The 141,123-nt window shown below is 42.1% G+C and overlaps 2 protein-coding genes and 1 long non-coding RNA gene across 9 annotated transcripts; 2 read left to right on the top strand and 1 right to left on the bottom strand.

Moving 5' to 3' along the window:
* Positions 1-22,361: 22,361 nt before the first annotated feature.
* Positions 22,362-25,931, top strand: LOC115207114 (uncharacterized). 2 transcript variants are annotated; one of them, XR_003880917.1, is made up of 3 exons: positions 22,362-22,765; positions 25,310-25,400; positions 25,525-25,931. It is a non-coding gene; the product is annotated as an uncharacterized LOC115207114 (long non-coding RNA). The 2 variants fall into 2 exon arrangements; XR_003880918.1 differs by lacking the exon at positions 22,362-22,765 and adding an exon at positions 24,470-24,526.
* A 17,116-nt stretch (positions 25,932-43,047) lies between these two features.
* On the bottom strand, positions 43,048-99,441 carry LOC115208388 (serine/threonine-protein phosphatase 4 regulatory subunit 1). Of its 3 annotated transcripts, none has more exons than XM_029776412.1 (20): positions 99,357-99,441; positions 98,010-98,054; positions 97,293-97,422; positions 96,524-96,630; positions 96,048-96,190; positions 94,510-94,656; positions 93,641-93,748; positions 93,025-93,090; positions 92,317-92,475; positions 91,975-92,099; positions 91,313-91,803; positions 80,062-80,375; positions 72,122-72,211; positions 58,545-58,730; positions 55,570-55,731; positions 53,387-53,487; positions 47,764-47,884; positions 46,866-47,000; positions 46,026-46,167; positions 43,048-45,252 (listed from the first exon to the last, which is right to left on the bottom strand). In XM_029776412.1, the coding sequence occupies exons 1-20, from the start codon at positions 99,382-99,384 to the stop codon at positions 45,107-45,109; spliced, it is 2,946 nt and encodes a 981-aa protein (XP_029632272.1). In that variant the 5' UTR covers positions 99,385-99,441; the 3' UTR covers positions 43,048-45,106. The 3 variants fall into 3 exon arrangements, with proteins under 3 accessions (XP_029632272.1, XP_029632274.1, XP_029632273.1); XM_029776414.1 differs by having other exon boundaries at positions 45,077-45,252; positions 72,152-72,211; XM_029776413.1 differs by lacking the exon at positions 99,357-99,441 and adding an exon at positions 99,020-99,104 and having other exon boundaries at positions 45,077-45,252.
* Positions 99,442-99,461: 20 nt separating this feature from the next.
* On the top strand, positions 99,462-140,643 carry LOC115208389 (ras-related protein Rab-22A). Of its 4 annotated transcripts, XM_029776415.1 has the most exons (6): positions 99,462-99,546; positions 108,762-108,841; positions 109,169-109,250; positions 139,343-139,448; positions 139,685-139,745; positions 139,874-140,643. In XM_029776415.1, the coding sequence occupies exons 3-6, from the start codon at positions 109,204-109,206 to the stop codon at positions 139,921-139,923; spliced, it is 264 nt and encodes an 87-aa protein (XP_029632275.1). In that variant the 5' UTR covers positions 99,462-99,546; positions 108,762-108,841; positions 109,169-109,203; the 3' UTR covers positions 139,924-140,643. The 4 variants fall into 4 exon arrangements, 1 of the variants encoding a protein (XP_029632275.1); XR_003881159.1 differs by having other exon boundaries at positions 139,343-139,436; positions 139,704-140,643; XR_003881158.1 differs by having other exon boundaries at positions 139,343-139,452; positions 139,704-140,643.
* Positions 140,644-141,123: the final 480 nt, after the last annotated feature.

Raw genomic sequence — 141,123 nt, 5'->3', positions numbered from 1 at the left:
CGGTACACACTATTCAACAGCCAGTGAAATAGCAGGGCGGCAAATTTAAAAACAACAAATCTCATACTTCAAATTTCTCAAACATACAACTATTATATCCCATTTTAAAGATGCACTTCTCATTAATCCAACCACATTGTCCGATTTCAAAAAGGCTTTACGGCGAAAGCATAAAGTTAGATTAAGTTAGGAGAGCGCCGAGACAAGGAAAAACCACACAGCCAATTTCCAAGCAAGGAGAGGCATCACAAAAACCAAGAATACAGCTAAAGTTAATCACAAATTTTGATCTTCATCAGATGGCACTCATAGGACTTCATGTTACACAATACATGCATTTTTTGTTCGATAAAGTTCATATTTATATCCAAAAACCCCATTTTACATTGGCGCGTGATGTTCAGAAAATGTATTGCCTCCAAAACTCCCGGTGAATGAGCGCATCAATTTACAAAAATACTCATCATAAACGTTGATAAAATTTACAACAGTTATTTAAAGAATTATAAATACGCTTCTCCTTAATGCAACCGCTGTGTCAGATTTCAAAATAGCTTTACGGCGAAAGCACATTGTTCAATATTCTGAGTACAGAGCTCAGCCATCAAAGCAAGCTATACAGTTACCCGCCAAGTTCTGGAGTCAACAAAACTCAGAAATAGTATTATAAATCTTCACTTACCTTTGCTGATCTTTGTCGGAATGCACTCCCAGGACTCCCACTTCCACAAGAAATGTTTGTTTTGTTCGATAAACTCCGTATTTATGTCCAAATACCTCCTTTTATTCGCGCGTTCAGATCACTATCCAAAGGCAAAATGCGCAAAACCAGAGACAAAGTCAATGTTCCATTACCGTTCGTAGGAACATGTCAAACGATGTTTACAATCAATTCTTAGGGTCTTTTTAACATAAATATTCAATAATATTCCAAACGGACCATAGCGTATTCATTACAGAGGAAAAAGAAGGAACGGCGCGCCTGTGTACCAGCGCAGTAAACAACTCATTGATCCCAGGTTTGAGACCGCTCTTATTCTCTCCCCAGTAACAATAGAAGCATGAAACAAGGTTCTAAAGACTGTTGACATCTAGTGGAAGCCTTAGGAAGTGTAAAATTAACCCTAAGTCACTGTATACTGGATAGGGAATCACTTGAAAAACTACAAACCTCAGATTTCCACACTTCCTGGTTGGATTTTTCTCAGGTTTTTGCCTGCCATATGAGTTCTGTTATACTCACAGACATCATTCAAACCGTTTTAGAAACTTCAGTGTGTTTTATATCCAAATCTACTAATAATATGCATATCCTACCTTCTGGGCCCGAGTAGCAGGCAGTTTAATTTGGGCAAGTCATTCATCTGAATTTCCGAATACTGCCCCCTGTCACTTAAAAGTTAATGAGAAATCGTAGTTCAGGTGCTTTGGTTTTCTGTCACTGGTTATTTGGACATAAGGATTGGGTGATGGTAGTGCTGAAAGTGGGGGAAGGGATTTCAAGCAATGATTTCAAGTGGGAAGTTTTTGGAAGGGTTGGCTGATAGTTTCTGTTTAGAGGGGTGGAGATTTCGCTAGTCTCGTTTTATATAACTCTGAGGCAATTCCGTGAGACTTTAGTTCTGGGTTTCTAAGATTAAGAGCTAAATTGTTGGGAGAATTGGTTCCACATGGATATTTAGGTTTTATGACAAACTGAAACCTAGTTTGTAAAGCCAGCAGAGAGGTGTCACATCCAACTGGGCCCAAACTGGTTAAATGGATGTAGAATCTGTGGCAAATACATTGGATTTGAAAGTAAACTGTTTTGAGGGTAACATTTCAACCATGTGATTGTCATGGTAACCAATTTTCTACAAGGTTTCTGTGTACCTTTTTTTGAACAACGTCAGATCTTCAATGTAATATCCACTTTAAAAAAATAAAAACAATGTGTGGGCAGCACCTCCTACTGGAGAGTGTCTTCAGTGTCCCATCCACAGATTTAACTATGCCCAGCACTATTTAGCTTTGATATTGTCACTGACTATTACCAATGTGCCATTGTGAGAATGATTTGAGAAATCTCCACTTAATAGATTCACTGTTGCTATTGAAGTTATTCCAATGGGTAGGTTCAACAGAGCAAGTGAAATGTAACTATACTTTATCAATCGTATAGCATCAATGATGGATGCCATTTAGTCCGATTATAGCATTTGGGAAGTAATTAAAAATGTTTTTAAATTCAACCCAGGTTTTAACTAAAAATAAATCCCATATAGGCCTAGAGTTTCAAGCTTTGGTTGATTTCAAATGGAATCTACAAGTTAATAATGAATATTTTGGATTCAGGCCATCTCAAACAAAAATCTAAATTAAAGAACAGAATTAAACCAGTGGCTCAGATGGAACTATCCAAGCAGTAGGTACATCTCCTTTAAATGTTTATTCGGTTCCGTTGTCAACCAAACAATTCAAATATTACTTTTGTAAAACGGCAAATAGCATAGAATTAGTAATTTAATAGGATCTCTCTGGTAAATGGCCACTTTATTTACCTAGGCAAGTCAGTTGAGAGCAAATTCTTATTTACAATTACGGCCTATCAAAAGGCCTCCTGCAGGGATGGGCTGGGATTAAAAATATATATTTTTTTATAAAAATATAGGACAAAACACACATCACGACAAGGGATGACACAACATAGAAACCTAAGACGACAACATAGCAAGGCAGCAACACATGACATAGTAGCAACACAACATGGTAGCTGTACAAAACATGGTACAAACATTATTGGGCACAGACAACAGCACAAAGGGCAAGAAGGTAGAGACAATACATCACACAAAGCAGCCACAACTGTCAGTAAGAGTGTCCATGATTGAGTCTTTGAATGAAGAGATTGAGATAAAACTGTCCAGTTTGAGTGTTTGTTGCAGCTCGTTCCAGCGACCCACGGTTGTGTGCTTTGGGGACCTTTAACAGAATGTGACCTGCAGAACGGGTGTTGTATGTGCAGGATGAGGGCTGCAGTAGATGTCTCAGATAAGGGGGAGTGAGGCCTAAGATGTTTTTTTATAAATGAGCATCAACCAGTGGGTCTTGCGAGGGAGGGCTATACAGAGATGATCAGTTTACAGAGGAGTATAGAGTGCAGTGACGTGTCCTATAAGAAGCATTGGTGGCAAATCAGATGGCCAAATGGTAAAGAACGTCTAGCCACTCGAGAGCACCCTTACCTGCTGCTGTATAATTTACGTCTCTGTAATCTAGCATTGGTAGGATGGTCATCTGAATCAGGGTTAGTTTGGCAGCTGGGGTGAAAGAGGAGCGATTACGATAAATCTAGACTTGGCTTCCTCTAACTTTAGCCTGCATCTTTGTGTGCTGAGAGAAGGACAGTGTACTGTCTAGCCATACTACCAAGTAGAGGTCGACCGATTATTGGAGGACCAAAAAAAGCCGATGCCGATTAATCGGCCACTTTTTTTATTTTTACTTTATATTTATTTGTAATAATGACAATTACAACAATACTGAATGAACACTTATTTTAACTTAATATAATACATCAATAAAATCAATTTAGCCTCAAATAAATAATGAAACATGTTCAGTTTGGTTTAAATAATGCAAAAACAAAGTGTTGGAGAAGAAAGTAAAAGTGCAATATGTGCCATGTAAGAAAGCTAACGTTTAAGTTCCTTGTTCAGAACATGAGAACATATGAAAGCTGGTGGTTCCTTTTAACATGAGTCTTCAATATTCCCAGGTAAGAAGTTTTAGGTTGTAGTTAGGACTATTTCTCTCTATACGATTTGTATTTCATTGGATGTTCTTATAGGCACTTTAGTATTGCCAATGTAACAGTATAGCTTCCGTCCCTCTCCTCGCTCCTACCTGGGCTTGAACCAGGAACACATCGATAACAGCCACCCTCGAAGCAGCGTTACCCATGTAGAGGAAGGGGAACAACTACTCCAAGTCTCAGAGCGAGTGACGCTTGAAACGCTTTTAGTGCGCACCCCACTAACTAGCTAGCCATTTCACATCGGTTCCACCAGCCTAATATTGGGAGTTGATAGGCTTGAAGGGGTGGGTATAATTTGTGGAACGTTCCAACAGGAATCTGTTCCAAAAAACGTAATGTAAAAGGTTGCCAACCAACAACGCATACAAAGTAGCAACGCATACAAACCTAGCTGCCCAATAGGCATCAACTCACCACGTAGCTTATTCTTAGTGTTTGTCCATAGGCAACCAGAGTGAGGACAGACATTTTTCGGGAATAAACGTGACGAGTGAAAAACGCAATGAAATAGACCACTCCCTACCCGGTATCTTATTCTGCCGCTATACAACTTTGTATGCGTTGTTTTTTGGCAACCTTGTTATTTACAACGTTTTTGGAATAGATTCCTATTGGAACGTTCCACAAATTATACCCACCCGGCTTGAAGTCATAAACAGCTTGAAGCACAGCGAAGAGCTGCTGGCAAAACGCACGAAAAGTGTTGTTTGAATGAATGCTTACGAGCCTGCTGGTGCCTACCACCGCTCAGACTGCTCTACCAAATCATAGACTTAATTATAATATAATAAACACACAAATACGAGCCTTAGGTCATTAATATGGTCGAATCCGGAAACTATCATCTCGAAAACAAAAGTTTTTTTCTTTCAGTGAAATACGGAACCGTTCCGTATTTTATCTATCGGGTGGCATCCCTAAGTCAAAATATTCCTGTTACATTGCACAAGCTTCAATGTTATGTCATAATTACGTAAAATTCTGGCAAATTAGTTCGCAACGAGCCAGGCGGCCCAAACTGTTGCATATACCCTGACTCTGCGTGCAATGAACGCTAGAGATGTGACACAATTTCATGTTAGCAGGCAATATTAACTAAATATGTAGGTTTAAAAATATATACTTGTGTATTGACTTTAAAGAAAGGCATTGATGTTTATGGTTATGTACATTGGTGCAACGACAGTGCTTTTTTCGCAAATGCGCTTGTTAAATCAACACCCGTTTGTCGAAGTAGGCTGTGATTCAATGAGAAATTAACAGGCACCGCATCGATTATATGCAACGCAGGACACGTTAGATAAACTAGTAATATCATCAACCATATGTAGTTAACTAGTGATTATGTTAAGATTGATTTGATTGTTTTTTATAAGGTAAGTTTAATGCTAGCTAGCAACTTACCTTGGCTTCTTGCTGCCCTCACGTAACAGGTAGTCAGCCTGCCATGCAGGCTCCTCGTGGAGTGCAATGTAAGGCAGGTGGTTAGAGCGTTGGACTAGTAACTGAAGGTTGCAAAAACAAATCCCCCCTGAACAAGGCAGTTAACCCCCGTTCCTAGGCTGTCATTGAAAATAAGAATGTGTTCTTAATCTGACTTGCCTAGTTAAATAAAGGTGTAAAAAAAAAATGCAAATCTACTGATCACCGATTTGTTATGAAAACTTGAAATCGTCCCTAATTAATCGGCCATTTCGATTAATCGGTCGACCTCTACTCCGAAGTACTTGTATGAGGTGACTACCTCAAGCTCTAAACCAGGGGTGTCAAACGTCCGGCCCGCGGGCCGGATCAGGCCCGCAAAGGGGTTTAATCCGGCCCGCGAGATGATTTTGTAAAGTATAAAAATGAGCTGCAATTTTTCAATAAAAGAAACTGCTGTTCCAATTGCGTCCACTGGATGGCGCAATAGCAATTGTGTTAAGCAAGCAAACTGTTTATACCGGAGCAGAGCAAGTAGGTCAAGCAAGTGCAGCCAGTCCGGATGAGCTACTTTGTTTTGCCCGCGATATTTATTACGGCTTATACTTTTAACATTATGTGCTTTGGCACCCTCATTGCCCCAATATGTCTCTGTCAAAAAAGTGAAAAGTGGACGCAGAGTGCAGAGTGTTCCAAGAAAAATGGTCATCCTCCTATTTATTCACGGAATTGAATGGGAAAGCTGTGTGTTTGGTGTGTTCACAGCATGTTGCAGTGCTGAAAGAGTATAACCTTCGTCGCTACTATGTGAGTCTTCATGCCGACAAATATGACAACTTTCAAGGACAGCGGAGAAGAGAGAAGGTGAATGAACTGTTGGCGGGTCTGAAGAAACAGCATTCTGTGTTTACTCACAGCCGAGACATCAGTGACGCTGCAGTGAAAGCTAGCTACCTCATTGCTAATGAAATCGCAGTGGCTTCAAAACCATTTAGTGAGGGTGAATTTGTAAAAACATGCATGATGAAGGCAGCGGAGATTGTGTGCCCTGAAAAGTGCCAGGCTTTTGCAAATATCAGCCTGACAAGAAACACAGTTGCAGACAGGATTTCCGATCTTTCAGTGGATTTGGACAGCCAGTTGAAGCAAAAAGTAAAGTCATTTATTGGGTTTTCAGTTGCAATTGATGAAAGCACGGACATTACAGATGTTGCACAACTGGCCATTTTCATCCGCGGAGTTGATGACACATTGACCGTCACCGAGGAGTTTGTGGAGTTGGTGCCGATGACAGATACAACGACAGCAGCTGATATTTTCACCGCACTCGTCGGCGTGTTGGACAGGGTCGGAGTGGACTGGTCCCGCGCTGTCAGCCTGGCTACAGATGGTGCGCCCTCAATGATCGGGGAAAAAGCAGGCGTTGTGACAAAGTTCAGAGAGAAATTGCAATCTGCAAATGGAGGACGTGATTTTTGGACTTTTCACTGTATTTTGCACCAGGAGGCTTTGTGTTGCAAGTCATTAAAGATGGATAACGTCATGAAAGTGGTCATCCAAACTGTTAATTTCATCCGATCCAGAAGCCTGAATCATTGTCAGTTTGACAGCCTTCTCAGAGAGAAAGACCACATCTATGGCCTGCCATACCACACTGAGGTAAGATGGTTAAGCCGAGGTGCTGCGCTTAGGCGTTTCTTTGATTTACGAGAAGAAATTGAACAGTTCATGGAAGAAAAGGGCAAACCAGTGTTAGAATTTCATTCCGCAGAATGGATGCAGGACCTTGCATTTATGGTGGATGTTACAGAGCACCTGAATAACTTGAACAAACAGCTGCAAGGGCGCAACAAAGTCGTCACGCAGTATTATGACAGCATACGTTCTTTCAAGTTGAAGCTGTCATTGTGGGAGACGCAACTCGCCGCTGGTGATGCAGCTCACTTCCCCTGTCTGAAAAATGTGTGCGCGACCCAACATGTGGCAGACATGAAGCGGTTCAAAGATAAAATAACGGGACTGTTACGGGAGTTTGAGCAACGCTTTCAGATTTTTGGTGAACTGGAGAAAGACTCGCCATTCACCGTGAATCCCTCTGATCTGCCCGTCAGCATCCAACTTGAAATAATAGACTTGCAGTGTGACTCGGATATGAAGGGCAAATTTGCCGCAGCTGGCTTGGACACATTTTATCAGAATCTCTTGCCAGGTTACCCCAACTTGACAGCCCTCGCTGCAAAACTGTTGTGCATGTTTGGAACCACATATCTTTGTGAGCAAGTTCTCTGTAATAAGCATAAATAAAACAAAGCTGCGCTCAAGGCTCATGCACAAGCACTTGAATCACATCCTGAAGTTGGCTGCCACTCAGGATGTGACGCCTGATATTGATGCGCTGGTGAAAGCTAAAAGATGCCAGGTATCAGGAGTCAAATAAACTATGCAACCCCACTTAAAGTGCTGCATGAGACACCCTGATATAGTTCTGTGATATACTTCTGTGAATCACTGAGGCATTGTGTGTTTGTGTGTTCTTTTTCTTTAGAATTTTCAAATAAACTTGAGGTGTTTTATGATTAATAGTGATGTTGTGCTTGCACTATTGTGGACACGCTGTCCTCAGGCTCCAGCTTTATGTTTTATGTTGATCGTATTAAAACAAAGAAAACAATCTGAAGTTGTTGTTTTTAAGTTATATATATACCATGATTTTACCGGTCCGGCCCACTTGAGAATAGATTTTCCTCCATGTGGCCCCTGAGCTAAAATGAGTTTGACACCCCTGCTGTAAACCCTCAGAGGTAGTAAAAACACCTGTGGGAGGAGGGGCATTCTTCTTACCAAACCATATGACCTTTTGTTTTGGAGATATTCAGAACAAGTTTAAGGGCAGAGAAAATCCGGGGAAGGGGCCAGCTGAGTATAAAACTATCATCTGCATATAAATGATGAGCGAGCTTTCTACTGCTTGAGCTATGTTGTTGATGTAAATTGAAAGTGTGGGGCCTAGGATCGAGCCTTGGGGTATTCCCTTGGTGACAGGCAGTGGCTGAGACAGCAGATTTTCTGACTTTATACACTGCACTCTTTTAGAGGTAGTTAGCAAGTCAGCCCAACGACCCCTCATACACAAATACTCCTTAGCTGACCCACAAGAATGGAATGGTCTACCGTATCAAAAGTTTTGGCCAAGTCAATAAAAATATCAGCACAACATTGCTTAGAATCAAGGGCAATGGTGACATCATTGAGGACCTTTTTAAGGTTGCAGTGGCACATCCATAACCAGTGAACCAGATTGCATACCAGAGAGAATACTATAGACATCAAAAAAGCCAGTCAGTTGATTATTGACAAGTTTTTCCAAAACTTTTGATAAACAGGGCAAAATAGAAATAGGCCTATTACAGTTGGGATCAGCTTTATCTCCCCCTTCAAGCTGATTCTATACCATTTGAGGCCAGTTCATGAAGGCTTGCTCATTAAAGCGTCTATGACAGGTCCTTTCGCTGAGCAGCCATTACGAACACAGGCAGTGATCACTAAGGTCATTACATAAAACACCAGACTGATACCTATCAGCGCTTTCTGGGTGTTTTGGAGTCATACCTTGTGGGATTGGTAATAATCTGAGTAAGATTTAGGGAGTCCCATTGCTTTAGGACTTGGTCAGGTGGGTTAAGCATGTACCAGTTAAGGTCACCTAGCTGGACAAATTCAGACTTAGTGTAAGGGGCCAGGACAGCGCTTAGGGCAGGTAGGGTTTAGGCTGATTCTGATGGAGGACAATAGCACCCAGCAACAGTCAACAAAGAGCCATTTAAAAGTTGAACGCTTAAAACCAGCAAATCAAATTGTTTGGACAGACTTGGAGACAACCGAGTGCTGAAGATGATCCTTGTTCACAATCTATCTTGCCGAGAAAGGTTAAGATCAATATTTAAAGCACTCTTCTGACCAACATCTGGATTGGAGCAGTGAACCGACAATTTCAATTGAAAACCCAGGCTTTTATGAGCGAAGAAATCTGAGCACAAGTCAAAATTGGGGCTAGCAACAGCAGATGGGCCAGGGTGTACATGCACATTTCCATAAATCATCAGCAGTAATGCAATCACGGCAGGGGACAGGGAGAGCTCTGCAGTGTTGATTTGACATTTGCATGTGCATTAGATGGCAACAAGATCATATTGTACTGCAATTTCATCAGGTAACATGAATACTAAGCCAGCGAGAGGTGGTTAGAATAGGATGGGAGGCCAAAAGTCTGTAACCAATAGGGAGTCGGAGTCCTGAGTGTGGGAACAAACAGTCTCCCAGGTTGGGTAAACAAAGTTTAAAGTCAACAAAGCATGCAGGAGTCATGAGGCAAATAGCAAAATGCACAAGAAAAAAATAAAATGTAAAATAAGGCTCTTACAAACTAACGTAACAGTATTTAACACATCCTTGGCCTCATTGAGGTTACTGTAATTAATGTGTTATGTAATCAAAGTGTTGCAGGTCTGTGGAAATCTTCACAATTGCTATGATCTGCACAGATTTTCAAGGCGTTGATCACTTGCGCCAGGTATGCCATGTTGTCATCTCAATTGCAATGCAGGTCATTTGGTTGTGCTATTAGATGAAGCACAGTGATACAAAATTAAGTTGTTGTATAAATAAACAAAATGACGTATTTCCATTTGAACTTTGTGCTTTTAAATGGTTGAAAGTGCAGCGATAACACATTTAGGAGAGAACTAAATCAAAAATCAGACATTGATTTTTCATTGGAATTTGGTTGATGGTAGTGATAACACATTGGAAATTCAACAAACTTTTGACTGTCTTTATTTAATGGATGAAAATAGGTTGGAATTCCATTGATCAATGTATCTACCAAATATTACTCAATTATCCATGTTGAAATAAAATCGAATTGTATGCGCCGAGTACGACCGGTGTAGACTTTACAGTGAAATGCTTACTTACGAGCCCATTCCCAACAATGGAGAGTTAAAAAGTAAGAAAAATATTTGCTAAATAAAAAGGAAATAGTAACACAAAAACAGAGATGATATACAAGGAGTACCAGTACCGAGTCAATGTACAGGGGTATGAAGTAGTTGAGGTACTTGAAATAAAACTGTATGTACAGGGGTATAAGTGACTAGGCAATCTAGGTTGTATAATAAACAGAGTAGCGGCAGCATATGTGAAAGTGTTTGTGTGTGGCTTTAATATGCATGTGTGTCTGAGCGTGTGTTTTGGAGTGTCAGTGTAGTATGTGAGTGTGTTGGTAGAGTCTAGTGAATGTGCACCAGTATGTGAGGGGAGTTGAGCTGTCTGAAATCTCGCTCATGGAGTGGTGCTCGCGCACTGTTCCGTTGCTCCACATCCTATCCAACCACTCAGCAAAAAAAACACTCCTCACTCACAGGGAAAAAAGCTGCCTTCATTAAAATCACAATTTAATCAACACCCATCACCCTACCATTTGGGTTTTTAAGTATTGAAACTAAAACATGATTAGAATGACGATTTTAATAAACATGAAAAGGTGACCTTAGGAAGCGCTCATCATTTCAAATAAGCTACATGTCGTATTAAACAGCATATAAACACACTAAATGGGTCAGGAGCCAGACAGGCAGCCTAAGAAGGAGTGAAAATGAATGACTTAGGCTATATTATTTCAAGGCTAAAGCCTCCAAATAATTACATTAGTGAGTGCATTTAAACAACATTTCATTGTATTAAATCATTATGGGCTGTGACTTATTTAGAATTAAATACCAATTAAATGTTAAATGCCTAATTAGTCTCAGTGCCTTTTGAATTCATTTTTAGAAAAATTAGTTTGGCCAGGGTCTGTGGCTTCACGCTCATGCGATGGTGACTGGAGAACAGGCCAGCAGCGGAGAATAACCCCTCCATGCTTGCAGAGCCACTGGGGATGCTTAACACCCTTTGGGCCACTCTTGCCAGGCTGGGCAGGGATGCAAAGTTGTTTAATTTTATTTCTATAGGTAGGCTGAATGTTTTTTAGGCAAAATAACCCCATCAAAACAGAAAGCTCCTTGAAATAGGTAAAATGCCAGGCCTATTGGGCCAAGCTTATTGATGGGATATTGTATAGATAAGAGATTTAGTTTATAAATACTTTGCTACAATGACAAACTTAGCTAGCTGCCCACCTTTTTCCTTTTTGTTAGCATGTGCATATATTAAGTAAACCATTATGCTTTCAGTATAAGTATCTTTTCAGATTCCACAATGATTCTTCAGTTTTGGCACATCACACACTTGCTTGCTATTGGTCCTCCTCATCTTTGTTTGTCACCTTGTTTTTGCACCTGTGTGTTTTATCAGTTTCTTTATGAAACTATTTAGCGAACTCCATGACATTAGCTAAAGCAAGGGGCTATAGCAGCACACGATAAATGCATGCTGGGCCGGGCATACCCTGAGCACCACTTGGAGAGAAATTGGAGCGGGGAGAAGGCCAACACCTTCGGGAAACTCCGCACTCCAGTCAAATTGGGCACGCTCTGCTTCAGCTCAGCTCCGCTCACATACTCTGGTGTGCATAGAGCCAGTGCAAAACAATTAAGATAAATAATAAACAGGGTCATTGTAAGTTGTCCAGGTAGCCATTTGATTCACTGTTCAGTAGTCTTATGGTTTGGGGGAAGAAGCTGTTGACTTGGGTGGCTGGAGTCTGACAATTTTTAGGGTCTTCCTCTGACAACGCCTGGTATAGACATCCTGGATGGCAGGGAGTTGGGCCCCAGTGATGTACTAGGCCGTACACACTACCCTCTGTTGCGCCTTGCGGTCGGATGACGAGCAGTTGCCGTACCAAGCGGTGATGCAGCCAGTCAAGATGATCTCAATGATGCAGCTGTAGAACTTTTTGAGGATCTGAGGGCCCATACCAAATCTTTTCAGCCTCCTGAGGGGGAAGAGGCTTTGTTGTATCCTCTTCACAACTGTGTTGGTGTGTTTGGACCATGATAGGTCCTTAGTGATGTGGACACCGAGGAACTTGAAGCTCTCGACCTGCTCCACTACAGCCCCGTCGATGCAATGTGTTGTTCGGCCCTTTGTTTCCTGTAGTCCACGATAAGCTCCTTTGTCTTGCCCACGTTGAGGGAGAGGTTGTTGTCCTGGCACTAAACTGCCAGGTCTCCTACCCTTTCCCTATAGGCTGTCTCGTCGTCGGTGATCAGGCCTACCACCGCCGTGTCGTTGACAAAAATAATGATGGTGTTGGAGTCGTGCTTGGCCAGTAGTGGGTGAACAGGGAGTATAGGAGGGGACTGAGCATGCCACCCCCCCCCCCCCCCCCCCCCCCCCCCCCGAGGGGCCACCGTGTTGAGGGTCAGCATGGCAGATGTGTTGTTGCCTACCCTCGCCACCTGGAGGCGGCCCGTCAGGAAGTCCAGCATCCAGTTGCAGAGGGAGGTGTTTAGTCCCAGGGTCCTGTAGTCAACGAACAGCATTCTCATGCAAGTGTTCCTTTTGTCCAAGTGGGAAAAGGCAGTGTGGAGTGCAATAGCGATTGCGTCATCTGTCGATCTTTTGGGCCGGTATGCGAATTGGGGTGGGTTTAGGGTTTTTTGGATGATGGTGTAGATGTGAGCCATGACTAGCCTTTGATGGCTACAGATGTGAGTGCTACCAGGCAGTAGTCATTTAGACAGGTTACCTTGGCAATTTTAGGCACAGGAACTATGGTGGTTTGCTTGAAACGTGTAGGTATTACAGACTGGTAGTGCTGAACTCCTCAATGCCATCAGATGAATCCGTTAACATATTCAAGTCTGTGTTAGCAAAACAGGCATGTAGCTTAGCATCCGCTTCATCGGACCACTTCCATATTTAGCGCTTCATTTGTACTTCCTGTTTGAGTTTTTGCTTATCTGGAGGATAGAGTTATGGTCCGATTTGCCAAATGGAGGGCGGGGATAGCTTTGTATGCGGCGTAAAGGTGATCTATAGTTTTTATCCCTTTAGTTGCACAGGTGACATGCTGGTTAAAATGATTGGCCATTAGGAGCGTTGCCTCTGGATGAGCATTTTCTTGTTTGCTTATGGCCCTATACAGCTCGTTGAGTGCGGTCTTAATGACAGCATCAGTTTGGTGGTAAATAGACAGCTACAAAAAAGGTTTTAGTATCTATGGTCTACAGCGTATCATGAGGTATTCTAACTCAGGCGAACAGAACCTTGAGACTTCCTTAATATTAGAGATCGCGCACCAGCTGTTAAGGGACACAAATCCCCCCCCCCGATCTTACCAGACTCTAGTTTTGTCTTGCCGATGTATAGAAAAACCAGCTAGATGTATATTATCCATGTCCAGAGAAGCATAGTGTATTACAGTTTTTAATGTCCTGTTGATAGGATAGTCTCGAATGGAACTTGTCCAGTTTATTCTCTAGTGATTGCACATTCAGCAATAGAACAGAGGATAGAGGTGATTTATTCATTCGCCGCCATAGTTTCATCAGGGTGCCTGCACGCCGACCTCTATAGGGCCTTCTTCGAGTATTTAAGCCCTGGTCCGGGATAATCAATGTCTTTCGCCTGCGACTTTTTGAAGTACTGAATAAACTCACACTGAATAAACCATATCTCTAGTGGGTGTTACTGATATTGGGATGGTATTTACTAGATCAACTGTTCAGATGACAGTCTAACACGCTATTTTGATTTTCATCTTCAGTCTCGCAACAAGTTTATTCACAGGCCAACCGTTTATTTCTCCTTGCAAATTGTTATTTTCGATACTAGAATGTTTGCCACCTACAAATTAAAATGGTTACCTAAGAGTATGTAAAGAGCCTTGGGGCTTGTTCCATAATGACCCCAATAAATGTCACTCAGAGGATGTTGAGTTGTTCTAGGGAAGTTATTGGAGTGGCTGAAGGATCTGACAGATTGTGAAATAACAAAATGTCGGGACTGTACAGTACTCTCTTTGATGGTGAGTGAAGGCCTCTCTAGCGCAATGTCTTTCTCTGTGATGTACACTTCCTCACTATTGACCTTGTCTGTTACCACAGCCAAAACCTTGATGCTGTTGTTCTCCAGCATGTGCTCACTGTACACAGAAGGGGATGTGGATGGGGATAGTCAGATCTGTCAACACAGTCAATGCATTACAATGTCATGGTATCACAGGCCAACATACTGTAGTCCACAGGACAATGTTAGTGACCTTTTCAAGACCTTAACTACTTGCCCTCCTGAAATGCACCACCCTTTTGTCATAATCAGTCATTGAGATTGATGCATGCGTCAAACTCAGGATGTTGACAAAGAATTCTAAAAGTTAATAGCTGTAATGCGGTTTTGAGAAGCGTTTCCCAATGGCCTACTCATAAAAAGAGTTCAAGAGACATTGTCACTCTACCTTGGTTGGGACGGATCTCCTTTTCTTTCAATTTGGTCTTTATCTGGGAGGATGGGATGCCAGTGTATCTTATGGCCTGAGCGTTGACATGGATTAGTAGTGTCTGAGACACACAGTGGTTGCTTTTCAGTACAAGCTTGAGGTCAATCTGCGCAATAATAACACAAAATACCCCAGGAGTGTGTTAGTGTGAGATGAGATGGAAGTTGGACCGTACCAGTGCTTTTCTCCTGTGGGGTGGAGGCTACAGCCTGCCAGCCGTCATAAGGAGTCTCCAGAGAGATCAGGCCATCTAATCCAGGCCTCCACCCACACATGGTAGTTCCTGAGCAGAAACACAACAGTCTTTAAGACCTTATCCAATTGACACCTCTCTAAGTAGCCATAATGACCTCATGTAGCACTTACCATACACTATCATGGGCCTTATGGGGTCAGACTCAAAAGTAGTTGACTGTCAGATATGTCTATGTCTAGAGGGTTTAGAGACAGTGATGGCCTGCCTGTGCACATGACACCTGCGAACACCCAACACTGGCCATACTTGACTGGATGGCCGCCATATGAGCCACCGCCTTAGTACCTCCACACTGCCGTTCCAGTGAGTGGGGGATATGCCACCAACGTACTGACCATCCCACCGCCCCATCAGGACACCTTGGTCATCGTTAGCACTGATCTGGGCGAGGAAAATAATGTTGAAATTATAACATTTCCTAATCTGTTTTGTTTCTAAAATGTAAGTTAAGGGCTGGTTTCCCGGACCTGATTTAAGCCCTGGACTAAAAATCATGCTCAGTGGGGAATCTACATTGAACGTGCTAATACTGTAAAACTTTACTTACAATGCATTCGGAAAGTATTCAGACCCCTTGACTTTTTCAAAATGTTACGTTACAGCCTTATTCTAAAATGGATGAAGGTTTTTTTTGCTCATCAACCTACCTCATAATGACAATGCAAAAACAGTTTATTTTTTATTTTTGCAAATGTATTAAATATAAAAACCATTACCACATTTAAATAAGTATTCAGGCCCTTTACTCAGTACTTTGTTGAATCACATTTGGTAGCGATTATAGCCTCGAGTCTTCTTGGGTATGACACTACAAGCTTGGCACACCTGTATTTGGGGAGTTTCTTCCAGTCTTCTCTGCAGATCATCTCAAGCTCTGTCAGGTTGGATGGGGAGCACCGCTGCACAGCTATTTTCAGGTCTCTCCAGAGAGTCCGTTCTCTGGCTTGGCCACTCGAGGACATTCAGAGACTTGTCCCGAAGCCACTCTTGCAGTATCTTGGCTGTGTGCTTAGGGTCGTTGTCCTGTTGGAAGGTGAACCTTTGCCCCAGTCTGAGGTCCTGAGAGCTCTGGAGCAGGTTTTCATCAAGGATCTCTCTGTACTTTGCTCCGTTCATCTTTCCCTCGATCCTGACTAGTCTCCCAGTCCCGGCCGCTGAAAAGCATCCCCACAGCATGATGCTGCCACCATGCTTAACCGTAGGGATGGTGCCAGGTTTCCTTCAGACTTGGCATTCAGGCCAAAGAGTTCAATCTTGGTTTCATCAGACCAGAGAATCTTGTTGGTCAGAGTCCTTTAGGTGCCTTTTGGCGAACTCATAGTGCACTATCATGTGCCTTTTACTGAGGAGTGGCTTCCATCTGGCCACTCTACCATAAAGGGTCAATTGGTGGAGTGCTGCAGAGATGGTTGTCCTTCTGGAAGTTTCTCCCGTCTCCACAGAGGAACTCTGGCGCTTTGTCAGAGTGACCATCAGGTTCTTGGTCACCTGCCTGACCAAGGCCCTTTTCCCCTGATTGCTCAGTTTGGTTGGGCAGCCAGCCCTAGGAGGAGTCTTGGTGGTTCCAAATCTCTTCCATTTAAGAATGATGGAGGCTTACTGTGTTCTTTGGGACCTTCAATAACTGCAGAAATGTTTTGGTACCCTTCCCCAGATCTGTGCCTCGACACAATCCTGTCTCGGAGCTCTACGGACAATTCCTTCGACCTCATGGCTCGGTTTTTGCTCTGACATGCACTGTCAACTGTTGGACCTTATATGCGCCTTTCCAAATTATGTCCAATCAATTTACCACAGGTGGACTCAAATCAAGTTGTAGAAACATCAAGGATGATCAATGGAAACAGGCTGCACCTGAGCTCAATTTCGTGTCTCATAGCAAAGGGTCTGAAAATTAAAAAAAATACGTTTTTGCTTTGTCATTATGGGGTATTGTGTGTAGATTGAGTAGGAAAAAATATAATCTAATCAATTTTAGTATAAGGATGTAACGTAACTTTTTCCACATTTTGTTAAGGGGTCTGAATACTTTCCGAATGCACTGCACTTTAGGTCAACAGGTGTAATGCATTATGAAAATACTATTTTCATTGTTACTAGTGGTGTTCAGATTTCCAGTCCTACCATGGCACTGACCACCCTGCTGACATGGATGGGGTTGCAGAGAAGTCATCTGCAGGGTTACTGACACTTGGGATTCATATCAAGGAGCTTCAGGCAAATGTCCACGATATTGTCTTCAAACTGGAGAAACTAATATATGAGAAACAATACATTTGGGCAGGTTAGCTAGCTAACCTACAACGATTTCTAAAATGAACTAACATACATATTAAAAATGGACTCCAATAAATCAGGTAGACTAAAGGCTTGATTCAGTCTGTATCACTGAAGCGTTACAGATTGCGAAATTGAAACTAATTTCTGATTGAGCCGATATATGCAGTTACCATGAATGCAGTCTCCACTAACGTGGGAACGTTGCCCTTGGATATCACATACTCCTGCCTTTCCTCTTCTCCAGGTAGATATACCTCTACAGCCCAGCACAAAAGACAGCAGTTTCAAAACATGAATTCTATGTTTTTGGTCTCTTCCCAACCTATAAATATACATGGTTTACAATCTCACTAAATTAGCTATTTCCAGTTTCCTAAACTGATAAGGAATATCAGGAATGTGCCATTTCACACACTCCATGGATATCAAATATTGACTTGTGTTATCATGGCTGTAGTGAGACACCTCGTGTTCTCCTGCATGTGATTAAGAAAGTGAATTTGTTACAGTTCTATTGAACATTTCTATGTATGCTTTACACAATTGTAATTTGTCTGCAGTAGTCTTGCTTTACCATATAAGTCTCGTTCAAAGGAAGTGTACAGATGTCAAAGAATTTCCCCATGAGTGAGGGATAATAAACTTGTATTGAATTGTGTTTACCTTCACACCAGGGGTTAAACAGCACAGGGTGGTGCCCTCTGTGGCAGTGACCCTTTTTCTTTAAATACAGGCTGTACTCTCCCACTGGGGTGTTTGCTGGGCTGGTTACACTTAAGGTGACTGACACTTCCCATGGCCTCAGGGAGCCCGAACACGTACCTGCTCCCCAACGTCTCCGAAGGCTGGGGCCCTGGATGAAGATGGGGGATTAGTTTAGGGTTGTGCTCAGTAGGCACGAAATGGAAAACTTTCAAAAATGGATGATTGGTTGAGGTACTATGTTTGTCCAAAAATAAACAGTATTTTCTGTCCGGTTTACTTAGTATAGCAGAGATCGCTACCTGTCTCCATGGTCAACTCCAGTGGGCCTGAAGGGGCCATGGAGGTCAAAGGGGACCAGGAAGGACCACTGAGATGTCATTGGTGTTGTGGGCTTTGTTGTTCTTCTCACAGTGGAGCTCCACTTTACCAAAGTCTTAAAAAAAAAAAAATTATAAAAAGATCAGCATTTTTTTTGCTACTACCAAAGTAGAAATTAATCAGGAATTCCTGCTTTTCTGACATTTATCCTCCGTATAATTGAAACGTATCCCTTAGCCAAAATACTGATATTCTATATTGTCCTGATCATATAATTTAGGCCAGGATTCAATCCGATTGCTGATTTGGACAATGCACCATTTCAAGGTAATTTCCGATTGAGGCAACAAATGCAATGTTTAACATGAATGTGGTCTGCAAACACATAAAATGTGCATTGTGGACATCAATCTGTTTCTGTTTTTGTCATTGTCTTGCCTAATATTTGTTGTCAAAGTTTTGCCTGACAGCAACAAAGCAGAAACAGGTTGTCAGTCAGGCTGGTTGAGACTATTAGAATGAGAAACAATTGGATACGGCAGGAAGTATCCAAAAAAGGAAGCTTGTACTGATAACATTTTATAATAAACTACAGTGTAACTATACAAAATATGTACAGACACAGGAACAAATCCGCATGTTATGTCCTGCTATAACATAATTTGCTGATCTGCCCATATCTGTAAATAGTTGTATATAGTTCTCTGCAATATACTGTACAGGACAATTTTTTTTCATTTTTTTAAAGGCTCTGAAGTATAAAAAAAAAGCAGTCATCAACACAAAGGGTGGCTACTTTGAAAAATCTCAAATATATTTTGATTTGTTTAACACTTTTTTGTTACTTCATGATTCCAAATGTGTTATTTCATAGTTTTGATGACTTCACTATTATTCTACAATGTAGAAAATAGTAAAAATAAAGAAAAACCCTGGAATGAGTAGGTGTGTCCAAACTTCTGACTGGTACATCTCTCTGGTTTTTCCATGCATCATCTAGACCGGACAGCAGCCTCTGGTAAGGTGAAGGGGGAAGGGGTGTGTCTCTTTGATAACAACAGCTTGTGCACAATCTCTAATGTTAAAGTCTCAAGTTTTTGCTCGCCAGAGTTAGAATACCTCATAATAAGCTGCTGACCATACTATTTACCAAGATAGTTTTCATCTATATTTTCGTAGCTGTCTATTTACCACTACAAACTGATGCTGGCACTAAGACTAAGCAAATAAGAAAATGCACATCCAGAGGTGGCGCTTCATGTGGCCAGTGATTTTAATGCAGGGAAACTAAAATCGGTTTTACCTCATTTTTACCAATATGTCACTTGTGCAAGTAGAGGTGACAAAACTCCTGATCACCTTTACTTCACAACAGTAACACATACAAGGCTCTCCCTCACCCTCCCTTTGGCAAATGCAGGGAGTTGGACGGAGACATGTTGGACTGGGGGAATGGAATGGGGAGTTGGGAGTGTAGGCCCATCTTTTTTTGTTTCTCTTTTCTTTAATTACTAATTTATAAAAAAATCCTGTTTGATCAATATGATAATCCCCCCCCATAAAAAAAAATACACTTGTTGGATGTGGCAGGGCTTGCAAACTATCCCAGATTTCATAGGGAAAACCAGCTGTGTTTGCTCGCTTCGAAGCAAGCAACGATGAACCATGGATGAGAGCACCAACTGTTCCGGACGACTGTGATCTTGCTCTCCGTAGCCGTTGTAAGACTTTTACTATTCACAAGGCTGCACGGCCAGACGGAATACCAGTACGTGTAGTCAGAGCATGCACAGAAGTGTCTTCTCTGACATATTCAACCTCTCCCTGACCCAGTCTGTAATACCTACATGTTTCAAGCAGACCACCCTGTGTCCCTGTGGCCAAGGTAACCCGTCTAAATTACTATCGCCTCGTATCACACTATCGCCCCTCATGGGTGCGTGCTTAGTACCCTCCTGCACTCCCTGTTCACCCACAACTGTGTGGCCGCACATGACTCCAACACCATCATTAAGTTTGCTGACGATACGACGGTGGTAGGCCTGATCACCGAAGACTATGAGACATCCTACAGGGAGGAGGTCAGTGACCTGGCAGTGTGGTGCCAGGGGGAAACCTTTCCCTCAACGTCAGCAAGACATAGGAGCTGATCGTGGACTACAGGAAACGGAGGGCTGAGCAATCCCTCATCCACATCGATAGGACTGTAGTGGAGCGGGTCGAGAGCGTCAAGTTCCCAGGTGTCCCCATCACCTAGGAATTAACATAGTCCACACACCAACATAGTCGTGAAGAAGGCACGACAACATGTCTTCCCCCTCAAGAGGCTGAAAAAGATCCTCAAGAAGGTCTACAGCTGTACCATTGAGAGCATCTTGACTGGCTGCATCACCACTTGGTATGACAACTGCTTGGCATCTGACCGCAAGCTGCTACAGAGGGCAGTGCGTACAGCCATCCAGGACCTCTATACCAGGCAGTGTCAGAGGAAGGACCTAAAAATTGTCAAAGACTCCAGCCACCCAAGTCATAGACTGTTCTCTCTGCTACCGCACATCAAGTGGTACCGATGCACCAGGACCCAACAGGACCCTGAAGAGCTTCTACTCCCAAGCCATAAGACTGCTAAATAGTTAATCAAATAGCTACCCGGACTATCTGCATTGAGCCCCTTTTCAAATCAAATCTATTCAAATTGTATTTGTTACATGCGCCGAATACAACAGGTGTAGACCTTACAGTGAAATCCTTACTTACAAGCCCTTAACCAACAATATACGCTGCTGCTAGTGCTTATTTATCCTGTTGCCGAGTCACTCTACCCATGCATATATGTACATGTCTATCTCAAACACCTCGTACCCATGCACATCAACTCAGTACTGATACCCTGTGTATATAGCCAAGTTGTTTACGAAGCATGCAACAAAGATTTTTAATTTGATTTTAATACATTTTTAATGTTTTTTGTTTTAACACAACCCAACCAAGCCGCACTGCTTCTTGACACAATGCCCACTTAACCCGGAAGCCAGCCGCACCAATGTGTCGGAGGAAACACCGTACACCTGGCAACCGTGTCAGCGTGTACTGCACCCCGGCCCGCCACAGGAGTCGCTAGTGCGCAATGGAACAAGGACATCCCTGCCAGCCAAACCCTCCCCTTACCCAGACGACTCTGGGCCAATTGTACGCCGTCCCATGGGTCTCCCGGTTGCGGCCGGCTGCAACAGAGTCTGGACTCGAACCCAGAATCTCTAGTGGCACAGCTAGCACTGCGATGCAGTGCCTTAGACCACTGTGCCCCTCGGGAGGCCTGACAAATAAAATTGTATTTGATTTTGATATAGTGAAAAGTAATTTTATGTTTAAAATAAATTATGGAATTTGTTAATAATAAAAAATAGAAAAGTGAAGTTAATAAGGTTAACAGGTTGTAATAACTGTTTAGATACTATGATGTGCAGTTTAATAAAGTATAGGCTAGCCACATCACGTCAAATAAGGAGGTAACAGCAAATCTTCAGTATTAGAAATACAGTATTGCTATTAACATTTTTGGTGCTGGTGGTTCTTTTTTTGTCTCTCTATATATGACTGCATGCAATATTCTATGTACTATTCTATGTTTTTCTTCTAAGCCATATCACATTGAATACATCCATCGTTGTGGACGTGACAGGTAAGCTTGCATGCATGATATCATACAGGCTATGATTTTTTTGACTAAATAAGTTATTTTACTGACTGTTTATGAATGATTAATAGTCAGAATAGTGGTGTTTCACTGTGAAGCTAATATTGCATTAGTACTGCTAATGTTTTTTTCTAATGAGTAGGCTTGCATTGTGATTAATTCACAACTATCACACCTGTGCATATTATTAAAAGACACCGATGTTCAAGACTATATATTAGTTGATAACTCATTTTGAAAGGTGATATGATGCAATCTAACTATACTGAACAAAAATATAAACGCAACAATTTCTAAGATTTTACTGAGTTAAAGTTCATATAAGTAAATCAGTCAATTGAAATACATTCATTAGGTCCTAATCTATTGTTGGGTTCTGAGAATATGAAATATACTTATTCATGTCACTAATGGAGTGCTCAGGTTTAGAGGGTCTACACCAGAAGTTATTAAGTGTTGTAGGAGGAAGGTATATAGTGGGTGCAACTAAGCTTGGAATGTGTTGAGTGCAGGGAAACAATTGCATGTGGCAGTACTGATAAGGGGAGAAACCGTTGAAGGCTCATATCACTTAGCTCCCTGCTTAGCAATAATGATGCAATGTGTAGCGATAAGGAGGAGACTCCACCCAAAGTGGGGTATGCATACTACCACGGGGGAAGCCATGTCTGACTTACAGCTGTATCGACCCTTTGGGAAGAATTCAACTTGGTGTCCGTGAGTTATTTACTCAAAATTAGAACCTAACACTATGGATTTCACATGACTGGGATTACAGATATGCACCTGTGGACACACTTTCAAATTAGTAGATTCAGCTATTTCAGCCACACCCGTTGCTGACAGGTATGTAAAATCGAGCACACTCCCATGCAATTTCCAAAGACAAACATTAGCAGTAGAATGGACTTACTGAAGAGCTTAGTGACTTTCAATGTGGCACCATCATAGGATGCCAACTTTTCAACAAGTCAGTTCGTCAAATTTCTGCCCTGCAAGAGCTGCCCCAGGCAACTGCAAGTGCTGTTATTGTGGAAACGTCTAGGAGTAACAAAGGCTCAGCCGTGAATTGGTAGGCCACACAAGCTCACATAACGGGACCGTCTAGTGCTTGAAGCGTGTAGCGTGTAAAAATCGTCTGTCCTCAGTTGCAACGCTCACTAACGAGTTCCAAACTGCCTCTGGAAGAAACGTCAACACAATAACTGTTTGTCGAGAGCTTCACGAAATGGGTTTCCATGGCCAAGCAGCCACACACAAGCCTAAGATCACCATGCGTAAAGCCATGCGTCAGCTAGAGTTGTGTAAAGCTCATCATCATTGAACTCTGAAGCAGTGGAAACAAGTTCTTTGGAGTGATGAATCACGCTTCACCTTCTGGCAGTCCGATGGACGAATCTTGGTTTGGCGGATGCCAGGAAAACACTACCTGCCCGAATGCATTGTGCCAACTGAAAGTTTGGTCGATGAGGAATAATGTTCTAGGGCTGTTTTTCATGGTTCGGGCTAGGTCCCTTAGATCCAGTGAAGGGAAATCTTAATGTTCCAGCAAAAAATTACATTCTAGACAATTTTGTGCTTCCAACTTTGTGGCAACAATTTGGGGAAGGCCCTTTCTTGTTTCAGTATGACAAAGCCCCCCTTACACAAAGCAAGATCCATACATAAATGGTTTGTCGGGATCGGTGTGGAAGAACTTGACTGGCCTGCACAAAGCCCTGACCTCAGCCCCATCGAACACCTTTTGTAATGAATTGGAATGCCGATTAGTGCCCGACCTCACTAATGCTCGTGGCTGAACGGAAGAAAGTCCCCGCAGCAATGTTCCAACATCTAGTGGAAAGACTTCCCAGAAGAGTGGAGGCTGTTATAGTAGCAAAGGGGGGACAAACGCCATATTGATACCAATGATTTTGGAATGAGATGTTCGACGAGCAGGTGTCCACATACTTTTGGTAGTGTATGTGTGTAGTGCATTGTACTATCAATTGGGGAAAGAGAGCCTCAAATATCATATTCATTTGTACATATCCACTATATACATATGAAAGCACTTTACATATCTATTCTGAAGAAAAACAAAGGCAACATGTAAAGTGTTGGTCCCATGTTTCATGAGCTAAAATTAAAGATCCAACATTTTCCATATGCATAAAAAGCTTATTTCTCTCAAATTTGGGCACAATTTTTTTACATCCCTGTTAGTGAGCATTTCTCCTTTGCCAAGATAATCCATCCACCTGACAGGTGTGGCATATCAAGAAGCTGATTAAACAGCATGATCATCACACAGGTGCACCTTGTGCTGGGGACAATAAAAGGCACTCTGAAATGTGCAGTTTTGTCACACAACACCACAGACGTCTCACGTTTTGAGGGAGCGTGCAATTGGCAGGCTGACTGCAGGAATGTCTATCAAAACTGTTGCCAGATAATTGAATGTTAATTTCTCTACCATAAGCCACCTCCAATGTCGTTTAGAGAATTTGGCAGTGCCTCCAACCAGCCTCACAACCGCAGACCACGTGTAACCATGCCAGCCCAGGACTTCCACATCCAGCTTCTTCACCTGCGGGATCACCTGACGGGGTGCTGAGGAGTATTTCTGTCAGTAATAAAGCCCTTTTGTGGGATAAAACTCATTCTGATTGGCTGGGCCTGGCTCCCCAGTGGGAGGGCCTGGATGCCAACAGCTCCCCAGGCCCACCCATGGCTGCGCCTTTGCCCAGGATATGAAATCCATAGATTAGGGCCTGATGAATTCATTTCAATTCACTGATTTCCTTATATGAACTGTAACTCAGTAAAATCTTTGAAATTGTTACATGTTGCGTTTTTATTTTTGTTCAGTATAGTAACCCTATTTGAAGAACTCATACACTCAAGAACTCAAAAACTCATACATATTTGGACAAATTCACTCAAAGTTTATTAAAGTCCCATATTCCTGGCACGCAATGACTACATTAAGCTTGTGACTCTACACACTCGTTATAGACTTTTGCAGTTTGTTTTGGTTGTGTTTTGGGTTATGTTATGTTATGTTTTGCCCAATTGAAACTGAATGGTGAATGATGACTAGAATAATTGTATTTCTAAGTGAGTATATAAAGTAAGATATTTCTGAATACTTGTAAATGAATCATGATAAAGCCATGATTAAGAAAAATTAGGTATGAATAATGATGAGTGAGAAAGTCAGAAGCTACAACACATGCTGACCTCTCACCATTACCAGTAACAAGGGAGATTAATATTGTTTGTTTTAATCTTTTGGGGGGATATGATATTTGTCCCTCTGTAACTTCCTCACTTCTATCATTCACAAATAATTCAGAATTATCCATAATGCATAATCATGGTAGCACTAACGTTAATCTAAAATTGCAGGTATTACATAAACGCCGAAACTAGATCCCCTACATACTGGTCTTGACGAGTAGAAATCAAACTACAGGGGGCTGACATCAAACTGATACTGGTAAGTCTCATTCAACTTTGTATCTAATGCTCTTTTTGAGAGATTACATTTTACAGCATTCCATTCACCCTGTTGCAACTGCATTTTCACAAATTTGCAACCCTTTTGTTCTCTTGTTCATCAGCTGCCGTCCAGAAGCATCCGAGAGCGAAGTAGATTTGGTCATGAAACAGCGGTTGCAGCAATCAGCAGACTGGAAAGGAGGGAGAGGGGACAAGCCAGGGGTGTGAAGGCACCTGCGCCATGATGGACTTGGGAAGAGGGGTATATTTTGAGGGTGGAGAATGGTATGGAGTGAGGGATGGTATGTGCTATCTACTGGGGGTAGAGATGGGGAGGATGTGTCCATCTAACGCTGAGGATAGACATCTTTCCTGTCTCTCCTTCCAGCAGCTCAGAAAATATACACTAACCCTATTAACACTAGCTAGAATTTTGAGGTTTTGACCTCCTGTTTCATTTTTTATTTGATTTCACCTTTATTTAACCAGGTAGGCCAGTTGAGAACAAGTTCTCATTTACAACTGCAACCTGGCCTAGATAAAGCAAACCAGTGCGACAAAAACAACAACACAGAGTTACACATAAACAAAGGTACAGTCAATAACACAATAGAAAAATCTATATGTACAGTGTGTGCAAATGTAGAAGAGTAGGGAGGTAAGGCAATAAATAGGCCATAGATGCAAAATAATTACAATTTAGCATTAACACTGGAGTGATAGATCTGCAGATGATGATGTGCAAGTAGAGATACTGGGGTACAAAAGAGCAAAAATAAATAATATGGGGATGAGGTAGTTGGGTGTGCTATTTACAGATTGGCTGTGTACAGGTACAGTGATTGGTAAGCTGCTCTGACAGCTGATGCTTAAAGTTAGAGAGGGAGATATAAGTCTCCAGCTTCAGTGATTTTTGCAATTCGTTCCAGTCATTGGCAGCAGAGAACTGGAAGGAAAGGCGACCAAAGAAAGTGTTGGCTTTGGGGATGACCAGTGAAATATACCTGCTAGAGCGCATGCTACGGGTGGGTGTTGCTATGGTGACCAGTGAGCTGAGATAAGGCGGGACTTTACCTAGCAAAGACTTGGTAAAGCGCCAGTGGGTTTGGCGACGAATATGTAGCGAGGGCCAGTTAACAAGAGCATACAGGTCGCAGTGGTGGGTAGTATATGGGGCTTTGGCGACAAAACGGATTGGCACTGTGATAGACTACATCCAGTTTGCTGAGTAGAGTGTTGGAGGCTATTTTGTAAATGACATGGCCAAAGTCAAGGATCGGTAGGATAGTCAGTTTTACGAGGGTATGTTTGGCAGCATGAGTGAAGGATGCTTTGTTGCAAAATAAGAATTTCATTTTGGATTGGAGATACTTAACGTGAGTCTGGAAGGAGAGTTTACAGTCTAACCAGACACCTAGGTATTTGTAGTTGTCCACATATTCTACGTTAGAACTGTCCAGAGTAGTGATGCAGGTGGGTGCGGTCAGCGATCGGTTGAAGAGCATGCATTTAGTTTTACTAGCATTTAAAAGCAGTTGGAGGCCACGGAAGGAGTGTTGTATGGCATTGAAGCTCGTTTGGAGGTTTGTTGACACAGTCTCCAAAGAAGGGCCAGATGTATACAGAATGGTGTCGTCTGCGTAGAGGTGAATGAGAGAATCCTCAACAGCAAGAGCAACATCATTGATATATATAGAGAAAAGAGTCGGCCAGAGAATTGAACCCGGGTGGCACCCCCATGGAGACTGCCAGAGGTCCGGACAACAGGCCCTCCGATTTGACACACTGAACTCTATCTGAGAAGTAGTTGGTGAACCAGGCGAGGCAGTCATTTGAGAAACCAAGGCTATTGAGTCTGCCAATAAGAATGCGGTGATTGACAGAGTCGAAAGCCGTGGCCAGGTCGATGAAGACGGCTGCACAGTATTGTCTTTTATCGATGGCAGTTATGATATCGTTTAGGACCTTGAGCATGGTTGAGGTGCACCCATGACCAGCTCAGAAACCAGATTGCATAGTGGAGAAGGTACGGTCTGTATCTGGGTCTTCCCTAAAACGTGATAGTACGAACTGGCCACCCAGCAGACTCAGACCAGCTCCACAATGCTGTCTCCCTGCAAGGAGCCACCATTGGACAACACGAGGAATTACTGCAATGTCTTATTGGGGGACTCCATACCCTGGCAGACGCCATGACCAGGCATTTGAGACTTTGCTGGAGCAATTCCGTGGATTCCCCACTGGGTAGCGGGTCACAGCCGTAATCTCCCAGCCTACCCCAGTGTCCCGAGAACCCTGCTTACCTCCTCATGAGTTCTATGCTGGAGATTCCGGAACCTGCCGGGCTTTTCTCTCCCAGTGCTCCCTCATTTTCGAGCTGCAGCCTTCTTCGTTCCCCTCGGACCACTCGAGGATAGAGTACATCATATTGCTGATGTCCGGGAGGGCACTCGCCTGGGCTACGGCGGTGTGGGAGCAACAGTCCGCTGTCTGCCTCAGTCTAGAGGAGTTTGTGGCGGAGGTTCGGAAGGTTTTTGATTCTCCGTTGTCCGGGAGAGAGGCTGCTCGTAAGCTGCTACAGCTATGTCAAGATTCCCGTAGTGTGGCAGACTACACGGTGGATTTTCCCATGTTGGCGGCTGAGAGTGCCTGGAACCCAGAAGCATTGTTCGACAGGTTCCTTCACTGATTATTGGAGGTGAGCAAAGATGAGCTTGCAGCCCGGGAGCTGCCCATGGACCTTGACTCCCTCATAGCCTTGACCATCCGGATCGATGGGAGGCATCGAGAACTTAGAAGGGAGAGGGAATCTGTGCCCTGTCGCCCCCATTTGCCCTCGATTCCTACCTTCCCTTCGAAGAATCCTGGAGACCCCCGAAGTCTACATGTCCGAGTGAAACCAACGTCACCCTAGTACTCTCTGGGAATCACCGAGGGCTGACGACTCGCCTCCTTCGGAGTCCAGGCAACTGGGCAGGGCTAGATTGACTCCGGCTGGGCGCTTACGCCGACTCCACACCCAGAGCTGTCTATATTGTTAAGCTATGGGACATTTTGTAGCTACCTGCCCATTAAAAATCCAGGCTCATCAAGACGGGGCGAGTACTCTGGTGGGCCTTATGGAGAACTTTCCTCTACCCTTACTCGCACCCTTTTCCATGCCACCCTGCTGTGGGGGAACCAGTCGAAATCTCTCTGGGGACTCATCGACACTGGGGCCGATGAGAGTATTTTGGATGCTACCCTGGCGTCCAAGCTGGGCATCCCCACTCAGCCTCTCTCCATTCCCATGGACGTTAAGAGTGCTGGATGGGTGCTCTATAGGCCGGGTCGCTCACAATACCACTCCCATCAACCTACGAGTGTCAGGGAACTATTGCGAGGTAATCCGATTTATGCTGAATAAGTCTCCTCAGGTTCCCGTGGTATTGGGATTCTCTTGGTTCCAGCAACACAATCCCATCATAGACTGGACTGCTGGTGCCATTATGGGCTGGAGCCCGTTCTAACACTCCCATTGTCTGAAGTCAGCGCAGCCTGCCCCGGGACATCTTTCTGTGGGCTCGGAAGTTGCCCCGGACCTCTCCACCATTCCCGCGGAGTACCAGGACCTCCGGGAGGTGTTCAGTTAAGCCCTGGCCACTTCGCTTCCGCCGCACCGACCCTGACTGCGGGATAGACCTTCTCCCAGGCACTACACTGCCCCGGGGATGACTTTACACTCTGTCGGGTCTGGAGACCAAGACTATGGAGACCTACATTGAGGACTCCCTAGCTGCAGGATTCATCCGTCCTTCTGCCTCCCCCATCGGCATCGACTACCGAGGCCTCAACGACATCATGGTGAAGAACCGCTACCCGCTACCACTCATCTCCTCGGCCTTCGAGCCGCTCCAGGAGGCCACCGTGCTCTCCAAGCTGGACCTACGGAATGCCTACCACCTGATGCGGATACGGAATAGGGGACGAGTGGAAGACTGACTTCAACACGGCCAGCGGTCACTACGAGTATCTGGTCATGTCATTTGACCTTACCAACTCCCCAGCTGTGTTCCAGGCTCTGGTTAATGATGTTCTCCGTGACATGTTGAACCGGTTCGTCTTCGTCTACCTCAATGACATCCTCGTCTTCTCCCGCTTTGCCCAAAAACACGTGCTCCATGTCCGACAGGTTCTCCAATGCCTCCTGGAGAACCAGCTTTTTGAGAAAGCGGAAAAGTGCGAAAGCCATCGCTCCACCATCCCCTTCCTGGGTTACATGATCGCTGTGCAGGGAGTGTACAGATGGATCCTCGGAAGGTGAGAGTGGTGGTAGATTGGCCACAGCCTACGTCCAAGGTGCAGCTGCAAAGTTGGGATTCCTGGGATTCGCCAACTTTTATTGCCACTTTATCCGGGATTACAGCTCCCTGGCTTCCCTCCTGTCTGCACTCACCTCTCCCAAGGTTCCGTTCACGTGGTCCCCAGCTGCTGACCGGGCGTTCCGGGATCTCAAACACTGTTTCACCACAGCTCCCAGCTTGGTTCACCCTGACCTGTCCCACCAGTTTGTGGTGGAGGCCGATGCTTCGGGATGTCAGAGTGGGGGCTGTCCTGTCCCAGTGTTCTGCCCTGGACCTCAAGTTACATCCCTGCGCCGCCTTCTCCGATCGCCTCAATGCCATGGAGAGGAACTGGGGAATCGTGAGAGTGGAGGTGAAGATGGCGTTGGAGTGGAGGCACTGGCTGGAGGGGGCAGAACATCCGTTCATTGTGTGGACCAACCACAAGAACCTGGAATATCTCCGCACCACCAAGCATCTCAATTCCAGGCAAGCTAGGTGGGCCCTGCTCTTCCGGATGTTTGTGCCTTTCACTGTCCTCTCCTCAGTCCTGGAGTGGGTCCAATCCTCCAGGTTTGCCTGCCACCTGGGCTCCCGTCGGACCCTGGCCTTTATTCTACAATGCTTTTTGTGGCCTACCATGGTCCCGGACGTCTCCGCATTGGTTGCCGCCTGCATGGTCTGTGCGCAGAACAAGACACCTCGGCAAGCTCCAGCTGGTCTTCAACCACTGCCTGTCCGTCACCGTCCCTGGTCTCACATATACCTGGACTTCGTCATGGGTCTTCCCCATCTGATGGCAACACCGCCATCCTGACAGTAGTGGACCGGTTTTCCAAAGCCGCCGACTTCATTCCTCTCCCCAAGCTACCCTCTGCCAAAGAGACGGCCCAGCACGTCTTCCGGATTAATGGACTCTCGGTGGACATGGTCTCCGACCGGGGTCCTCAGTTCTCGTCCTGGTTCTGGAAGGTGTTCTGTGCGCTCATTGGGTCATCGGCCAGCCTTTCCTCTGGGTTCCACCACCCAGTCCAACGGCCAGTTGGAGCGAGCCAACCAAGCCTTGGAAACAACTCTTCGCTGCCTGGTCTCCGCCAACCCCACCACCTGGAGACAGCAACTAGTGTGGGTCGAATATGCCCACAACACCCTTCCTTGCTCTGCCACGGGTCTCTCGCTCTTTGTGTGTTCCATGGGCTATCAGCCCCCGCTCTTCCCTGAGCAAGAGGTCGGCATACCTTCGGCCCAGATGTTTGTCAGCCGCTGTCGTCCTACCTGGAAGCCCGGTCGGCCCTTCTCAAGACCACCTCCAGGTATCGACGACAAGCAGACTGCCACCGGACCCCGGCATCATCTCGGGCAGAAGGTATGGCTGTCCACCCGGGATCTGCCCCTCTGGGTGGAGTCCCGCAATCTTTCCCCCTGGTTTATCGGCCCTTTCCCCATCTCCAATGTCATTAGCCCCTCTGCTGTTTGTCTCCTGTTGCCCCGTACAATCCGTATACATCCCACTTTTCAGGTGTCTAAAATCAAACTCATGTCTCACAGCCCTTTGTCTCCTGTTTCCAGGTCCTCCCCTCTCCCCCGTCTCGTCTATTCATTACTAGACTGGTAGCTGCCTTCAGCAGAGTAAAGATGTTTGTTTTCCATCTTTGACTGACTGACAGCTAACGTAAGCTAGCTAATGTTACCAAATAAGAGTCTCAATTTGGTAGCCATCTAGTCCACGCTTGTCTGGAAAACAGTCCATTACTAAACATTTCTTTGTTGATATAGCTAACTCCCTCTCTGTTTGTGTGTTGGTAGCAATGATGCATATGTATAAATCATCTATAGTTGGTTAGTTGGTTCTCAGCCAGTCTCAGCTGGCTAGCAATCTTACGCTAGTTAACTAACAGCAAGCTGACAATATTGAAAGGTACATGTTTGGTGTGCTTAGCTAGCCAATCTAATGGAGGTCAATACAATTAGTGGGGTGGTTAAATTGTGTATTGTAGTGTATTTTGTTGTAGGTGATACAGAATCTGATTACACCAAAATGCACTTCTAACCCCTAGCTCTGCACAAGGTGAAGGTAAGTTGGCCAAAATATTTAAAAGCTGACGGGTAAGATAGCTCAATTTACATTAAGCATAGTATAAACATGAATTGGGTAGTGTTTATATTACGGGGTTACAGATGTGTTGCCCTACATGTCTACAAAATTCCCCTGCAAAGGGTACTATTGACAAGAATTATCTGTCAGTCAATGGGCTGGGGGAGGTTTACAGACAGTCCTTTGATATGAGGAAGGGGTTTTTGGTTGTGCTTATACAGGAAATGTATTGGTTGTTTTGGTTGAGATGAAGAGGAGGAGGATTATTTAAGATAATGTTTGAAGAGGTAGGGTTTCAGATGTATTCTAGCCGGTAGAATACATGGGTAGGTTTACCAACAAAGGCATGTTGCCCTACGTCCCTTCTACAAGAAGTGTAAAACGCTAACACTACAACCATGTCTTTCCATGAGACATGAAGTACCAACGGGTGGGTAAGAAGCCCTACACCACTTTCGGCTGACTCACCGCAGACAGGACAAGCCCACCGTCATAAGCACGAGTTTCAGCTTCTCCAGCTGAACAAAAATCTTTGGTGAAATCACATTATCTGTGTAACAATCTGCAGCTAAGAGAACTGGTGATCAGCACATGGGAGAGGTGGTCATTATGAAATTGCCATTCCAAAGAAACAGAGTAAATTCAGGGAATACTTGCAAAGCTATGGGAGGTGTATTGTCATGACAAAACTGCCATCCAGTTCTTCATGAGTCATCTGCTTGAAATCCAGCATAATGTCTAATCCCTCGAGAGGGATACAGTTCTGCTACAATGATACACGCAGACAAAGGAATTCTGTATCTAGAATCCAATCCAGGAAGAAGCCCAGGCACCACGGTATTGGAATGTAAGATAACAAACTACAAAAAATATACTCCATTGTACAGTTTGAACAACAGTTGAACCGTGGCCCAGCATATCACCAACATTAGGGTAGTCTAGTTGAACATGCATACATGTGCACAAGCACAGAGATAACATTTACAATAATATCTAGCCTAATATAAATAAATATGGCATAACCCTCAACCCTTGCAGTGACCAGTGACCAGACTATAGAAATGAGCCTTGGTAGGTAAGCAGTCATTATCTACCTACAGCCAGTGGTGTAAAGTATAAGTTAAAATACTTTAAACTTCTACTTTTGTTTTTTGGGGGTTTCTGTACTTTACTATTTATATTTCGACAACTTTTACTTCACTACATTCCTAAATAAAATAATGTACTTTTTACTTACATTTTCACAGGAAAATGGTCCAATACACACACTTATCAAGAGAACATCTCTGGTCATCCCTACTACCTCTGATCTGGCAGACTCACTAAACACAAATACTTCGTTTGTAAATTATGTCTGAGTGTTGGAGTGTGCCCCTGCTATCGTCAATAAAAAAATAGAAAATTGTACTGTCTGGTTTGCTTAATATAAGGAATTTGAAATGATTTATACTTTTGATACTTAAGTATATTTAAAACCAAATACTTTTAGACTTTTACTCAAGTGGTATTTTATTGGGTGACTTTCACTTTTACTTGAGTCAATTTCTATTGAGGCATCTTTACTTTTACGCAAGAATGACAATTGAATACTTTTCCCACCACTACCTACAGCCATGTCTGTCAGGGATGCTTCAGCAATTGTTTTATAGTAAAACCAGCTTCAGTTGTAGAGATTTACAACAGTAAATTGTTGTATTATTGTTTCTCCTCACTGTTTGCTCATACCCTTAGCTAGCTAGCTTGCTGGATATGCAATACTTGTTATTTACATCTGTTTGGAATCCTATCTTGCATCATGCCTATAATTTTGTGAGATTGAAATGTATCCAAGGTCATAATCATAACCAATGTCAACCCTCATCAATTATGTTACATAGCTAGTTAGTAAAATGTACTGTTGCTTATGTTCCACATATTTGCTAACAAGTTACAAATGTGAGACATGGCGCATACAAGTTAGTAGGCACCAGGTTAACTAGCTAGCCATCTCCAGTCAGACATTTACTGGTGGCTGGTTGTAACGTTATAGCTTTTTGTTTAGTAGCTAGCCTTACAAAAGATATCCGATTTGTAAAACCTCTTCTATTTTTAATCAAAGATATGACTACCAGTAGTTGTTTAGGTAGCTAACTAAGCTAGTAAGCAAACAGAACAATTTCCCCCGACTGTAACACAGTAGTACGTTAGCCAGTAATACACAATATGGGTTTCAGTAGATAAACTAAAAAGTTACCTAGCTAGCTAGGTGGCTTGCAGGAAAAATAACTTACTTAGCTAGACAGCGTATTTGTCATCTGCACTCTTGGTGCTGATATTGGCTGTAGCTGAGCTTCTAACATTAGCTAAATCCAATTCTATATTCCGGTTGAAACATGTATGGTTGAATGTCACCATGTAGCTAATAGATGCTCCGTCATTTTTATTTAGTTTTATTCTATTTAACTAGGAAAGTCAGTTAAGAACAAATTCTTATTTACAATGACGGCCTACCAAAAGGCCTTCTGCTAGGACGGGGCCTGGGATTAAAAATAAAATAAAAATATAGGACAAAACACACATCACCACAAGAGAGACAACACTACATAAAGAGAGACCTACGACAACAACATAGCAAGGCAGCAACACATGACAACACAGCATGGTAGCAACACAACATGACAACAACATGGTAGCAACAACATGGCAGCAGCACAAAACATCGTGTTGATGAGAGGAATCAGTTGAAGCCATTGCGTTTGGTCAGTTCATTCAGTTTTACCCAAAGGATTGTTGTTAGTGTCTGCCTCCTTGGTAAAAAAGTCTGCGTTGAAGGACGTCGGCCAGAGCACGAAGCACTGCCCATCACAACTTGTAGTCTTTCAAAGAATAAAAAAAATGTGTTTGCTTGTATATATAGCAATGAATCCGCTGATAGGAACATAGCTGAAAGACGTCTAATGGCTCTATCAAACAAGGACAACCATATCTAAACCCACAAAAACGTATAATGCGAACAGTATAACATAGAGCCTTCGAAATGGCACAAAGCAAGACTACATTTATTTTTTTCTCTCACCCCCTTCCTCATAAATACACTGGAAGCCATCATAGGGTGAATCATGCAGTGCGTGAAGCCCTGACCTGCCTTCTTCCTGGGCAATTGTGTGTGAAACACATCTCACTGTCCTAGAAATGCCTCAGACATGATGAAAACAAGCCCAGATTCCACCAGGGTGAAATTCCCCTTTAACTTGTGGGGTAGCTGGTTTAATGTAGCTCCATATAAGGTCTGTGTGGCAGCCTGCATCTGGCCCACCTCTGGACCGGGGACCAAGGCGGGAACTCAGCCATACCTTTGTGCAGTATGTAGGCCAGACCTGGGCCGTACCTTTTTATTTTACAATTTTTATTTTGAAATGGCACTCTCACTCCTTCCTGTAGGAGAGAGTGATACTAAACAGAGTCCACCGCAGGGAGCTAGTGTGCACCGATGCCTCGCCAATCTAATGGAGGTCAATAGCTACGCTAGACAGGGTCAGTTTGAAGGGCCACCGGCTACTCCTGATAACCCCATACTGGCCGAGATGACCATGGTACAGCCTCATGTTGTCCCTCCTCTCTGGGACCCCATGGCAGCTGCCACAGAGACCCGACCTGCTCTCTCAGGCTCGGGGGACGCTCGGCATCTGGACCTGTGCCACCTCCAGCTTTGGGCTTGAGAGGCGTCAAATGGGCAAGTCCAGGCATTCAGGACAATGTGGTGAACACGTTGCAGAATGCCAGGCTTTTCTCCACCAATACGCCATTAAAATGGGCATATTCTGTACTTGGTGTGAGGGTCATAATGTTGCCCCCAATACGTGTGATGTACAAATGGTTTAAACATTTTTTACAATCACTGCTTGATGTGGACCGAGCGGCATCTACATTGAGAGTGTATTTGGCTGCAATTTCGGCTTGCCATGACAATGATCCGGAGGGACCCATGGGTGGCCACCCATTGCTCTCCAAGATTATGAAGATAATTAGACATCTGCGTACAGCAAAGGCCCGTTCGGTGCCAAACTAGAACCTTGATGTGGTGCTGTCAGCACTTGCTAAGCCACTCTTCAAGCCCCTGGGGTTAGCGTTTTTGAAGCACCTATCCATAAAGGTGGCATTCCTGTTGGCTATTACGTCTAGAGGGCTGGTGAACATCATGCTATTTCAGTGAGCGCTGAATGTTTTCCAAATGGGTGCAGACAAGGGGAGTGTTATCCTCCTGCCTAACCAGAGTTCTGGGGAAGAGCCTATCGAAACAGAGACTCTCACATTGGATTGAGGACACTATTACTACAGCATTTAATTTGGTATTGTGATACCATGTTGGAGTGTTCCAATATAGTGCGACATAACAAAGGTTACGTATGTTACCATGGGCATTGGAGCTCTCCATTCATCTTGCCTGATCTATGGTGCCTCAAAGTTTCTCCCATTCTTCTCTGCAGATCACACAGTAGCTTTCGCTTCCCACCCGCCATTTTTAAAAAGACACGGCAGAGCTCCATTGCCTTCTTCAATCATGCAGAGACGGGCAGCATGAAGGTCTCGTCATTGATTTTGTTGGAAAGGGGAGAAATTGTGCTTCACAATGGTATTCATATTACAGTTGACCTGGAAGTACTACGGTTTTGGGGCGCTAAAATAAGGTCAAATGTATGGAACAGCGCGATGTACAAAAATGCGTTAACTATCGTTAGCTGACTGACATCATGTATCTATTTTGGATTTCGGCCCGGTGAAGATTTCACCTCCCCCTTACTTTGGTAGCTTACTCCGTTTTACCGTCAGATGGGCCTCCACTATCAATCTGTAAGTCTCTGTTCTCTCTCTGCTTTTAATCTGCGGTTGTTTTAGTTGTGTTAGTTCTGTTCTAGCTGGTTTCCAGTAGTTGGGCTGTAGCTTGCCGACCATAGCCATGGTCGTTGGGTAGGCTGGCCAGACTAATAGCTAGTTGGCTACAAAGCCAACGTTGGCTGGCTAGCTTGCTGGCTAAGATAACTGCATATAGCTAACATTCGTTGATAACTGGTTAGATGGCGTTGTGTTTCCAAAACTTTGTTTTACTTTAATGTAGTTGTAAGCTAGGTGTTGATAGCAACTTGCTTACTCAGTGCTAATTCAACGTCAGCAGGTTAGTTGGCTAGCAACCCTGCAAGTTGATTTATAACAATAAATTCAAAGTATTTGCTTATAAGTTGGCTGAAAATTAAATTTAAACACCAGTTGTCATGAGTGCAAATGATTTGGTTTAATTTGAAGTTATTTGTTGAAGTTTACATTATAGGGAATAGGCTGCCTTGCCGGGTCCTCCATAAACTCCAAAAATAGAAAGAAAGTGAGGTGCAACTTTGCATTGGGACTTTGATACATATACTAATGCAAATCCATATGTTTCACGTGGTACATTTATGCTACCTACCACCAGGGCCGGGACCACTCATTAGGCAGGGTTAGGCGGCAGATTGACAAGGGCAGCATTTTCTGAGCTAAACTGACCAAGACGCTCCTCCAACAACACAAAAACCCCACATAATTCTGCCCAAAACAATGACAATTACATTCAACCAGTGGCGTATGGGCTTTTTAGGCGTGCACTGATGCCACCCTGTGATAGGCAGTGCCCACTTTGTCAAAGGCAGGGACACAAAATATATATCTTGTCCATTCCCAGCGTGCTTTTGGAGAGATGTATCATCAACATTCTGTCAAAAAAAGAATCTAACATGAATCATGTAGCAGAAATTACATAAGGTAGAAAGAGTATGTGGCCTTTTCTGTAGCCCACAGGCTGGAGATAGAATGTATGACAATGTAATGAGAAACTTTTTTCATCAGGTTTCTCAAATAGCCTAACCTAAATAGCGCCCAATCAACAACAAAAAATGTGTTGACATGTTAACAAACAACATATCCTAAAAACAGGACAGGTCAAAGTAAAATGGACAATATGGAATGGACAATCGGGCAACTCACAACTGCTGTCCAGGAGTTTCATCTCGTGGGTTAAATTGTCATGATCAGTGGATGAAGTTTGTATCCTTAATTTTTTTGGGGGAAAATACTTCTGCATTTGCCGATGTGATAAAGTTGGAAGGCTTATTATTCAGAGCTTAAATAGACAAATTGATTAGTCACAGGAATCTGGACTAACAAGCCTTTTTTACCAACAGTGGGCCTACCACATGGATGGGCATTCATAAAATTCCATTGCAGGCGACACTGTAGGCCATACCTCAGTAAGCACAGACCGAAGCTGACGCCTTTTGGACATCTTTTTTGATCCTGTCTGGACTGGATGTCTTTTTTTGGTGCAGTCTGGACCAGCCTTGATTTCCACGTCAATAGACGTCTTTGTTTGGTTCATATTTTGTCCGTTCTGGACCAGACTTGATTTTGTCCCAAACAGACTATAAATGACATATTCAGAACTGAAAATGAACCCGATTTCAACGTCTGGAAATACGTATTTTCAATTTTCATTCAGAACCTAAATTGAGTGCCGAGTTGTGTGCCAAGTTGCCAGTGCATGTCAGCAGAAACCAAGCCATGAGGTTGAAGGAATTGTCCATAGAGTTCCGAGACAGGTTTGTGTCGAGGTACATAAAAATGATTCTGCAGCATTTCAAGGTCCCAAAGAACAGAGTGGCCTCCATCATTCTTAATTAAATGGAAGAAGTTTGGAACCACCTAGACTCTTCCTAGACCTGACCACCCAGCCAAACTGAACAATCGGGGGAGAAGGGCCCTGGTCAGGGAGGTGACCAAGAGCGCGATATTCACTGACAGAGCTTGATGAAAACCTGCTCCAGAGTGCTCAGGACCTCAGACTGGGGCTAAGGTTTACCTTCCAACAGGACGACAACCCTAAGCACATAGCCAAGACAACTCAGGAGTGGCTTAGAGACAAGTTTCTGAATGTCCTAGAGTGGCCCAGCCATTGCCTGGACTTGAACCCGATCGGACATCTCTGGAGAGACCTTAAAATAGCTGTGCAGCAATGCTCCCCATCTAACCTGACAGTGCTTGAGAGGATCTGCAGAGAAGATGTAATGTAACAAAATGTGGAAAAAGGGAAGGGGTCTGAATACTTTCCAAATTCCACTGTACGCACAAATGTGGACACTATTTCAGCCACACCTGTTGCTGATAGGTGTATACAATTAGCACACAGCCATGCAATCTCCATAGACAAACATTGGCAGTAGAATGGCCTTACTGAAGAGTTCAGTGACTTTCAACGTGGCATCGTGATCAGATGCCATCTTTCCAACAAGTCAGTTCATCAAATTTCTGCCCTGCTAGAGTTGCCCCGGTCAACTGAAAGTGCTGTTATTGTGAAGTGGAAACGTCTAGGAGCTACAACGGTTCAGGCGCGAAGTGGTAGGCCACACAAGCTCACAGATTGGGACCGCCGAGTGCTGAAGCAGGTAGCGTGTAAAACTTGTCTTTCCTCTGTTGAAATACTCACTACCGAGTTCCAAACTGCCTCTGGAAGCAACGTCAGCACAAGAACTGTTCGTTGGGAGCTTCATGTAATGGGTTACCATGGCCGAGCAGTCACACACAAGCATGAGATCATAATGCGCAATGTCAAGCGTCGCCTGGAGTGGTGTAAAGCTTACCACCATTGGACTCTGGGGCAGTGGGAACGCGTTCTCTGGAGTAACGAATCACCCTTCACCATCTGACAGTCTGACGGACTAATCTGGGTTTGTGGATGCCAGGAGAACGCTACCTGCCCCAATGCACAGTGCCAACTGTAAAGTTTGGTGGAGGAGGAAAAGTGGCCCGGGGCTGTTTTCCATGGTTCGGGCTAGGCCCCTTAGTTCTAGTGAAGGGAAATATTAACGCTACAGCATACAATGACATTCTAGACAATGCTGTGCTTTCAATTTTATGGCAACAGTTTGTGGAAGGCCCTTTCCTGTTTCAGCATGACAATGCCACGTGCACAAAGTGAGGTCCATACAGAAATGGTTTGTCGAGATTGGTGTGTAGGAACTTGACAGCCCTGACCTCAACCACATCGAACCACTTTGGGATGAATTGGAATGCCGACTGCAAGCCAGGCCTAATCGCCCAACATCTGTGCCCAACCTCACTAATGCTGTGGCTGAATGGAAGTAAGTACCCGCAGTAATGTTCCAACATCTAGTGGAAAGCCATCCCAGAAGAGTGGAGGCTGTTGTAGCAGCAAAGGGGGACCAACTCTATAGTAATGCCCATGATTTTGGAATGAGATGTTCGATGAGCAGGTGTCCACATACTTTTGGTTATGTAGTGTATTTAACCCCTTTTACCAGTACGGGTTACCTTCAGACGAGTCCTGTGACACTTGTGGGGGTCGTAGAGCAAAACAGAATCTCCTCTTTCCATCGAGTGATCATAATAGTTTGTAGGCCAAACTGTTCAGATGCTACAGACGTTTACGTGAGATGACCAATCTGCGGGATGTCTCATGGTCTGGCAAACGCTGTTGTAGCTCTGCCACCTTTCAACATGCTGAAGTGCGACACTGGCGAATTGAGACACATTCAATGCTCTCTAAACTTAAACTGACAGATTTTTGATGGGGATAAAAAAAAAAAAAAAAAAGTTACAAAGATAGACTCAGTTGACTCAGAGGTGATAATTTTTCAACGCTCTGATTGGCCAAAGTGGCCAAGCCACTGATGTGCATCCACAGTGCGCACACAGCCTACAGTTCATAATTCTTACCACCACCAGGAAGAAACCACAATATCTCTAGGCTGCTATTCATAAGCTATTTATTTGGTTTGTCATTGTATAATTTTTTCATTGACTTTTTGTAGTAATTACATATATTTGTTTGAATACATTTTACAGAAATAGTTTTAGCAGCTCCAATAAGGTGAGGGAACGCCGCGGCAGCACTACAAGCATTACCATTTCTCCCGTCAAAGTGGAAGAACAGTCTGGCACGCTGTATGAAACGGAGGCGTGCTTCACCTGCACGGATAGTAGCAGAGGCTGACGATCTATTAAAAGTCTGAGGAGGCGCACAGCGTGGTTTCAGGGTTCTTGTTATCCGGGATTGTCCCAACTCAGATGTTACCTCAAGTTTACATTAAAATTGTTACGGTAAGGATAGCGGTTAAAGTTAGGGTAGGGATGTCCTGATATTGAAATATTTTTGTTCTGTGTGGCAATGGAGCGGTATTTTAACTAGGGCTTAGCTAGCTAACGTTAGCTACCTATGCTAGCAGCTAATTTGAGTTAGCATTCACACTACTGTAGCTAATACAATATTTGTTTTACACACATATACACATATATATACTGCTCAAAAAAATAAAGGGAACACTAAAATAACATATCCTAGATCTGAATGAATGAAATAATCTTATTAAATACTTTTTTCTTTACATAGTTGAATGTGCTGACAACAAAATCACACAAAAAGAATAAATGGAAATCCAATTTATCAACCCATGGAGGTCTGGATTTGGAGTCACACTCAAAATTAAAGTGGAAAACCACACTACAGGCTGATCCAACTTTGATGTAATGTCCTTAAAACAAGTCAAAATGAGGCTCAGTAGTGTGTGTGGCCTCCACGTGCCTGTATGACCTCCCTACAACGCCTGGGCATGCTCCTGATGAGGTGGCGAATGGTCTCCTGAGGGATCTCCTCCCAGACCTGGACTAAAGCATCCACCAACTCCTGGACAGTCTGTGGTGCAACGTGGCGTTGGTGGATGGAGCGAGACATGATGTCCCAGATGTGCTCAATTGGATTCAGGTCTGGGGAACGGGCGGGCCAGTCCATAGCATCAATGCCTTCCTCTTGCAGGAACTGCTGACACACTCCAGCCACATGAGGTCTAGCATTGTCTTGCATTAGGAGGAACCCAGGGCCAACCGCACCAGCATATGGTCTCACAAGGGGTCTGAGGATCTCATCTCGGTACCTAATGGCAGTCAGGCTACCTCTGGCAAGCACATGGAGGGCTGTGCGGCCCCCCAAAGAAATGCCACCCCACACCATGACTGGCCCACCGCCAAACCGGTCATGCTGGAGGATGTTGCAGGCAGCAGAACGTTCTCCATGGCGTCTCCAGACTCTGTCACGTCTGTCACGTGCTCAGTGTGAACCTGCTTTCATCTGTGAAGAGCACAGGGCGCCAGTGGCGAATTTGCCAATCTTGGTGTTCTCTGGCAAATGCAAAACGTCCTGCACGGTGTTGGGCTGTAAGCACAATCCCCACCTGTGGACGTCGGGCCCTCATACCACCCTCATGGAGTCTGTTTCTGACCGTTTGAGCAAACACATGCACATTTGTGGCCTGCTGGAGGTCATTTTGCAGGGCTTTGGCTTTGGTAGTGCTCCTCCTGCTCCTCCTTGCACAAAGGCGGAGGTAGCGGTCCTGCTGCTGGGTTGTTGCCCTCCGTGTCATGCTACCACTAGAGTGAAAGCATCGCCAGCATTCAAAAGTGACCAAAACATCAGCCAGAAAGCATAGGAACTGAGAAGTGGTCTGTGGTCCCCACCTGCAGAACCACTCCTTTATTGGGGGTGTCTTGCTAATTGCCTATAATTTCCACCTGTTGTCTATTCCATTTGCACAACAGCATGTGAAATGTATTGTCAATCAGTGTTGCTTCCTAAGTGGACAGTTTGATTTCATAGAAGTGTGATTGACTTGGAGTTACATTGTGTTGTTTAAGTGTTCCCTTTATTTTTTTGAGCAGTGTATGTATATATTTACTTGAATAGGTTCTCTCTGCCTCCGTTTGTGTCCTTAGAAAAATCAAAATAATTAAAACATTGGGAAGATTGCACAAGTGGTAGCAAAGCAGCCAAATGTGGATAGTTGAAGACAGGGCAACGTTTATTTGTCACCAGAGCGGTTTAGAACGCGTTGGTACGTTCCATTTTACCAGCATACAGAAGTATAGAGAGGGTTCCTGCAGATACAGAAACGCCCAACAGCAAGAATGCCTTGGATGTGCAACAATAACACAGCCTCATAGTTGAAAAATATCTAATGTTTTAAGGTCAACTGATTCATACCAGGTTTAGTTATATTGATCTGGAAATAGCTGCAATATTACGGTCAGAACATAGGCCTCCTTTTTGCGTTTTATATTCTATAAAAAAATGTGTGCAGGTGTGACAGAATGCTGTGACACTCATTTGTTGGTTTTCCAAGGTTAGTTTGGAGTCAGGCTACACATTCCACATCTTAATTTTTCTGATTTATATTATCATTTTAATTACAGAATACTAAAAATAACAATACATAAAACGTCTTTTAAAGAAACCATTGAATATTACAAAGGTTGTGAATTGCAAAGTTAGGATATAAAATCTTTGAACAATGGTACATAATTGAAAATAAAAATACATTTCATAAAATGCATATATTAACAGTTCTACCACATAAAAAAAACAAGATGGGCACAAATTGCAGACAGATGAGATGAGTTAGGTAGGCTACTGCGATAGCGCAGTGAACTATTCCATAACATGGAAGAGAGACGTGTGATGCACGCCACACCAAAATCAGTTTAAGTTCTCAAGTCGTGTCTATGGTCAAAAATCAGTTGCCATGAACACGAGAGAAAAAAAAGATTCAAACTACTACAAAAGTGACTTGGTGACTGCTCCCATTATATTCACACTCATGTCTCTACAGAAACCCCTAAAACTGGCCTTGGGTCCTCAAAAAAACTGGCTCCATTGGTTGAGCTATACAATGCTTGCCAATGTTTGGAAGTTACTTCTTCTCGAACGTACATAACGGTCAGAGCATCTTGGAACACAAACCCTGGGTGCACAACCAGGGCACACAACCATTCCTATACTGTACAATTGTGGTCAGTGGTCCGACTTACCGAAAAAGCTACCATTTGACCATAAATCTGCTATCATGGTGTCGACCAAAATGGGATTGGAATCCACAGTGTGGAAGTGGATAAGGGGGAGCGCTTCACAGGGCTTTAACCTTTTCGGCCAATGAAAAAAACATGCATAACCAACATTGTGCTATCTATCTCCAATTCTCTTTTTCGGCTCCTTCTTTCCACAAGTCATTTGGGATGCAGCCAAGGACTTGCAAGTCCAGCTGACACCAGAGGCTTTTTCAGGGACAGCAACCTTATATAGTGTACAGATTGTGACACATTGTGAAAGCATTTTCTAATGTCTGTCCATACATTATATTTCTATCTGCAACATTGTAAAACATTGCACCCAATTCTAAAAGCCCCAAACTCCACATCCACGACAAAACTGGCCCAAGTCATGTCCGGACAGAGGTATTTCATTGGTCTCATTGGCCAAAAATGGGAGATAGGGACACATTATTGGCATGGTAAACACAGAGGGGGAAGAAGCCACGAGTTCATTATGATCTTTTGTTCTGCCAATAAAGTGTCCAATATGACTTAGGAGTGCCGAGTGATGCAGTTGTTCCTTCTCCTGAGCAGTAGTGGTTACAGTGGCCCATGAAGACGAGATGAAGAGAGAGGAAGAAAGAGAGATAAACCGAGATGAGTCTAAAGGACCTGAGAGAGCCGCCTGGACACGGAGGGGTGGAGGTGAAGCGACGATGGGACAAGAGCCGAGCCGCTCAGTGGGTTGATTTCCACCTGGGATCCAACGCCATTTTGCAGTGGCTGGTTTAGCTTAAGGAGTTGCCGTTTTCAGACCGAGTCCCCCTGAGTTTAAGCGCACATCAGAATAATCAGGTTGTCAGTTGTCGTTTTGTAGTTTAGAAATCCACAGAGAAAAGCGGGAAATAGAAATCAAACACACAATTATCACAAATGTACTATTAGCTTTGGAGAGAGAGAATGCTTGTCGGGTTTAGCGGCAAGTTGTCTGTGATTACAGGGTCTCAGTCTTAGGATGCTAATGTGGGTAGGAGGAGAATTTGAGTCCCGGAAGAGGTGTCACACTGTTTGCTACTACAGTGGGCTCCATCTAGCCCCCCATCCCCAAGTCCTGTTCATTGTTCTCTAATGGGAGGAGTCCCAGAGATTAGAGTGCTTGTTTCACATGATGTGTATGTGCAAACACTTGGGTATGTGCATCTGTACGTGTGTGTGTTGGTGAGCATGCATTTATGTATGATACATGTCAGTATTCACATGAGTGTGCATGTATGATTGTGTGTGTATGTCTGAGAGAGAGAACATGAATGATTGTATGTATGTAAGTATATATATGTATGTATGTTTGAGTGGTATCAGTGCTGCTGGTGATAGTTGTTTTGTATGCGCGGAGCTGGCTGGCTGGGTCTAGATTAAGGCAGCCGTGTCCATAAGGGTCATGTTGGGATCCTGGCTGGCAAAGAAGCGTACGTCTCGGTCCTTGTCCGCCTGCAGGGCCATCACAGTCTCCTCCAGCTCGTCTGAGTAGGCACTGCCTGGCTCTTTAAAGTACGCTGCAGAAAGAGCCAAGTAAAGTCAGCATTTATTTAAAGTGCATTTTACATGCGTCACAACCCTAGAAATAGAATGAATAGAACGTGTGCCCCCATTCAAATCAATGAGGCCATAATGAGTGGACCGGTGGGGAGTAATTATATTTCTATGGTCACAACACACTTTACATAATTAAAAAGGAATATAAGAAAGTAGGAAAATTGGGAAATATGGAGATTTAAAAAAAAAGGGGAACAATGAGGAAAAGAGGGAAAACATTACCAACAAAATGAAGGGAGCAAATAGTCCACAGAAGAGAGAGGGAAAACAATATTCTAAGTGGTATGCTCATTTGGATAATGGAAAATACTGCATCACACATTTTGGGAAGAGCCAAAACACCACTATGCCACGAGAGATACATTTGTTGCACTGGGAAAGACAACGTACTACAACTATAGAACACCAACTGTCATCAGTGTCCAATTTAGCCGTCTTTAGCTTATACCCAGGAGTTTGTCAAGCAATAGCTTGAACGTGTGCCATTGGTTTTTATATAACCAATGCTTTAAAATGTACAAGACATATTCCCTCTCGGGAGCAAATAAATATGTATTTTATTCTTGGGTGCATAGAGGGCCCAGTCTGCTCTGGGGTGAAGTTTTACATAGGTACAGATCTAGGATTAGCTCCCCATCCCCCAGTCCTAACTGAACCATTAGTTGGGAAAATGCTTAACTGACCACATATCAGCATCTAGGGGCAACTTCATCCTACACCTCCCAGTCTTTACCTTTCTCCATTACACTCTGACGCAGTGCTTTGGCCACCAGCACACGGACGTTGGCGACTGGGTCTGACGATAGGCTGAGTAGACTGGGGAGGAGGTGCTGGGCAAACTGGTCCATTGGCATACAGTCCTCTTCCACTATGGCCTGGGAAACACAGCGGAGAATGAGTTAATACAAACCAACTTAAATAGAGAGACAAGACAGATGACACATAGAGAGCAGGGTCATATTCATTAGGGAATGCTAAATAATTTGTTCTACTATTTTCCAATGGAAAACAATAGAGTTTCTTATTGGACTACTCTAGGTAAGGGCTCTCCAACCCTGTTTCTGGAGAGCTACCATCCTGTAGGTTCACACTCAATTCCTGATCTACCACATCTGATTATAATAATTAACTGGTTGATACGCTGAACCAGGTTAGTTACAACTGGGGTTGGAACAAAAACCTACAGGACGGTAGCTCTCCAGGGACAGGGTTGGACACCCCTGCTCTAGGTAGTCCCTCCCTGTTGCAGTCAGTTTATTTCCATTTGGTGCCTAATGAACATGACCCAGCAGTCAACAATGGCCATACAATCTTCACACCTGCATTCTTTAAGAATAGTGCTATGGCAAGCACTGCTGACGCAATTTCACAAAAAAATAAAATAATAATCTGAACGCAGCAGCACAGATTTTTTTTTTTAATGAAATGTATGAAATTGTATGAAATGTATGTATTCACTACTGTAAGTCGCTCTGGATAAGAGCGTCTGCTAAATGACTAAAATGTAAATGTAAAAATGTGTTTGTACAGATTTTCATATATTGACATTTCGTGAACAAAACATTGTCCTGACCTGGCAGATAAAGGCAAAGGCCTGGCGGCCCACCCACTTGGGACAGTGGCAGAAGCGGACGATGAGCTCGTTGATGAAGTTCAGGCCCAGGTCATGGGCTCCACATGCATACATCTTCTGTAAGATCTCCACCACCTAGAATGGACGAGACAAAGATGAGACAGAGGCTGCGTCCCAAATGGCACCTTATTCCCTATACAGTACACTACTTTTGACCAGAGCCTATTGGACCCTGGTCAAAAGTACTGCATTATAGACGGGTTGGTTGTTTAGCAACAAAACCGACGCGTGTGCAACTATGGGGCAAAACAGACAGGGTTGGCTTAGATTGTTGACAATATGTGAACTATATTTTGTCTATTGAAAACATAAATACATTTGCACAATGAGCACTTGTCTCTCGGATACATCATTAGTTATTGGTTAACTAGCCAGCGAATTTTGGCCATATTAGCATAAATATGACATCAGTCAAAATAACTCAAAACAAGGCATGGTATCAAGAACAAGATAAAACTAACTGAAACGAGCCACCTACGATTCCCCACATGGCAGCTTCTTCTCATTGTTGCTAGTTATCTGGCCATCCAGAATCGCAACAACACATGTCCGCTATCCCGTCTATAGGGAATACTAGTTTGCCATTTGGGACACAAGCAACGTTTTGGTGCTTTCCATTCTAAAGGCAGGCAGGCCACTGCATTAAGATGAGATAATAATTGTCTACTTCCACAGAAGTTTGCAACATCAGAAATATCCCAATTGACACAATACAGACATACTCACACCTCATATCATTCAGCACAATTACTACTTTAAGTTCAATCAAAAAAATAAACTGATCTTGATCATTCAACAGTTACAGTTTCAATAACACAAGTACAAACGGCATGCCTACCAGCTTGTAAGAGATCCACCGAACTTCCGACACTTTGTCTGAGCAGAGGGTCAGTGCTATTTGTCTGAGGTAGTCATACACATCGTAGTGGCTGTACAACTCTATGATCAGGATAAGCTGCCTGTGGACACACATGGAGAAATTCTGTTCAACACACACGGGCTCCAATGTATAGGGGTCATCCTAAAAAAAAAAAATCAGTTTTTCTGAGGTCTTCATTCCACAAAAGAGGCCCAACAATATTGCTATATGTTTTGGGGGCACCTGCCACCTTTTCCATTGACTGCTTTTGAGACAGCATGAACAGCGCCAGGTTACCTGTCTGTCTGTGCTATCATACCAACTCCTTGTCACTCATTCATTTATCATTAATCATGTTTGGCTTGACAATGTGCAATGGAGTGAGAAAGAGGACTATCAGATATGGGACCAGGCAGGCTCCATGGAGGGCTTTCTCCATTTTAAAAGTAGTCAGTTTTCTTACTTTTTTATGTTAGTGATTTACTGCCATACGCCGTGCTGCTAAGGAGTATAATTCATTGGTTGCGTACACAGATTTGCAGATGTTGTCACGGGTGCATCTAACTGCTTAGGTTTCTAACTCCAACAGCACAGTAATACAATATCAACACACACACAATCCAAACTAAAAAAACTATAAATCAGAGAGAGCAATGTCAGAGCCCGGAATATAAATAAATGGTGTGTATAGACAGTATGGACAGTATATGAATAGAAAAGGTGTGTACAGCAGTAGTTACAGTTGAAGTTGACAGTTTACATACACCTTAGCCAAATACATTTAATCTCAGTTTTTCACAATTCCTGACATTTAATCCTAGTAAAAATTCCCTGTTGTAGGTCAGTTAGGATCACCACTTTATGTTAAGAATGTGTAATGTCAGAATAATAGTAGACAGAATGATTTATTTCAGCTTTTATTTCTTTCATCACATTCCCAGTGGGTCAGAAGTTTACATATACTCAATTAGTATTTGGTAGCATTGCCTTTAAATTGCTTAACTTGGGTCAAAAGTTTTGGGTAGCCTTCCACAAGCTTCCCACAATAAGTTGGGTGAATTTTGGTCCATTCCTCCTGACAGAGCTGGTGTAACTGAGTCAGGTTTGTAGGCCTCCTTGCTCGCACCCGCTTTTTCAGTTCTGCCCACAAATGTTCTATGGAATTTGAGGTCAGTGCTTTGAGATGGCCACTCCAATACCTTGACTTTGTTGTCTTTAAGCCATTTTGCCACAACTTTGGAAGTATGCTTATGGTCATTTGTTCATTTGGAAGACCCATTTGCGACCAAGCTTTAACTTACTGACTGATGTCTTGAGATGTTGCTTCAATATATCCACATCATTTTCCTACCTCATGATGCCATCTATTTTGTGAAGTGCACCAGTCCCCCACAAAAGCACCCCCACAACATGATGCTGCCACCCGCGTGCTTCACGGTTGGGATGGTGTTCTTCGGCTTGCAAGCCTCCCCTTTTTCCTCCAAACATAACAATCGTCATTATGGCCAAACATTTTTTTTTTGTTTCATCAGACCAGAGGACATTTCTCCAAAAAGTACAATCTTTGTCCCCATGTGCAGTTGCAAACCGTAGTCTGGCTTTTTTATGGTGGTTTTGAAGCAGTGGCTTCTTCCTTGCCGAGCGGCCTTTCAGGTTATGTCGATATAGGACTCGTTTTACTGTGCTTACAGATACGTTTGTACCTGTTCCCTCCAGCATCTTCACAAGGTCCTTTGCCGTTGTTCTGGGATTGATTTGCACTTTTCGCACCAAAGTATGTTCATCTCTAGGAAACAGAACGTGTCTCCTTCCTGAGCGGTATGACGGCTGCGTGGTCCCATGGTGTTTATACTTGTGTACTATTGTTTGTACAGATGACCGTAGTACCTTCAGGTGTTTGGAAATTGCTCCCCAGGATGAACCAGACTTGTGGAGGTCTACAATTGTTTTTTCTGACGTTTTGGCTGATTTCTTTGGATTTTCCCATGATGTCAAGCAAAGAGACACTGAGTTTGAAGGTAGGCATTGAAATACATCCACAGGTACACCTCCAATTGACTCAAATGATGTCAATTAGCCTATCAGAAGCTTCTAAAGCCATGACATTTTCTGGAGTTTTCAGAGCTGTTTAAAGGCACAGTCAACTTAGTGTATGTAAACTTCTGACCCACTGGAATTGTGATACAGTGAATTATAAGTGAATTCATCTGTCTGTAAACAATTGTTGGAAAAATGACCTGTGTCATACACAAAGTAGATGTCCTAACCGACTTGCCAAAACTATAGTTTGTTAAAAATACATTTGTGGAGTGGTTGAAAAACAAGTTTTAATGACTCCAACCCAAGTGTATGTAAACTTCCGACTTCAAGTGTATATAGGATGAGCCATACAGTATATACATATAAAGTGGGTAAAACAGTATGTAAACATTGTTACAATGTCCAGTGTCCAATGCCTTCAGAAAGTATTCACACCCCTTGAGTTTTTCCACAATTTGTTGTGTTACAGCCTGAATTTAAAATGGATTAAATTTATATTTTTGGTCACTGTCCTACACACAATACCAAAGTGGATTTTTTATTTTTTTATTTTACCAGCTAAGTTGACTGAGAACATTCTCATTTACACAAACGACCTGGGGAATAGTTACATGAGAGAGGAGGGGGGATGAATGAGCCAATTGTAAGCTGGGGATGATTAGGTGTCCATGATGGTATGAAGGCCAGATTGGGAATTTAGCCAGAACACCGGTGTTAACACCCCTACTCTTACGATAAGTGCCAAGTGACCACAGAGAGTCAGGACACTAGTTTAAAATGGCACCCTACACAGGGCAATGTCTCTAATCACTGCCCTGGGATCTTTTTGTAGACCAGAGGAAAGGGTGCCTCCTACTGGCATTCCAACACCACTTCCAGCAGAATCTGGTCTCCCATCCAGGGATGGAACAGGACCAACCCTGCTTAGCTTCAGAAGCAAGCCAGCAGTGGGATGCAGGGTGGTATTGCTGCTGCATTTACAATGCATTTGGAAAGTATTCAAGACCCCTTGACTTTTTACAAAAAAATTTACATTACAGCCTTAGTCTAAAATTGATTTAACATTTTTTTTAAAATTACATCTACACACAATTCCCCATAATAACACAGCAAAAACAGGTTGAGAAATTTGTGCAAATTTATAAAAATAAAATATTACATTTACATAAGTATTCAGACCCTTTACTCAGTACTTTGTTGAAGCACCTCTGGCAGAGATTACAGCCTAGAGTCTTCTTGGTTATGACACTACAAGCTTGGCACACCTGTATTTGGGGAGTTTCTCCTGTTTTTCTCTGCAGATCCTCTCAAGCTCTGTCAGGTTGGATGGGGAGCGTCGCTGCACAGCTATTTTCAGGTCTCTCCAGAGATGTTAGATTGGGTTCAAGTCTGGGCTCTGGCTGGGCCAATCAAGGACATTCAGAGACTTGTCCCGAAGCTACTCCTGCTTTGTCTTGGGTGTGTGCTTAGGGTCGTTGTCCTGTTGGTGGCCTGATTGGTGGAGTGCTGCAGAGATGGTTGTCCTTCTGGAAGGTTCTCCCATCTCCACAGAGGAACTTTGGAGCTCTGCCAGGGTGACCATTGGGTTCTTGGTCACCTCCCTGACCAATGCCCTTCTCCTCTGAATGCTCAGTTTGGCCGGGCGGCCAGCTCTAGGAAGAGTCTTGGTGGATCCAAACTTCTTCCATTTAAGAATGATGGGAGGCCACTGTGTCCTTGGGGACCTTCAATGCTGCAGACATTTTTTGGTACTCTGCACCAGATATATGTGCCTCGACACAATCCTGTCTTGGTGGTCTGCGGACAATTCCTTCGACTCCATGGCTTGGTATTTGCTCTGACATACACTGTCAACTGTGGGACCTTATATAGACAGGTGTGTGCCTTTCCAAATAATGTCCAATAAATTGAATTTACCACAGGTGGACTCAAATCAAGTTGTAGAAACATCAAGGATGATCAATGGAAACATGATGCATCTGAGCTCCATTTTGAGTCTCATAGCAAAAGGTCTGAATACTGCGTCATTATGGAGTATTGTGTGTAGATTGATGAGGGGGAAAAAAATAATTGAATCCATTGAATCCATTTCAGAATAAGGCTGTAACATAACAAAATGTGGAAAAAGTGAAGGAGTCAATACTTTCCGAATGCACTGTATAGTTTAGATGCAGAGCGTTAACACCTTTAGTTGGCTCTCCCTATTTTGATTTCTCGAAAAACATTCCTTTATCTGATTTCCCTAATTTTCATTTTGCTCCAACTTTTTGGTTTGCTTCCTGTCTACGATTGGTGTGGGTTTTTTGTTTGATTGACACTTCTTGGGCAAATTCAGTGGGTGCTCATGGTGGTGTCTTTTAGGTTCCAGGTGTTGTTGCTAGTTAAGTGGACACCCCCATGACTGTCTTTCAGAACCCCTCCCAAAACCCCACCTGTTTCGTTTTGGTTGTTGTCAATGACTCAGTTCCCCCTTCAGTTTGAGCAACAATTTCTTTCTTGTTAGGGAAAGTGACACCCTTCACTGCGGCCCCGTCGATGTGGATGGAGGCATGCTCTCTCTGCTGTCTCCTGTTGTCCACTGTCAGCTTTTGTTGACATTGAGAGGTGAGGTTATTTACCTGGTACCACTCAGCTTGGGCACTAACCTCCTGTAGGCTCTTGTCATTGTTGGTGATCAGGCCTAACACTTGTGTTATCAGCAAGATTTGGAGCTTAGCCACACAGTCATGAGCGCACAGGGATTACCGAAGAGGGCTTAGCACACATCCCTGGGGGTCCCTTGTGTGGAAAATCAGCGTGGGGCAGAGATGTTGTTACTTACCCTCACCGCCTAGGGGAGACCCGTCAGGAAGTCTAGGACACAGTTGCACAGGGAGGAGTTTAGTCCCAGGGCCCTGAGCTTAGTGATGAGCTTGGGGGGCATCATGGTGTTGAAAGCCTAACTGTAGTCGATGAACAGCATTCTCACATAGGTATTTCTCTTAAATCAGGTGGGATAGGGCATTGTGCAGTGCAGTGGCTATTGCGTCATCCGCGGATCTGTTGGGGCAGTATGCAAATTGTAGTGGGTCGAGGGTGTTGGGTAAGGTGAAATGGTCCTTGATTAGCCTCTCAAAGCACTTCATGGTGACAGAAGTGAGTACTACGGGGCAATAGTCAATTAGTTCAGTTACCTTTGCTTGCTTGGGTACCAGAACAATGGTGGACATTTTGAAGCCAGTGGGGATGACAGACCGGGATAGGGAGAAGTTTAATATGTCCGTACACACTCCTGCCAGCTGGTCTGCGCATTCTCTGAGGATGCGGCTGGATGGAACTCTGTGATCCCTCCCTAAGCCATTGAAAGGCTTCCATTGAAAGGCTTCAAGATGTCCACCATTGTTCTGGTACCCAAGCAAGCAAAGGTAACTGAACTAAATGACTATTGCCCCTCCATAGTTTAGGGCCTAATGAATGCCATCAGAGACTTGTGGCAAGTGGGCCCTCTAGGGAGAAATATGGAGGACTCAATCCTAAATGAATGACAAAGATTGGCCCTGATCTAAATTAACGGGAGACTTACTCGGCCAGCTCGTATCTAAACCTCCAGTTGCGGCTGTTGTCTGTCACCATGAACTCCTGCAGCTGGTACAGGTACTCTCTCCTCTTCTCAGCATGGAGTAACTACCAGAGACAAGACAGAAGATACAGACAGCTGAAATACCACAGATCCAAGTTATCATGTCTCACCAAAGTGAGCAGTATTCATCGTTGCAAAACCCCTGGACAACACATTCTCTTTTATTAGTAACAAAAGGCACATGTATCAAAAGAAATGGAGGCAACCCGTTTAAGAGTGAAAAGACACAAATACAAACGTCTCTCCACCTCTAGACCAACCACATTGTTATTGTGAAAGACAATCTGTTCTGTGACAACCATATAAACCCAGTACACAGGTCAAGTCAGGCAGCATTCTACAAATGCCTCACATAATAGGTGACTATCATGCAGTGCATCAGATAGCCATCTAAATCTACACTGAACAAAAATATAAAACGCAACATGTAAATTGTAGGTCCCATGTTTCATGAGCTGAAATAAAATCTCTGAAATGTTCCATATGTACAAAAAGCTTATTTCTCTCAAATTACATGAACAAATTTGTTTGCATCCCTGTTAGTGAGCATTTCTCCTTTGCCAAGATAATCCATCCACTTGACAGGTGTGGTATATCAAGAAGATGATTAAACGGCATGATCATTACACAGGTGCACCTTCTGCTGGGTAAAACACCACTTTAAAATGTGCAGTTTTGTCACACAACACAATGCCACAGATGTATCAAGTTTTGAGGGAGCGTGAAATTGGCATGCTGGCCACAGGAATGTCAACCAGAACTGTTGCCAGAGAATTGAATGTTCATTTCTCTACCTCTAACATCGTTTTAGAGAATTTGGCAGTACGGCCAACTGGCGTGATGTGGGCGAGCAGTTTGCCGATGTCAATGTTGTGAACAGAGTGCCCCATGGTGGCGGTGGGGTTATGGTATGGGCAGCCATAAGCTACGGACAAAATAGCATTTTATCGATGCCGATTTAAATGCACAGAAATACAATGACGAGATCCTGCGGCCCATTGTCGTGCCATTCATCTGCCGCCATTACCTCATGTTTCAGGATGATAATGCATAGCCCCATGTCGCAAAGATCTGTACACAATAATGGAAGATGAAAATGTCCCAGTTCTTACATGGCCTGCATAGTAACTAGATATGTCACTCATTGAGCATGTTTTGGATGCTCTGGATCAATGTGTATGACAGCGTGTTCCAGTTCCAGCCAACATCCAGCAACTTCGCACAACCATTGAAGTGGAATGGGACAACATTACACAGGCCTGATCAACTCTATGTGAAGGAGATGTGTCGCGCTGCATGTGGAAAATGTGGTCACGCCTCTACTTTTTAATGGTGTCTGTGACTAACAGCTGCATATCTGTATTTCCAGTCATGTGAAATCCATAGTTTAGGGCCTAATGAATGTATTTCAATCGACTGATTTCCTTATATGCCAGCAGCATACCACCCTGCATCCCACTGCTGGCTTGCTTCTGAAGCTAAGCAGGGTTGGTCCTGGTCAGTCCCTAGATGGGAGACCAGATGCTGCTGGAAGTGGTGTTGGAGGGCCAGTAGGAGGCTCCCTTTCCTCTGGTCTAAAAAATATCCCATTGCCCTGTGTAGGGTGCCATCTTTCGGATGGGACGTTAAACGGGTGTCTTGACTCTCTGTGGTCACTAAAGATCCCATGGCACTAATTGTAAGAGTAGGGGTGTTAACCCTGGTGTCCTGGCTAAATTCCCAATCTGGTACTCATATGGTCACCTAATCATCCCCAGTTTACAATTGGCTCATTCATCACTCCTCTCCCCAGGTTGTTGCTGTAAATGAGAATGTGTTCTCTGTCAACTTACCTAGTAAAACAAACTAAAATACGAGCTGTACACTCAGTAAAATGTTTGAAATTGTTGTTTGTTCAGTATAAATCCAATCTAGATTAACCATGTGGCAGCTAAAAGTTCCAGTCTGTTTGTGCTATCATACCAACTCATTGTCAATGTTTGGCTTGACAATGAGGAATGGCGTTGGCAAGGACACAAACAGATCTAGGACCAGGCTAGTAAAACAGCACAGCAAGTGGACCAACATGTAGATAGATGATTTAGAGTCGCTTCACAGTTTGCTTGTTACATGTATGGTGGTCTCACCTTAAGGAAGTCATAGAGGTGTTTGAGCACGCCGATGCGCACCTCGTCCAGGTCCTTGAGAAAGCCGTTGAAGATGGGCACCAGGTCGGCCGCCGTAAGCTGGTCTCCCAGGATCACCGCCAGCTCGTGGATGGAGAACGCCAGCGTACGGCGCACCTTCCACTGTAGTGGTAATGAATATAAAGACAGAAGATTAGCTTGGCCCTACACCAAAACAAGCCTTTTCCACATGTCAGGGAGTTAAAACTCAGAGGAAATGGCTGATATGCCTCGGGCAACGACTACACAGGCTAACACAGCCACTCCCTACCTCAGCCAAGCTGCAATACCACTAATTGAATAATGAATCTAACAATCCACTATTCTTCACAAAAGTAACTGAAGTTAAGCTTTAAGTGAAAATGACAAGCTGTATTGATTTTGGTTGCAAACTAATAACTCCATATTACATCATTAGCGCGGTTACCAAGCAGTCACTGAACTTGTCATTTGCATAGCAACGTACATACTGTAGGATTTGCAACACAAATCTAACAGTTGTTTTCTGACGGGTATCAGTGCATCAATCTCTAATGATGAGATTATGTCAACACATGGCGTGTTGTTCACTTTCACACCTCACAGTCTGATAAAATTTTAAAAAGCTGTATTTATTTTTGTTGGAAACCAAGCAGTTACCATGGCGCCGGAGGAGACGGCTGCCGTTTTACGGACTCCTAACCAATTGTGCTATTGTGGGTGATTTTTCGCGTAATTTGTAACTTATTTTGTACATAATGTTTCAGCCACCGTCTCTTACGACCGAAAATAGCTTCTGGATATCAGGACAGCTATTACTCACCTCGTACTGGACTAAGATGTTTTCTTTAACCTCTTATGGCTAGGGGGCAGTATTTTCACGGCTGGATAAAAAACGTACCCGATTTAATCTGATTATTAGTCCTGCCCAGAAACTAGAATATGCATATAATTATTAGCTTTGGATAGAAAACACTCCAAAGTTTCTAAAACTGTTTGAATGGTGTCTGTGAGTATAACAGAACTCATTTGGCAGGCCAAAACGTGAGAAGATTCTGTACAGGAAGTACCCTGTCTGACCATTTCTTGCCCTTCTTTGTCATCTCTATTCATTACAAAGGATCTCTGCTGTTACGTGACACTTCCTACGGCTCCAATGGGCTCTCAGAGCCCGGGAAAAACCTGAATGACGTAATTCAAAGCCCTGGCTGAAACACACGAGCGCTTTTGCTAAGTGGTCTATCAGCAGACAAAAGGCTTAGGCGCGTGCACTGGCCGCCCCCGCCTTTCTGTTTTTCCCTCTTTTTACCGAAACGCAGATTCCCGGTCGGAATATTATCGCTTTGTTACGAGATAAATTGCATAAAAATTGATTTTAAACAGCGGTTGACATGCTTCGAAGTACGGTAATGGAATATTTATAATTTTTTTGTCACGAAATGCGCCATGCGCACGACCCTGATTTACCATTGGGATAGTGTCTAGAACGCACGAACAAAACGCCGCTGTTTGGATATAACGATGGATTATTTGGGACCAAACCAACATTTGTTATTGAAGTAGGAGGCTTGGGAGTGCATTCTGACGAAGAACAGGAAAGGTAAGACCATTTTTCTTATAGTAAATCTGATTTTGGTGAAGGCTAAACTTGCCGGGTGTCTAAATAGCTAGCCCGTGATGGCTGGGCTATGTACTTAGAATATTGCAAAATGTGCTTCATCCGAAAAGCTATTTTAAAATCGGACATATCGAGTGCATAGAGGAGTTCTGTATCTATAATTCTTAAAATAATTGTTATGCTTTTTGTGAACGTTTATCGTGAGTAATTTAGTAAATTGTTAGTAAATTCCCCGGAAGTTTGCGGGGGGTATGCTAGTTCTGAACGTCACATGCTAATGTAAAAAGCTGTTTTTTGATATAAATATGAACTTGATTGAACAAAACATGCATGTATTGTATAACATAATGTCCTAGGTGTGTCATCTGATGAAGATCATGAAAGGTTAGTGCTGCATTTAGCTGTCTTCTGGGTTTTTGTGACATTATATGCTAGCTTGAAAAATGGGTGTCTGATTATTTCTGGCTGGGTACTCTGCTGACATAATCTAATGTTTTGCTTTCGCTGTAAAGCCTTTTTGAAATCAGACAGTGTGGTTAGATTAATGAGAGTCTTGTCTTTAAATAGCTGTAAAATAGTCATATGTTTGAAAAATTGAAGTTTTCGGATTTTAGAGGAATTTGTATTTCGCGCCACGCCCATCATTGGATATTGGAGCAGATGTAAGAGGTTAACAACTCGGACGTGAAGGATTTACTTCAGACACCCGACAAGGTCCAAATCCCTGTCATTCGCATTAGAAAGAGACGGAGATATCGACGACATAGGTTGGGGTGCCTTGTAAGGATCCAACGACGAATGGGTAATCTGTTAGACAATGTACAATCAATGGATAACAAAATAGACGAGCGGGCAAGTTAGCTGGTCCTGCTGTTGGATGTACAGGTACGTGCTGACGTGTCATCACACATGCTACGTTTTCTATTGTGATTGTTCAATAACGACCTCTTTAAAAATAGAGCAGAATCCTATTTTCTCCGCCTCCTATTTTATATAATCCTATTTTTTTCATAGGCACGCGCACCATTGACTGCTCCGCCTCGATATAATAGCACCCCCGCATAGGATTCATTGAAAATGAATGGGCCACCCCGTCCACTGTGTCAGTGCCTTTAGAACCCACTGTCCTGGGTCATGTTCATTAGGGCACGCAACTGAAAACTTGTAAAAAAAAATAAAAAAAACACTTTGCAACGGAAAATGAGCGTTTCTTATTGAACAATAAATTGTACCCTTCTTGTTTCAGTCCGTTTTGGTGTTTAATGAACACAACCCAGGTCAGGGCCCCACCTGTATAGCCCAAAATAAAGATATGGGAGTGCCCCCAAAAAGCACACACCTGTACGTCAGTGGCGAGGGTCTCGTAGGTGTCCTTGAGGCAGTGCCAGTTCTGTTGGCCCAGGGTGAGGGCTACGCCGGGCAGGCTGAACGCACAGTGCTTGGCAATCTCTGTGTCCACCGTCTGGGCCCGTGCCGGGTCCGTCATGGAAAGGTACTGGTCCAGCAGCTGCTGGGGAATCACATTCTGGGGAAGAGGGTGGGGAGAGGGACAAGAGTAAGAGGAGTGGTTAAAACCTGTCACTATCATAGCCATGGCAACAGCAGCGGTCAGTAGAAAATGTTAGGAGGCTGGTTTGGTTTCCCGGACACAGACTAAAGCCCGATTCACATTTAACAGCCGAGACCATTTTATGCAGATTTAGAACAAAGTTTACGTGATCTGAACGGTGTAGTTTTAGAAGGTCTCATGTCGGCTGCTGGAGGAGTTTCCAAAATGCAACATGTCAAATCTTAGCTAAAGACTTGAGACGAGACAGTCCGTTTAGCCAATCAGAGAACAGTGTGCTAAAGTTAAGTGTTTAAGTCAAGCTGACAGCCAACTATCAATTTCTGAGGGGTTAGCTGCAGTGAGCTATCCTAGCTTTTTTTTTTTTTTTTTACAATTACACATACATAAAAATTTTGAAAAGCTATTTTTTGTTTCTAAACTCACCACACACCCCTTCTCTTTTCCACACTTTGTTGTGTTTGTTGTCATTTTGTCAACAATCGACATAAAATTAAAAAGATAACACTAATATATCTTGATTAGATAAGTATTCAACCAATTTTACATTTAAGTAAGTTTGGTGCAGTATTTTTCAAAAAAATTTTTTTATGAAAACGAGTCGTCTCTCGTTGAATGACATACTTTATTGAAGAACCCCTACTGTTGACCAATCACCGACGAAGGGGCGTAGGCTTTGGCTCCGAACTTCGGCTTGCCTCCAGAGAATGTTTTATGTGCCCAAACATCCCCCCCAAAAAACTAGCCAAAGTCAAAAACGAACAAAATGTTGTCATAATATATGCACGAACTCTACCGAACTGTTTCGGCTGGGAAACAGGCGGATGCCTTTAGTCTCTAAGAGCTTTGCACACCGGGATTGAAGCTCAGTCATGTAGGTTGTTGGCCATTGCTAGACAGCCATTTTCAAGTCTTGCCATAGATTTTCAAGCTGATTTAAGTCAACGCTGTAACTAAGCCACTTAGGAAAATTCAATGTCGTCTTGGGAAGCAACTCCAGTGTATATTGTTGTATAATTGGCCTTGTGTTTTAGGTTATTGTCCTGCTGAAAGGTGAATGTCTCCCAGTGTGTTGGAAAGCAGACTGAACAAGGTTTTCCTCTAGGATTTTTCCTGTGCTTAGCTCTATTCTGTTCTTTTTAACCTAAAAATCTCCCTAGTCCTTGCCAATGACAAGCATACTCACAACATGATGCAGCCACCACCATGATTGAAAATATGAAGAGTGGTACTCAGTGATGTGTTGTATTTTCCCCAAACATAACGCTTTGTATTCAGAACAAAAAGTTCATTTATTTTTCTTGTTGCAAACATGATGCATGTTTTGGAATATTTTTATTCTGTACAGGCTTCTTTTCATATTTTTGTTAGTATTGTGGAGTATTTGGTATTTTATTAGGATCCCCCAATATTGTAACTACAATATTGATCCATCCTCAGTTATTTCCCATCACAGTCGTTAAACTCTAGCTGTTTTAAAGTAGCTTTATGGTGTAATCCCTGAGCCGTGTCTTTCCTCTCCGGCAACTGAGTTAGGAAGGGGCCTGTATCCATAGTGACTGGGTGTTTTGATACACCATCCAATGTGTAAGAAATACAGTATCTGCACCATCCTTAACTTATTTGGGATAGGAGACGGTATTTTGACGTCCAGATGAAAAGCGTGCCCAAAGTAAACTGCCTGCTACTCAGGCCCAGAAGCTAGGATATGCATATAATTGGTAGATTTGGATAGAAAACACTCTAAAGTTTCTAAAACTGTTAAAAATGTCTGTGAGTATAACAGAACTGAAATGGCAGGTGAAACCCCGAGGACAAACCACCCCCCCCCCCCCCCCCAAAAAAATCATCGTACCACTGATTTCAATGGCTGGCACTTTTATAATAGGGCAAAATCGTTCCCAATTGCAGTTCTTAGGGCTTCCACTAGATGTCAACAGTCTTTAGAGTTTCAGGCTGGTTTTTGGAAAAATGAGCCAGAAATTGTAGTTTTTCTAGGTGGCTCCCATTTTGGCTGTAGTGTTTCCAAGCGCGTAAAAGAGAGCGCGTTCTTTGGTATTTTTCTCCGGTAAAGACAATAACGATTCTCCGTCTTAAATTGTATTGTTTATTTGCATATTAGGGTACCTAAGGTTTGATTATAAACGTTGATGGACTTGTTTGGATAGGTTTATTGGTAACGTTTGGGATTCATTTTGTATGCATTTAAGGAGGGAAACCGAGTGGATTATTGACTGAAGCGCTCCAGCTAAACTGAGTTTTTATGGATATAAAGAAGGACTTTATCGAACAAAAGGACCATTTGTAATGTAACTTGGGACCTTTTGGAGTGCCAACAGAAGAAGATCTTCAAAGGTAAGGCATATATTATATCGCTATTTCTGACTTTCGTGTCTGGTTTCGTGTCTGGTTGTCTGCTGGGCGCTGTCCTCAGATAATCGCATGGTTTGCTTTCGCCGTAAAGCCTTTTGGAAATCTGACATGGTGGTTGGATTAACAACATGTTAAGCTTTATTTTGATGTATTGCACTTGTGATTTCATGAAAGTTAAATATTTATAGTATTTGGCGCTCTGCAATTTCACCGGAAACGCTAGCGTCCCACTAATCTGCAAGAAGTTAAAGGGATATTCAATGTTTGCTTTTTATCCATCGACCAATAGGTGCCCTTCTTTGCGAACCATTGGAAAACCTCCTTGGTCTTTGTGGTTGAATCTGTGCTTGAAATTCCCTGCTCGACTGAGGGACCTTACAGATAATTGTATGTGTGGGGTGCAGAGATCGGGTAGTCATTTAAAAATCATGTTAATCCTTAAGAGTCTAAGCCGGGTTTGGGTTCTATTAAACTAGCATATGGAATTGTTTTAGGATGGTCATACCAAGGATCATTTAGGTATTTGATTTTGCATTTTAGGACCCCTTTAGGATTCAAAAAATTAAACATTGAATGTGGCCTTACTGCTATTAGCCCATAGAAATGCATTGAATAACAGATTCATACATGGAAAAACATTCATTCATGACTTGAGACATTCATTCAAAGAGATCACATTTATAGAACTTCTACATTTAAGACAGGAGAAACAAATTGATTCAGAAGATAAAACATTTTAGTTACCATAAATTCCGGACTATAAGCCGCAACTTTTTTCCCAAGCTTTGAACCTCGCGGCTTAAACAATGACGTGGTTAACCTCTCTAGGGTAAGTGGGACGAAATCGTCCCACCTACTCAACAGCCAGTGGAATCCCGTGGTGCGATTTTCAAATACCTTAGAAATGCTATTACTTCAATTTCTCAAACATATGACTATTTTACACCATTTTAAAGACAAGACTCTCGTTAATCTAACCACACTGTCCGATTTCAAAAAGGCTTTACAACGAAAGCAAAACATTAGATTATGCCAGCAGAGTACCCAGCCAGAAATAATCAGACACCCATTTTTCAAGCTAGCATATAATGTCACAAAAAACAAAACCGCAGCTAAATGCAGCACTAACCTTTGATGATCTTCATCAGATGACACTCATAGGACATTATGTTATACAATACATGCATGTTTTGTTCAATCAAGTTCATATTTATATCAAAAACCAGCTTTTTACATTAGCATGTGACGTTCAGAACTAGCATACCCACCGCAAACCTCCGGTGAATTTACTAAATTACTCACGATAAACGTTCACAAATAACATAACAATTATTTTAAAAATTATAGATACAGAACTCCTTCATGCAATTGCTATGTCCGATTTTAAAATAGCTTTTCGGCAAAAGCACATTTTGCAATATTCTGTGTAGATAGCCCGACCATCACGGCTAGCTATTTTGACACCCACCAAGTTTGGCCCTCACCAAACTCCGATTTACTATTAGAAAAATGTGATTACCTTTGCTGTTCTTCGTCAGAATGCACTCCCATGACTTCTACTTCAATAACAAATGTTGGTTTGGTCCCAAATAATCCATAGTTATGTTCAAATATCCTCTGTTTTGTTCGTGCGTTCAAGACACTATCCGAAGGGTGACGCGCCCGACGCGTTTCGTGACAAAAAAATTCTAAATATTCCATTACCGTACTTCGAAGCATGTCAACCGCTGTTTAAAATCAATTTTTATGCGATTTTTCTCGTAAAAAAGCGATAATATTCCGACCGGGAAACCCTGTTTTCGTTCAAAGACGACAAAAATAAAAACATGGTGTCGCCTCGTGCACGCGCCCCAGTCTCATTGTTCTCTGATCGACCACTATCCAAATGCGCTACTGTTTTTCAGGGTCTCCAAAAGGCATCATTCAGCGTTTTGCCGCCTTCTGAGAGCCTATGGGAGCCGTAGGAAGTGTCACGTTACAGCAGAGATCCTCAGTTTTCAATAAAGAGAGTGTAGAAGCCCAAGAAATGGTCAGAGAGGGCACTTCCTGTAAGGAATCTTCTCAGGTTTTTGCCTGCCATATGAGTTCTGTTATACTCACAGACACCATTCAAACAGTTTTAGAAACTTTAGGGTGTTTTCTATCCAAAGCCAATAATTATATGCATATTCTAGTTTCTGGGCAGTAGTAATAACCAGATTAAATCGGGTACGTTTTTTAGGAACGCACAAACAAAACGCCGCTATTTGGATATAACTATGGATTATTTGGGACCAAACCAACATTTGTTATTTAAGTAGAAGTCCTGGGAGTGCATTCTGACGAAGAACAGCAAAGGTGATCAAACTTTTCTAATAGTAAATCGGAGTTTGGTGAGTACCACACTTGGTGGGTGTCAAAATAGCTAGCCTGTGATGGCCGGGCTATCTACTCAGAAAATTGCAAAATGTGCTTTCACCGAAAAGCTATTTTAAAATCGGACATAGCGAGTGCATAAAGGAGTTCTGTATCTATAATTCTTAAAATAATTGTTATGTTTTTTGTGAACGTTTATCGTGAGTAATTTAGTAAATTCACCGGAAATGTTCGGTGGGTATGCTAGTCACATGCTAGTCACATGCTAATGTAAAAAGCTGGTTTTTGATATAAATATGAACTTGATTGAACAAAACATGCATGTATTGTATAACATAATGTCCTAGGATTGTCATCTGATGAAGATCATCAAAGGTTAGTGCTGCATTTAGCTGTGGTTTGGGTTTATGTGACATTATATGCTAGCTTGAAAAATGGGTGTGATTATTTCTGGCTGGGTACTCTGCTGAATGTTTTGCTTTCGTTGTAAAGCCTTTTTGAAATCGGACAGTGTGGTTAGATTAACGAGAGTCTTGTCTTTAAAATGGTGTAAAATAGTCATATGTTTGAGAAATTGAAGTAATAGCATTTCTAAGGTATTTGAATATCGCGCCACGGGATTACACTGGCTGTTGAGGTTAATGGAGTGAAAATAGAATGAATATAAAAAGTCACAACTCCACAATTGATCATTAGTTTTGGTCTCAAATAACCACAGTCTTTAGAGCGTTTAACTAAAATTAGCAATATTTGTTAAGAAAACACCAGGAATATATAAACCTAAACTTATGAACACTTAAAAAACAAGAGTCAGGGTTAGTGCTTTGTGTATATTATTGGTTATCCTGACCTGGATGCAATGTATTATAGTCTAAAAGGAAAAATATTACCACCGTCTCTTGCGCATGTCATTTCCCTTTCATAATGCATCCTTATTTGCAAAGCGATTATTATTATTATTATTAAAATTATTATTGATTAACCCTGCATTATAATTATATAAAAGCCCCTTAGATATTCTCACAGACCAGATTTGCCTTAACACAAATGCCCCTTAGATATGAATTTAGAATCCTCCAATCCTCTAAATTTAATTATTGGTGGAGAGTCACGTCATTGGCGGAGAATCAGGTGGAGAATGACGCGTTGAAGATGGCGAGGAACGAGATGGAGTCACAATCCATGCCAAGCACACCTGTGAGCTCTGGAACTCCACCTCCTGTTTGTGGACTCTGCAAACAACGTGTCCTTGATTAAAATACCAGTCTATTTGTGGAACAATCCTCCTGATTAACTCTTTAGTCATATCAGTTGACCTATTTGCTTATGGTTTTGCCTACGCCTAGTGACCCGTTTCAATTATATGAGCAAAAAAAGATAACATTTTCTTTGGAATGGCAAGCCAGACAAAATTACAAGGGACTATTGTTTCATCCCATGTTCAAGAATGGCCTTTTCCCCTTTATTCAGATTACAACTGCTCACTTTTGGTTATTTGAAAACATAATCTCCAAAATATCATTCTTTTTTTAAAACAAGGACTTGAAAATGAGATTGTGAACTCTGCAAACAACATTTTCACTCTGAGAATGGAAGGGGAAAGGGGAATACCAAGTCAGTTGTACAACTAAATTCATTCAACTGAAACGTGTCTTACGCATTTAACCTGTTTGGGATAGGGGGCAGTATTTTCACGGCCGGATGAAAAATATTATTAGTAGATTTGGATAGAAAACACTCTGACGTTTCTAAAACTGTTTGAATGGTGTATGTGAGTATAACAGAACTCATATGGCAGGCAAAAACCTGAGAAAATTCCAAGCAGGAAGTGGCCTGTCTGAGAATTTGTAGTTCTTCTTTTGATTCTCTATCGAAACTACAGTATCTGTGGGGTTACGTAGCACTTTCTAAGGCTTCCATTGGCTCTCTAAAGCCTTCAGAAAGCGGATTGAGACGTCTCCTGTCTCTGGGCAGAGTATAGTAGCTCAGTTTGTCAGTGGTCTGCCTGGTGACAAAGAGATTGGATATGCGCATTCACGTGAGCACGCTGTTTTTTCTTTTCCTCTTTGAATGAATACACTATTGTCCGGTTGGAATATTATCGCTATTTTACGAAAAAAATACCATAAAAATTTATTTTAAACAGCGTTTGACATGCTTCGAAATACGGTAATGGAACATTTTGAATTTTTTTGTCTCAAAATGCGCTCGCTTCCATTGGATAGTGACCTGAACGCACGAACAAAACGGAGGTATTTGGACATAACTATGGATTATTTGGAACAAAAACAACATTTATTGTGGAAGTAGCAGACCTGGGAGTGCATTCTGACGAAGATCAGCAAAGGTAATACCATTTTTCTAATAGTTATTCTGAGTTTTATATGCCCCGAACTTGGCGGGTGTCTGAATAGCTCACCGTGATGGCTGAGCTATGTACTCAGAATATTGCAAAATGTGCTTTCGCCGAAAAGCTATTTTAAAATCTGACATAGCGATTGTATAAAGGAGTTCTGTATCTATAATTCTTAAAATAATTGTTATGCTTTTTGTGAACGTTTATCGTGAGTAATTTAGTAAATTGTTAGTAAATTCCCCGGAAGTTTGCGGGGGGTATGCTAGTTCTGAACGTCACATGCTAATGTAAAAAGCTGTTTTTTGATATAAATATGAACTTGATTGAACAGACATGCATGTATTGTATAACATAATGTCCTAGGGTTGTCATCTGATGAAGATCATCAAAGGTTAGTGCTGCATTTAGCTGTCTTCTGGGTTTTTGTGACATATGCTAGCTTGAAAAATGGGTGTCTGATTATTTCTGGCTGGGTACTCTGCTGACATAATCTAATGTTTTGTTTTCGCTGTAAAGCCTTTTTGAAATCAGACAGTGTGGTTAGATTAACGAGAGTCTTGTCTTTAAATAGCTGTAAAATAGTCATATATTTGAAAAATGGAAGTTTTCGGATTTTAGAGGAATTTGTATTTCGCGCCACGCCCATCATTGGATATTGGAGCAGACGTTCCGCTAGCGGAACATCTAGATGTAAGTTAATTGATCTACCGTTTCTATCATAGGCCACTGTAATCGATGGGGGCTCAGGGGGGTACAATTCTGCTCATCTGATGAAGGTGCACATGGATCAGATTCAAACTTTGAAGACCGAGATTGAGTCATTGAAGGCAGACCAGCAGAAAGAGAAACATTCTCTGAGGGCAGAGATATGGGCGACAGCTGATGCATTGGTCCAGAGCCAGGACGTATTGGCGGAGAGTCACTCGTCATTGGCGGAGACAGAATACCAACTGGGATGGATCCTGAGGCAAATGTGGCAACCTCCGGGTGTTCATTATTAATACTCTGTCTCAGAAGTTTCTGTCCATGACTGATGCAACCCGAAAAAGCATTAAAGACAGAGTTAATGAGTACTTGAGGTCACAGAGAAAGTCTGGACATGGCCTGCTCTCCCTTATGTCAGGAATTAGGCACTATACCATGTTTACTATAGGCTATGTTTACTTGCCAGACTGCACAGTAGCTTAATTTTTTTCTCTCAAATTCAATAACATATTTCTACCACGGTGTGTTTTTGGCTGATGGCCAATATTAAATGCAGTCAAATGCATTTGTGAATTCAATCTATGTATTGTTTAATTATTTAAGGGTCTCTGTGCTGGAGTTCTTTTAAGAATAAAGTAGGCTAATGAAGGCAACAAATTGTTGCTTACTGAAACTACCAAAGTCATCCAATTGTTACAATAGGATTTGAAGCTATAGCCTACCCGCGTGTGGTCAACTATTTCAGCACCGTTTCACATTTTAAAACACTTTTTTTTATCGAATTCACTAAATAATATAAAACAGTGGTTATAGAGGGAGCAACCGGTCAGCATCTTAGGAGTAAATGTCAGTTGGCTTTTCATAGCCAAGCATTCAGCGGTCAAGACAGCAATTTCGTGTGTAAGTGCGTGTGAGAGCGAGAAAGGATCGAAACACACACAGTAACGCGTTTTAATGAGTTCCGAGAGTCGATAAAGTTATCCAACAATTTGTTTAATAGCCCAGCTACCGCAGGTGTCAAATTGTTGCTTACAAATTGTTGCTTACTGGAACACCCAAAGTCATCCAATTGTTATAATAGGATTTGAAGCAATAGCCTACCCGCGTGTGGTCAACTATTTAAGCACCGTTTCGTGCTGCTCTGAGACAAGCATGGGGACTGATAAATCAATGAGATTTTTATTTTCACTGAATCTCCGTTTGGGTATTGGTTAGCCTACAATTAGGGTGTGGAAATGTTAGGAATATTTTGCTCTTAGTAGCCTACTCCTGACCGGTCACATTGCACTGCGCGTGTGTGCAACGTTCGAGGGTTTCATTTTTCTTGGAATCGAAACACCATAATATTAATCAAATTAATTAAGCTACATTTCTTAAAATCAATCCCATATACTAGGTTCTTACAAAAAAAGGTTATAAATTCTCCAGTACAGCCAATATTAACCTGTTGGGGATAGGGGGCAGTATTTGCACGGCCGGATAAAAAACGTACCCGATTTAATCTGGTTACTACTCCTGCCCAGTAACTAGAATATGCATATAATTGTTGGATTTGGATAGAAAACACCCTAAAGTTTCTAAAACTGTTTGAATGGTGTCTGTGAGTATAACAGAATATTGCAGTCAAAACCCTGAGACAAATCCTGACAGGAAACTGAAATCTGATGTGTGGATATCACTTCAAACATTTGCCATTGAAACACATAGGGGCTTGTGAATCATTTAGCACTTCCTATGGCTTCCACTAGATGTCCCCAGTCTTTACAAAGTGGTTTGAGTCTTCTATGGTAGTAACTGAGCCAAAGAGAGACTGTTGATATTGGTCACAGCGGATGGGCCATTACCATTGTGACGTCGGCGCCCATGGGTACTCTCCCTTTTCGAAACGTTTTGAAAAACAATGCAACCGTCCCAATGGAATATTATTGAAGCCCTGGTTGAAAAAGCCCCTAAAGATTTATGTTATACAACGTTTGAACGAACTTAAATATATATTTTTTTGCTCATTCCTGACGACAAGTCAGACGCACACGGTACATTTTCACTAGCCTTCGGAGCGCGCTAACACTATTGGGACATAAATTATTAACTTTTTTGAACAAAACTACATTTGTTATGGACCTGGGATTCCTAGAAGTGCCTTCTGATAAAGATAATCAAAAGGTAAGGGATTATTTACAATAGTATTTTTGATGGTTGATCGTTCCAAGATGGCTCCAACATTTATAGCCTAGACTTTTTTTCTGGGCATACCACGTCGTTTATTGCAAAGTGTGATTTCCCAGTAAAGTTCTTTTTAAATCTGGCAAAGCGATGGCATTCAAGACATGTTAATCTATAAGTCTTTGAATGACAATATTACATTTTAACAATGTTTTCGAATAGTAATTTTGTAAATTGTAGCGCTATTTCACCTGAAGCATTTGAGGGAAAAGATTTTCTGAACGTCATGCGCCGATGTAAAATGCTGTTTTTATATATAAATATGAACTTTATCGAACAAAAAATGCATGTGTTGTGTAACATGATGTCCTAGGAGTGTCATCTGATGAAGGTTGTCAAAGGTTAGTGCTGCATTTAGCTGTGTTTTGGGTATTTGTGATGCATGCTAGTTGCTTTGAAAATGGCTGTGTGATTATTTCTGGCTGGGTACTCTGCTGACATAATCTAATGTTTTGCTTTTGCTGTAAAGCCTTTTTGAAATCAGACGTGGTTCGATTCAGGAGAGGTGTATCTATAAAACGCTGTAAAATAGTCATATGTTTGAGAAATTGAAGTTATAGCATTTATGAGGTTTTGCATTTAGCGCGACGCGATTCCACTGGCTGTTGATTAGGGTGGGACGCAAGCGTCCCACTGGCCCAGACAGGTTAAAAACTGTCAAATGATTCTCAAAGATGCCCTCTGCTGGTCAAACTAGCACTAGCATTAATGGCAATAATGGCTGACACTTAAATAACGCGCCATAGAATTCTGCGGCAGCCTTCAAGGTGTGCTGCAGTATGCCTCAACTTTTAAAGGAAGAACCACTGTATGCTGAGCACTTCTTGGCTGATTTTCCTTCATTCTGCGGTCCAACACATCATCATCAAACCATCTCAATTGGATTGAGGTCAGATGATTGTGGAGGCCAGGTCATCTGATGCAGCACTCCATCATTCTCCTTGGTCAAATAGCCCTTACACATCCTGGAGGTGTGTTGGGTCATAGCCTGTTGAAAAACAAATGATAGTACCACTAAGTGCTAAAAAAAAGTCCCACAAAAAAATCTGTCTTTCTGCCCATGAACAAGGCAGTTAACCCACTGTTCCCTGGTAGGCCATCATTGTAAATAAGAATTTGTTCTTAACGGACTTGCCTAGTTAAATAAAGGTTAAATAAAATTAAAATGTGAAAACCAGATGGGATGGCGTATCGCTGCAGAATGCTGTGGTAGCCATGCTGGTTAAGTGTGCCTTGAATTCTAAATAAATCACAGACAGTGTCACCAGCAAAGCACCCCCACACCTCCTCCTCCATGCTTCACGGTGGGAACCACACATGCAGAGATCATCCGTTCATCTACTCTGCGTCTCACAAAGACACGGCAGTTGGAACCAAAAATCTAAAATTTGGACTAATCAGACCAAAGGACAGATTTCCACCGGTCTAATGTCCATTGCTCGTGTTTCTTGGCCCAAGCAAGTCTCTTCTTATTATTGGTGTCCTTTAGTAATGGTTTCTTTTCAGCAACTCGATCATGAAGGCCTGATTCACGCAGTCTCCTCTGAACAGTTGATGTTGAGATGTATCTGTTACTGTGAAACATCTTTTCCATAACCCAAAATATTTTATTGTTATCTGTTTGAAGCTGGTGTACAAAACTGAATTCAAAAACAAAACTTTAAAATGAATAGCATAGAAATAGTGCTCATAGAACACATCTACCGCTTCTTAGACTTGCTTTCAATGAGAATGACAGATCTATAACTAACATTTCTAAGTGCATTTTGTCGGGGCGCCAAAAAAGTTACATATGGCAGTTAACTCAAAGTTTTTAATTAAGCGTTGTTTTGTGTATCAATTCATAAACAATGTGCCATGGAATCGGAAAATTTAAAAGCTCTTCCCAGCTATTTTGCAACCTGTATGGCACAACTGTCAACATTTTGGTTTCTATTGATGAAAAAACAACAAGTTTGGTCTTTAATATAGGGCAGACCTACTTTCTCCCCTTTTCACTTGCCTCCTCCATTTCTGTGGTAATGCTGCAATTAGTTGGTTATAACTTTGGATCGATCAAACATTCCCATATGTTTGATAGCTATTCACAATAACAGTCAAGATAATCACAATTTTTTCAAAATGTTTCCATATGGTTTCTTCATAAATCAGTATATTTGAGATTATAATATTTCATCTGACCATTTTATTGGTATACTACGCGGTAATGTAAAAGTTGTGTATTTTAACAACCCAATACGTAATATGGTACACTTAACAAAATTAGGTTTTAGTCCAGAAAGGCTATAGAAATGATCTAGGTTGCCAAATGAGTTTGTGCAAGGATCCAGAATGCAGATTTAAGAAAAACTAGAGTCATTGACACTTTTTAAGCCCTGGATTTCTAACCACTTGATATTATTATTATTATTGCTGGATCTTATTTTAATAGCCAACATTTCGATGGCCATTACAAACATATATGGAGACAGTGGACAACCGTTGAATACCTTCTGAGAAGTAACCATTATTTACATCTGAGGTTCCTATACATAACTTACACCAAAATTTAAATAGTCCAGGCATTTATATATAAATTCTTGTCATACTTTATCAAAGGCCTTTTCAAAATCTGCTATGAAGACCATTCCTGGTTTCTTCAACGTTACATTGTTTTCTATTGTTTCAAGTAATTGTCTTATATTATCTCCAATGTATTGTCCATGTAAAAAACCTGTTTGATCTGGATGAATAATATCCGACAAAAACTAATTATTTGTGCTTTGCATTTGCCATCACAATATTGAAGAGTAGGGGGTCTTTTTATTTGCTATCCTAGCTTGATGATCCTCTCTTCAGCTCCTCTAGACACTGGGGTTGTGAGCAGGAGGCTGGTGATGTGTTTTCTAGTGAGCCAGAAAGTGGCTGCATGTAATTCATGAAACCTGTTTGTTAAACACCTTGCTAAAAGTAGCTAGCAACTTTTAAAGAACCTGCATAAATATATACATTGTGCTTCCACGTGACAGTGGAACCAGGCTCAAACATTTTAAAACTTTGGTCTCGCATCATCTCTCCTTATGTCAGCTGTTTGATCTGCACTGGGCATAAGCTTCTCCATTGAGCATGCATTTTAGTCCAAGCTAAATCTGGTATCAGAAAACCGGCCCTAGATCTTGTCAATCGCAATTCATTGGACATTGGATCGCTTTAACTATTCTCAGACAAAATGTATGGCAGCTTAAAGGTAGTTGTACCCCAGACTTGACTGAATCATAAATGTTAATAAATGTCCCCTCGATGTATGTAAAGTAGAAAGGCTTAGAAAGTCAGTGTTTGGCAGAACTGACTGACTGACCTGGACCATGGACTTCTCCTCCTCACACACCTGGTTGGGAGCTGAGTCCTCCTTTCCCTCTTCCTCCACACTCTCGATCAGCTCCGACTCCTATCCAAAACAGGGAGGATACACAGTTAGACATATCAGCTAGCACACATACAAACATACCAGTCATCTAGGACACAAACCTCAAAGTCAGCTAGCACACACAGACATATAGACAATTAGCAGATTGTCCATATATGGAGATACAGTGCCTTCTGAAAGTAGTCGCACACCTCGACTTATTCCAATTTGTTGTGTTACAGCCTGAATTTAAAAAGAGAATTGTGTCACTGGCCTAAACATAATACCCCATAATGTCAAAGTGGAAGACATTTTTCAAATTAATTAAAAAGTGAAATGTCTTGAGTCAGTAAGTATTAAATCCCTTTGCTATGGCAAGCCTAAATAAGTTAAGGAGTAAAAATGTGCTTAACAAGTCACATAATAAGTTGCATGGAGTCACTGTATGCAATAGGGTTTAACCTCTTGGCGTTCCCCTAGGATAGGGGCGCTACAGCGATTTTTGAAAAGAAATCGTGCCCATTTTAAACGGCCTCCTGCTCAAACTCAGAAGCTAGGATATGCATTTAATTAATACTTGTGGATAGAAAACACCCTAAAGTTTCTAAAACTGTTTGAATGGTGTCTGTGAGTATAACAGAACTCATATGGCAGTCAAAACCCCGAGACAGATCGAAACAGGAAGTGGAATTCTGAATTGCGAACTCAACTTCATCACATTGCCTATTAATCACATCGTGAGCTATGGTTCATTGAGCACTAGATGTCCCCAGTCTTTACAAAGTGATTTGAGTCTCCTACTGTGAAAACTGACACAATGACACGCTGTGGAACGTGGTCACACGGAGAGGGCCATCACCATTATGACGCCGGCGCCCCTGGTTACCCTCCCCTTTCGAAACGTTTTGAAACACAATTCAATCGTCCCCCTCGAATCTTATTGGAGCTCTCGTTGAAAAAGGCCCTACAGATTTATGTTATACAACGTTTGACATGTTTGAACGAACCTAAATAAGAAAAAAATGCATTTTGTTGAAAGAGTAGCCCTGCGCACGTCGGAACTTTTGGTTCAGCCTTCAGAATGCGCTAACAACAACAAGCTAATGGAACATAAAGGAACTTTTTCGAACAAAAATACATTTGTTGTGGACCTGGGATTCCTGGAAGTGCCTAAGGATGAAGATAATCAAAGGTAAGGGATTATTGACAATAGTATACAAGACTAGATTTGATATGCGATTGTTCCAAGATGGCTAGCCTATTGCTATTGCTAGCCTATTGTTCTGAGTATCGCATCCCCTTTTATCGCAAAGTGTGATTACCCAGTAAAGTTATTTTTAAATCTGGCATTACAGGTGCTTTCAAGAGATATTCATCTACACATCTTAGAATGACAATATTACATTTTAAAAATGTTTTCGAATAGTAATTTAGTAAATTGTAGCACTGTTTCACCGGATGCATTTGAGGGAAATTAGTTAGTCAACGTTACGTGCCGATGTAAAATGCTGTTTTTATATATAAATATGAACTTTATCGAACAAAAGAATGCATGCATTGTGTAACATGATGTCCTACGTGTGTCATCTGATGAAGTTTGTAAAAGGTTAGTGCTGCATTTAGCTGTTTTTTGGTTATTTGTGATGCATGTGGTTGGTCGGAAAATGGCTATGTGGCTACTTTTACGATATACTCCTCTAACATAATCTAATGTTTTGCTTTTGCTGTAAAGCCTTTTTGAAATCGAACAACGTGGTTCGATTCAGGAGAGGTGTATCTATAAAACAATATAATTTGAAAAAAAAATTGAAAAAAAATATGTATTAAATTTTGTTATGCTAATGGCGATAGGATTTTTCGCTGGATGTCGAGGCCGCACAGGGGTTAACATTCATTCTGAATGACGACCTTCTCTCTATACCCCAATCGAGCAGTGAACTTCAAACACTGATTCAACTACAATGACCAGGGATGTTTCACAACGCCTCGCAAAGAAGTGCACCTAATGGTAGATGGGTCAACAACAAAAAAGTCGACATTAAAAATATCTTTGAGCATGGTGAAGTTATTAATTACACTTTGGATGGTGTCTGGGGTAGGGGGCAGTATTTTGACATCCAGATGAAAAGTATGCCCAAAGTAAACTGCCTGTTACTCAGGCCCAGAAGCTAGGATATGCATATAACTGGTAGATTTGGATACAAAACACTCTAAAGTTTCTAAAACTGTTAAAATAATGTCTGTGAGTATAACAGAACTGATATGGCAGGCAAAACCCCAAGGACAAACCACCTCAAAAAAAGAAAATTCAGCTTACCACTTTTTTCAATGGCTATTACTTTAATTATAAGGCCAAGTCCTCCCAGATTGCAGTTCCTATGGCTTCCACTAGATGTCAACAGTCTTTAGAAAGAGTATCAGGCTGGTTTTTGGAAAAATGACCCAGAAATTGTAGTTTTTCTAGGTGGCTCCCATTTTGGCTGTAGTGTTTCCAAGTGCGTGGAAGAAAGCGCGCTCTTTGGTATTTTTCTCAGGTAAAGACAATAACAATTCTGTCTTAAATTTGATCATTTATTTGCGTATTAGGATACCTAAGGTTTGATTATAAACATTGTATGACTTGTTTGGAAAAGTTTATTTGTAACGTTTGGGATTCATTTTGTATGCATTTTGATGGAGGGAAAATGGGTAGATTATTGACTGAAGCGCGCCAGCTAAACTGAGTTTTTATGGATATAAAGAAGGACATTATTGAACAAAAGGGCCATTTGTGATGTAACTGGGACCTTTTGGAGTGCCAACAGAAGAAGATCATCAAAAGGTAAGGCATTTTTTATATCGCTATTTCTGACTTTTGTGTCGCACCTGCCTGGTTGAAATAAGATTTTCATGTGTTTGTATGCGGGGCGCTGTCACCTTTCAGCAGGACAAAAACCTAAACACAAGGCCGCAAATACACTGGACTTGCTTACCAAGACGACATTGAATGTTCCTGAGTGTTTTGACTTATATCAGCTTGAAAATCTATGGAAAGACTTGATCAACAACCAACTTGACAGAGCTTGAGGAATTCTAAAAATAAAGTGAAAATATTGTACAATCCAGGTGTGGAAAGCTCGTAGAGACTTACCCAGAAAGACTTACAGCTGTAATTGCTGCCAAAGGTGCTTTAACATGAATTGACACAGGGGGTTGAATACTTCAAATCAAATCAAAGTGTATTAGTCACGTGCGCCAAATACAACAGGTGTAGACCTTACAGTGAATGTGCACCAGCTGTTGTTTATAAATATGCGCATAACGCCCCCCCTCGTCTTACCGGAGTGTGCTGTTCTATCTAGCCAGTGCAGCGTATATCCTGCAAGCTGAATATCCATGTCATCATTCAGTCACGATTCCGTGACACATTAAAAGTTACAGTTTTTGATGTCCTGTTCGGAGGATATTCGTAATCGTACCTCGTCTAATTTATTGTCCAATGATTGTACTTTGGCGAGTAATATTGACGGTAACGTCAGATTTCCCACTCGCCTTCTGCGGATCCATACGAGGCACCCCACTCTGTGTCCTCTGTACCTGCGTCTATTTCTCTTGCCAATAACGGAATGTTGGCCTTGTCGGGTGTTCGCAGCATATCCTGTGCGTCCTGCATGTTGAAGAAAAAAAATCTGTGTCTAATCCAAGGTGAGTGACTGTCCTAATATCCAGAAGCTATTTTCTGCCGTAAGATACGGTGGCAGAAACATTATGTACAAAATAAATTACAAATAACGCAAAAAAAAATATAGCAGCACAATTAGTTAGGCGCCCGTAAAACTGCTGCCATTTCTTCCGGCACCAATACTTGTGGTAAATTACCTGTGGTAAATTCAATTGATTGTACATGATTTGAAAAGGCACACACCTGTCTATGTAAGGTAGAAGGAATTGTCCTTAGAGCTCCAAGACAGGTTTGTGTCAAGGCACAGATCTAGGGAAGGGTACTAAAAATATCTGCAGGATTGAATGGCCTCCATCATTCTTAAAATGGAAGAACCACCAAGACTCTCCCTAGAGCTGGCCGCCCAGCCAAACTGCGCAATAGGGGGCGACGGGCCTTCGTCAGGGAGGTGACCAAGAACCTGATGGTCAGGGAGGTGACCAAGAACCCGAGAACCCGAGGTGACCAAGAACAGAGTTCCTCTGTTGAGATGGGAGAACCTTACAGAAGGACAACCATCTCTGCAACACTCCACCAATCAGGCCTTTATGGTTAAAGGCACATGACAGCCTGCTTGGAGTTATCCAAAAGCCACCTTAAGGACTCTCAGACCATGAGAAACAAGATGTTCTGGTCTGATGAAACCAAGATTGGAACTCTTTGGCCTGAATGCCAAGTGTCATGTCTGGAGGAAACCTGGCACCATCCCTACGGTGAAGTATGGTGGTGGCAGCATTATGTTGTGGGGACGTTTTTTCAGTGGCAGGGACTGGGAGACTAGTCAGGATCAATAAAAAGATGAAAAGAGCAAAGTACAGACAGATCCTTGATGAAAACCTGCTCCAGAGTGCTCAGGACCTCCGACTGAGGGCAAAGTCTCACCTTCCAACAGGACATCGACCCTAAGCACACAGCCAAGACAACGCATGAGTGGCTTCAGGACAAGTCTCTGAATGTCCTTCAGTGACCCAGCCAAAGCCCGGACTTGAACCTGATCGATCATCTCTGGAGAGACCTGAGAATAGCTGTGCAGTGAAGCGCCCCAGCCAACCTGACTGAGCTTGAGAGGATCTGCAGAAAAGACTGCGAGAAACTCCCAAAATACAGGTGTGCCAAGCTTGTAGCGTCATACCCAAGAAGACTCGAGGCTGTAATCGCTGCCAAAAGTGCATCAACAAAGCAACGAGTAAAGGGTCTGAATTCTTATGTAAATGTGATTTCCATTTTTAATACATTTACAAACATTTCTAAAATCTGTTTTTGCTTGGTCATTATGGGGTATTGTGTGTAGATTGAGGGAAAACATGTTTTTAAATTCATTTTAGAATAAGGCTGTAACGTAACAAAATGCGGAAAAAGTAAAGGGGTCAATTCTTTCCGAATGCACTGTATGTAATCAAGATATATTTCCTTTTTCATATACACTACCGTTTAAAAGTTTGGGGTCACTAAGAAATGTCCTTGTTTTTGAAAGAAAAGCAACTTTTTGTCCATTAAAATAACATCAAATTGATCAGAAATACAGTGTAGACATTGTTAATGTTGTAAATGACTATTGTAGCTGGAAACGACAGATGTTTTATGCAATATCGACATAGGCGTACAGAGGCCCATTATTAGCAACTATAACTCCTGTGTTCCAATGGCACGTTGTGTTAGCTAATCCAAGTTTATAATTTTAAAAGGCTAATAGATCATTAGAAAACCCTTTTGCAATTATGTTAGCACAGCTGAAAACTGTTGTGTGATTAAAGAAGCAATAAAACTGGCCTTCTTTAGACTAGTTGAGTATCTGGAGCGCAGCATTTGTGGGTTCGACTACAGGCTCAAAAATAGCCAGAAACAAAGACTTTCTTCTGAAACTCGTCAGTCTATTCTTGTTCTGAGAAATTAAGGCTATTCCATGCGAGAAATTGCCAAGAAACTCGTACAACACTGTGCATTACTCCCTTCACAGAACAGCGCAAACTGTCTCTAACCAGATTCGAAAGGAGTGGGAGGCCCCCGGTGCACAACTGAGCAAGAGGACAAGTACATTAGAGTGTTTAGTTTGAGAAACAGACACCTCACAAGTCCTCAACTGGCAGATTCATTAAATAGTACCCGCATAAAAACAGTCTCAACGTCAACAGTAAAGATGTGACTCCGAGATTTTGGCCTTCTAGGCAGAGTTGCAAAGAAAAAGCCATATCTCAGACATATCTCTGCCAATAAAAATAAAAGATGAATGATCAATTTGATGTTATTTTAATGCTTTAATTGCTTTTCTTTAAAAAACAAGGACATTTCTAAGTGACCCCAAACTTATATATATATTTTTTTACAAAATGTTAGAATCTTTATTCCACTTTGATAGAGTATTTTGTGTAGATCATTGACAAAAAATGACAATACATTTTAACCCCACCTTGTAAGAACAAAATATGTCAAGGGGTGACAACAGTTTCTGAAGCCACTGTACATCATTTTTAAATGAAAGAAGGTGTAGGAAGAGTCTTGGTGGTTTCAAACTTCTTCCATTTAAGAATGATGGAGGCCACTGTGTTCTTGGCAAACTTCAGTGCTGCAGACATTTTTTGGCAGCCTTCTCCAGATCTGTGCCTAGACACAGTCCTGTCTTGGAGCTTTACGGACAATTCCTTCGACCTTGGTTTTTGCTCTGACATGCACTGTCAACTGTGAGACCTTATATAGACAGGTGTGTGCCTTTCCAAATCATGTCCAATCAATTGAATTTACTATAGGTGGACTCCTCCAATCAAACTCTACAAACCTCTCAAGGATGATCGATGGAAACAGGATGCACCTGAGATCAATTTCGAGACTCATCGCAAAGGGTCTGAATACTCATGTAAATAAGGTATCAGTTTGTTTTTAATAAATATGCAAACATTTTGAAAAAAACTTTTTGCTTTGTTATTATGGGGTATTGTGTGTAGATAGATGAGGATTTTTATTTATTTAATCAAGTTTAGAATAAGGCTGTAACGTAACAAAATGTGGAAAAAGTCAAGTGGTCTGAATACTTTCCGAAAGGCACTGTATGTACATACCTACCTCAATTATCTCGTACCCCTGCACATAGGTACTGGTACCACTTGCATATGGCCAAGTTATCGTTACTCAATGTGTATCTATGATGTGTTTTACTTTTCTCTCTTACTACTTCTCTATTTTCTCTCGCTCTGCATAGTTAGGAAGGTCCCGTAAGCATTTCACTGTTAGTCCACACCTGTTGTTTACGAAGCATGTGACAAATAACATTTGATTTGACAACCAATGTAATTTGCTGGGTAATAATTATCAAATGGGCTGTAGAAAATTGTGTTTTACCAGTGGAGCTGTGTAGGCTACCGTAGTGGACACAACTCACATCTTGCTGATTGCACATCTAACTGGGTCATACTCACAAAACTGTCAAAGAAATTAAATAATCTAAAGTGTAATTTTTCACAAAATGGCATCTTGAATCACTGAGATTGGGAGCTGAGTTTACCTATTCCATATTATATTTTTGATCAGATATTATGCATTTTACCAACATCTCCCAAAAAGTATCATTACCATAACAGTCCAAAAAAGTTAAATATTTCTAATATGTTTATTTTTTACATCGCTCCCCTAATGAAAAGGCCTGAGTTAAACATAACACAGATTTTTTTTCTTTTTTTCTAACAGAATTATACAATTATAATAAAATATAATCTGACTTTATCAGTTTGAGCTTTTTTTAAAAGGCGGTGTTTGAGAATAAGAACATAATTCTGAAGGCATTTAACCATATAAATTAACTTAACGTGTGCTCATCTAAGGAGTATGGGTGGGTAAATAAAACTATAGACAGTAATTAAAAAGCCAAACTGGTTCCTACATCAATACCGGTATATAGTAAAATAAAGTATACTGCTCAGCCCTAGAAAAATTCAGATAAAAAGTATGGGGACAAAAACATAAACTGCCCCCCCCCCAATCTGATAGTGGTAGACGCACACACGCGCGCACGGTCAGCTCCATCAGTATCAGATATTATTTAGAATGGAAAATGAATGTGTTCATTCAACATTTGTTAGTGCATTGCATCGATTCATTCCACTAATCAAATCCCTTCAAGCTAAAAGTATTGTCTCAAAGCCCATGTATCTAGATGTGTATTGAATCATGCTTGTAAGGAGAGCTGCACATTCCTACTCACCACACTGCTGTGGTCCGAGTCGTCCCGTACTAGGACAAGCGAGTCGGGGGATGATTCCGGAGACACCTGAGGCTCTGCTTCAGTCTTAGCCTCGGTCTCTTTCAGTTCCTCTATGGGTGCCGAATCTGTGGTCTGCTGGCGAGGCTCGTTAGGTGTCTGTTCCTCCTCTGCGGTCCCTCCTTTCTGGGAGAATTCCTCATCTGGTTCCCCATTCCCATCCTCTGGAGGCTGGCACTCTGACTGACCCTCTGTATCCTCAGACTGTCTCTCCTGCTGGGCAGCCTTCAGGGCGGCCGAGAGCACCTGCACTTGGGCTGGGAGACACATACGGAAAGACAGACAAAGACACAAATTCATGGTCTGGAATACACAGGTCAAATGTACACACTATTAAAAGTGGAACTGACAGCTACTTTGCAGATAGAGGACAAACAGACAATCATAATATTAGGCAAAACCATAAAATTCCCAGTTTATGCTACAAAACCAACTTCATAAGAGGTAATTAAATAGGTTATATTTGACAAAAATTTCAAATGAGGTAAAATAATGCATTGTTGGCAGAATAGATGGATGCAGTTCAACGCATGATTAATATAGTTAATTCGCCAATACTTTTCTTGGTTGTCCAACAAATATTGCTATCAGGTTGTAAATCACAGCTGGCCTAGTCCATTTTTTGCTGCCTCCAGCCCTTCGGGATGCACTGTTTTAGTTTCAATGGCTCAATGTTTTGCACAAAAACGGAGAAATGTAACTAAGGCTGGAAATGTCAATACAATCAAACTAGCAAGGGGATTAACCACAAGTTAATCATATGGCAAATAGGCTAGTTTAATCAATTTATGTATCTATTTATTTAGCAAGCTAGAAACACAGAGCCTAACGTTAGCTAGCTAAGCTAGTGAGTGGTCGACTTTATCCCCCATATTGTTTTTCGGTGGCTAAAGCTAGAGATGCAAGTGTTATTTGGTTAGCTGGTGTGACAACCCTCCCACTCTGTCAGTCAAATTCTCTCTTTGCTCTTGTTTTCCTTAATAGGATGTCGGTGGGCGGAGCTGGGAGGATCGTCAGCGAAATGGGACACACCTGGGCTCAGGTGTGCCACGTGGATAAATACATCTATCCCCCATTCATTGAGGAGACACTCCACGCAGACACACTGTTATTTTTGGTTGTGGCAGTTTGTGGCTTGTTTGTTTTGGCACCTCACAACACCCCTCCTTATCACCAACTATGCACACAACCACTCATTTACACTACTGATTACACACATCATTGTATGTAGTTTACTTCAGTTAATAAATATTTTTGTTATTCCTTGATCTCCTTGTTGTCTCCCTCTGTGTTATGGGCTACGAGCCGGTTCGTGACAAGTCAAATCAAATCAAATTTATTTGTCACATACACATGGTGAGCAGGTGTTAATGCAAGTGTAGCGAAATGCTTGTGCTTCTACTTCCAACCATGCAGTAATATCTAACAAGTAATATAACAATTTCACAACAACTACCTTATACACACAAGTGTAAAGGAATGAATAAGAATATGTACATACAAATATATAAATGAGTGATGGCCGAAAGGCATAGGCAAGATGCAGTGGATGGTATAGAGTACAGTATATACATATGAGATGAGTAATGTAGGGTATGTAAACATTAAAGTTGCATTGTTTAAAGTGGCTAGTGATACATTTAATTACATCAAGATGCAGTAGATGGTATTGCGTACAGTATATACATATGAGATGAGTAATGTAGGGTACGTAAACATGATATAATATAAAGTGGCTAGTGATAAATTGATTACATAACTTTTTCCGTTATTAAAGTGGCTGGAGTTGAGTCAGTATGTTGGTAGCAGCCACTCAATGTTAGTGATGGCTGTTTAACAGTCTGATGGCCTTGAGATAGAAGCTGTTTTTCAGTCTCTCGGTCCCCGCTTTGATGCACCTGTACTGACCTCGCCTTTTGGATGTTAGCGGGGTGAACAGGCAGTGGCTCGGGTGGTTGTTGTCCTTGATGATCTTTTTGGCCTTCCTGTGACATCGGGTGGTGTAGGTGTCCTGGAGGGCAGAAAGTTTGCACCCGGTGATGCGTTGTGCAGACCTCACTACCCTCTGGAGAGCCTTCCAGTTATGGGCAGAGCAGCTGTCGTACCAGGCCGTGATACAGCCCGACAGGATGCTCTCGATTGTGCATCTGTAAAAGTTTTTGAGTGTTTTTGGTGACAAGCCGAATTTCTTCAGCCTCCTGAGCTTGAAGAGGTGCTGCTGCGCCTTCTTCACCACGCTGTCTGTGTGGGTGGACCATTTCAGTTTGTCCGTGATGTGTACGCCGAGGAACTTAAAACTCTCTCCACCCTCTCCACTACTGTCCCATCAATGTAGATAGGGGGCTGCTCCCTCTGCTGTTTCCTGAAGTCCACGATCATCTAATTTGTTTTGGGGGCTCATCTGGGATTATAAGGTTGGTTCCTAGACATTTTGGTGGATAGTATTTTGTTGCATTATGATGGGTTAATGCTATTTGGGATGTGCATTGGTTGGTATTCACCGCATAGTCTTAAGTGTTCGGTATAGTGCCTTGGAGACATATCAGTGACTTTGGTAGTCCGGTTACATCTTCAAATGGTGCGTTGCATGAAAAAGTATGCCAGTAGGCCTAATCCTAGTGTTGTTAAGCTAACTGGTAAGTGTATTTTGTTTGGGAGAAAAACTGGAGTTAGGTGCTTTGTTTGCATCTTTTATTTTTTTTTGAGTTGCGCTGTGTTGGTTGCCTTTGTTAAAATTTCCACTGCGGTGGATGGCTGGTTGTGTGCTACGTTGGAAGAGTGTAACATTGGTTAGTTTTCAGGCCCCTGCCCAGGCTGGAAACTCTTGCTCTACCTGCAATCGTCTGTGTACCTCAGTGGGAGATTTGGGTAGCGTAGTGCCATTTGCTACCCGGAGGTAGAGCCTTACTTTTCCGCTGTTAGGCTTAGTGACAGGTTTCACTTTAGAATACGTTGGGCATGGTTGTTATTTTTGTGTGGTGTCCATGGACTGAGCAGTTGTCTCGGGGGCACATCTGTGGCTTGGGGGAATCCGCCAGCGTGCTGATTTTTCCCCCCCATGCCAGTGGGGTACAGTGCGTAATTACCCACCACGAATCCGCACGAAGACTAGGGTTGAGTTGTTGTAGGATTTGGGGAAGCTCCTTATGTATCATATTTCTCCTGTGGTGCCCAGCGTGATTGGCATTTCTCTTGTTGTGGTCTGGTGTGCTCAGCAGAGGGGAAGAGAGAGATTATTTTTAGTAGTTACTTGTGACTATGGCGTCTAATGTAGACTAGTTCATTTGCGTTCCAACAGCAGAACTGTTATAATAATGTACTAAAACAGCTGTTGAAGATCGCTGAACACTACCAGGTTGAAATTAGTGAGAAACGTCTAAAAAAATATATGTTAGGTTGCTATTGAAGGCCAATCTGATGGAGAGTGGTATACAAATAGTTACCACTAGGGCAGCCTCTGCCGAGGACACGCCACCTTTTGTTAGAATGTCCGCGCCGACTGTTAGCACTAGTACTCTTTTTAACAGCAGAAAGAACTGCTTCTGTTACAGCTAGAGCACGATCGTGTTAAGCTGGAGCATGATAGTGAGCATGATCGTGTTAAGTATGAAAAGGAATTGGAATTTAAACAGGATTTGGAGTATACTAAAATCAAGCTGCAACGAGCAGTTAGAATTGGTTAGGGAAAGAAAGCCCTTGGGAGAGTTTGTTCTGGGAAAGAGACCAACATTTACCTAAGGGGGGGGGGGGGGGGGGGTCGCTCCTCTCTCGGTAGTGCCCCGGACAATTTTCATAATGTTGTAAAGTTACGGTTGTTGCCAAAATTTTATAAGGAACCTGAGATGTTATTTTCGTTGGTTGAGCGTGTTGCTGACGCTAGGAGTTGGCCTGATTCTGATCGTACTTTAATGTTGCAGTGTGTTGACAAGTAAAGGGCAGGAATCATATTCAGCTCTTGGTGTAGCCAACAGTGTCAGCTATGATAAGGTTAGAATGGCTGTTACAGATTTATGAATTTGTTCTTGTGGCTTACCGTCAACGATATAGAACCTTACAAAAAGCTGTTAGACTGATGTTGAGTTTGCGTGAGAGATATCTTCAGTTTAATCGCTGGTGTTCTACCTCTGCGGTTACGACTTTCCAGGGGCTGTGTGATCTGATTACGCTAGAACAATTTAAGGACAATCCCTGATCGTATAGCCACATACATTAATGAACGAAAAGTGAAGACTGTCTGAAGCTGCGGTTTTGGCGGATGAGTATGTTTTGACTCACAAGTGGCTTTGCAGATTAATTTCCTCTTCCTCGGATGGAGGACTGCATTGATCAGGTTGGAGAAACAAAGTTTGAGCAAGTCTGACCTGTTAAAGGGCTATTGGCAGGTGCCACTGATGAGTAGGCACGTGAAATCTCTGCCTTTACTACCACCTCCAGTCTGTACTCTTATTCAGTTAGGACTTTCGGCCTGCGTAATGCACACGCCTCTTTTCAACACCTTATGAATAGGGTTGTCTGGTCGGTTGTGCTGGTTTCTGGACTATATAATGGTTTATGCAGATAGCTGGGAGGAGCATCTGTCCCGTATTCAAGCCTTGTTTGACTGCCTGGATGCGGGTCGCCTCACTATCGATCTGGCTAAATGTGAGTTTGCTCAGGCAACCGTTACGTACCTTGGTAAGGTGGTTGGGCAGGGTGAAGTGCATTCTGTTCGGGCTAAAGTGGTAGTTATTGATGCTTTTCCACCACCAACTACTAAAAAGGAACTGATGCGTTTCTTGGGAATGATTGGTTATTACCTGTGCAGGGGGTCTGATAATGTCTTTGCTGACTCGCTCTCTCGTGCGCCCTGTTCCTGAACGCATCTGGTCCTATTGATTGGTGGACAAGCATTCTCATATAGGTGGTCCCCGAGCACGTGTGTCGTCCACATGACAGACCACTGTTTATTTTTGTATTGTCCTGTTCCCTGCTGTCCTCGTTCTTCTTGACTCTTAAAGGTTGCTTCATGTGCGCAAAGGTTGCTGAGGTCTGGAGAGGACGAGGTTGGCTGGAGCAGTGGGATAGTGTTAACCAGGACAGTATTTTGGTTGTTTGTCTTGTTTTCCTTATTAGGATGTTGGTGGGCGGAGCTGGGAGGGTCGTCAGCGAAATGGGACACCTGGACTCAGGTGTGTCCCGGGGATAAGTACACCTTTCCCCCATTCATTGAGGAGACTCTCCATGCAGACACTTTTTTTTGGTTGCGGTTGTTTCTGGCTTGTTTTTGCACCTCAACACCCCTCATTATCACCAACTATGCACACAACCACTCACTTACACACACCATTGTTTAATTGTATATAGTTTACTTTAGTTAATGTTTTATTCCTTGATCTCCACATTGTCTCTCTTTGTTACGGGCTATGAGCCGGTTTGTTACACTAGCAAGAAATGTGAATCACTTAGCTAGCTAGCTATGCTAAACTTGGACTGTTATATATCTCTTAGTTGTCAATCAAATGTATTTGGCATTTGATCAAATGGGAGGGTAGGCTGGCAAGTTTTCATTAAGTTGTCAAAATGTGGCTTGGGACAAGTATGCATTAGCAGGCAAGCTGCAGAAGGGCGAGCAGGCTACTTTTCCCCAACGTTTATCAGTCCAATTTTGACAGCCAACTATAAGCTAAAAAGGTTTGAGGGTTCATCTACTGTTCCCTCAGTAGATTTTAGCTCATCTCGCTCTGGCTAACACTTGTGAACTTCCGGACTTGTCTCCGTGCTGCTGTGTTGTTTGTTGCAACTTGGCTATCTGCCAAACTTTTCGGTTTTTAATTTTAAATAGATTTACCAACGTCTTAGTTTTTTCCTTAGCACAAATTATTTAATTCAACTTTTACACCTCGGACGCTTTATCTGAACATGGTTCTACAGGACCTCCATCAGCCGAAAAAGCTAAGTAGTAACATTAACATATAATTGCAGTCACTGTACTCATAACATACATGAGAACTATCACCTTACAGTGAGGATAGCCGTGTTGCAAGCACAGCTTCAGATGAAATCGTTAGGCAAGGGCAATTTAAGTGTAGGAAAGGATGAAACAGCATCTGTGCCACCAGTAAGTACAGACAGTAGTATAAATCCCCTGCAAAGTCCCTGCAGCCGGACAATCTTCTCAAGGCTTCTGGAAAGAAATGTTGTTGGCATGCTCAACCGGTGCGTTAGATCCCTCACTTCCAAGGCAGTCAACCGGAATGTTAGATCCCTCACTTCCAAGGTAGTCAGTTAATGAACTAATCATAAACTTGATGTGATTGGCCTCACTGAAACATGGCTCAAACCTGATGAATTTACTGTGTTAAATGAGGCCTCTCCTCCTGGTTACACTAGTGACCATCCCCCACGCATCACGCAAAGGCGGAGGTGTTGCACATTTTAATTTACCCCTCCAAAGAATACTGCGTTTTCGTCTTGAGCTTCTAGTCAAACTATGCAGCCTACTTAATCACTTTTTATAGCTACTGTTTATAGGCCTCCTCAACCGTATACATCGTTCCACACGGAGTTCCCTGAATTGCTAATTGGACCTTGTAGTCATGGCAGATAATTCAAATTTTGGTGACCTTAATATTCACATGGAAAAGTCCACAGACCCACTCCAAAAGGCTTTCGGAGCCATCATCGTAGGTTTTGTCCAACATGTCTCCGGACCTAGTCATTGCCACAGTCATACCCCGGTCTAGTTTTGTCCCGTGGAATAAATAGTGGATCTTAATGTTTTTCCTCATAATCCTGAAATATCGGACCACAATTTTATTACGTTTGAAATCGCAACAAATAATCTGCTCAGACCCCAACCAAGGATTATCAAAAGCCGTGGTATGAATTCTCGGACAACCCAAAGATTCATAGATGCCCTTCCAGACCCAAGGACGTCGGAGTACAAAATCGGTTAACCACCTAACCGAGGATCTAAATTTAACCTTGCGTAATACCCTAGACGCAATCGCACCCCTAAAAATTATGCAGAAAATACCTCCCTGAGCCATGAAGCAAGCATCCAGAAAATTTGAACGGAAATGGCACTACACCAAACTGGAAGTCTACCGACTAGCTTGGCAAGACCAGTACCGTGCAATATCAAAGCCCTCACTGCTGCTTGATCATATTTTTCCAAACTAATTGAGGAGAATAAGAACAATCAAAAATGTATTTTCGATACTGTCGCAAACTGAACTAAAAAGCAGCATTCAATGAGAGGATGGCTTTCACTCCAGCAGTGATGAATTCATGAACTTCTTTGATGAAAAGATCATGAATTAATGACTACTCTTCGAATCTGCATACTTCTCCAAAGCTCAGTTGTCCTGAGGCTGCACAGAACTGCCAGGACAAATGGAGACACTCAAATTGTTTTATCCTGTATCTCTTGACACATTCATGAAAATGGTAATGGCCTATAAATCCTCAAGCTGTATACTGGACCCTATTCTAACCTAACTACTGAAAGAGCTACTTCCTGTGGTTGGCCCTCCTATGTGGAACATAATAAATGGCTCCCTATCGACCTGATGTGTACCAAACTCACTAAAAGTGACAGTAATAAGGCCTCTCTTAAAAAGGCAAAACCTTGACCTGGAAAATGTAAAAAAAAAATCTACCTATCGAATTTCCCATCCCTTTAAAATATTTTTGAAAAAAAGTTGTTGTACAGCAACTCGCTGCCTTCCTGAAGACAATGTATACAAAATGTTTCAGTCTGGTTTTAGACCCCATCATAGCACTGAGCACTAGGTGGTGGTAAATAACCTTTTAATGGTGTCACACCAAGGCTCTATATCTGTCCTCATGCTCCAGACCTTAGTGCTGCGTTTGACCATCGATCACCACATTCTGTTGGAGAGATCCATAATTGGTCTACACGGACAAGTTCTTGCCTGGTTTAGATATTATCTGTCGCAAAGATGTCAGTTCATCTCTGGATGGTTTGTCCTCTGACAAATCAATAGTACGTGTCGGCGTTCCTCAAGGTTCCATTTTAGTGGCAATACTATTTTCACTATATATTCTACCTCTTGGTGATGTCATTCGGAAACACAATGTCAACTTTCACTGCTATGCAGATGACACACAGCTTTACATTTCAATGAAACATGGTGAAGCCCCAAAATTGCCTGTGTTTCAGACAAGGAAGTGGATGGCGGCAAATGTTTTACTTTTAAACTCGGACAAAACAGATGCTAGTTCTAGGTCCCAAGAAACAGAGGTCTGCTGTTGGATCTGACAATTAATCTTGAAGGTTGTACAGTCGTCTCAAAAAAACTAAAAGGCCCTCCACGTTACTCTGGACCCTGATCTCTCTTTTGACATAAACATATCAAGAACGTTTCATGCTCTTCCATGCCGTCCCTAGGAGGGGTGCGTCACTTGAGTGGGTTGAGTCACAGACGGGATCTTCCTGTCCGGTGTTACGTCCCCTCGGGCTCGTGCGGTGGAGATTTGTGGGCTACACTCAGCCTTGTCTCAGGTTAGTAAGTTGGTCTGTTGATATCCCTCTAGTGGCGCGGAGGCTCTGCTTTGGCAAAGTGGGTGGGGTTATACCCCCGGACAGGGTCAACCAGGCAGGATATCATCGGACCCAGTGTCCCCCAACCCACCCATCTCAGCCTCCAGTATCTATCTCAGCCTCCAGTATCTATGCTAACTCTGAATGCTCAGCTATGAAAAGCCAACTGACATTTACTCCTGAGGTACTGACCTGTTGCACTCTCTACAACCACTGATTATTTGACCCTGCTGGTCAGCTATGAACGTTTGAACATCTAGAAGAACAATCTGGCCTTAACTTCTTTGGGATAGGGGGCAGCATTTTCACGGCCGGATAAAAAACGTACCCGATATAATCTGGTTACTACTCCTGCCCAGAAACTAGAATATGCATTTAATTAGATAGATAGATATGGATAGAAAACACTAAAGTTTCTAAAACTGTTTGAATGGTGTCTGTGAGTATAACAGAACTCATATGGCAGGCCAAAACCTGAGAAGATTCCATACAGGAAGTGCCCTGTCTGACAATTTGTTGTCCTTCTGTTGCATCTCTATCGAAAATACAGCATCTGTGCTGTAACGTGACATTTTCTAAGGCTTCCATTGGCTCGCTAAAGCCGCCAGAAAGCGGAATGGGGTGTCTGCTGTCTCTGGGCAAAGAACAGCAGCAGAATTTGTAAGTGGTCAGCCTGGGGACAGTGAGACTGGAGATGCGCGGTCACGAGACTACTCCATTTTTTTCTTTCAGCCTTTGAATGAATACAACATTGCCCGGTTGGAATATTATCGCTATTTTACGAGAAAAATAGCATAAAAATTGATTTTAAACAGCGTTTGACATGCTTCTAAGTAAGGACATGGAATTTTTTGAATTTTTTTGTCACGAAATGCCCTCGCACGTCACCCTTCGGATAGTGACCTGAACGCACGAACAAAACGGAGCTATTTGAATATAACTATGGATTATTTGGAGCCAAAACAACATTTGTTGTTGAAGTAGAAGTCCTGGGAGTGCATTCTGACGAAGAACAGCAAAGGTAATCCAATTTTTCTAATAGTAATTCTGAGTTTAGGTTGTCCCAAACTTGGTGGGTGTCAAAATAGCTAGCCGTGATGGCCGAGCTATGTACTCAGAATATTGCAAAATGTGCTTTCACCGAAAAGCTATTTTAAAATCTGACACCGCGATTGTATAAAGGAGTTCTGTATCTATAATTCTTAAAATAATTGTTACGTATTTTGTGAATGTTTATCATGAGTAATTTAGTAAATTCACCGGAAGTTTGCGGTGGGTATGCTAGTTCTGAACATCACATGCTAATGTAAAAAGCTGGTTTTTGATATAAATATGAACTTGATTGAACAAAACATGCATGTATTGTATAACGTAATGTCCCAGGAGTGTCATCTGATGAAGATCAAAGGTTAGTGCTGCATTTAGCTGTGGTTTGGGTTTATGTGACATATATGCTTGCTTGGAAAACGGCTGTGTGATTATTTGTGTCTATGTACTCTCCTAACATAATCTAATGTTTTGCTTTCGCTGTAAAGCCTTTTTGAAATCGGACAATGTGGTTAGATTAACGAGTCATCTTTAAAATGGTGTAAAATAGTTGATTGTTTGAGAAAACTGAATTGTGGTATTTTAGTTGGTTTTGTATTTCGCGCCGTGCGATGCCATTGGCTGTTGGCTAGGGGTTCCGCAGGCGGAACGGGGTTCCGCTAGCGGAACGTCTGTCCTCAACAGGTTAATGGCCATGTACTCTTATCTCCACTTGGCATAGCCAGAAGAGGACTGGCCACCCCTCAGAGCCTGGTTCCTCTCTAGGTTTCTTCCTAGATTCATGCTTTGCTATAGAGTTTTTCCTAGCCACCATGCTTCTACATCTGCATTGCTTGCTTGCCGTTTGGGGTTTTAGGCTGGGTTTCTGTATAGCACTTTGACATCAGCTGATGTAAAAAGGGCTTTATAAATAAATTGAATTGATAGTTGTTGATGTGCATAAGCAACTGAGTGGGAAGAGAGCCTACCTGTTCATGGTGGTTTGGTCAACAGGACTGTAAAGTTCCTAAATGTAGGAGGACTCCTGTGGTATATACATATTTGCAGAAATCCTTTCAGGTGTATTTGTTGCTTTTGGCAAATGCTTTCTAACGATCTAAAGTCGTGCTGTTGTTACTGCCCGTAAACACGCAGTCCAGTTCAAAGAGAATGATGGCAGGCCCGTATGGCTTATTTGCATACAGGTCTGTGTAGAGTCCGGTCCTGGACAAGACTGACACGTTTTTATTTACTGCAGTGTCTATCAACTGTCCAAACGCACGGCCACTCTCCCACTCTATTGCTATAGAATTTTCACAAATGCCTTACTCTACATTTCCAAACAATCGATGATCGTATGAAAACCTGAAAATGTCAATATTTAAGTGCTTGCTTCAAAAATTATTTAAAGGGGTCATTCTTCCTGGGGGTGTATATGATTTTATGTTGCTAAATTGCTGTCAGTTCCACTAAGTTCACTGAGTCAAATAATGCTGTGATGGTTGGATGATATCCAGCCCATTGTGTCACCATAAAACACTTTGTTCTAAATTACTGCACTAATTATAATGAAAAAATTACTTTATTAAAAACCTTTGAAGAGATGCTTTCCTCAACCCTCACCTTGTGCATCGGGGTCATCCATGTGGGGCTGGAGGCAGTCCAACACCTTCTTGATCTGAGAGCTGGTGACTGGCTCCAGACCAGCCATCTCCTCCTTTGCCTCCATCTCCCCATCTTCTAGCACAACCATCTCCTCCTTCTCTCCCTCTTTTATTCCCCCAGTCTGTTTCTGCAGAGGAACCTGATCCTTCAGCATCTCCAGCTCCTCGCTGATATCTGGTAACGGAGGCCTCCAGTAGTGGAAAGAGTTAAAATTCTCGTCCGTTTGTTCCGTCTCCTCGTTGTTTGTGGGAGGGTTGTTGTTGCATTCCAGGCCTTCGTGTCGGTCTCGGGGAGGAGTGTTTGTGTAGTCGCTGCCACTGTCTCCCCCGGACATGCATTCTAGAGTTGGGGTGGAGCGGCCATCTTGGTTGATGGGTGGGTGCGAGGGTCTCTCTGTGGGGCCGTTGAAGGAGCAGCGCATGGAGGACTCGATACTGAGGGGGGACTCTCTGCAACAGAGAGCCAACCAGAGAGACCCCTTTATTTCCCTCTTCAATTACAAACATTGTTTTAAATATTTTTTTAAATCACTACGAGTTTTGTTACATTTTACTAATATGGTCCATTTTGAATATTGTTTTTGGCCCCAAGTCAAACGGTGACAGTGTGTGGGTCCTAACCTGTCAAAGGGACACCTGGGGACCTCCAGTAGTGTACCGTCCTCTTTGAAGTAGAGGCCTGTGCTGGAGGGGTTGGCAAAGGTGGAGATGAAGCGTCCCAGAGACTGAAAGGCAGCCTGACGCACCTGGAGGGTCAAGAGAGTATGTTTACCACATCATTTAATAGAACATTGTAACACACACATAATTAATATGCATCTCTATGATGTTCACCATCAATTCATTATCAAGACAATTACTTATCATTGTAATTTAAGGCCATTCTCGCAGAAAATATCTTTCATACAAATATCACCAGAATAGTATGGTGTTTATATGTGCGCGTCTGGCGTAGGCTCTTACCCAGCGAGACTGGTCACTGATGAGGCTGATGAAGAGGGGGGACAGTTTAGTGCGTCGCACTCCTGGGGAGGTGGAGTTGGAGACGATCATGAAGCACTCTGCACACGCCTTCCGGATGCCCCACAGGCTATCCGAGCACAGGTCAAAGAACTTGGACATCTGGTGACAGAAGAGAATGATTACCAAGGATGCATTCATTAGTGGAGACTGTAGCAAAAACGTTTCTCATTGGTCAAATTCAGGTAGATCCCTCCCCGTTTCATCCAGTTGGCTTCCATTTGGCTCTTAATGAATATACCCCAGTTCCCTAACTACATGATTATGTTCATTAGGTACGAAATGGAAGAAAACAATCCTAAACGGAGTGAAATTCAAAGATATTTTACCTGTTAACTTTTTGCTACGATGTGTCCCAATGAACATATGTTAAAGGAAAAACTATTGGTATTTCTTTCATTAGGCCATTGTTAACATAAGAAAAACATTTTGGGACTATGCTCAACAACAGGCTAATGAAACAAATACCAAAATAGTTTTTGGGTGGAATTTTCCTTTAAGGAATGTGAAAAACACAATGGTGGTTAAAACCACCAGTCATTTACGACCAGTACCACAACAGTATGTTGTGTAATGATAGACATGTACATATCTTTGAGATTGTGAGGAGGAAATAAACATTTGTGACATTTTTTCCCAAATGTTTCTCACCAGTAGTTTCTCTGTGGCATCCTGACCCACAATGGAACAGAACTCTCCGAAATTGGCTGCACAAACCTGAAGGAAAAGAGTAAAAAAAATATATATTTTAAGTGGTTCATGTAACCTTTTTGTGGCTCACAAATTCTGGAGTACCAGAAATGTTTTGCTGAATGTTTTATCCAATAAAAATGTTTATGCATGTCAGTCTTACAGACTATTTATTCCAACACAACAGTACAAAGTGGGCATCATTGGGACACAGTCTTTGAGACACATTACAGTCATCACAAGCTCAAGGAAATCCACAGGGGTTCAAATAAAATCCTCCCTTTCCTACTCCCAAATACACCTTCCCTAACTGGCACCAACTTCACGAGAGGATTAAAATTCCAAACAGAAAACAACATTACTGTAGGCCTTCATACTGAATCACAAAACACATTCTTGGGCAACTGCAATGATTCAGTTTGTGAAAATGTTGGATGAATCGAGATGGGAAACACAATCCCTTAGCAACTACCATAAACAGTGTGCAATGTTTATTGTCAAAAGTGTGATCTAATGTGGGAGCATGTTTTCTGCGGGTTCAAGTTGCATACAGAGAAGTGTGTGTGTGTGTGTTCACCTTGCGGACTTGGAAGAGCCTGGCATCACTGCACAGCTCACAGAAGCGCAGCAGCAGCAGGTGCTCCACTGTGTCTTTGCTCAGCATGGTTACCAGCTTACACATGATCTACAGAACAAGGAGAGAGAAGAGGACACGGGAATCAATGCTATTGTAACGGAATCCAAAGGGGCTCCAGGATGAAGTTTCCCCTAGGTACAGATCTAGGATCAGTTTCCCTTCCCCAATCCTAACCTTAACCATTAGTGGGAAAAATACTAAAACTGACCAAAGATCAGCCTCTAGTGTCAACTTCACCCTACGGTTCTAAGCACAAAGGATGCACATTGCTTGATAAAAAAAAAAAATCACTATTGCACTTGTCAAGGTTACAAATAAATAAAAGCCTCTATAACACATATGGTACTGCTAGTGACCATGGATTAATGCAGACTTGTCTAGCCACTGCCCATCCACTGCAGCTGTATTGATCTCATATTGATCTAAATATTTTGGCTAGGGTCCACTAACAACTATCCTCTTTCTTGAGATCAGCCTATATCCTTTTTGTCTGCCATTTGTTTTAGGTATTATGGCTCAGAACCACTAATCTTTCATCTTTATACCCTGTATGTCTTTTTGCCCTGTATATCTTTATCAAAGTTGGGGGAAAAACACACACCTAAAGAAAAACATGGTAACAGACTACAGGTTATAAAGACAAACAGGGCATACAAACAATGATCAATGGATACTGGCAAGATTAGTGGTTCTGGTTTCTCTCCGAGTGCATTTTACATTACATTAAAGTAAATTCTGCATTTCTTCAGTTTGTGAACTAAATCAAAATGTGAGCTTGAATCAATAAACCCAAAGCAATCTTATCTTACCGCGACGGCCTCTATCTTGTAGTCATCGTCGCTGCTGAGTTCGGTGAGGTCTAGTAAAACAGGACACACTTTGGTCTCCATGTCGCCCTTGCAGATGAGCCCCTGCTCTAACAGCACTAGCAGGGCCGCCTGACTGGTCTTCCGCACCTTAGGGAAAAGACGACATCTGTCAGTACTGACATCTTTACAATAAAGTGTTTGGAAATCCAGACTGATTACAGCTCCGGGCTAGCGGTAATTGTACTCCACACATTTGTTTCTAGGCTTGGACTGTATGCAGATTTTCATATTGTCATTCCGTCGTTCTCTTATCCCAGCATTTACGGTATTACCGGCATAGCACACAAGGGGAGCTAAAACACAAGAAAGCCCATTGGGACTCTATTACTATAATGCTAACAAAATTAGCACAAACTAATAGCAAAATGACAGACACTGTTAGCTAAATGCTAACAAGTTAAAACGAACATTGACTACACTGAACAAAAATATAAAGTGTTGGTCCCATGTTTCATGAGCTGAACGAAAAGATGCCAGAAATTCTTCATACGCCCAAAAAGCTTATTTCGCTCAAATGTTGTGCACAAATTTGTTTACATCCCTGTTAGTGAACATTACTCCTTTGCCAAGTTAATCCATTCACCTGACAGGTGTGGCATATCAAGAAGCTGATTAAACAGCATGATCATTACACATCATTACCCTTGTGCTGGGGACAATAAACGACCACTCTAAAATGTGCAGTTGTCACACAACAATGCCAAAGATGTCTCAAGTTTTGAGGGAGTGTGCAATTGACATGCTGACTGCAGGAATGACCACCAGAGCTGTTGCCAGGGAATTGAACATTCATTTCTCTACCATAAGCCTCCTCCAACATAATTTTATATTATTTGGCAGTACGTCCAACCGGCCTCACAACGGCAGACCCTGTGTATGGCGTCGTGTGGGTGAGCGTTTTGCTGATATCAACGTTGTAAACAGAGTGCTCCATGGTGGCGGTGGGGTTATGGTATGGGCAGGCATAAGCTACGGACAATGAACACAAATGCATTTTATCGATGTCAATTTGAATGCACAGAAATACCGTGACGAGATCCTGAGGCCCTTTACTTTTAAGGCATCTGTGACCAACAGATCAAATCAAAGGTAATTTGTCACGTGCGCCAAATACAACAGGTGTAGACCTTACAGTGAAATGCTTACTTACAGGCTCTAACCAATAGTGCAAAAAAGGTATTAGGTGCAGATGCAGATCTGTATTCCCAGTCATGTGAAATCCACAGATTAGGGCCTTATGAATGTATTTCATTTTGACTGATTTCCTCATATGAACTGTAATTCTGTAAAATCTTTGATATTCTTGCATTTTGCGTTTCACTGGTTGAATTACATTTAGGCCTAACAATCAACCTTTATAATCCAAAGGCACAAATGACAGGCACAGGGTTTCAGATGTGTCTTAACTGCTTAAGATAATATCAACATTTCATTGTGGTCCATTGTTTGCAGTTAGAGTGGAAGTCATTTGTTCCTACCTGGTTATTGGGGTCTGTGAGGTAGCGCACCACAATGGGCACTAGGTATCTGGAGAAGACTGCTGGGAAGTTGGGCTGGCTCTCGTGCAGGAACATGGCGATGTTGGGCACCTGCTCCATCAGCTCGGCGCGCACTGTGGGCTCTGAGGACACGCACATGCACGAAGATGACACAGACACACACATAGGGAGATGGTCACAAACACGCATAAAAAAGTCCTAACAATACCATTTATTTTGTATTGGGGGTTTGGGGTCAATTGCACATAAATGTCAATTTGGGGATCAATTCAGACATGTAAATGTCAGTTCAATGATTCAATTGCACTCCAATTGATAGCTAACCTTCCATGTCCAATTCCAGTGACCGCAATTGGAATGGAATTGACCCCAATCTCACAAACAAATGACATAATTGTAAAATAATAAGACAATATAATATGAGGGACAGAAAAAAAAGAAAAAAAAACATCTACCTCCGTCTTCTGACATTCGGGCAACTGTCTCCATGACACTAATAAAGTCATTCTCATTGTCACTGAATTCTCGAAGCACATCAAGCAGCCCGCGTGCCACGATCTGCCTAGAAAGCAACACAAGCCCCAAGTTAATGTCTGTGCCAACATCTAGCCAGAGCAGCATAATGGCCCGTAGCTGACGAACTTTGAAATCACCCGACTGAGGACTTGAACTCAACAAGCAGAGCATGAAAACAGCCTTTCCATGAGTTGAATTCAACTGGGGGCAATGGAGGGCTGATGATGGGGTGCTGTTAAAGGTTTGCAGAGGTGATGTGCACAAGCTATGCCAAAAGCACACACTGAGGTCTTTAAAACCACTGAGGGCATCTGGCAAGCTTTTATCTTTCATTGGGCAGCAAGCAAGAAACCACATCAGAAACACTTAGGTCAAACCAGGCCTGTCTTAACAAGAGTCGTCCCTAACAAGTTCATGTCTTGACGCAGTGTGAGTGAGAGACCTGGCAGTACCAAATGACCGGCCTTCACTCAGCCCATTCACTAACGCCCCGACATAATTTGTTACATTCTCGCCATGCCAAGCTATGAGCCCAGGTCTGTTGAATTCACAAGAACACATAGAACCAGAACTTTTCAATCAACACTGTATTGCGGTCAAACATTGCAAAAACAAATGGCAGTCATCTTGAACATCACATTATCTCTAAATATTTCCTATTGCTTCCCTGTGGCATGTATCCAAGTGCGTCATCATATTCAGTCGTACCTGTTGAAGACGTTTTCACTGAAGGCATATTTTTCTAGTCTCCCCAGGGGGGTGAGATTGTCCTGTCCTGCATCCAGGAAAGCTGTGATCCGAATTCCGTCACACTCTGATCCATAGTCATCGAACCCAACTGTCCAGGAGGAAAATCACAAATTCAGAATCAATCAATCAGAATTGTTCAAGATTAAGTTAGTGAGTGAGGAGACCTGGTAAGTAAGCACATGAATTTCAACAAGGAACCACTGCTGTCAAAATAAGCTCAGTGTTGCAATTATCATATTGGTATAAGTGAACTTTGAAGTGATCCGGGCACAAGTAGTAAGACTTTTAACCTGAGTAAGCAAGTGAAAAAGTGACCGCTGTCTGTTTCAGTTTCAAAATTGGTAGGCTATGTGCTTGCCTTGCATAAGGGGGTCTAGTATGTAGTTTAATTGCCCTAAACAAGAGGGATATCTGGTCTATATTGCTGAAAATAGCTTGCAGGAACCCAGGGGGAGGCATCTGACATATGTTAGGGGGTGACTGTTAACAGTGTTACACTTCATGTGGATGAACAGGGTCAACCAGAAACTGCAGGCTCCCTAAAATCTTCAAACTGTGGAAGGTGTCAGAAAAGCCTGCATCATATGTTTCCTAGTCTCAGTAACTCTTTCTACATGAACTACACAAGAATTGAACATGGCATTTGAAACATATTGATGGAGGGGGAATACTCACAGTCATCCAAATCATCATGACCATCTTCAAAATATAAAGACAGACCTGCAAAATGGAATGGTGTAGAGTACTGATTTTACAAACATGTTATCAACATACCCGTCAGTCATTATATAGTTACATCGCTCCCTGGGGATCAGAGGGTTGGATAATACGTCAACTGTTACTATGTAGGAAGAAATGGCCAAGTGCCTAAATGATCTAACGTTAGCTAGCTAGTTAATACATTTGATTTGGTTGAAGCCAGGGAGACATCTAGCTAGCTAACTTTAGCCTAATCCAGTGGTAACAAGTAAGACCACAGAGGGCAGTGGCTAGCTGCCTATGTATACAAAATATAACATTGGGACATTTCTGGGCTAATTCTAAAACTAAACTAAAAAACAAATCCTTCCCATAACAACTCTTGTTTATGCTGTTTCAGCCAAGGAAATGAACGAACAAACGTTAACATTGCTAGCAAGCTACTGTGTATAAGGTTGCAAAATCACAAGGTAACTTACTAGCTAACGTTACTATACGTCTTTGTTTTTGAGCTGGATTTGGTATGCAAAGATATCGGCGTAGAGAGGCTAGCTTGCTAGGTCAACCGGCTAACGTAGCTAACTAGCTTAGGCATGAAAGCAAGTCGACCTGACATATTTAACTAATGTTAGCTAACATTGGCTACCTACCTAGCTAGTAGCTATACCTAATACAAAATACGTTATAGCTACAAACCAATACCTAGAAACAACATTTGCAGTGGCAGTGTTGTCAACAACAAGCATATAGTTAGAAATACTGGAACTAGCTAGCTAGTCGACATTAGCTAACAGTTAGCTATAGCTAACGAGCTAGCCTTTTCGCTTGAAAACACAGCTTGCTGCCAAGGTATTGTAATTGATTGAAAACAACACACAAAACCATAAATGACATGCCAATACATTAAACTTTTCATAAAATACTTATTTTTACAACAACTATTTTGTTAAAGTTTCGAATAAATGTTATTATGATAGCCACATTACCTGCCATCTTGATTATCTGCTCGACGAGCAACCGTGTGGGCTGTCACTCAACGTAAGCAAAACTACTTCCTGAAAGTACTTCCTGATGTTGTTTTTTTGTGTGTTCATCAACAATAATTTAATTTGTGACGGAATCTACTTCATGATTATTGCAACGAACATAATGGCTTCGTTGCTATATTTCCAAACCAAAAATAAACATAAATGTCACGTGACACATTGGATCGTAGTTCAAGATGGAGTCGATGCGCTACGATTTTATAGCTTGTTAGCTACAGTAATCAACATATGACAAATTATATCAATGAGGTTTAACGTTCAGAAGTTGAGGACTTACTTTGTATTTGTTTCTCTTCGAGCGGCATGTGATTTGTATTTAGTTATTTGATGAAGATAAGTTATTTGCTAGAAATCTGTTAATCTGTCAGCTAGCTAGCAATCAGTCACGTGGTTGGAATGTTCATTAACGTTCTATTAATTTGGAGCTCGATATGGCGCAGAGAGAGTAAAAAATATGCCTTCTTGGGGTAAGCCAGTGTTATTTGTATTCGTGTAACTGAACTATCGATTCTCTGTTCATTCAGATTGCAATATGTCTAATCTCTCGTGGACAGGTGAAACAGCGCGACTCTTTCAAAACGCACGTAGAATTATGTGATTATACGAGCAGCAGTAGTTCCTGGTTTGAGGATTTCGTCATTGATTATTTGGACTAATAAGGATTGGGCGAAGACGATGCGTCTTCTTTAGTGGGGTTTTAAGGCGGTGCGTGAACTGGTGCGGTGATTTTCAAATGCATGGTTTCCATGTGTTTGATGCCATTCAATCCGCGCCATTCCAGCCATTTTTATGAACTGTCCTCCCCTCAGCAGCCTCCTGTGATGTGGATGATAAACAGATTCCATAACCAAAAGTAAAAATTGTCTGTATCATAAAAATTCATGAAAACAAAAATGTGCTTGTTGATAAACATGGGTGAAATTAGTGGATGGGATGGGTTTGGCCTAAAGTTTGCATTTGCAAGGGAGGAGACTTTTCTTCCTTCCTTTGAACAAAGGTAAACATAATAGAGCTCTCCAGCTTGTAGTCCCAAAAACTTGAAATGACTTACCTCTGGTTCGTTTAGCCATTATAATGTGGAAAATTAATGGGGAAAGAATAGGGTTTTGGGTTAAACACCGAAAATAAATTCTGAGATTAACACAGGTTAAGGAGATCTTATACATTTTGTTCTATAAGATAATATCATTCAGTTAACATGACCTTTATGAATTATGAAGCCTTTATGAGCTTTTTTTATTATTACATAAATTCTTCAAAATTCCCAGTGAAGTTAGCTGATGAAGATTATCTCATGGAACAAAACGTATACGATCTCCTACGCCTGAGTTTACCACAGACCTTATTTTAGAAGTTTATCAAAAAATGCCATTATTGTCCCCATAGGCTTTGTCCAATGAACCATGATGGGAGTTGGTGCCCAAAAAAAGGACGCCATTACTATTTCTCTCTATTGTTAACCGCATTCCCCCCCAGAAGTAAAACAGGAAATAACAAACTTTGGCTAGATAATTTTACCTTTGGGTACAGTATGTCAAGTGACAAGTGACAGAAGCCTCCATCTGGCTTGCTAAAAGTTTTGTGCACTAGCTAAATTGAACTCACTTTACTTTGAAACTGACTGAAGTGTCTCAAATAAAGGCTTTATGTTCAAGTTGAAGTCATGAAATATTTAAATTAATTCTGTCAAAATAGACTCCTAACCTGAAACCAATACTACAGTAGTAGTCAATTGTTTGGACACATTTACTCATTCAAGGGTTTTCCTTTATTTTTACTATTTTCTACATTGTAGAATAATAGTGAAAACATCAAAACTATGTAATAATACATATGGAATCATGTAGTAACCAAGAACGTGTTACAACAAATCAAAACATATTTTATATTTGAGATTCTTCAAAGTAGCCACCCTTTGCCTTGATGACAGCTTTGCACACTCTTGGAATTCTCTCAACCAAGTTAACCTGGAATGCTTTTCCAACAGTCTTGAAGGAGTTCCCACATAAATTGAGCACTTGTTGGCTGCTTTTCCTTCAATCTGCGGTCCAACTCATCCCAAACCATCTCAATTGGGTTGAGGTCAGGTGATTGTGGAGGCCAGTTCATCTGATGCAGCACTCCGTCACTCTCCTTCTTGGTCAAATAGCCCTTACACAGCCTAGAGGTGTGTTGGGTCATTGTCCTGTTGAAAAACAAATGATAGTCCCACTAAGCGCAAACCAGATGGGATGGCGTATCGCTGCAGAATGCTGTGGTAGCCATGCTGGTTAAGTGTGCCTTGAATTCTAAATAAATCACAGACAGTGTCACCAGCATAGCACCCCCACACCATCATACCTCCTCCTCCATGCTCCACTGTGGGAACCACACATGCAGAGATCATCCGTTCACCTACTCTGCGTCTCACAAAGACACGGCGGTTGGAACCAAAAATCAAAAATTTTGACTCATCAGAGCAAAGAACAGATTTCCACCGGTCTAATGTCCATTGCTCGTGTTTCTTGGCCCAAGCAAGTCTCTTCTTCTTATTGATGTCCTTTAGTAGTGGTTTATTTGCAGCAATTAAACCATGAAGGCCTGATTCACACTGTCTCCTCTGAGCATTTGATGTTGAGATGTGTCTGTTACTTGGACTCTGTGAAGAATTTATTTGGGATGCAATTTCTGAGGCTGGTAACTCTAATGAAGTTATCCTCTGCAGGACAGGTAACTCTGGGTCTTCCTTTCCTGTTGCGGGCCTCATGAGAGCTAGTTTCATCATAGCGCTTGATGTTTTTTGCGACTGCACTTGAATAAACTTTAAAAGTTCTTGAAATTTTCCGCATTGACTGACCTTCATGTCTTAAAATAATGATGGACTGTCGTTTCTCTTTGCTTATTTGAGCTGTTCTTGCCATAATATGGACTTGATCTTTTAGCAACTAGGGCTATCTTCTGTATGCCACAACACAACTTATTGGCTCAAACGCGTTAAGGAATTCCACAAATTAACTTTTAACAAGGCACACCTGTCACGTCCTGACCATAGAAAGCTTTTATTTTCTATGGTAGAGTAGGTCAGGGCGTTACTGGGGGGTTAGTCTAGTTTATTATTTCTGTGTGGGGTTCTAGGTTTGTTTTTCTATGATGGTGATTGTGTATGATTCCCAATTAGAGGCAGCTGGTAATCGTTGTCTCTAATTGGGGATCATTTTTAAGTAGCATTTTTTCCACCTGTGGGTTATGGGATATTGTTTATGTTTAGTTGCCTGTTAGCACTGCATTGTCGTCACGGTTCGTTTATTCTTTATTGTTTTGTATTTTGCTAAGTTTCACTTTCTAATAAATTATGTGGAACGCTACTCACGTTGCGCTTTGGTCCGATCCTTCCAACGAACGTGACAACACCTGTTAATTGAAATGCATTCCAGGTACTACCTCATGAAGCTGGTTGAGAGAATGCCAAGACTGTGCAAAGCTGTCATCAAGGCAAAGGGTGGCTACTTTAAAGAATATGAAATATAACATTTATTTTGATTAGTTTAACAATTTCTTTGGTTACTACATGATTCCATATGTGTTATTTCAAAGTTTTGATGTCTTCATTATTATTCTACAATGTAGAAAATAGTACAAATAAAGAAAAACCCTTGAATGACTTTTGACTGGTACTGAATACTTAAGCAATAAGGCCTGAGGGGGTGTTGTTTGTGGCCAATATACCACGGTTAAGGGCTGTTCTTAACGCGGAGTGCCTGGATACAGCCCTTATCAATGATACAGTGCATTCGGAATGTATTCAGACCCCTTGACTTTTTTCCACAATTTGTTTCACTAGCCTTATTCAAAAAAAAAAAATGTAATTCCTCATCAATCTACACACAATACCCCATAATGACAAAGCAAAAACAGTTTTTTAGACATTTTTCAAATTCCTAAAATATTTTTTATATCACATTTACATAAATAGTCAGACCCTTTACTCAGTACTTTGTTGATGCACCTTTAGGCAGCGATTACAGCTGTGAGTCTTCTAGGGTATGATGCTAAAAGCTTGGCAGACCTGTATTTGGAGAGTTTCTCCCATTCTTCACTGAAGATCCTCTCAAGCTTTGTCATGTTGGATGGGGAGCGTTGCTGCACAGCTATTTTCAGGTCTCTCCAGAGATGTTAATTCGGGTTCAAGTCCGGGCTCTGGCTGAGCCTCTCAAAGACATTCAGAGACTTGTCCCAAAGCCACTCCTGTGTTGACTTGGCTGTGTGCTTAGGGTCATTGCCCTTTTGGAAGGTGAACCTTTGCCCCAGTCTGAGGTCCTGAGTGCTCTGGAGCAGGTTTTCATCAATAATTTCTCTGTACTTTGCTCTGTTCATCTTTGCCTCAATCCTGACTAGTCCCCCAGTCCCTGCTGCTGAAAAACATCCCCACAGCATGATGCTGCCACCACCATGCTTCACCGTAGGGATGGTGCCAGGTTTCCTCCAGACGTGACACTTGGCATTCAGGCCAAATAGTTACATTTTGGTTTCATCAAACCAGAGAATCTTGTTTCTCATGGTCAGAGGGTCTTTAGGTGCCTTTTAGCAAACTCCAAGCGGGCTGTCATGCACCTTTTACTGAGGAGTGGCTTCAGTTTGGCCACTCTATCATAAACGCCTGATTGGTAGAGTGCTGCAGAGATGGTTGTCCTTCTGGAATGTTCTCCCATCTCCACAGAGAAACGCTAGAGCTCTGTCAGAGTGACTTTCGGGTTCTTGGTCACCTCCCTAGACCAAGGCCCTTCTCCCTCGATTGCTCATTTTGGCCGAGAGGACAGCTCTAGGAAGAGTCTTGGTGGTTCCAAACTTCTTCCATTTAGAATGATGGAGGCCTCTGTGTTCTTGGGGACCTTCAATGCTGCAGAAATGTGTTGGTACCCTTCCCCAGATCTGTGCCTCAACACAATCCTGTCTTGGGGTGCTCTACGGACAATTCCTTCGACCTCATGGCTTGGTTTTTGCTCTGACATGCACTGTCAACTGTGGGACCTTATATAGACAAGTGTGTGCCTTTCCAAATCATGTCCAATCAATTGTATTTACCACAGGTGGACTCCAATCAAGTTGTAGAAACATCTCAAGGATGATCAATGAAAGCAGGATGCACTTGAACTCAATTTTGAGTCTCATGGCAAAGGGTCTAAATACTTATGCAAATAAGGTATTTCTGTTTTTGTTTAGTAGTTTGCAAACATTTCTAAAAACCTTTTCGTTTCTCATTATGGGGTATTGTGTGTCGATTGCTGAGGTTTTTGAATTATTTAATTATTTTTAGAATAAGGCTGTAACGTAACAAAATGTGGATAAAATCAAGGGGTCTGAATACTTTCCGCAGGCACTGTATATTGGCAATATACCACAAACACCGAGGTGCCTTATTGCTTTTATAAACAGGTTACCAATGATATTAGAGCAGTAAAAATAAATGTTTCATCATAGCCATTGTCATGACTTTCCCTCCTGGGTGAGGATCAAAGAGATCCCCCTCTCTCCCACCAGAGAGGAAGAGAGGGAGTGGGAACTTTTCTAGGACTTTAACTACCGTTTGTAAAACTTTCTCTCTCTCTCTTGCCTTTGCAGTATCCAAGAATGGAATGTCTGAGTGATATAGAGAGACTCTTGCCCAAAGAACTTCAACATCCAAAAGTGGATAATGAAAAAATATTTCTAAACATAAAGAATGTGGGAAATGGTCTGTGGGGATCCATACAATGATTATGTCGTATCATTTGTGATGTCATTAAAGACGGTATAACGGAAACATTGTAACTTTAAGAGCTTTCACAATGTACAGTTGAACTCTGAATATGCACTTAGGTTGGAGCAATTAAAACTCGTTTTTCAACGACTCCACAAATTTCTTGTTAACAAACTATAGTTTTGGCAAGTCGGTTAGGACATCTACTTTGTGCATGACACAAGTCATTTTTCCAACAATTGTTTACAGACAGATTATTTCACTGTATCTAAATTCCAGTGGGTCAGAAGTTTACATACACTAAGTTGACTGTGCCTTTAAACAGCTTGGAAAATTCCAGAAAATGATGTCATGGCTTTCGAAGATTCTGTTTGGCTAATTGACATAATTTGAGTCAATTGGAGGTGTATCTGTGGATGTATTTCAAGGCCTACCTTCAAACTCAGTGCCTTTTTGCTTGACATCATAGTAAAATCAAAAGAAATCAGCCAAGACATCAGAAAAAAAAATTGTAGACCTCCACAAGTCTGGTTCATCCTTGAGAGCAATTTCCAAACGCCTGAAGGTACCACGTTCATCTGTACAAACAATAGTACGCAAGTATAAACACCATGGGACCACATAGCCATCATACCGCTCAGGAAGGAGACGTGTTCTGTCTCCTAGAGATGAACGTACTTTGGTGAGAAAAGTGCAAATCAATCCCAGAACAACAGCAAAGGACCTTGTGAAGATGCTGGAGGAAACAGGTACAAAAGTATCTATATCCACAGTAAAATGAGTCCTATATCGACATAACCTGAAAGGCTGCTCAGAAAGGATGAAGCCACTGCTCCAAAACCGCCATAAAAAATCCAGACTATGGTTTGCAACTGCACATGGAGACAAAGGTCATACTTTTTGGAGAAATGTCCTCTGGTCTGATCAAACAAAAATAGAACTGTTTGGCTATAATGACCATTGTTTTGTTTGGAGGAAAAAGGGGGAGGCTTGCAAGCCAAGAACACCATCCCAACCGTGAAGCACGGGGTGGCAGCATCATGTTGTGGGGGTGCTTTGCTGCAGGAGGGACTGGTGCACTTCACAAAATAGATGGCATCATGAGGCAGGAAAATGATGTGGATATATTGAAGCAACATCTCAAGACATCAATCAGGAAGTTAAAGCTTGGTCGCAAATGGGTCTTCCAAATGGACAATGACCCCAAGCATACTTCCAAAGTTGTGGCAAAATGGCTTAAGGACAACTAAGTCAAGCTATTGGAGTGGCCATCTCAAAGCCCTGACCTTAATCCCATAGAAAAGTTGTGGGCAGAACTGAAAAAGCGTGTTTTGAGCAAGGAGGCCTACAAACCTGACTCAGTTACACCAGCTCTGTCAGGATGAATGGGCCAAAATTCACCCAACTTATTCTGGGAAGCTTGTGGAAGGCTACCCAAATCGTTTAACCCAAGTTAAACAATTTAAAGTCAATGCTACCAAATACTAATTGAGTGTATGTAAACTTCTGACCCAGTAGGAATGTGATGAAAGAAATAAAAGCTGAAATAAATAATTCTCTCTACTATTATTCTGACATTTCACATTCTTAAAATAAAGTGGTGATCCTAACTGACCTAAGACAGGAGATTTTTACTAAGATTAAATGTCAGGAATTGTGAAAAACTGAGTTTAAATGTATTTGGCTAAGGTGTATGTAAACTTCCGACTTCAACTGTATATGTCAGAGTTAAATGTTTAAAAATACTCCTAAAGATTTACATTTACATTTAAGTCATTTAGCAGACGCTCTTATCCAGAGCGACTTACAAATGTATATGTCAGAGTTAAATGTTTAAAAATACTCCTAAAGATTTACATTTACATTTAAGTCATTTAGCAGACGCTCTTATCCAGAGCGACTTACAAATGTAAAGAATTAACATATTAGACCTGTTAGGTTCTAATTATTAGAGTAATAACTCGACGGACACTGAAAGCTTAAACCAAGTTTATTCTTCCCAAAGGATCCAACAGCTGAATCACCGAAACATATTCACACGAGCGTTAGTATTTAACCCTTTCTCCTATTTAACCCTTTCTCCAACTCATCTGAACAGCCAATGCATATCTGTTGCTAGACAGAACCTTTAGTGATATATGTTCTTCCTCACTTCATTGGACCTGACTTCTGCCGAAACTACTCACTCCTCCCCAACTCCCGGCTGTCATAGTGACTGGTATCAGACGGTGTCTCTTCTCCTCTCAGAGGATCTCTGATGGCTAACAATAACATATCCTGACATAATGTAAACGTTCTACATTACCCTCTCCCTCAGTAACATGAATAAGTATATTTCCTATTCTCAGAACCTAACAGATCAAAACATGCCGGGTTGCTGCCGGTGTGGAAAGTGGTTCTAGCGGTACCCTGAATAATCAACCACTGAGACCAGACAGCGTGGAACGGTGGCTACACAGCTGATAAATGGTTTAAAACTACAAGACCAGTACATTTCCGGGTTGCTACTGGCGTGTAAAATTGTTTAAAACTACTAGACCAGTATACTTGCAGCGCGAGCTGAATACGTGACAAATGGTTTAAAACTACAAGACCAAAACATGCTGGGTTGCTGCTGGTGTGTAGAGTGGTTCTAGCTGTACCCTGAATAATCAACCATTGAGACCAGACAGCGTGGAGCGGTGGCTACACGGCTGATGAATGTTTAGACTCTACCAGACCAGAAAATGGTAAGACCCTCTGAAACTCGACGAGTGAAGAAAGATGAAGACTATACCAAAAATACTCAGTCTGCAGCTGGATAATGTAAAGTAGTCTAGAACTTTCACCAAAGACACAAGGAAGATCTTTCAAACGACCATTGGAACGTCTGATATATCCAGTCTAACGAACACTTCCAGATCAAAGGACATTGTGACCTCTAGTGGACAACCAGAGACTTACACAACCAGAGACCGTCGAACTATTCGTCACAGACGGATCGGGCGATTTCAACAGAGCGAGACAACAAAGACATACAAGCGTAAATATGTACATTGCATTTCGAAATCCGAATCAGTGGTTGTTGGAGTGATAAATATCCATATTTACGATGAGCGTATTATTCAACTGTATGTATGATAGTTTAATTCCTTTGTCTCTCCTTCTCCCGCTCTTTCCTTCCCCACCTCTTTCATTGTGTAACCAGCCGTCATATCGGGTTAGTCCACTAGGGACTTTTCATTGCATTATGTTAGTAATCAATTCAACCTATACTGTGTGTGTTTATGTATTTCTGTGTAATTATTTTGTCAGTTAGTAAATAAATAATTTAGCCAATTTGTGTAAGCTGAGTTATCATGAAGACTAGTGTTCGTGCAGATTTATAGACTATTACGACGTTCAGAATGAGACTGACATGAGGTAAAAATACATTAATAAGTGACTTATGAATATATCTTATAAGAGTTTCATTTGGGAGATAATAACTTGTTAAATAATTTTTCCCATGGTGCCCCGAGTTAATTGTTACATTATTAATTTCATCGCGTAATCAATTAAACATAGTTAATTGATTTGATAAGATAACAGTGATCACATTAATGATAGTCACGTCACGACACCATGGTATACGGTCTGATATACGGCTTTCAGCTAATCAGCATTCAGGGCTCGAACCACACAGTTTATAATGACAAATAGCCTACGACCTGCATGTACAGTTGCAACTCTTTTTCAAGTCTATTTTCCTCATCAATATTAGTTTTGGCTAATGTTGATCATATTACATTTTTATGTATTGGACAGGGGTTGCTCAATCTTTGCAGCATAGTGGCAGGAATATTTTGTTTCTTCAACCAATGGCATATTCTCTTCACATAATGATGGAATCCTGATGAAAATGTATGGTCTGTGTGGCTTTGGCAGTAAACAAGTATGGGTGGATTATTGGATGGATTCTAACTCGGTTCTCTTGTGATTCTTCAGGACACTGGGGTTGGAAAGTCAAGCATTGTTTGGAGGTTTGTGGAGGACAGTTTTGACCCCAACATTAATCCAACTATTGGGTAAGTTATTTTAGTCCTTCACACACTGTAAATATCATGGAGAGATGGTGGGGTTGGTGTATGTGGAAGGGGAGGTGTTGTGGTCAAAGCCTGGTCAAAGATCTGTTTGTGCTATCATGTCAACTGGTGACAGTGTGTGGCAAGGAATTGTTATGGTAGCACAAACAGATCTGGGATTAGGCTAATCAATTTATCACAGGGTAATCAATGTATCACTTCTGTACTTCTTATTATGTGATGGGGTAAAGGGGTGAGCCTAATTGTATGCCATGTTAACCTGCTCTTTAAATGTGACTCACACGGTATGGTTGTATTTCTATTTTCCAGGGCATCCTTCATGACAAAGACAGTGCAGTATCAAAATGAGCTGCACAAATTCCTCATCTGGGACACGGCAGGGCAAGAGAGGGTTAGTTATCATATCTCTCTTCCATATTCAACAATATCTTTGCTCCAAATGAAGTGGTCCTTATTAGACAGCGACATAGGCCATGTTTGAATAAAAATGCATCCTTCCTTCCTCCCTTCCTTGAGCTAGTCTAATTATAGATCTCACATGATGGGTGAGATCAACATATTGGAATCATGACTCTCACTGACCTATCCAAGTAGGTTAAATCAGAGATTACGCCAAGAAAGGAAGGACAATTTTAAGGAATTTGAACAGGGCCATAGAGGTCTATGCTAAGGGCATACTCTTGCAAGTGCAGTAATGCATTGTGCCTTTTATGGGGCAATATTTAGCTTACATTTAGCTGCCCACACCAAAACATCCCCGACTCCCTCATTTTCTGCAGTCATTTAATAAGTCCCTTTCCTGTAGTTGAGTGGCAGGTTATACTATCAGGGTTTGTGCACTCTCAAGACCACTGCTGTCGGTTTAGTTTACTAGATGACATAAATATGTCTGTCATGCAACTTCTTATCTGTCCTGTCTCTCTCCATTCTCTTTATCTCTCTCTCCTTTCTCTCTCTCTGTCAAACACACACACACACACACACACACACACACACACACACACACACACACACACACCACCACAAACTTGAACTTTTAGCTATGTGTGCTGCATCAAAGGAGCGCAGTCCACATTATGCTAAAGCATACCTTCTATGTGCAATGTCCTTTGAACTGTCAAGACGAGTGGCTCTTCAGCAGTCATAACATGACAGGCGAGAGTCTAGGGGCCACTTGCAACATGATCTGCTGCGATGTTTGTCTACGACGCTATGTGGCGCTAGATCTGGACTGCTTTATAGCCCACGCAGACAGACGACATGACTAAAATAGATTATCTTTCAAATTATACAGTATATGAGTAATGAGATGCACATATAGAAACATCAAGCATTTCTGCTAACAAAACACTAAACTCCAAATCTGTTGTACGTTAGTAGGGCTAAGAATTGCCAGACACCTCACTCTACATTACGATATTTAGGTGTCGATACGATATGTATTGCGATTGTCACGATTCTACAGTGCCTTCAGAAAGTATTCATACCCCTTATCTTATTCCACATTTTGACGTGTTACAGCCTGAATTCACAATGGATTAAATCTTTTATTTTTTCACCCATCTACACACAATACCCCATAATGACAAAGTGAGAACATGGTTTTAGAAGTTTGAGCAAATGTATTGAAAATGAAATTCTGAAATATCTAATTTACATACATTACCAGTCAAAGTTTGGACACACCTACTCATTCAAGGGTTTTTCTTTATTTGTATTATTTTCTACATTGTAGAATAATACTGAAGACATCAAAACTATGAAATAAGTCTTTGTGATTCCACTTATGTTACGAATCCCTTTTGGCCCTGCAGTCTAGGGGGGATGGAAATGGGACCCGTAACATAACTCCTGCAAATTATAATCGTGACAAGTAACAGTGAGAACAAAAACCACAGACAACTGAAATCTATCGTCAAACACTCAGGGTTTATTTTAAACACACGGTAAAGGGGTGTGAGAAAAGGGGCTGAGCTGGACCCAAGCAAATAAACAATAATCCAAAACACCCCTAAGCTAGACTAGCCTACTTCAAGAACAGCTAGCTAACTAACCAGAAATACAGTGGGTGGTCCGCCCAGTTCTAACTAGGGTACTTAGACAAAGTATTCCTATGGGTAATGTATACCCATGAGCGACTTGTCTTGGTACCCCCTTTTCCCACCAAACAAACAAACAGTCAAACAACAAAACAATAGGACAACCGGACAAATGTGACATATATTTGCAAAACAAAAGAGAGATCAATACAGAAAGAGAGCGAGATTGAGAGAGAATGAGTTACAGAGAGATTCATCTATTTCTTTTCAATCAAATAAGGATCAAATAAGGATCAGAAACGAGCTGACAGTGAAGATCCTGGAACAGGCAATAACACCAGTATTTGGTCACCTGGCTGTAGTGGATGAGAAACAGCTTGTTTATCATAGTGTCTTTTCATACTAGTCTGTGAGGAAGACAGAGCTTCTTTTGCGAGAGCACAGGCTTGGTGTAGGCACTCACGAAAGCGACTAACGTAGTCCAACACATTCTCATCTCCCGTACACAACTCTTGGGACAAAAACTGTTCTTTAACCTTTTGAGGATAGGGGGCAGTATTGAGAATTTTGGAAAAAATATGTTCCCATTTTTAACTGCCTCCTACACCAACTCAGAAGCTAGAATATGCATATTATTGTTCAGGTTTGGATAGAAAACACTCTGAATTTTCTAAAACTGTTTGAATGGTGTCTGTGAGTATAACAGAACTCCTATGGCAGGCAAAAACCTGACAAGGTTTCAAGCAGGAAGTACCCTGTCTGACAAGGAGTCGTGCGTCTTGCATCTTTTTATTGAAAAGTAAGGATCTTAGCTGTAACGTGACAATTCCCAGGGCTCCAATAGGCTCTCAGAGCCCGGGAAAGAACTGAAGGTTTACGAGGGAGCCTCAGGCTGAAACACATTATCACCTTTTGTAAGTGGCTGCTCAGAGGACCTTTGAATGAGGCGCGTGCACGAGTCGCTCCTGAGGAGAAATTTTATTCGGCTGTTTAGGCTCAATGCATACTCCCGGTCGGAATATTATCACTTATCTACGAGATAAATGGCATAAAAATTGGTTTTAAACAGCGGTTGACATGCTTCGAAGTACGGTAATGGAATATTTAGACATTTTTGTCACGCCAATGCGCCATGCGCGACACCGTGAAGAAGCATTCTGATAGTGTCTAGAACTCACGAACAAAACGTCGCTGTTTGGATATAACGATGGATTATTTGGGACCAAACCTACATTTGTTATTGAAGTAGAAGTCCTGGCAGTGTATTCTGACGAAGAACAAGCAAGGTAAGAACATTTTTCTTATAGGAAATGTGATTTTGGTGAAGGCTAAACTTGCCGGGTATCTAAATAGCTAGCCCTGTGATGCCGGGCTATGTACTTAGATTATTGCAAAATGTGCTTCATCCGAAAAGCTATTTTAAAATCGGACATATCGAGTGCATAGAGGAGTAATGTATCTATAATTCTTAAAATAATTGTTATGCTTTTTGTGAACGTTTATCGTGAGTAATTTAGCAAACTGTTAGTAAATTCCCCGGAAGTTTGCGGGGGTTATGCTTTTTCTGAACGTCACATGCTAATGTAAAAAGCTGGTTTTTGATATAAATATGAACTTGATTGAACAGACATGCATGTATTGTATAACACAATGTCCTAGGTGTGTCATCTGATGAAGATCATAAAAGGTTAGTGCTGCATTTAGCTGTGGTTTGGGTTTATGTGACATGATATGCTAGCTTGAAAAATGGGTGTCTGATTTTTTCTGGCTGGGCACTCTGCTGACATAATCTAATGTTTTGCTTTCGTTGTAAAGCCTTTTTGAAATCGGACAGTGGGGTTAGATTAACGAGATTCTTGTCTTTAAATAGCTGTAAAATAGTCATATGTTTGAGAAATTGAAGTAATAGTATTTCTAACGATTAAAAAATCGCGCCACTGGATTTCAGTGGCTGTTACGTAGGTGGGACGAGTTCGTCCCACATGCGCCAGAGAGGTTAAGGACTTTCATTGGTCCTCTCACTGTGTGTCCAAACACTAGTTCAGCCGGGCTGAACCCTAGGGACTCCTATACAGTTTCACGAGCAGCAAACAAAACTAGAGGAACTCCCTCATCCCAATCTTTCTCAGATTCTAAACAATATTTACGTAGCATAGACTTCAGTGTCTGATGCCATCGTTCAAGCGCACCCTGAGACTCTGGGTGATATGCGCTTGCCACACGGTGCGTAACTGACAAGGATTTTAACACCTGCTTGAAGAGCTTTGACAGGAAATTCGTACCTTGGTCAGTTTGTACCACCTTAGGTAACCCGAATGTCGTGAAGAATTTAATTAAGGCTTTACTCACAACAGGAGCTGTAATCCTTCGCAGAGGAATGGCTTCGGGGTATCTTGTTGCCTTACACATAATCGTTAACAGAAACTGGTTACCCGATTTTGTCTTCGGTAACGGTCCAACACAATCAACCACCACATGTTCAAATGGTTCACCTATGACAGGTATAGGACAAAGAGGAGCAGGAGGAATAACCTGATTTGGTTTTCCTGTAACCTGACATGTGTGACATGTCTGACAGAACTGAGCCACATCTTGTTTTAAACCTGGCCAAAAGAAATGTCGAAGGATCTGATCATAAGTCTTTGTGATTCCTAAATGACCAGACCACTGGTGATCATGAGCAAGGGATAACACATTTTGTCGAAAGGCTGTAGGAATCACTATTTGGTAAACAGCATTCCAATCTTCATCCGCGTCAACATGGGATGTCCATTTACGCATGAGGAGATTACCATCAAGGAAGTAAGCCACGTTCTTCTTCTGTACCTCTTCCACTGAGACAACACTAGAAAAACATTTAGCAAGCTTGTCGTCAACCTTTTGGTTAGCAATCAGCTTGTCTTGCCTGAGCACGAGTGACAGTACAAGCGGGGAACACATGTGGATAACTCTGTGCCAGCTCATTGGAGAGAGAGTGGTCACTTTTATCCAACACTTCCAATACGGGTACTACCTTTCCTCCAGCAATATCGTTACCCATTATAAAGGTCACACCTTTTACTGGCAACATAGGACGTACCCCCACTCTGAATATTCCACTGATTAACTCAGAGTGTACATTCACAAAGTGCAATGGCACTGGGACAAAACCGATTTCAATACCCTGAACTAACACACTGGAACCACAGTATGTATTGTCGGATAAGGGCAACACATCAGACAATATAAACGACTGCGCCACACCAGTATCTCTAAGGATTTGAACCGGACGCTGAGATGCTTCGTCATTCGTTATGGACACAAACCCCTCGAAAATGAACGGTTCATAACTGCGGTCGGGTACTGAGACTTTCAAACTACATTTACCCTGAGGCACCTGTTTCGTTTCAGACCTCACAACCGTACGAATTACCCCAACACCTGTTGGCGGCTTGGCACGAATAGGCATCCCTTGTTTGCGTTTTAGCAGGAAGCAATCATTAATCATATGTCCCACTTTATGACAATAGAAACAGGGACACTCATTTTTCTGCCGTGCTTGATATACTGCTGACCGACTAGGGCTAAAAGTAGGCAACTCAGTGGCTCTACTCTCGGTATGAGCCGAAAACACGCTCTTGTGCATCAACACAAACTCGTCTGCCAACACAGACGCTTCTGACAGGGAGGATACCTTCTGTTCGTTTAGGTAAACTACAATGCGTTCGGGTAAGCAATTTTTAAACTCTTCCAACAAGATTAACTCCCGGAGAGAGTTGAAATCAGTTACCTTACTAGCAGCATGCCATTTATCAAATAGATTTCCCTTGTCTCTAGCAAATTCCACATAAGTCTTATTAGAAGACTTTCTATGAGACCTAAATCTCTGTCGGTATGCCTCAGGCACAAGCTCATAAGCGCGAAGAACAGTAGCTTTGACCACTTCATAGTTCAAACTGTCTTCCAAAGGTAGCGCTGACAAAACCTCTTGGGCTTTACCAGTTAGTTTACACTGAAGTAATAAACACCACACCTCTTCAGGCCATTTCAATGCTACGGCTATTCGATCAAACACACAAAAATAGGAGTCAACCTCTGACTCTCTAAACAAAGGTACTAAGGCAGTGGTTCTTAACCTGGGTTCGATCGAACCCCAGGGGTTCGGTGAGTCAGTCTCAGGGGTTCGGCGGAGGTCAAGACACACACCCGACTCATATGATTCGTGATGACACGCCCCGCTTGGCGTGTCATTGGCTGCAGGTGATCACGCAACATCGCTTGGCCTATCTGTGCTGCAGGGAATTTGGCGCGCTCAGTAGTCGAATTGTGACTGTCGTGATGGTACGTCGTGTGATTTCTTTCTTAATATTTTAATCCCTTCATACTAACTATGTCGAGCAAAAAAAGAAAGTGGTCGGACGAATATGTACAATATGGATTCACATGTATAACGGAACGTGATGAGAGTCAGCGTCCTAACTGCATGATTTGCAATGCCAAGTTGAGCAATTCTAGTCTAGCACCGGCAAAACTAAGAGAACACTTCCTTAAGCTGCATGGAGATGGACAATACAAGAACACAACGCTCGCTGAATTCAAGGTGAAGAGAGCCAGATTCGATGAAAAGGCTACTCTGCCTGTTCTCGGCTTTGTACCATCAACAAACCGATCCTCACAGCATCGTACGAAGTTGCTTACCTGATCGCAAAGCAGGGCAAACCACACACCATTGGTGAAACACTCATAAAACCAGCTGTGTTGAAGATGGCGAATATCATGCTGGGAAAAGCGGCTGAAGTTAAGTTATCCCAAATCCTCTTTCAAATGACACCATTAGCGACAGAATAGAGGACATGAGCAAAGAGACATCTTGGCTCAAGTAGTTGCAGATCTGATTTCAAGCCCGGCAAAATTCAGCCTTCAACTCGACGAGACCACAGACGTTTCCAATCTAAGCCAGCTTGCTGTATTTGTGCGCTATGTGAAAGACGACGTGATAAAGGAAGATTTTTTATTTTGTAAGCCTCTTACGACAACAACTAAGGCAGCCGATGTGAAGAAACTTGTGGATGACTTCTTCAAAGACAACAATCTTTCGTGGGATATGGTTTCTGCAGTTTGTTCGGACGGAGCTCCAGTCATGCTGGGAAGAAAGTCTGGTTTTGGTGCGCTAGTGAAAGCCGATGCACCACACATCATTGTTACGCATTGTATTCTGCACAGGCATGCGTTGGCAACAAAAACCTTGCCTCCAAAACTGGCAGAAGTATTAAAAATTGTAGTGGAATGCGTGAACTATGTGCGAAATAGTGCTCTGAGGCACCGCATCTTCAGTGAGCTGTGTAAAGAAATGGGCTCTGAATTCGAGGTACTTCTGTACCATTCTAACGTTCGGTGGTTATCCCGGGGACAGGTGCTGAATCGTGTTTTTGCCGTGCGTGTGGAATTAGCCCTGTTTTTGCAAGAGCACCAACATCGTCATGCAGATTGCTTAAAAAATTCTGAGTTCATTCTTATTTTAGCGTACATGGCTGATATCTTCGCAGCTCTCAATCATCTCAATCAACAGATGCAGGGCGGTGGAGTCAACATCATCGAAGCGGAAGAAAACCTGAAGGCTTTTCAAAAAAAGCTACCGTTATGGAAACGACGAACAGAGAACGATAACTTCGCAAACTTTCCCCTGCTGGACGACTGTGTAAGTAAGATCGAAGATGTATCTGGAATCGGAGACATTTCTGTACCCGCGGAACTGAAGCAAGCAATTGCCACGCACTTAGATGAGCTTGCAAAGTCTCTCGACGGATACTTCCCTACAAGAGAGTCATATCCAGCATGGGTGAGACAGCCGTTCACGTTTAGTGTTGAGACAACAGATGTCAATGATGAATACCTCGATGAAATCATTGAAATTCAGCAGAGCCAGGTTCAACAGCAACTCTTCAGAACAACAACGCTCTCAACGTTTTGGTGTCAACAAATGGTAACGTACCCTGTTATTGCTAAGAAAGCTCTGGAGATTTTCATACCGTTTGTTACAACATATCTTTGCGAGCAATCCTTTTCGAGGATGCTGGACATAAAAACGAAGAAAAGGAACAGACTTTGTTGCGAAAATGACATGAGAGTGGCACTTGCCAAGGTGAAGCCGCGCATTTCTGAACTGGTCTCTGAAAGGCAACAGCAGAAGTCACACTGATTTGCAGTAAATATTCATTATTATGTTTTTGTTTTTGTGTGAAAATCATGTTTTAATGGTTTTGTTCTTTGAACACTGATGTTGATGCACGGTTCATTTTGTGCACCAGTAAAATATATACCTATGTTTTGAATTTTATTTTTCCAATTAAGAAGGGTTCGGTGAATGCGCATATGAAACTGGTGGGGGTCAGTACCTCCAACAAGGTTAAGAACCACTGTACTAAGGCAATCTGCCTACTAATGTCAAATGTGTTGGAAGCTACAGCTGGCGAGGATGCCTCACTAACAGGCACAGCAGGAACGAAGGCTAGCCTCGCTGTCTCTGCCTCCAGTTCCATCTGGCGCATTTTGAATTCCATCTGCCGCTGTTCTCTTTCTGCCTCAATTTTACAAATCTCCAACTCTAACTGCCGCTGTTCTCATTCTTTTTCTGCCTCAATTTTACACATCTTCAACTGGAGATTCTCTCGCCTAATTTGGGCTCTCTCTTCCGCCTCCAGTTGGAGCTGTATCGATCGGACATCCCTCCTGGCATCACCGGTTGACAGTGGGGAGAGGGGATCAAAACGGGGCAAAGTGGCTGGAGCTTTAGCCTCGCCCTCAGACACTGATGGGCATACCGGAGCCACAACATCCCTTACAGGGGTAGTAGGCTCAGGCAGCGGTAACACAAGCACCTGCTCTTCTAACAAAATATGTAACACTAGTTTCTTAACCTCCGCCTTAACTAAACTGTGCGAAATAGATAATGAATAATGGTCTGCCAAGGTCATCAAATCAATTTTACGACACTTGTCAAACACCTCCCACGAAAAAAGGATTTCACATCAAAAGTAGCCATTTTGAACTACTACACCAAAACACAAGAGCCAACCAATAGCAAACACTAATGCTATGACGCTCAACACTGAACTAACCACTATAACAATCTGCATGAGCGGCATGGGTGTCAGTAATGACAGATCCCGGACGAGCCCCCACTTATGAAATAACACATATGGAATCATGTAGTAACCAAGTAAATCAAAATATATTTTAGATTTTAGATTCTTTAAAGTAGCCACCCTTTGCGTTGATGACAGCTTTACACACTCTTGGCATTCTCTCAACCAGCGTCACCTGGAATGTTTTTCTAACAGTTTTGAAGGAGTTCCCACATATGCCGAGCACTTGTCGGCTGCTTTTTCTTCACTCTGCGGTCCAACTCATCCCAAACCATCTCAATTGGGTTGAGGTCGGGTGATTGTGGAGGCCAGGTCATCTGATGCAGCACTCCATCACTCTCCTTCTTGGTCAAATAGCCCATACACAGCCTGAAGGTGTGTTTTGGGTCATTGTCCTGTTGAAAAAAAAAATAATTACATTCCCACTAAGCACAAACCCGATGGGATGGCGTATCGCTGCAGAAGGCTGTGGTAGCCATGCTGGTTAAGTGTGCCTTGAATTCTAAATAAATCACATACAGTGTCACCAGCAAAGCACCATCACACCTCCTCCATCCTTCACAGTGGGAAACACGCATGCGAAGATCATCCGTTTACCTACTCTGCGTCTCACAAAGACATGGCGGTTGGAACCAAAAATCGCACATTTTGACTCATCAGACCAAAGAACAGATTCCCACCGGTCTAATGTCCATTGCTCGTGTTTCTTGGCCCAAGCAAATCTCTTCTTATTATTGGTGTCCTTAAGTAGTGGTTTCTTTGCAGCAATTCGACCATGAAGGCCTGATTCACGCAGTCTCCTCTGAGCAGTTGATGTTGAGATATGCCTGTTACTTGAACTCTGTGAAGCATTTATTTGGGATGCAATTTTTGAGGCTGGTAACTCTAATGAACTTATCCTCTACAGCAGAGGTAACTCTGGGTCTTCCTTTCTTGTGGCGGTCCTCATTAGAGCCAGTTTCATCGTAGCGCTTGATGGTTTTTGCGACTGTACTTGAAGAAACTTTCAAAGTTCTTGAAATTTTCCGTATTGACTGACCTTCATGTCTTAAAGTAATGATGGACTGTCATTTCTCTTTGCTTATTTGAGCTGTTCTTGCCATAATAGGGACTTGGTCTTTTACTAAATATGGCTATCTTCTGTATACTACCCCTACCTTGTCACAACACAACTGATTGGCTCAAACGCATTGAAGGAAATAAATTCCACAAATTAACTTTTAACAAGGCACACCTGTTAATTGAAATGCAATTCAGGTGACTACCTCATGGAGCTGGTTGAGAGAATGCCAAGAGTGTACAAAGCTGTCATCAAGGCAAAGGATGGCTACTTTGAAGAATCTCAAATATAAAATATATTTTGATTTGTTGAAAATGTTTTGGGTGTCAACAATATGTGTTATTTCATAGTTTTGATGTCTTCATTATTATTCTACAATGTAGAAAATAGTAAAAATAAAGAAAACTCTTGAATGAGTAGGTGTGTCCAAACTTTTGACTGGTACTGTAAATATTCAAACCCTTGAGTCAATGCGTTGTAGAAGCACCTTTAGCAATGCTTACAGCTGTGAGTCTTTCTGGGTAAGTCTCTATAGAGCTTTCCACACCTGGATTGTGTAACATTTGCCCATTCTTTTCAAAATTCTTCAAGCTCTGTCAACCATTTTCAGATGTTGCCATACATTTTCTAGTAGATTTAAGTCAAAACTGTAACTCGGCCACTCAGGAACATGCCCTGTCTTGTTGGTAAGCAACTTTTGTGTAGATTTGGCCTAGTGTTTTAGGTTATTGTCCTGCTGAAAGGTGATTTATTCTCCCAGTGTTTGGTGGAAAGCAGACTGAATCAGGTTTCTTCTAGGATTTTTGCCTGTACTTAGCTCCATTTTGTTTCCTTTTTTTATCCTGAAAAACTCCCCAGTACTTAACGGTTACAAGCATACCATAACATGATGTTGGCACCACTATGTTTGAAAATATGGAGAGTGGTACTGAGTAATGTATTGTATTGGATTTGCCCCAAACATAACACTTTGTATTCAGCACAAAAAAGTGTATTGCTTTGCCACATTGTTTGCAGTATTACTGTAGTGCCTTGTTGCAAACAGGATGCATGTTTTGGAATATTTTTTATTCTGCACAGGCTTCCTTCTTTTCACTCTGTCAATTTCTCCTTTCACAGCCATTAAACTCTGTAACTGTTTTAAAGTCACCATTGGCCTCATGGTGAAATCTCTGAGCGGTTTCCTTCCTCTCCTGCAGCTGAGTTAGGAAGGACGCCTGTATCTTTGTAGTGACTGGGTGTATTGATACACCATCCAAAGTGTAATTAATAACTTAAACATGGTCAAAGGGATATTCAATGTCTGCTTTTAGAAATTTTTTGTCCATCTACCAATAGGTGCAGAGTGAGTCCATGCAACTCATTATGTGACTTGTTAAGCACATTTTTACTCCTAAACTTAATTAGGCATGCCCTAATAAAGGGCTTGAATTTTTATTGACTCAAGACATTTCAGTTTTTAATTAATTTGTAAAAATGTCACTTTGACTTTATGGGGTATTGTGTGGGGCCAGTGACCAAAAATCTCAATTTAATCTAAATTCAGGTTGTAACCTGACAAAATGTAGAAAAAGTCAAGGGGTATGAATACTTTCAGAAGGCACAGTGTATGTATAGAGATACAATACTGCGATTTTATTGCAATTTGATGTTCCAAACATATTGCTCACTATATGTCTGCTGCAGAGAGAGGAGAGCGAACATGAGAAAATGAGTTTTGAGTCATGGAAATAAAAGTGCTGAAAACATGTTGTCTCAATATTTAAAAAGAAGATGGAGAACAAGCTATAGGATTAAAAATATCAGAGTTTCGTGCAGATACAGCCAATTAGAGCTAGCCAGTGTTGTGTTCGAGACCACCTGAAGCGAGACCGATCCAAGACCGGAGCAAGTCGAGTCTGAGTCAACACCAAGACTGGAAGGGGGGGGGGGGGGGGGGGGGGGGCGAGACTGAGTTAAGACCAAGGCCAGAAAAAATGACCGTGCCGCCATAATAAGAGTTCAAAATGTCCAGTATTTCTGTGTTCATATTTCAGAAGAACATACGGAGTCTTTAGACATTCATAACAGTGAAAAAAAATGCATGCTCTAGGCAAATAGACCCACTCTACAAATGATTACTAACCTAAACACAGTGGGGAACAATGAAGGCGTTCTATGCCTTCATATGAGGGGCTAAGGATTTATAAAATAAGTATAAAAAAATATACCTGCAAGCAGCAATGCCGGAGTTTAAGCTGGGGGCCCACTGTGCCACCATCAGGACAAATTTCACACATAGGAGGAGCTACAGTGGCTTGCGAAAGTATTCACCCCCTTGGCAGTTTTCCGAATTTGTTGCCTTACAACCTGGAATTAAAATTCCAATTGTATCATTTGATTTACACAACATGCCTACCACTTTGAAGATACAAAATATTTTTTATTGTGAATCAAACAAATAAGACAAAAAAACAGAACTTGAGCGTGCATAACTATTTACCACCCCAAAGTCAATACTTTGTAGAGCCACCTTTTGCAGCAATTACAGCTGCAAGTCTCTTGGGGTATGTCTCAATAAGCTTGGCACATCTAGCCACTGGGATTTTTGCCCATTCTTCAAGGCAAAACTGCTCCAGCTCCTTCAAGTTGGATGGGTTCCGCTGGTGTACAGCAATCTTTAAGTCATACCACAGATTCTCAATTGGATTGAGGTCTGGGCTTTGACTAGGCCATTCCAAGGCATTTAAATGTTTCCGCTTAAACCACTCAAGTGTTACTTTAGCAGTATGTTTAGGGTCATTGTCCTGCTGGAAGGTGAACTTCCGTCCCAGTCTCAAATCTCTGGAAGACTGAAACAGATTTCCCTCAAGAATTTCCCTGTATTTAGCACCATCCAGCATTCCTTAAATTCTGCCGACAAAAAACATCTCCACAGCATGATGCTGCCACCACCATGCTTCACTGTGGGGATGTTGTTTTCGGGGTGATGAGATGTGTTGGATTTGCGCCAGACATAGCATTTTCCTTGATGGCCAGAAAGTGCAATTTTAGTCTCATTTGACCAGAGTACCTTCTTCCATGTGTTTGGGGAGTCTCCCACGTGCCTTTTGGTGAACACCAAACATGTTTGCTTATTTTTTTCTGGACACTTCCGTAAAGCCCAGCTCTGTGGAGTGTACGGCTTAAAGTGGTCCTATGGACAGATACTCCAGTCTCCGCTGTGGAGCTTTGCTGCTCCTTCGGGGTTATCTTTGGTCTCTTTGTTGCCTCTCTGATTAATGCCCTCCTTGCCTGGTCCGTGAATATTGGTGGGCGGCCCTCTCTTGGCAGGTTTGTTGTGGTGTCATATTCTTTCCATTTTTTAATAATGGATTTAATGGTGCTCCGTGGGATGTTCAAAGTTTCGGATATATTTTTATAACCCAACCCTGATCTGTACTTCTCCACAACTTTGTCCCTGACCTGTTTGGAGAGCTCCTTGGTCTTCATAGTGCCGCTTGCTTGGTGGTGCCCCTTGCTTAGTGGTGTTGCAGACTCTGGGGCCTTTCAGAACAGGTATATATATATATATATATATATATATATATATATACTGAGATCATGTGACAGATCATGTGATACTTAAATAAAGTCCACCTGTGTGCAATCTAACTAATTATGTGACTTCTGAAGGTAATTGGTTGCACCAGATCTTATTTAGGGGCTTCATAGGAAAGGGGGTGAATACATATGCACGCACCACTTTTCCATTTTTATTTTTTTGAATTTTTTGAAACAAGTAATTTTTTAAATTTCACTTCACCAATTTGGACATATTTGTGTATGTCCATTACATGAAATCCAAATAAAAATCCATTTAAATTACAGGTTGTAATGCAACAAAATAGGAAAAACTCCAATGGGGTGAATACTTTTGCAAGGCACTGTACTTCTGTACTCCTTACCACACTTGCCAAATATCACAACTCAAAATTAAACAGGTCATGCAATATGCATATTTTGGACTATTTTCAATGATGTTGACTACTTTAAATGTCTTCTTCTCCATAGCATCTATGGATGCACATCTTCAAGACTCTTGCTAAAACAATATGGTCTCAATAAGCCAATGATTGTTTCCATACTTTACAGATTAGCTTGACTCATATCCCTTAGCATGTGTGCCGAATTTCATCACTCTGAGTCAAACAGATCTATATAAACATATGCCGGTTTTAGTGCCACTGTGTGGTGGATCTGAATGTGCTTGCATATGTTGAGTCTTGACAGTGTTTGGAACATGTGTACCAAGTTTGGATACAATACAGATATCTGTGTCTGATTTATATGCATTAATGTGCCAGACCACACCCACATGAATGTTTTTTGACATACTAGTCTTGGGAAAATTTGCGTTGAGAGACCTTGGTCCATAGATGCCATATGTCAAGGTTCAACAAGATCGTCCCAGTGGTTCCGGAAGAGATGTCATTTAAGTGTTTTTCACAAAATTCTAAATGGCGGAAAATCCATCATGGCAGACTTTATGGGTCCTTGAGGCAAATTTGTTGGCAAGACAGCACAAATAGATCTGGGACCAGGCTAGTTGTAGGCTTTAAACAGTACATAATCCTGTCCTGTTATTATTTTGTGTGTGCCCTTTCTTCTACAATCTCCTGCTAGTACAATGGTCTATTCCCCTCTGTTGTCCTCTGGAGAGGGGTGAGATAAAACAGTGTTTGTCTTCTGTTCTCTGAGCTTGCCCGGGGCCATGGCGTTGAGGTAAAATGAAATGAAGCTTTGTTTAAGATAAGACAGACTGATGAAACCCGAGCTGTCTCTGCCTGCTCCCCAGTCCCGGCTGATCCACTGCCACTGTCCCTGCCAGCTTCTCTTCCTCTCTTGCTCTCTCACTCTTTCTCTCTCTGGATAGGTCTATTCAGGGTAGTGGTAGAGCCTACATCATATTGCTTAGGTTTACAGAGCTACAGTCTTCAAAGGGTAGGGCCAAGAGGAAGGGGTAGGGAACGAACTGGGACTCTTTCTTTCACACACACACACACACACACTGTCTCTCCCAGTCTACCAAGTGTTCCACAGCTGTGAGCGAGAAGGTAGCAACATTTCTGCCAGTTGCTTTTCCTTTATTGTAAGTGGCAGCAGCTGTATTTCTAAGCTGATCACTTCTTGAGAAGTTGTGGACATCAGAACCAGTTGGTATATTAACAGTTAGTGGAGTTTGGTTGAGAGATTTAGGAGCAGCTGATGGAATGAGAAAGAGCTGTGATTAGACTACTACACAATCTCTGATCCCCCCTGCCCCCCCCCCCCCCCCCCCCCCCCCCCCCCCCCCCCCCCCCCCCGGGAAGAAGCTGGGTTCCCCTTCGCTCTCTGCATTCGCTGGCACGAACAGACACCTTTCATTGGGTGCTGGGCTCATAATTTCAGTAATTAACCTGCACACGCTTAGCAAAATAAGGGTCGCTTTTTTACAGCTCCGGTGTGGCCAGAGCTGTCTGGTCTAGCTCTCGCTGCAAAATGCTCCCAGGGCACTCTTTCGCGAGGGATCACACAAGACTGTCTATGCTGTCAGGTACTGGCTGTACTGCAGCTAGCTACACAGCGCTAGCCAGTCAGACAAGCAGCATCCAGTTCCCGCCATCTGCCAAGTATCCCAAATTGGACTCCCTCCGGTAGTCTCGGGGCCAGTAATAACTGTAATTGCACGGAATGTGTGCTTTTCCTGAGGTAACTGTGTGATTCCAAGCCGGGATAGTTTATTCCTTTTTATTGTAACGGAAAATGGGAATTGGTGGGAAAGGCCGGGTCGTTCCACGTCAACGTTTGACTGTTTGTTTTAAAGCTAATCTCTTTATTTCATTAACTAATACGTGGCATGCCTGATTATTATTCCCATCATGGTTAAATATGCTAATTATGTTTGAAGAGTTATGATGAATATTATCCTAAAATGTAGAAGGACTGAGCCTAAATGGTAGTCTAACTAATGACAGGTGCGTTGCCTTTCACTTGTCTCTGTTGCAGCTTTCTTTTGTATCTCATACAGTTGATGGTCTGAATGTCACTCATTGTTACTTGTCAGTATAAATTATTACAATCATAACAAATTAAACATATACTGCATACCTTTTCAACAACAGCAAATACTTGAGTTCAATATTCAACATTGCAGCATTTTTACCCAAATGTACATCTCATGCCCAAATCATCCCAAAGGCTGCGTTTACACAGGCAGGCCAATTCTGATATTTTTTCCACTAATTGGTCTTTTGACCAATCAGTTCAGATCTTTTGCCAATAATTGGACACAATATCAGAATTGGGATGCATGTGTAAACGTAGCCTAGTGTCTGAAAGTTATTGTGAATGAAGATACTTTGTGCAGGTAATTTAGTCTATAACATCCTAATTTGGGGATATGGACTTTTTGGGCAAGCATGGTAAGGTTAGCATTTAGTGACAACAGCCAGGTAAATTAAACCAAAGTATGAATCTCTGTCTCGCCTAGTCCAAAGACTGTTTATTTTTTAAATATGTTTTATTGTCACATACACCAGATAGGTGCAGTGAAATGTGCTGTATTACAGGGTCAGAAATAGGCCTCACAAGTCGTCAACTATCAGCTTCATTAAATAGTACCCGCAAAACACCAATCTCAATGTCAATAGTGAAGAGGCGACTCCGGGATGCTGGCCTTCTAGGCCAGAGTTCCTCTGTCCAGTGTCCATGTTCTTTTGTCCATCTTAATCTTTTCTTTTTATTGGCCAGTCTGAGATATGGCTTTTTCTTTGCAACTCTGCCTAGAAGGCCAGCATCCCGGAGTCTTCCCTGTGGACGTTGAGACTGGTGTTTTGCGGGTACTATTTAATGAAGCTGCCAGTTGAGGACTTGTGAGGTGTCTGTTTCTCTAACTAGACACTCTAATGTACTTGTCCTCTTGCTCAGTTGTGCCCCGGGGCCTCCCACTCCTCTTTCTATTCTGGTTAGAGCCAGTTTGCGCTGTTCTGTGAAGGGAGTAGTACACAGCATTGTATGAGATCTTCAGTTTCTTGGCAATTTCTTGCCTTAATTTCTCAGAACAAGAATAGACTGTCCATTTTAAGTCTGTAATCGAACCCACAAATGCTGATGCACCAGATACTCAACTAGTCTGAAGAAGGCCAGTTTTATTGCTTCTTTAATCACACAACAGTTTTCAGCTGTGCTAACATAATTGCAAAAGGGTTTTCGAATGATCAATTAGCCTTTTAAAATTATAAACTTGGATTAGCTAACACAACGTGCCATTGGAACACAGGAGTGATGGTTGCTGATAATGGGCCTTTGTATGCCTATGTAGATATTCCATTAAAAATCAACCGTTTCCAGCTACAATAGTCATTTACAAGATTAACAATGTCTACACTGTATTTCTGATCAATTTTATGTTATTTTAATGGACAAAAAGTAGCTTTTTAAAAAACAAGGACCCCAACATTTTGAACAGTAGTGTATATATTTATACATTTGCAAAAAACTTTGTCATTATGGGGAATTGTGTGTAGATTGCTGAAAAAAATGTCAATATTTAATCAATTTTAGAATAAGGCTATAACGTAACAAAATGTGGAAAAAGTCAAGGGGTCTGAATACCTTACGAAGGCACTGTATATAGCCTCAGCTTGTTTTTATTACGCAGGGTTTTCTGTTTTACTGGGTGAAGACCAAATGTATAGTTCCCCATAAATATTAAATTACTAACTGCTTTTGACACATTTTGCTCATCTTTTCCCGATGGCTACCACATGTGAGTCCTCGGTGGAATGGTTTGCCATACTTCCAGGTAACAAAAGCCACTTGGCATATAGGCTTGGAACACAAGGCCTTTTTGTTTTATCAAAAAGCTTTACCCCTCCAGTTTGAGTTGATGTTTTCTCTTAAAGACCCTGTTGGGTGGAATGGAAAGTGGTGTAAGTCATATAACGGTGACTAAATGTCACCTTATAAGGCTTCTAGATTAGGTAATCTGTGAATGTAATGTTTTTGAAACAGGCGGTAGTAGTGATTGCGATGCTATTTTGGTAGCCTTGATTTTCTCATAAACAATTGCAAGCTAGATACACAATCCTCAAAGATGAATACAAAAATGTCAGTAACCTTTTCTTTGAAGTTCATCATCACTCCGGCGACTGTTGACTGGCGGGCAGCTCCGACGACTGTTGACTGGCGGGCAGCTCCGACGACTGTTGACTGGCGGGCAGCTCCGATGACTGTTGACTGGCGGGCAGCTCCGACGACTGTTGACTGGCGGGCAGCTCCGACGACTGTTGACTGGCGGGCAGCTCCGACGACTGTTGACTGGCGAGGCTGTGTTTACGCACTTGAAGGCTAGTGCGGGGAGCGGGAACAGGACGAGTCGGACTGGGTTGACGCACTTCCGGGTCCGCACGAGAGACAGGAGCTGGAAACCCAGGGCTATGGAGGCGCATAGTCGGTCTAGATCTTACCTCCTGCACAACCCGCCTTGGCTGGATGGAACTAGTAGCCCTGTACGAGCGGGGTGCTCGTACAGGGCAGACTGGGCTGTGCAGGGGCCTGATGGTAGCCGTGCGTAGAGCGGGAGTTGGGTAGCCTGGTCCTCGGAGGCGTACCGGTGACCAGATGCGCTGCGCAGGCATCCTCCTACCAGGCTGGATGCCCGCTCTAGCACGGCACCTGCGAGGGGCTGGAATAACTCGCACCGGACTGTGCGTGCGTATGGGTGAGATAGTGCGCTCCTCAGCGAAACATAGCGCTCTCCACCCCATACGCTCCTCCATATAACCACGGGTAGCTGGCTTCCGGCTCTTCCTACGCCTAGCCAAACTACCCGTGTGCCCCCCCCAAAAAAAATTATTGGGGGTGCCTCTCGTGCTTCTCCCTCAGCGCGTCCATGGCCTCGTACCTCTGCCTCTCTGCCTTGGCTGCCTCAATTTCCCACTGCGGGCGGCGATAATCCCCAGCCTGGTGCCAAGGTCCGGCCCCGTCCAGAACTTCCTCCCAGGTCCACTTCTCCCGCCAGTCCAACTCGAAGTCCCTCTGCTCCTTCCTCTGCTGCTTGGTCCATAGTTGGTGGGTGATTCTGTCACGGTTGTCGTCGGTGATGGAGGACCAAAACGCAGCAGGTATGTGTATGCTCATCTTGATGATTATTTATTTTCAAAATGAATACCAAAATAACAAAACACGAGAACTAACGAACGAACAACAACAAACAGTCTGGCAAAGCATAAGGCTCAACACAGAACAATCACCCACAAATAACAAACACACCCTAATATATGGGACTCTCAATCAAAGGCAGATAGACAACACCTGCCTTCAACTGAGAGTCCCAACCCCAATTAACCAAACATAGAAACAGACATACTAGACTAAACATAGAATACCTGAAAACCAAACAGTGCCCAAAAACCCCGGAATACTTAAACCAAATGCCCCTTCAACAAAACACACCACCCCGAACCACATAAAACGAATACCCTCTGCCACGTCCTGACCAAACTACAATACTAATTAACCCTTATACTGGCCAGGACATGGCTAAATGACTAAAATGTAAATGGCACCCTAGTAGTAGCATAAGCAGAGAGCTCCTGTACATTTGTATTTTTGTAATTAATGAATTAAGGCATTGTTTTGTATAATCTTTTTGTTTTAAGAATGAACAATTAATATAACTAATTAATATCATCAGAATCAACCATGGCGTTAAGAATGAGGGTGAAGTTGGCTAGTAATTTCTTTGTTTGGCTAGCTAGCAAGCAAGCTAACATTAGCTGGCAATTGTTTTGATTCGAATGCAAGCTAGTGTCCAGAGTTTGAGGATGGAGAGAAGTCCGAAAGCAAGACGGCAGATCGGTTTGGTGAGGCTAATCTTGAGCCACGTGACTGACATAGCATCATCATCCAAGTTGCTTCATTTTGGCAGTAGTGAAGGAGTAGCTAGCTATCTACTATGGAGTCCATGGACTGCAGTGCCACTGGCTAAGCTCAAACTTCACCTGATTCCTACCACGGAAAAGCCAGAGACATGATGCTGCCACCACATGCTTCATGGTGGGGATGGTGTTCTTTGGCTTGCAAGCCTCCCCCTTTTTCCTCCAAACATAACAATGGTCATTATGGCCAAACAGTTCTATTTTTGTTTCATCAGACCAGAGGACATTTCATGAAAAAAGTATGATCTTTGTCCCCATGTGCAGTTGCAAACCGTAGTCTGGCTTTTTTATGGCAGTTTTGGAGCAGTGGCTTTTTCCTTGCTGAGCGGCCTTTCAGTTTCTGTCGATATAGGACTCGTTTTACTGTGGATATAGATACTTTTGTACCTGTTTCCTCCAGCATCTTCACAAGGTCCTTTGCTGTTGTTCTGGGATTGATTTGCACTTTTCGCACCAAAGTACGTTCATCTCTAGGAAACAGAACGTGTCTCCTTCCTGAGAGGTATGACGGCTGCGTTGTCCCATGGTGTTTATACTTGCGTACTATTGTTTGTACAGATGAACGCGGTACCTTCAGGTGTTTGAAAATTGCTCCCAAGGATGAACCAGACTTGTGGAGGTCTACAATTGTTTTTCTGAGGTCTTGGCTGATTTCTTTTGATTTTCTCATGATGTCAAGCACAGAGGCACTGAGTTTGAAGGTAGGCCTTGAAATACATCCACATGTACACCTCCAATTGACTCAAATGATGTCAATTAGCCTATCAGATGCTTCTAAATCCATGACATAATTTTCTGGAAATTTCCAAGCTGTTTAAAGGCACAGTCAACTTAGTGTATGTACATTTCTGACCCACTGGAATAGTGAATTATAAGTGAAATAATCTGTCTGTAAACAATTGTTGGAAAAATTACTTGTGTCATGCACAAAGTAGATGTCCTAACCGACTTGCCAAAACTATAGTTTGTTAACAAGAAATTTGTGGAGTGGTTGAAAAAATTGTTTTAATGATTCCAACCGAAGTGTATGTAAACTTCCGACTTGAACTGTACACTGAACAAAAATATCAACGCAACAATTTAGAAGATTTTACTGAGTTATAGTTCATATAACGCAGTCAGTCAATTTAAATAAAATCATTAGGCCCTAATCTATGGATTTCACATGACTGGTCACAGACACCTTAAAAAGGGGCGTGGATCTGAAAGCCAGTCAGTATGTGGTGTGACTGCCATTTGCCTCATGCAGCGTGACATTTGCCTCTCCTTCGCATTGAGTTGATCAGGCTGTTGATTGTGGAATGTTGTCCACTCCTCTTCAATGGCTGTGCGAAGTTGCTGTTGATGGATATGTTTTATACATTTGCACAAATGTCTAAAAACCTGTTGTTTCTTAACCATTATGGGGTATTCTGTATAGATTGCTGAGGAAAAACATGTATTTAATCAATTTTAGAATAAAGCTGTAACGTAACAATATGTGGAAAAAGTCAAGGGGTCTGAATACTTCCGAATGCACTGTATATACAGTACCAGTCAAAAGTTTGGACACACCTACTCATCCAAGGGTTTTTATTTATTCTTTACTATTTTCTACATTGTAGAATAATAGTGAAGACATCAAAATTATGAAATAACACATATGGAAGCATGTAGTAACCAAAAAAGTGTTAAACAAATCAAAATATATTTAAGATTCTTCAAAGTAGCCACCCCTTGTCATGATGACAGCTTTGCACACTCTTGGCAATCTCTCAACCAGATTCATGAGGTAGTCACTTGGAATGCATTTCAATTAACAGGTGTGCCTTGTTAAAAGTTAATTCGTGGAATTTCTTTCCTTCTTAATGCATTTGAGCCAATCGGTGTGTTGTGACTAGGTAGGGTTGGTATACAGTAGATAGCCCTATTTGGTGAAAGACCAAGTCCATATTATGGCAAAAACAGCTCAAATGAGCAAAGAGAAATGACAGTCCATCATTACTTTAAGACATGAAGGTCAGTCAATCCGGAAAATGTCAAGAACTTTGAAAGTTTATTCAAGTGCAGTCACAAAAACCTCGGAGTGCAGCCCAAATAAATGCTTCACAGAGTTCAAGTAACAAACACCTCAACATCAACTGTTCAGAGAAGACGGCGTGAATCAGGTCTTCATGGTCGAATTGCAAAGAAAAGAAACCACTACTAAAAGACACCGATAAGAAGAAGAGACTTGCTTGGGCCAAGAAACACGAGCAATGGACATTAGACTGGTGGAAATTTGTCCTTTGGTCTGATGAGTCCAAATTTTAGATTTTTGGTTCCAACTGCCGTGTCTTTGTGAGACGCAGAGTAGGTGAACGGATGATCTCCACATGCGTGGTTCCCACCGGGAAGCATGGAGGAGGAGGTGTGATGGTGTAGGGATGCTTTGCTGGTGACACTGTCAGTGATTTATTTAGAATTCAAGGCACATAAGGATCATATCACCTCCACCTTACCTGACACCCTAGACCTACTGAAATGTGCATACTGCCCCAATAGATCCACGGATGATGCAATTCTCATCGCACTGCACACTGCCCTATCCCATCTGGACAAATCAAATACTTTTTTTTTTTCATGTGTGCCGAATACAATACAACTTTACAGTGAAATGCTTACTTACAAGCCCTTAACCAACAATGCAGTTTTATGAAAAATAAGTGTTAAATAAAAAAGAAAAGTAACAAATAATTAAAGAGCAGCAGTAAAATAACAGTAGTGAGGTAATTGATGTAATATGTACATGTAGGTTGAGTTAAAGTGACTATGCATCGACAATAAACAGAGCGTAGCAGCAGCATAAAAGGGGGAGGGTAGAAGCTGTTAAGAATCCTTTCGGACCTATACTTGGCGCTTAGTTTAGTTTATTAATTCAACCATTTTAAAAAACAAGCACACATAAAATTTGAAAAAGCCATACATGCACATGAGTAAAATCATCGAGGATAACACAATAAAGTCTGGGACTTATTTCCATTGTGGTCCTCTAAAGGAACCAAAGTGTTAAGAAGTGTTTTCTAGGGGACCCTATAATCTTTGACTGCATTGAAAGTTCTCTCTTAGCTACTTCATATAGCTGACATTCTTGCTTCACGTATTCCTCTTTGAATTAGAAGATACTGTTGCGCAAAAAAACATTCAGATGTAGGTCTACACTATTGCTGGTAGTATCAGGCTGTATACCGTTAGCTTTGACTAAGTACATTTATTAGCTAGCTAGCAATTAGCATTAGCAGCTAACAAGATTTAGACCTAGCAGTTTGCAGATGTAAGAAAAAAAACAGAATAGTGTAATTATAGAACGCTTGTGGATTAAAATTAAGAAGCAAAGTGAAAATAACATCGTTGTCATCGACATTGTTTTATGTGCTGCATTGACCATGCAGAGGCTGAACGCAAGTGTCGAGGTACAGGAACAACAAAAAGCTGGACACATTACATTTTTTACACTTTTTTTTTCTGATAAAAACTAGTTCATTGCATTCACCATGGAGCCCAGTTTCAGAATATCACCATGTGTCCTAGCTGCTTGCAATAGTTTCGAAATAATCCCAGCCCATTGTTCTGCGTCACAATGCTAGTTCGCTACTGTTGGCAATGAGAACTGCCCTTGTTAACCTTGTAGGCTTACCTCGGGTAACTTATTTGTTTATGGCTACTTGGTGAGCATCTCACTGTTCGCCTTGGTACACGTTGTGTTGACACAGTGCTAGAGTTGGCTGGCACATACCCATCAAATGTTAAATATTTTCTGGCCATGGTTAAAACCATCTATTTTTTCAGAAAAATGTGTAAAACCTAAACAAATGCATGTCCCTGTCCTCTTTTTCAAGATGTGGATGATTTATACAGTCAGAATTTTTTTTTTAAATGAAGAAATAACCTTATATGCGTCAATCTGTTAATTTGTAGGCATCATATTGAGCAAATGCTGCGCAGGTTCACTGAGTTGCAAACCAAAGGGATAGGTCTAGCTCATTGATTTATAGATCGGACACAGTTGCTACCTCAGATTATGAGCCTAGCAAGTGTGGCGAAAGAGGTATGTAGTACCCACAGAATGCCACAGGGAGGAGCAAGAGTACTATAAACCCATAACCTATTTTAGCCTTAACCATAGCCCTAGCCCTAACCCTTGGTATAACCTATTTTAGCCTTAACCCTAAACCTAATTCTAGGGTAGGGTAGCCTAGAGCACTTTTTGAAACTATTTTAGTGATAATATTTTTAGTAAATACCATTATAGTACTAAATAGCATTTGATGAATTTTTTTTATCAAAACTTATGTATGCATTTTGCAGTTTGTTTTATTAGTTATTTTATGATATTTATTATTGCAAGGCAGACCACTTGATAAACTTTGAACTGGGTGTGACCTAGTAACCTCTATGTGAAAGTCCAGCAATTAGCGTGGGATAGGTGGGGCAGGTTTGAGACTGATCTCAGGAATTAATGTAAAAAATACACAATTTCTTAGCTGCCTCACCAAAGTCTTTTTGTGAATTAATAACTTTTAATTGCTACATATGTCCAATAGATGGCAGCATAAGTCTATGAAAAATCAGTTATATACAAGCAGCAATATGATTGACATAAAATAGAATGCAACCAGACTATATGTGCCATGATTTTCTAAAATGGTCACTCATTACTTTACAGGTAGCTATATATATACATAGTACCAGTCAAAAGTTTGGATACACCTACTCATTCCAGGGTTTTTCTTGATTTTTACTTTTTTCTACATTGTAGAATTATAGTGAAGACATCAAAACTATGAAATAACACATATGGAATAATGAAGTAACCAAAAATATTTTATATTTGAGATTCTTTAAAGTAGCCACCCGTTGCCTTGATGACAGCTTTGCACACTCTTGGCATTCTCTCAACCAGCTTCATGAGGTAGTCACCTGGAATGCATTTCAATTAACAGATGTGTTTTGTTAAAAGTTAATTTGTAGAATTTCTTTCCTTCTTAATGCATTTGAGCCAATCAGTTGTGTTGTGACAAGGTAGGAGTGGTATAAAGAAGATAGCACTATTTGGTAAAAGACCAAGTCCATAGTATATCAAAAACAGCTCAAATGAGCAAAGAGACACAACAATCTATCATTACATTAAGACATGAAGGTCAGTCAATCCGGAAAATGTCAAGAACTTTGAAAGTTTCTTCAAGTGCAGTCGCAAAAACCATCAAGCGCTATGATGAAACTGGCTCTAATGAGGACCGCCACAAGAGAAGCAGAGTAGGTGAATGGATGATCTCCGCATGTATGGTTCCCACTGGGAAGCATGGAGAAGGAGGTGTGATTGAGAAGGAGGTGTGATGGTGAAGGGGTGCTTTGCTGGTAACACTGTCTGTGATTTATTTAGAACTCAAGGCACACTTAACCAGCATGGCTACCAAAGTATTCTGCAGCGATACGCCATCCCATCTGGTTCGTGCTTAGTGGGACTATCATTTGTTTTTCAACAGGACAATGACCCAACACACCTCCAGGCTGTGTAAGGGCTATTTGACCAAGAAGGAGAGTGACGGAGTGTTGCCTCAGATGATCTGGCCTCCACAATCACCCAACTTCAACCCAATTGAGATGGTTTGGGATGAGTTGGACCGCAGAGTGAAGAAAAAGCAGCCAACAAGTGCTAGGCATATGTGGGAACTCCTTCAAGAATGTTGGAAAAGCGTTCAAGATGAAGCTGAGAGAATGCAAAGCTGTCATTAAGGCAAAGGGTGGCTACTTTGAAAATCAAAAATGTATTTAAATTTGTTTAACACTTATTTTTGGTTACTACATGATTCCGTATGTGTTATTTCATCATGTTGATGTCTTCACTATTATTTTACAATGTAGAACATAGTAAAAATAAAGAAAAACCCTTGAAAGAGCAGGTGTGTCCAAACTGGTACTGTGTGTGTGTGTGTGTGTGTGTATATGTATATATGTGTATATATACACTGCTCAAAGAAATAAAGGGAACACTAAAATAACACATCCTAGATCTGAATGAATGAAATAATCTTATTAAATACTTTTTTCTTTACATAGTTGAATGTGCTGACAACAAAATCACACAAAAATAATCAATGGAAATCCAATTTATCACTCAAAATTAAAGTGGAAAACCACACTACAGGCTGATCCAACTTTGATGTAATGTCCTAAAAACAAGTCAAAATGAGGCTCATATGACCTCCCTACAATGCCTGGGCATGCTCCTGATGAGGTGGCGGATGGTCTCCTGAGGGATCTCCTCCCAGACCTGGACTAAAGCATTCGCCAACTCCTGGACAGTCTGTGGTGCAACGTGGCGTTGGTGGATGGAGCGAGACATGATGTCCCAGATGTGCTCAATTGGATTCAGGTCTGGGGAACGGGCGGGCCAGTCCATAGCATCAATGCCTTCCTCTTGCAGGAACTGCTGACACACTCCAGCCACATGAGGTCTAGCATTGTCTTGCATTAGGAGGAACCCAGGGCCAACCGCACCAGCATATTGTCTCACAAGGGGTCTGAGGATCTCATCTCGGTACCTAATGGCAGTCAGGCTACCTCTGGCGAGCACATGGAGGGCTGTGCGGCCCCCCAAAGAAATGCCACCCCACACCATGACTGACCCCCCGCCAAACTGGTCATGCTGGAGGATGTTGCAGGCAGCAGAACGTTCTCCACGGCATCTCCAGACTCTGTCACGTCTGTCACGTGCTCAGTGTGAACCTGCTTTCATCTGTGAAGAGCACAGGGCGCCAGTGGCGAATTTGCCAATCTTGGTGTTCTCTGGCAAATGCCAAACGTCCTGCACGGTGTTGGGCTGTAAGCACAACCCCCACCTGGGGACGTCGGGCCCTCATACCACCCTCATGGAGGCTGTTTCTGACCGTTTGAGCAGACACATGCACATTTGTGGCCTGCTGGAGGTCATTTTGCAGGGCTCTGGCAGTGCTCCTCCTGCTCCTCCTTGCACAAAGGCGGAGGTAGCGGTCCTGCTGCTGGGTTGTTGCCCTCCTATGGCCTCCTCCACGTCTCCTGATGTACTGGCCTGTCTCCTGGTAGCGCCTCCATGCTCTGGACACTACGCTGACAGACACAGCAAACCTTCTTGCCACAGCTCGCATTGATGTGCCATCCTGGATGAGCTGCACTACCTGAGCCACTTGTGTGGGTTGTAGACTCCGTCTCATGCTACCACTAGAGTGAAAGCACCGCTAGCATTCAAAAGTGACCAAAACATCAGCCAGGAAGCATAGGAACTGAGAAGTGGTCTGTGGTCACCACCTGCAGAACCACTCCTTTATTGGGGCTGTCTTGCTAATTGCCTATAATTTCCACCTGTTGTCTATTCCATTTGCACAACAGCATGTGAAATTTATTGTCAATCAGTGTTGCTTCCTAAGTGGACCGTTTGATTTCACAAAAGTGTGATTGACTTGGAGTTAGTTACATTGTGTTGTTTAAGTGTTCCCTTTATTTTTTGGAGCAGTGTATATATATATGTGTGTGTGTGTGTGTGTGTGTGTATATATTTTTTTTTCCCCAACAAACAATACCCCATAATGAGATATATATATATATATATATATATATAATTTCATAGTTTTGATGTCTTCACTATTATTCTACAATGTATAAAATAGTAAAATAAAGAAAAACCCTTGAATGAGTAGGTGCCAAACTTTTGACTGGTACTGTATATATGGGCCTCCCGAGTGGCGCAACGGTCTAAACTATAGTTTGTTAACAAGAAATTTGTGGAGTGCTTGAAAAACGAGTTTTAATGACTCCAACCTGTGTATGTAAACTTCCAACTTCAACTGTGTGTGTGTGTGTGTGTGTGTATATATATATATATATATATATGGTCTGATGAAACAAAAATAGAACTGTTTGGCCATAATGAGTATTCAGACCCCTTGACTTTTTCCAGCCTGATTCTATGGATTACATAGTTTTTTCCCCTCATCAATCTACAAACACTACCCCATAATTTTATAAATATATAATTTTTTTCTTCTACTTTTACCCCTTTTTTGTAATATCCAATTGGTAGTTAGTCTTGTCCCATCGCTGCAACTCCCCTACGAACTCGGGAGAGGCGAAGGTCGGGAGCCATGCGTCCTTTGAAACATGACCCTGCCAAGCCGCACCGCTTCTTGACGCACTGCTCGCTTAACACAGAAACCTGCCGCACCAATGTGTCGGAGGAAACACCGTCCAGCTGGCGACCGAAGTCAGCTGGCAGGAGCCCGGCCCGCCACAAGGTGTCGCTAAAGCGCCATGAGACAAGGAAATCGTGACCAGCCTAGCCCGGACAACGCTGGGCCAATTGTGCGCCACCTCATGGGTCTCCCGGTCACGGCCGGCTGTGACACAGCTTGGGATCGAACCCGGGTCTGTAGTGATGCCTCAAGCACTGCAATGCAGTTCCTTAGACCGTTGCGCCACTCGGGAGGCCCATATATACAGTACCAGTCAAAAGTTTGACACCTACTCATTCAAGGGTTTTTCTTTATTTTACTATTTTATACATTGTAGAATAATAGTGAAGACATCAAAACTATGAAATGATATATATATATATATATATATATCTCATTATGGGGTATTGTTTGTTGAGGAAAAAAACGATTGAATCCATTTTAGAATCAGGCTGGAAAAGTCAAGGGGTCTGAATACTCTCCAAATGCCCTATACACACAAACATACACACATACACACATACATACATAAAGTACCAGTTTGGACACACCTACTCATTCAAGGGTTTTTCTTTATTTTTACTATATTCTACATTGTAAAATAATAGTGAAGACATCAAAACGATGAAATAACACATATGGAATCATGTAGTAACCAAAAAAGTATTAAACAAATCAAAGTATATTTTAGATTTTAGATTCTTCAAATTCTTCTCTGCCTTGATGACAGCTTTGCATTCTCTCAACCAGCTTCATCTTGAACGCTTTTCCAACAGTCTTGAAGGAGTTCCCACATATGCCTAGCACTTGTTGACTGCTTTTCCTTCATTCTGCGGTCCAACTCATCCCAAACCATCTCAATTGGGTTGAGGTCAGGTGATTGTGGAGGCCAGGTCATCTGATGCAGCACTCCATCACTCTCCTTCTTGGTCAAATAGCCCTTACACAGCCTGGAGGTGTGTTGGGTCATTGTCCTGTTGAAAAACAAATGATAGTCCCACTAAGCGCAAACCAGATGGGATGGTGTATCGTTGCAGAATGCTGTGGTAGCCATGCTGGTTAACTTGCCTCTTAACTCACTTCATGCATGAAGTGAGTGCTACGGGGCGATAGTCATTTACTTCAGCTACCTTTGTTTTCTTGGGTACAGGAACAATAGTGTACATATTGAAGCAAGTGGGGACAGCAGACTGGGATAGGGAGAGATTGAATATGTCCGTAAACACTCCAGCCAGCTGGTCTGCAAATGCTCTGAGGACACGGCTAGGGAATCCGTCTGGGCCGGCAGCTTTGCGAGTGTTAACACACTTAAAATGTCTAACTCATGTCGGCCACGGAGAACGAGAGCTCACAGTCCTCGGGAGTGGCCCGCGAAGAAGTTGTTTAGCTTGTCTGGGAGCAGACATTGGTGTCCGCCACGTGGTTGGTTTTCCTCTCCTCTGCTCCTGACTGCATGTGCTGCCATAAGAATATAATTGATAGAATAGGCATCCACATTCACGTCAATGATGGCATAATACAACCCCTTGCTTGTTTCAGCAAGGAGCTAAGTTTCATCACGTTTAGAGTCCATGTTACCGCAGAAATGGACTCAACCGCACAAATGCCCATTCACATTTGTTTGGTGAAAACAGTAGGATAATTACACATGTAGTTAAAGTCCATTCTAGTATACAGTGTTACTTGAAAAGTATCTATTGTCCCATCTTCAGTCAGCTGTTCGTTCCACATGTATTTGACATGTTTTACAGTTATGTTGGTTATTTTATTTTCATGACGGTCTTCATCCATAAACGTTGGTTACACGGTTATATCATAATTGTGTCAGTCCTAGTGGGGAGGTGCTGGCATGGGTCACTTTCTCTCTTCTTTTCTGCTCATCTCCCGTTTGGGTCCGGTCCGTCTCATTTTTTAAGGGGTGTGTCCTGGAGCCTCCTCTTTTTCATTTGCACTGATGTGAAACAACTGGACAAGCAACAACGATTTCTTAGCTCACGTCCGCCATATTGCTTTTACCTATCCTGTGTTTTCAGATCAGTGCACCTCTCTCCACTATTGAGATGCACCTCGTTTTAAGACTTGAACACTTTACAGGGAGGTCTTGGAGAAGGATGCCAAGGACTACGCAGACTCCATCCATGCCATCTTTGTGGAGACCAGCGCCAAGAACACCATTAACATCCATGAGGTCTTTATAGAGATAAGTGTGTTTTTTTTCACTATGTTTTGGTGTCATCCCATCCTTTGGGCCTAATTTGTGCTTTGTGAGATACCAGTGTATTACTAGTGGTGTACAATAGCTTACATTGACCTCGTGCTTTTTTTAAATTTAGTTTATTTAGGTGTACCAAGTAATATTGTGTGCGCTTCTGCTGTACTTTCCTTTTAACCAATGGTCTCTGGGTGTAAAATTGCTTTTTTTCGTCCTCCCTGCACATTTTGTTCTACCCTACAGGTCAACAGATCCCTATCCTAGATGCAGGAGGAGGGGCTGCAGGTAAGGGCTTCAAACTGCACCGCCAGCCCTTAGAGACCCAGACCTGCTGCTGATGCTGCCAGTGAACCCTGCTCTTAGTCCCACCCTGACTCTTGACCCCTGACGCAATGACCTTTCTCTGCTTACAGCCTCCATAGTCCCTCCAACCAAATACCACTCCTCCATCGGGAACCACTGACTCCTACCGCCATTGCCTCCTCCATCTAATACTCCACTGTAAAGAGCAAGCCTATTGAAATTCACTGGGATATTGCTTTGGCTTGGATTTTGTGAAGCTGTCGGTTTGTGTTTCCTGTCTCCCTATCCAGACTCCAAAAGGTTCAACCAAAGTCTACAGCCTTTAGTATTTTGCCTTTAGGTTCCTCAAGAAGGTCAATGGCAGTATCACCCGCTCTCTTGCTGTGTTCACTTCGTCCTATTCCTATATAGTGCACTACTTTGGTCAAAAGTAGTGCACTATATAGGGAAAGAGGGTGCCATTTGAGATGCATCCTCAAAGGTTTTCAGCGTAAAATGTCTTAATCTAGCAGTCCAAAGCCACAGCAATTGCTATGATTTGCCCAAGTTATAAGCGCTCCCTTCCTGCCTGTCTTTTATAGGTCTTGTAATACTTCTGAAAAGAAGAAGAACGTTAACACAGATTTTATTTCTGTTTCAATCTCGTAAACCTCTACACGGGTCCTGGCATCATCAGGTTTACAGCATGCTGTGATTATTTTCTTGCAATGGCTACAGGGTCTATTTTGTAACCGGAGACAATATGGAGGTTATTTTTAACATGCCTTTTACATTTTCAGTTTCTTCTTAAAAAATGGCTAGGTAGGCCTGTATAGATGTACGTTCTCCACCTCTAAATGGACTAATACCAATCTCTTACTAAATCAACTACAGTAAGTCACACTAAGTTTTTTTTTACACTTATTTTACCAGGTAAGTTGACTGAACACATTCTCATTTACAGCAACAACCTAGGGAATAGTTACAGGGGAGAGGAGGGGGGATGAATGAGCCAATTGTAAGCTGGGGATGATTAGGTAACTGTGATGGTATGAGGGCAAGATAGGGAATTTAGCCAGGACACCAGGGTTAACACCCCTACTCTTACAATAAATGCCATGGGATCTTTAGTGATCACAGAGTCAGGACACCCACATAACGTCCCATCTGAAAGACAGAACCCTACACAGGGAAATGTCCCCAAACACTGCCTTGGGGTATTTTTAGACCAGAGGAAAGGGTACCTCTTACTGGCCCTCCAACACCACTTCCAGCAGCATCTGGTCTCCCATCCAGGGACTGACCAGGACCAACCCTGCTTAGCTTCAGAAGCAAGCCAGCAGGGTGGTATGCTGCTGGCCTAAGTAACAACAGTTTCATT

This window comes from Salmo trutta, chromosome 14, assembly GCF_901001165.1.
Source record: "Salmo trutta chromosome 14, fSalTru1.1, whole genome shotgun sequence".
Lineage (NCBI taxonomy): Eukaryota > Metazoa > Chordata > Actinopteri > Salmoniformes > Salmonidae > Salmo > Salmo trutta.
This window is presented reverse-complemented; position numbering and strand designations above follow the sequence as displayed.

Coding starts and splice junctions, on each gene's coding strand:
- LOC115208388 (XM_029776412.1), bottom strand. CDS start 99,384: ATGCCGCTCGAAGAGAAACAAATACAAA. Junction 72,212..80,061: donor ACTCGGACCACAGCAGTGTG/GTGAGTAGGAAT, acceptor TGTTTTGGATAG/GAGTCGGAGCTGATCGAGAG. Junction 58,731..72,121: donor AGGAGAAGTCCATGGTCCAG/GTCAGTCAGTCA, acceptor CCTCTTCCCCAG/AATGTGATTCCCCAGCAGCT.
- LOC115208389 (XM_029776415.1), top strand. CDS start 109,204: ATGAGCTGCACAAATTCCTCATCTGGGACACGGCAGGGCAAGAGAGG. Junction 109,251..139,342: donor ACACGGCAGGGCAAGAGAGG/GTTAGTTATCAT, acceptor AACACTTTACAG/GGAGGTCTTGGAGAAGGATG. Junction 139,746..139,873: donor TGCAGGAGGAGGGGCTGCAG/GTAAGGGCTTCA, acceptor CTCTGCTTACAG/CCTCCATAGTCCCTCCAACC.